General features: G+C 35.3%; 6 protein-coding genes and 1 long non-coding RNA gene across 14 annotated transcripts; 4 read left to right on the forward strand and 3 right to left on the reverse strand.

The window, feature by feature from the left end:
• The first annotated feature begins 12,774 nt into the window (after nt 1-12,774).
• Nucleotides 12,775-19,611, forward strand: LOC129928978 (germ cell nuclear acidic protein-like). Its single transcript, XM_056045594.1, has 2 exons — nt 12,775-13,702; nt 19,562-19,611. The coding sequence occupies exons 1-2, from the start codon at nt 12,775-12,777 to the stop codon at nt 19,609-19,611; spliced, it is 978 nt and encodes a 325-aa protein (XP_055901569.1).
• A 1,907-nt stretch (nt 19,612-21,518) lies between these two features.
• LOC129921834 (uncharacterized) lies at nt 21,519-23,649 on the forward strand. The gene is made up of 3 exons (XR_008773820.1): nt 21,519-21,558; nt 22,603-22,705; nt 23,513-23,649. It is a non-coding gene; the product is annotated as an uncharacterized LOC129921834 (long non-coding RNA).
• A 950-nt stretch (nt 23,650-24,599) lies between these two features.
• Nucleotides 24,600-32,184, reverse strand: LOC106066388 (T-complex protein 1 subunit epsilon-like). Its single transcript, XM_013225376.2, has 10 exons — nt 32,044-32,184; nt 31,133-31,358; nt 30,181-30,379; nt 27,049-27,241; nt 26,776-26,925; nt 26,502-26,621; nt 26,054-26,239; nt 25,822-25,959; nt 25,143-25,323; nt 24,600-24,879 (listed from the first exon to the last, which is right to left on the reverse strand). The coding sequence occupies exons 1-10, from the start codon at nt 32,149-32,151 to the stop codon at nt 24,755-24,757; spliced, it is 1,626 nt and encodes a 541-aa protein (XP_013080830.1). The 5' UTR covers nt 32,152-32,184; the 3' UTR covers nt 24,600-24,754.
• Nucleotides 32,118-42,659, forward strand: LOC106066387 (uncharacterized). Of its 2 annotated transcripts, none has more exons than XM_056004969.1 (5): nt 32,118-32,255; nt 38,491-38,567; nt 39,554-39,831; nt 40,370-40,505; nt 40,739-42,659. In XM_056004969.1, the coding sequence occupies exons 3-5, from the start codon at nt 39,582-39,584 to the stop codon at nt 40,785-40,787; spliced, it is 435 nt and encodes a 144-aa protein (XP_055860944.1). In that variant the 5' UTR covers nt 32,118-32,255; nt 38,491-38,567; nt 39,554-39,581; the 3' UTR covers nt 40,788-42,659. The 2 variants fall into 2 exon arrangements, with proteins under 2 accessions (XP_055860944.1, XP_013080829.2); XM_013225375.2 differs by lacking the exon at nt 32,118-32,255 and adding an exon at nt 36,757-36,885.
• Nucleotides 42,496-55,134, reverse strand: LOC106066386 (origin recognition complex subunit 4-like). The gene is made up of 14 exons (XM_056004968.1): nt 54,751-55,134; nt 54,121-54,558; nt 52,473-52,563; nt 51,810-51,885; nt 51,155-51,240; nt 50,995-51,043; nt 49,659-49,807; nt 45,581-45,754; nt 45,402-45,488; nt 45,131-45,239; nt 44,928-45,023; nt 44,592-44,656; nt 43,564-43,686; nt 42,496-42,808 (listed from the first exon to the last, which is right to left on the reverse strand). Exons 2-14 carry the CDS (start codon nt 54,504-54,506, stop codon nt 42,734-42,736), a joined length of 1,566 nt encoding a protein of 521 aa, XP_055860943.1. The 5' UTR covers nt 54,507-54,558; nt 54,751-55,134; the 3' UTR covers nt 42,496-42,733.
• An 80-nt stretch (nt 55,135-55,214) lies between these two features.
• LOC106054973 (endoplasmic reticulum aminopeptidase 1-like) lies at nt 55,215-106,384 on the forward strand. Of its 7 annotated transcripts, none has more exons than XM_056004962.1 (17): nt 55,215-55,296; nt 57,392-57,530; nt 77,630-78,311; nt 81,233-81,506; nt 83,295-83,415; nt 84,180-84,334; nt 84,457-84,570; nt 85,915-86,046; nt 89,662-89,793; nt 90,356-90,537; nt 92,025-92,294; nt 94,056-94,277; nt 95,233-95,340; nt 98,168-98,335; nt 99,523-99,663; nt 100,169-100,250; nt 100,989-106,384. In XM_056004962.1, exons 2-17 carry the CDS (start codon nt 57,494-57,496, stop codon nt 101,151-101,153), a joined length of 2,985 nt encoding a protein of 994 aa, XP_055860937.1. In that variant the 5' UTR covers nt 55,215-55,296; nt 57,392-57,493; the 3' UTR covers nt 101,154-106,384. The 7 variants fall into 7 exon arrangements, with proteins under 7 accessions (XP_055860937.1, XP_055860938.1, XP_055860936.1 ...); XM_056004963.1 differs by having other exon boundaries at nt 55,287-55,343; XM_056004961.1 differs by lacking the exons at nt 55,215-55,296; nt 57,392-57,530 and adding an exon at nt 58,916-59,003.
• A 6,077-nt stretch (nt 106,385-112,461) lies between these two features.
• On the reverse strand, nt 112,462-137,332 carry LOC106054972 (neurexin-4-like). Its single transcript, XM_013211061.2, has 26 exons — nt 137,179-137,332; nt 134,272-134,418; nt 133,211-133,401; nt 132,250-132,391; nt 131,209-131,412; nt 130,388-130,566; nt 129,553-129,723; nt 128,725-128,883; nt 127,971-128,052; nt 127,116-127,271; nt 126,511-126,652; nt 125,880-125,986; nt 125,342-125,464; nt 124,881-125,093; nt 123,631-123,809; nt 122,879-123,023; nt 121,493-121,669; nt 120,350-120,568; nt 119,522-119,641; nt 119,010-119,129; nt 117,800-117,985; nt 116,889-117,031; nt 116,633-116,732; nt 116,413-116,540; nt 115,858-116,005; nt 112,462-112,750 (listed from the first exon to the last, which is right to left on the reverse strand). The coding sequence occupies exons 1-26, from the start codon at nt 137,240-137,242 to the stop codon at nt 112,560-112,562; spliced, it is 3,936 nt and encodes a 1,311-aa protein (XP_013066515.2). The 5' UTR covers nt 137,243-137,332; the 3' UTR covers nt 112,462-112,559.
• Between the last annotated feature and the right edge of the window lie 6,847 nt (nt 137,333-144,179).

Raw genomic sequence — 144,179 nt, forward strand, 5'->3', positions numbered from 1 at the left:
TAAGTGGTCAACTCCAAGTTCGGCTTAGGATTTCCTTATTTGAGACCCGATCTCTCAACTTTGTCATCTTCCGGTCCCAAACCCGGGTGAGAAAAGCAGACGGTTTGGCGTGATGCTATATAAGGACCCAGCCCTGTAAAACCTCAATTACTACAGAAACAGCCCGAAGACTATGACTATGACTATAGTATGGAAACATTAACTCAAAATACTGGATTGGAATTTAAGTTGTTTATTGTAAATAATAGGTGTATGAAAAGAAATGAATATTATGTTGTTGTTTGTTTAACTGTTTCACTCCAATCGTTATGCAAAGCAAACGGTGTCGATTTTTTTAAAGTTTCAGGATCTTAACTGGAACAACCAATAATGCTTTTACTAGAATAGTCAGGATCTAGCGAGCGTTACTGTCTCTTTACCGATGTTTCCTGATAACTCACTGACTGTACTGTAACTGTTCCGTTTCTTTGGACCTATTCATCAAAGCAATTTTTTCTTTGCCTCGCTTGCACCGTCATGCTTGGGGATCTCTGACAAAAGATGTTACAGGGAAATAATGCGCATACAAACAAAGCGTTTCTCTCATTCAGTTAGACCAGGCTTGCGGGAAAAAAGTAACAACATTACAATAATGAATTATATATGTATTTAACAAGGTAAAACTGGTGCAGATGTATGACGAATCATCATTTATATGTCATCCATTTACGTCTTTAAGATCACATATTGTGTTTGTGCTGTTTGTCTGTCCTTCTGTCACGTTGACATCTCTAAAGCTAAAATAGCTGTTGAAAATTCAATTTCACCCTAGCCCTCATCTAGGATCCCAAATCGAATTTAAAAATCATGATTTTTTTTTTCAAAGTTTATATCAATTCAATCTGTCTTTTTGTCTGTCAAGTAAAAAGTTTGTACGCGTTATTTCTCTTACACCCTATCTCTTATCAAGCTGACATTTTGCACAATTATTTCTTTTATCTGACAACACAAGAATCAATAAAACAAAAATTAATCAATTAGTTAATTAATTATAAAATTATTGGTAATTAATTATTTGTATTATTGTCTTAAACAATAGAAAACAAATTGTACTTGACTGAAGTGGTGGTGTAAGTTGAGGACAGACGTAGACGGCGAAAAGATGTGGCAAAATTTGTAGATCGCGGTCAGGGCCGGCCCTAACCATTGCGTGGCCCTGTGCGAAACGTTTTGCGCTGGGCCCAGTTTAGGCAAGGATACGTATAATAAGTGAAAAGTAAGATTTTATATTAGAAAAAAAAATTGTCTTTGCATTTTATTCATTCTTTACTAAGTACAAAATCGCGATCAAATAAACTTTACGAGCCTTGCTTGTAACAAAGTCATATAGTATATCATCAAACTACTGTTTCCTACATAGATCACGCTCAATAGCAAGAATTACCAAAATGTTTCAATCAATCTTGATTTGTTGATTTCTAGTAGGCTAATTGTCCATTAGGCTTGAGATGTTTCTTTCACCAGATTCCACAATTACGGGTATTGTATAATGCCGGTTGTTGTTTTTTTACGCGCGTAGGATTGGCGTTTTCCATACTGAATGACGCCCCAAAATGACAATTCTGTCTATATTTTAGGAGATTTATATGAGTTTTAAAAAGATTTTAATAATTTCAGGAGATTCCAGGAGTTCCTTGTAAATCTGGAGGCCGAGGGAAATCCGTTATAAGTTATAAATAGTTTAATTTTAATAATTTACACAGAATTAGCGCGGGGCTTATGATAGTGCGGGGCCCACTGCGGTCGCATAGGTTTCAGTGGCATTAAGCCGGCCCTGGTCGCAGCTAGGGCTACGTAGTCACTGGAAATACTTAATTCCTCATTCATCTTTGGACTCGAAGACAAGTATTATTATTAGTCTAGTCAAATTTAAATATTCATTTGTTCTAAATGATACGACTCCATTTTATTTTATTTTTTTTAATTTTTTCTTGAGTTCTACACTAATGATAGATATAAAGCAACATATTCTAGAATTGGTCTATCCAAGGTTAACAAGCATTGTAGTTTTATGTTTTAGGTCGATCTGTAAAATTTGTTTTATTAAGGACTAATGCTTTGTTGGATGTTTAAAGAATTTCATGAATGGGGATTCTATGATAAGTTCTCATTTATTATAGCTCCTGTGTATCTTTGTTTTTTTTTAGCCTGTGTAACTGGTTGAACATGAATGATTAGTAGGGGTTTTTTTTTATTAGTTTTAGTTGGCATTAGAGTTAGGGTTATTCGTTTTAGTTGGGATTAGGGTTAGGGTTATTAGTTGTTGTTTTTTTTTGTTTTGTTTTTTTTTTTTTGTTGTTGTTTTGTTTCTTTTAATAATTGTAATTTCTCTAGTTGGAAAGACATTCTCCGATTCTCATTTCCGTAATTCCTCATGTTCTCTTTGTAAAATATCTGTATCTTTTTGTTTGTTGTTTTGTATATTAAGTCTGTAGACTTGATTGTTTCCAAAAATTGTAGCTGCTGGAAATTTTCTTCTAGATCTACCTACAAGTCGATGGATAACAGATGCATACATAATTTGCACGAAACTTGCTGCCTTTGTCCAGAAGATGGTAGAGATGACTAAAAAATCAATGATTTCACCAGCAGCTAAATTAAGAAACAGTTAAAAATTCCTACGACTGCTCCTTGAGAATAGATTTTTTAAATACTTTTGTTTTTTTGTTTCATTCTTTTACAAGGAACTTTTTGTTTTGTTTTGTTTTTTTCTTTTTTGGAGATTTACAAAAGTTGATGAAAGACATAGTGAACGTTGTTTAACACGCTTGAGTGACTTTCTTGTTTGAATACATCGCATGGTATAAAACGAGGGGGTACTGGTAACTCTATGTTTGAAAATAAAATATATGGAAAATGTGTTCAATAATTTAGTTGACTACTGATTGTTATTTAAAGCTTTAGAATTATTTTTGTTCTTATTCCTGTTGCCTTTGTTCGATATTAGTCTTAAATTTTTTTTTATTAGATTTCCACACACAAAACAATATTTTAATGAGACGCCACACGCCTCTACCTTCTTCTACCCTGGGGAATTCGACTTCTACATTGATAGCCTCTACTGACGCCCCAAATATTGGGCAAGTTACACCAAAATGTAGCCTACAACTCCGTTCCCACAAGGGTTCCAACTCCCTAAGTGCCTTGTGCACCTCTCTTTATCTAGTTCTGCTGCTACTTCATACATCCCTGTACATAAACTGCTGCTTTATACATCTCTGTGGATAAACTGCTGCTGCTTCATACATCCCTGTACATAAACTGCTGCTTCATACATTCCTGTACATAAACTGCTACTTCATACATCCCTGTACATAAACTGGTGCTGCTTTATACATCCCTGTACATAAACTGCTACTTCATACATCCCTGTACATAAACTGGTGCTGCTTTATACATCCCTGTACATAAACTTCTGCTTCATACATCCCTGTACATAAACTGCTACTTCATACATCCCTGTACATAAACTGCTACTTCATACATCCCTGTACATAAACTGCTTCTTCATACATGTCTGTACATAAACTGCTACTTCATACATCCCTGTACATAAACTGCTACTTCATACACTCCAATTCAAACATCACTGCTTATCACTGCTACGTCTTACGCCATTTTACAGACACACACACACACACACACTGCTTCCTCATAAACTGCTGACCGTACACTTACTAGAAATCTACAATTTTAAATGCATGCGTCATTCCTAACATGTAGAGCACAACATCTTCAAGTAGCGCTCGAAACTTTCAGAAATTGCAAGTAATGAAAGTGCTTTGATGTGAAGACATTGCAGTAACAGCGTCGTAAGTCTTCCAAGATACTCTCAACAAGAGGCTCCATTAGGAATAAGCGGAACCAGGGCGCTGTTACTAGTATTCGGAAACTGACGACTACGACATGCGTGATATAGAGAATGTCTGTGGGCACTTATTAAAGAATTTGAAAACTTTCTCAGCTGTTTCGGAGACTTAGAGGCAATCACCGAAAACAAACCCTGCGAAATTAGATCTTGTAGAAGGAGTTCAAAAGAGCCGTTATCAATGTTTCACTATATCTTATCTAGTCATATACATTAATATAATTACAGACGATCCTTCAAAGAAGATGCTTGCTAGTCCCACGCGTGTCCAAACGTCAAATCTAGTCGAGCATGCTAATTAGAGACGTAACTCCTACTACGTCATTTCCTGGCTGATTCAGGCAACCCTTTTATTATTATTATTATTATTATAGCTTTTATGCTTATAGCATGCTCAGAGCGCTTTGGTCCAATCTCATTTGTGGACCAGTGGGGGGGGGGGGAGGGGGTATCTAGGAGTTGGTTTTCCGTGCTGCCTTTAGGCGCTCAGTAAACACAACTCTGCCCGAGTCGGGTGTCGAACCTTGAGCCCCCTTCTAGGTAGCCAAGACAAGACAAGCCTCTCGACCACGCTTCCCACCCTTTCCATGCAGAAGCAGAATGTATTATTGAGACTAACAAATTCCTAAGGTCGGCCTCTGGGATGAAGCGCGATGCCTCTTTATGTGCGGCCTATATAAATGCTTCTCTATTCGCCACCCTAAAACGCGGGTTCTGTCCTCAACAAACTTGTAGCGGCAGTTGGCAGCTGTCTTAGAGATATGTTGATGGAATGTTGTCAGGTCCATTGCTAAGTTTAGACTTTGAGAGAGTTAAACAACATGGCGGTTTAAGAATACTAGATGGGCTTCAGTGCACACGCAATACAATGAATTATAGATTGCATTACGAATACAACAGTGCAGCAACGGTAAAGGTCAAGGAACTTCGTCACGTGGTACTGACCCATATGCTAATCAGTCGAAATCGAAAACATTATTTTCTCCATGATTCTATTCTACGGTAAATATGACAGAGCCATATTGTTTCTTAAAAATACTTCACAACTTATGATTTATTAAAAAAATAAACACAACCATACGAATAATTAGTCGATTTTAAAGTTAATGTCCTTGACATTGTCTATTTTGTCTATTTACTTCGAAATCTTCCTCTTTTCATTTTCTTGAGTTTTTCATAAGGTTCTAATACATCGCCACCTCATTTGTTCATATCACTTTCTATTCTTTTTCTCTCTTACTTATTTCTATTGCTCAAAGAACGTAAACGGGTTCTTAGTAATCAAAACTTTAAACAAGAAAGATTTATTAAATCGTTTACCAAAAAAAAAAAACAACAACAAAGCTTATATAAAGGAGAAGAACTCCACCCTTAAAAACTATACGAATACATAATTTAAAAAAAAAATTCATTATTAAATATCAAACAAAATAATTAATTACCAATAATTAGTTGACTAATTGAGGATTTTAAAAAATTGATTCATGTTTTGTTTGGTACAATAAATAATTGCTTAATGTATTCAGTTGATCGGAGAATGCGTGAAGGAAAAAATAGCGTTACCAATTAATTAAGGGGACTTAGCCCAACAAATTTAGCCATACCTGTGAATACTGAAGGATTAGTTTCCCTTGTTTGTATTATAATAAGTATAAATTACCAGTACCGTAATTAATTGTCTAATTGGTTACTTTTTTAAAGGCCTATTTATTCATGTCTTGTCTATGCCAATGAATGATTGTGCGAAGTTTCAACTTGATCCGACAATGGTGTGGGAGAAATAATGTGTAGGCCTACCAGTCGAGTCAGTAGCTTGAAACGATGTTATCCCTTCAGGAGCCTAGCAATAACTGTCCTTAAAGTCTACAAGAATAATCTCTAACCCAAATGCCTATGTCGTCACTAGAAAATGTCGCGTTCAAAGTCAGTCTACTACAGTGCGGTCCTTAACTAAACGAAATGCCTAACAATTCCCATCGTTTTCTCTGTCTGCCTTTTCTTCTTTTTCCTGGTACTGTTCTCTGAAGTAAGGTCATTTCACGCGAGCACGTTGCCCTGCCTCATCGTGGCGCTCGCGTGGAAACGACCATTAGAGGAAGTGGCTAGGCTAAATGGACAGCAACACAAGACTCCCGTGGGGATGCCCACGGGTAGACGAGAGTCAACTCATTGCACGGGCGGAGTTGTAAAAAAGTCCCCACGAACACGTCCTACATCCAAGCGCTGTTCCTCAAAGGGACCGTTACATAAATGGCGGGTCCCGCACAGCTAGCTTGGTACAACGAAGGAAAATGGCGGAAGCTCCCGGTACCCTCGGCCTTCGGCCATGTTCAGCCAAGCATGCGTCGGGGGCCAAAGGCATTGGAAACAGCAATGTTTTACATAGGCATTGACTCGGGTCTCTCTCAAACAGAACTGTGTTCTCACAGGTTTTTTTTTTTTTTTTTACTGTTTGGCGTCCAAACAGGTTTTTTTTTCAAACTTAGGGCTCGAAGAGCCTTCGGCTCAGCCCTTGGACATCAACAAGGTCATTTCAAGCCCAGGGGAACTTGTGATATGGCCGTAAAGTTTTTGTCTTGCTTTAATTTTGTTTTTTTTTACACTAGGCAGCAAGTCATCGTGGGGCTAAATTGCCACTTCAACTCTCGTCTCCTATTTACGCATGTTATATTCACATAGAAACTGGAACAGACACAAAATAGAGCAGTGAGATTCATAACAAACGAATATTCACATTTGACTAGAGTAACACCTTTAGTAAAATCACTAAATTTAGAAAGCCTTCAGCACAGAAGACTCAAAAGTAAAGTAGCAATTATACATAAAACACTGAACCATAATCTTCAAATACAAAAACAAAATTTAATAAAATACTCTGAAAGACACAAAGATAAAGGCACATTCCTCGTCCCATATGCTAGGACAAATTTGTACAAATACTCCTTCTTCCCTAGTGCTATTAGAGCATGGAATAGGTTGCCTGAGCTAGCCAGGAAAACCAGTGACTTGGCAGAATCTAAGTCATTGGTTAACATGCATGACTAAATGCATGACGCGTAGGACGTAATCATCTTCTTTTTTTTTTTTTTGGAGTAACGTCTGTATTATATAAGATAAACGTTGTTGAAATTAATGTTTAAATTTGTTTTTACTAGCTTTAGTTTACCTAACTCGTTACAGTAAGCATACACAGTCAGGGCCGGTCCTAGCAATTGCGGGGCCCTATGCGAAGCGGATGTCGCGGGGTCCTTTGTGAGTAGGGATAAGGATAATAAGTGAAAATAAAGATTTTGTAAAAATAAATTCGTCTTTGCATTTTATTTATTTTTAACTAAGTACGGTCAAATTAACTTTACGAGCCTTGCGTGTAGCGAAGTCATACAGTATATAATCAAAATTCTGTTTCCTACATAGATCACGTCCAAGTATTGCTAAATTGTTCAATCTATCTTCGTGAATTGTTGACCTCAAGTTATTGAATGACACCCGAATATGGCAATTTTGTCTATTTTTACAGGAGATTTCCATGAGCCCTTGGAAAATCAGGAGGCCGCGGGAACCCTGTAATATAATGGTTTAATTTAACAAAATACACCTAGAATTAGCGCGGGGCCTATGAAAGTGCGGGGCCCGCTGCCTAAGACCGGCCCTGTACACAGTATATAAACATGTAAGCAACATTACTGAGGAAACAAATGTCGTAATGTATTCATTGAGAGGTCTTGTAACAAATCAATAACTGCATTCTAACAAAGAAGAAAACAAAACCACCCAAGTTCTCCCGTCACGCTCCAATGGTTAAAGGAGTATTTATTTTTGTCACAATAGAACAACAGGAAGTCATGACTCATATGGAAAAGAAAAACTATACAAACAAAAGGATTCTAATGAAAAGTTGGAATTTACATTTGAGCCCCGCGACCTTGTCTAATCACTAAGGTTTTCTAGGTTGAAAAAAACAAGACGAAACTTGCCTTTAATTCTCTAGAGTTATGAAAAGGGTGTATACATATAAAATATCAAGGGCGTAGCCAGGATTTTTTCTTCCCCCCCCCCAGCACGCCCCCCCCCCGCGAAAAAATATGTATGTATGTATGTGTGTGTGTGTGTACATAATTAACCTTCATTACATTCTGACCCTTCATTCTTTCGGAAGACGTTTATTGTGCCCTAGCCCTAGAATAGGTTCTTCCTGGAGTTAGTGGAAAAAATTGTAGACTCCCCGCTCTTGTCAGCAAGGGGGTATGGGGGAGCGCTGGGAGCTCCCTCAGCGCGGCCCCGCCGCCAAACAATATTTCCGGTATTGAAAGCCAACAAAATGCATATTCTGTGGTATCTAGAGTGCATTATCCTGCTATTAAAATGTTTTATTTTATTTTTATTTGAACCCCCACCTGGCTACGCCCATGATATATACATGTATAAATATATATTTATTTAATTTAGGACTACATGGAGCCGAACCCGGTTTGTTTGACCCCTGATCTACCATAAAATAATGTCTTGTAACTTGAAACTTTGTGCAAAGCAATATTAATTTTTCGCATTAATTATTAAACTGTGCAGTTGCGTACTACATTAAAAGGGGTGACTTTAAGACTAATATTAAGATTGCTCTATTGATCCTTATGGAAATGTGTTGTGATTACAAGGACTCTTTTCTCATATAAAGACAACACAACCGAATAATACACATAAATAGAACAGACAACATAAAGAGTTCATTCAGAGATTACACAGGCATCTTGGTCCTTTTCATGTTTCCTGATCAACGGCTGGCGTTGATATAGTCTGACCGAGTAAGGTACCGCTCTGATCTTGTCTTGATTGACAGTAGTCGCCCACTTCGCGACGACTTGACGTAGTTATGATGTAGCGGGTGGCTGTTGTCTTCCAAGATTTTTCCGATTTTTCTTAGACATTTCTGTTCATAAAGCTCATTCTAATATGGTAATGTTGTGTGTGTGGTCTTTGATGCCCTCTTTGTAATGTTTTCTTATGAACGATACACAATTTTGTTTGATTCTGAAAATAGAGAACAGCTTCAGAATGGGAGGGAACTCTTGACTTTGTAGCTATATCAAAAGAAGGAGTTCTCTCCCAGCTCCTGTAACTGGGGAAAGAAGGGATGAACTGCTGTAGTCTCAACTTATAAATTAGAAAGTTGTTATAGTTTTAGTAAGGCACATGAAGGGCAGTATTCAACGTCCTTAAGTCCTTATCATACTGTTCACACGGCATAGGTGGATCTAGACTTATACACTGGGTAAGGAGGGTTCAGGTACGATTACGATAGGACTATCTATATGGAGCTTTATTACAATCCTTTGCAATTGTCCAAAGAGTTGAGTTGAAGACTGTTGTGACTCTAGGCCCATGAAATCTTCATCACAAATTTAATTTTTAAAATCAACTATGTTTTTTTTCATCAAAATACACCATTTATTCAACAATTCACTATGTGTCTGGTTAAACGCCGAAGGCTATTTGTAAGGGAGATGAATATTTACCATATTTGTAACACATTTATGTTTTAGATTTTTTGCAAAAAAATTTTTTACAAAAGTATCGTAGAGTTTAGTAAGTTCTATCATACTAACTACTACATTTACCAAGAAAAGCTATGTTTAAATTTGTTTTATAGAGACAAAATCTATTTAATAAGCTTATAAGTAGAAGATAATCTAAAGCAAAATAAAATTTAATAAGTAGTTTTTCGTATTAGCGGTAGGTCTGCACACTGTATAATAATTAAACATACAACATTTAACCAAATGATTTTTTTTGATTTTTTTTTTACGAAATGTCTTTTTTTTCCCCCTTGAGGCTTAGAAAAAGAGATTGACACTTTACAAAACAACTAGATCAATTAGATAATCATTATTTGACATCAGTTAGGCCAGGTACACATCATTATTTGACATCAGTTAGGCCAGGTTCACATCTAACTTCACCTTCACTTTCTCCTATCTCTTGGTCTGCTGAAACGTTGGGGCACCACACAAGATCTGCCAACCTTCTTTCTCCATTCTTCTCTGTCATTTGCCTTTCATAGAATTTCATTCTGATATTCTTTATGAAAATATTGAGACCTGCCTTTTTACCTGCCTGGGTGGACCACTTCGGGGGGCCGATTTTGAGTTTATGTTTCCACACAAACTGTCTTTGTAACCTAGTTTATTGTGAGTTAGAATTGCTTAAATTCCAGTTTATTTAATTTAATCTCAAGTTGAATTTGTTTATATTGTAATAAAAAGTAAAATTTAGTTTTGTTCACAAAAAAGTTACTCAAGTTATTTCAAATGTTATAAGTTAAAATATAAAACACCTACAGCGGTCTAGTTGTGTACCAGCAGTTTGGTGCTACAAGTCAACGGCCGTCAACAGCAGTGCCCTAACGGTCCAACAGACGAAGTGACAGGTGAAGGTGAAAGTAAATAAGTTCTTTTAAAAAGATAAGAATCGATCCTTAAATGTAATCGATTCCACGACTACTTTTCAGAACAAAAGACAATGCCAACTCATATACAGTAATCAGACGAGCTCAGAACTTATTTCATCAACTTCTGGCGGTACCAGATCGTAAAAAAGAACAACCTGGACCTAATGATGTTTTAAATTATGTAAACTTAGATCAAGAAGGGAGAGGTGGCACAGTTCTCCTGCCATCTTAATAAATAACGAGCTCCTTAGAACCATGCCATCGCTGGCGACTTTCAACAAGTTCTGCCCAAGCGATTTCCATCTGACTTGGATCGATTCACTTTTGTTTCTGAGGAAATGTTTTTCTGCATTTGTACCCACGTTAGAGCTCTTTTGTTTACTTTATTGTCATCTGTTTCTAGTAGTGTTTTGAATTTTTTAAAATAAACTTTGCATATCTTTAAGTCAGCATTTCTCAAACTTTTACCTGTGACGACCCCACAAGACTAAGCAAAAAAATCCTCTCATGTCATGCTGTCGAATGTCAAAATGCAGCGCCCCTAAGAAGGTCAAGCCCCCCGGGGCCCCCAAATCCCTAGTTACGCCACAGGATCAGTCCCTTAACTTTCATATTAGGGGTGCCTTGAAAACCCCTTCTCTTTTTGCGGTCAACAGCAGTCTTTAGCAGAATATCAAGAGAGAGGCATGTCCATTCTTTACCGCCATCCTGACAGATTTTCTTTGGAGACCCTTTCTTCGTGCTTAGACCTCTTTAAATTTGTAATATAATTCGCAATATGACCAAATCAGCTCAGCTTTCGTCTCTTTACAGTACTGGGTCCTGTAGAGATGTCTAATTTGGGTCTGTAATTTGTACTGATCAGAAGATAGGTTACGTGTTGATGTACGCATAGTAGGCCTATTTCTATTGAGTTCGTGTCCACAGACGTTCAGATCAAGACACTCCACAATAAAGTAAGTCAACAGGCGTATGTAAGAATAGAACTCAGAACGGGAACTCTCTAGTCTCAGTCACTATATTAACTCTTTCTCTCCGTAATTATTTACCACATTTTGGTGGAATCAACGCTGGTATCGTCAGTTAGGAGAGAAAGAGTTAAAGCGATGTTACCTCTGTGAAAGCCTAGCCTCAACTGTCCGTTTTATCTATCTAATCTACAGTCTCGCTTTGGATTCATGTCGTCATAATTGTCCGTTCACTTGCAGTCCCCTAAAGTGCGTCTCTACAGTCCCTCCTTTTTTGCCAACCAGAGTTGACTTAGTACAAAGTTATTTTTAGATTTGACTATTAAGTTAGCATTTCAATTATAAAGTATTGGAAACAAAATGTCCGGGAAGCAATCTCAAGATGACGTGAAGAATCATTATCGGGTACGTAGTTTCTGTCAGTTTCGTTTCTTTTTTTTTTTTTGTGTAAGTAGGCTACAATAGTCATTTTTAAGTCACTCCCTGATAAGTGTCACACAATGCGGTCTGCAGCCTTGGCATTCGCTCTTGACACAGCTGGTTATTGCAATGATATATATTGCATGTCACAGCAATCCATGGGCGCTTGATATCGACCTATTGGATCCCATTCGCTTTAATACATAGTGAGGCGGGGTCAAATAAGTGTCCAGACCTCAATTATGCATTCATGAAACTAATTAATAATAATGTGAAGTGTTGTATTTCAAATATTTATATCTTTTGAAGAACCAGCTGTAACTTAAAACAGCAAAGAACCAGGTTGAAACATGGCAAAGTATTTATAGTATGTTGTTATTTTAAAACATCCTAAAAATAATACAAGTCCTTGTAGAAGACAGGCGCAGAAGACGTGAAGAAAGCTTTGGCCCCTTGTAGACAACGGCTTGGTCAGCATTAGGTGTGGAAAAAATATGCAGGTCGAAAATTAACTGGGTTTGCATAGTCATGTGAAACACTGCACTCATCCTTATTTTTTATAATCGATGACATTGTCTTTAAAAAGGGCTAGAAGTAAAAGTTACGCAAAGTAAACAAAAAAAAAATATAACGATTATGAATCACATGGAAAGAAAGAGTGTGCGATACTGAGATTCTTGCGCGAACAGGTAGACCCAGCTTTCTTTACAGCCTTCAGACAACGCCGCCTGCGCTGGCTTGGACATGTTCGCCGGATGGACGACAATCGCATCCCCGCAAGTCATTCTCTACGGTAAGTTAAAGAGAATTAATCAAAGTCAGTCAGTTGCGGTCAGTCAGTTGAATTAAATGAAGTTAAAGTGATTAGAAGATCAACGTAAATATTTCGCACAAGATACAATAAAATGGGTCGATAAAAGGCAAGCTATAAAGTTTGTCAAAGTTTAAGCCAACAAATGAAGCTGTATTTTCTGTTGAGTGACATTGGGTTCAAGTTTATTACTAGACGACGAATGTGTTATGTGTATGATAGGAAAATGGATGATAGGAGCGTGAATGATAGGAACGTGGATGATAGGAAAGTGGATGATAGGAACGTGAATGATAGGAAAGTGGATGATAGGAAAGTGGATGATAGGAACGTGGATGATAGGAAAGTGGATGATAGGAAAGTGGATGATAGGAACGTGGATGATAGGAAAGTGGATGATAGGAAAGTGGAGGATAGGAACGTGGATGATAGGAACGTGGATGATAGGAACGTGGATGATAGGAAAGTGGATGATAGGAACGTGGATGATAGGAAAGTGGATGATAGGAACGTGGATGATAGGAAAGTGGATGATAGGAACGTGGATGATAGGAACGTGTATGATAGGAAAGTGGATGATAGGAAAGTGGATGATAGGAAAGTGGATGATAGGGAAGTGGATGATAGGAACGTGGATGATAGGAACGTGTATGATAGGAAAGTGGATGATAGGAACGTGAATGATAGGAAAGTGGATGATAGGAACGTGGATGATAGGAACGTGGATGATAGGAAAGTGGATGATAGGAAAGTGGATGATAGGAACGTGAATGATAGGAAAGTGGATGATAGGAAAGTGGATGATAGGAAAAAGGATGATAGGAAAGTGGAGGATAGGAAAGTGGATGATAGGAAAGTGGAGGATAGGAACGTGAATGATAGGAAAGTGGATGATAGGAAAGTGGATGATAGGAACGTGGATGATAGGAAAGTGGATGATATGAAAGTGGATGATAGGAAAGTGGATGATAGGAAAGTGGATGATAGGAAAGTGGATGATAGGAACGTGTATGATAGGAAAATGGATGATAGGAACGTGGATGATAGGAACGTGGATGATAGGAAAGTGGATGATAGGAACGTGTATGATAGGAAAGTGGATGATAGGAAATTGGATGATAGGAACGTGGATGATAGGAACGTGGATGATAAAAGTTATGGAGGAAATATTTCCTCAATAGAAGAGCCCCGTTTCTTCTTCTTTTTCTTCTTCCAAAACTGTCAGGTAGAGTTGAGCCTTCGGCTCTTGGAACTCTAGGCCAGCAAAAGTGAACAAGAACTCCCTCTCACCGGCCTGAATGACAACAGTGTACACTGTTTTGTCTGACAGGTGGGTCAGACTCGCGGCAAGAGACGGCGTACACTAAAGACCCCCGCCATTTTCCATTTCTATACCAGGTTAACTGTGCGCCATTTAACACGCCATTTATGTAACGGCCTCTTGAGGAACAGCCCCTGGATTGTGACAAGATTGTGGGAGCTTTTTTTACAACTCCGCACAGTGCAATGAGGATGCTCTCGCACCCCCTTAGGCACCCCCGCGGGAGTCTTGTTTTGCTACCCTTTAGCCTAATCGTTTCCTCTTACGATCGTTTCCACCCGGGCGCCACTGTGAGGCAGGGTAGCATGCCCGGGAAGAACCCTGTTTAAGCGGTCAGCCTTTGTCCCAGTACTATTAAAAGGCGAGTGAAAAAAAATGGAGTTTAATTCTTCAGTCAAAAGTAATAATCAAACCAGTACTTTCCAAATATTTTCTATTGCCGTGAAGTAAAACGACATAGTTGAAACCGCCCAACTCATGGAATTTATTTGCGTTACAAACAACATTTGTGAAATCCTAAACGAGCTAGCAGCTAAGAAAATGATGTGACCTCCACTCTCGAAGTTTAACCATCATAAATAATCTTTCTATAGTAAAGTTTAACCATCATAAATAATCTTTCTATAGTAAAGTTTAACCATCATAAATAATCTTTCTATAGTAAAGTTTAACCATCATAAATAATCTTTCTATAGTAAAGTTTAACCATCATAAATAATCTTTCTATAGTAAAGTTTAACCATCATAAATAATCTTTCTATAGTAAAGTTTAACCATCATAAATAATCTTTCTATAGTAAAGTTTAACCATCATAAATAATCTTTCTATAGTAAAGTTTAACCATCATAAATAATCTTTCTATAGTAAAGTTTAACCATCATAAATAATCTTTCTATAGTAAAGTTTAACCATCATAAATAATCTTTCTATAGTAAAGTTTAACCATCATAAATAATCTTTCTATAGTAAAGTTTAACCATCATAAATAATCTTTCTATAGTAAAGTTTAACCATCATAAATAATCTTTCTATAGTAAAGTTTAACCATCATAAATAATCTTTCTATAGTAAAGTTTAACCATCATAAATAATCTTTCTATAGTAAAGTTTAACCATCATAAATAATCTTTCTATAGTAAAGTTTAACCATCATAAATAATCTTTCTATAGTAACGTTTAACCATCATAAATAATCTTTCTATAGTAAAGTTTAACCATCATAAATAATCTTTCTATAGTAAAGTTTAACCATCATAAATAATCTTTCTATAATAAAGTTTAACCATCATAAATAATCTTTCTATAGTAAAGTTTAACCATCATAAATAATCTTTCTATAGTAAAGTTTCCCTTTCAGACCTTGCGATCTATAGGGCAGATGATCTGGTTGGGCGACGAAGATAATTATATATATATATAGGCCTATATAGAAGATTACTTTTGTAATTTACTTACTAAAAATTTGAGCTATTCGCGTCTGACACATATATAATTTTTACGTTCAGCAACATAGCCTAAGAATGTAAATATGCACTATAATAAAACAATGGAGAATAATTAATACTACTATCAGAAAACGGGCATATAAAGAGTCATTTATATTCATTCTTATGATAAAAGATAAAGGCACATTCCTCGTCCCATATGCTAGGACAAATTTGTACAAATACTCCTTCTTCCCTAGTGCTATTAGAGCATGGAATGGGTTGCCTGAGCTAGCCAGGAAAACCAGTGACTTGGCAGAATTTAAGTCATTGGTTAATATGCATGACTAAATGCATGACGCGTAGGACGTAATCATCTTCTTTTTTGAAGTAACGTCTGTATTATGTAAGGTAAGATAAGATAAGATTATGCATTTTGAAAGTAACCGCAGAACTAATAAACTGTTATTACAACGACTCCATTTTTCTACATTTCCCACATATTCATTTTGGTTTTCCCTCCTTCCATCCACCCATCCCAGTGGCGCTACAGGCCACGTAGGGCTCTGGCCTGCTTCAAAACATTCCTACATTTAGATCTCTCCTGAGCCTTTCGTCTCCACGCCCGAACCCCAAGCTGTTCTTAGATCTGCCTCCACATCATCAATCCATCGCATTGGGGATCTGCCTTTGGGTCAATAAGTGTGTGTGTGTGTGGGCGGGGGGGGGGGGGGGGACTTCAAGTGAGATCAAGTTGGTGTTAAGTGCACTGAACTTTTGTTCTTAAAAACAAAATTGCCGCAGTAACGAGAGTTTATGAAACGGAGAGTAAAACGAGGTGGACTATTTGAAGGAGGCGCGAGATCGAATTTTGTAGTTTCTTTCTTCCACTAGTTTTTCGTAGGCTATGTAATTATTATAATACCAGTAATGACAACAGTTCCAAGCAGAGAAAGGCGATGTTGAGCACGGGAAAAGTCATGGACGTAGCCTGGGGGGGGGGGGGGCCGAAAGGATCGGAATTTAGTGACTGATTTTTTGCTTTGATTAGGTGAGATTTTAATACTAAACCATCACTTGCCCCAGCACAGCCAAGGGTTTTTGAGTTTAAAAACCCCTTACCAGGGGGTTTTGAGTTTAGCATATAAAACAAAACCAAAAAAAAAATGCAAACGACAATCCCCAAATTCCAAGAGCACAGTTAAGGAAGATTTTGATTTTAAAACCCACCAAATTTACGATTAACCCCCTCTTCAATATAAAAAAAAAGCAAATTACACACTCAAAATTTTGAAGGGGTTTTGAGTTTAACCCCCCCCCCTCTCTTCAGTAGGGTTTGAAGCTAAAAAATACCTCTTCAATATAAAAAAAAAGCTAAATACGCACTCAAAATGTTATGAGCGTAGCTAAATGGTTTTGACTGCGGGGTTTGAAGGTAAAAAATACCTCTTTAATATTACAAACAAAGCAAATTATACACTAAAAATTCTATGAATGTAGGCAAAGGGGTTTTGAGTTTAAACTCCCCTCCAGTGGAATTGGAAGCTAAAAAATACGTTTTCAATATAAAAAAGCATAATACACATTGTAAAATCTATGAGCGTAGCCATCGGGGTTTAAAGCTAAAAAATACATCTTCAATGTAAAAAAAAAAAAAAAGCAAATTACGCACTCAAAATGCTATGAGCGTTGCCAAAAGGGTTTTTGAGTTTAACCCCCCCCCCCTTTTTTTCAGATGGGTTTGATGCTAAAAAATACTTCTTCAATATAAAAAAAAGCAAATTACACACTAAACTTTTTTGAGCGTTGCCAAGCCAATTGGGGTTTTTGAGTTTAAACCCTCTCCTACAGATGGCTTTTTTTTTTTAAGTTTAAAACCCCTCCAGATGGTTTTGAGTTTAAAATCCCCTTATAGGGCGTTTTGAGGTGGAAAACCTCTATCTTCAATATTATTCTAAAGCTAACTACAGTTCTATGACCGTGGCTAAATGGGGTTTTGAATTAAATTAAAAAAAAAAAAAAAAACTCCAGAGATTTTTTAGTTTAAAACCCACACATATGATTTTGACGATAAAACTTCCCTTTTCGATATAAAATCTAAAGCAAACTACAGTCACCTAATTCCGAGAGCGTTTTCAAGAGAGTAACACATTTCTACCAGTGGCTGTGCTCCATTAATAAAGTGCTGTGAATAGTCTGCGAAATTAAAAAAACACTAAAGGTGATTCAACAAAGATGGCTAAGAGAGATTTTTAGAGTCAGTTTTAGAGATCGGGTCCAAATCACGGAAATCCTATGCCGAACTGGGAGTCGACCCCTTAGTAAGATTGTGACAGAGCGTCGCATGAGGTTTGCGGGACATGTTCTCCGACAAAATGAATTACGCATAATAAGAGTTGCGATGACATCCTATAATTAAGTACAACTTGGCGCCATACATTCATGGAGGTCCTCAGAGCATGTGGGAAGAAGCTTCAGACATTACAAGTGACAGATTTTTGTGGAAATAGCTTGACGGCAAATGCGCCGAACGGCGAGGGAGGGTCTAAGTCAGTAAGAATAGCACATTAGTTTTTTTTTTTTAAATAAAACTTTTTAATAGCAGGAAAATGCACTGTAGATACCTCAGAATATGCATTTTGTTGGCTTTCAATACCAGAAATAGTGTTTGGCGGCGGGTGGGGGAGAAAAAAATCCTGGCTACGCCCAAGTGATAACCAATTCAAGAGGAGACAATAGTTGTAATGATTCATGGAAGAAATTAGAAGATATTTTAACATGCAATTTTGCTTATTTTTACGGCCTTTCGCTCATTATGACTCCAGCGAAAATTGCGTTCGCAGATTATGTCCGACTCCTACCGCAAGTTGACTTAAATTATAAATTTAATAGCTGACATGGAAAAAAGAGACAAATTTAATTCTTTTTTGCCCAATAGCTGAGGAGTCCGTAGATGTTTTTCTTCATCAATAGGTTTAACTATTGCAGTGCTATAAATTCTAAACTAAAAACGGGCACAAAAGCGTTTGTCAATGGTCCTTTCCAATATATCTATATCTAGATTCGAATAGTTTCGATACTATAGATTTACTTTTTTAAAACATTACCACGTCATCGCATTTATCTATTTTTAGATGTAATCGTTATAAATTTCGGCACTTAGGATCGACATTAAATAGATCTATATGTTGTATTTCGGTAAAGAGAAGATGAATAATAATATCTGATATTTTTTAAGACAAGCAAAATTATTTGAACTCTAAAAATTTAAAAAAAAAAATTCATGAATCATTTATATCAGATGAAATCTTTAAACCTCTATGCAGTTCTAAAAGTAATCGATTCTACATAATATATAATTAAGTATTATAATTTTCAGGGCCTATAACTGTAAGTTATTCTTGATCAAGAACAACCGATCCAAAAAGAATATCAACAGAAATTCAGTTTGTACTTCTAAACTTTACAACTGTTATAGTTGTGTATATATCTAAATCTCTCTGTGGAATAACTAGATCATAAAAGGGTAATTAATTAACATCTAGAGTCTACTTGATCTAGAAATTGTGTTGCCTAATTTTAATGTAACATTTGGATTTTTGCGAGCTACGGAAAGGCTCAGGCTGCGACGTGGCATATGAAATAATACAGACTACAGTACTACAGTAACAGTTTAGGAGTTTAAAGTTTAATGAGTTTTAGATCTAGATCTAGTTAGTTTTATAGATCTAGCTGAGTCTGACACTGTAATTCCGAAATAATCAATTATACATGATATTTTTAGTTGTTTGTCACTTGTGTGAACTCTATTGATATTATTGTCACTTCTTCTCTAAACTCTTAAGAACCTTTCTTTCTTTCTGAGTTTCTCCATCATATCTAGTCATGAAGTGAATTAGCTCTAGCTTCTCTTTCTCTATTTCCTTTATGTATAGCTAACTTCTCTTTCTCTATTTCCATATCCGTAGCTAGTTTCTTTATTGATAGCCAACTTCTCTTTCTCTATATATTTCCTTTTCCATGATTAGCCATCTCCCTTTCTATCAATCTTTCTTGTACATATTTTCTCAGCTCTGAATCTTCTAATTCCAATAGTCTCCCTTCTTCCTTCCAAGCCACAATCTCAACTTTATCTGCCATGAGCCATGAGTATACTTTCTTTATGACGTTATATAAGACCTTATGTGAGCCTAATGGTGTGCGTTGTTTCTCCTTCATAGTCAACAACTAGTATTGTTACTCAAAGCCCATCCAACTAATTGTACAGGTTTTTATAGAGTTGGACTGTTGAAGGCTAGTGTTGAGAAATATGACTAGCCAGCATCTCAAACAATAAGCATGCAATTCAGCAACCAATGTTATGATTCCTTATTTATTAGCAATAAGCTTGTGACACATGAAACCAAACGCCAACGCCTTCACATTCGTGAATGTAAAAAAAAAAAAATTTTGAAATTACAGGTGACCCATTTGCCTTCATTACTAATGAGCACCTAATATTATAAATATACAGCTTTTAATGTTAAGCTGAGTAGTCCATTCAGCAAAACGATTAGACTTTATAGTTAATGTTCTAATATAAGTCTAAGATTACCAATGAGTGGATCACATAGGTCTAGATGAAGGTCACTCAGTTTAGAAATCTCGTCATTTTGTAGTAATGGTACTAGATATAATACCTCAACTGTCAATAGACAGGAGTAGGTCTTGCTATTTCTGTTGGGGGCCACTTGTTAAGACACAAGACTCTTCAAAAATAAGAAGACACTCTCAAGTTTTAATTTAAAAACACTTTAATATTCTTACAAATAATTTAATCATATTTTCAACTCCCTTTATGTTTATATTTTCTAGCTTCCTATTTTTAACATCTCTTCCATTCAAAAACTTCTTTCGCACAATTTATCATTCACTCCATGCCGCCCTTGACCGTAACACCTTCCCTGTCTGACAAGTTCGATCTATATCGAACGTCCATCAAACAACATTTTAATCCACCACTTCCTACAGAATTACATTATAAACATACAAAAAATGTTTGTTTAAAACTATTAATAATCTCAACTGACAATTCACAATCAAAATTTATAATTGAAAAACATATACCATGATAACTATTTAGATTTCAACAATCAATTATACGACAATAGTACCCCCATCCTATTCCACTTGTTTCCTTCATCCGAATTAGTACATGCACCTTCTGCATTAACCCTTAATAATAAAGCCTCACTCAAACTATTGCTACTTAATTAATCCCCTATGGTTCAACAATAATAATAAAGCATCACTCAACAGTTTTATACTTTCACGTTCTCCATATAGTACCCGAATATTTCTTTCAAATTGTATTATTTCACTACAAACACACTACCACACTACTTACTTTCACACCTTCTTTTTCCTTTCCTTACTTTGAACAGATCTCACATTTCTTATCAGTATGTTGCATTGTTCTGCTTCCCTTATTCTCTTGATTTTTATTTTTCATTTCTTCTCTCTTGCTAAAATGCTCCACCACTGCCATGTAAATCATTACCTCTAATCAACTGATGACATTGTCTACCAATGTGTCCCATTCTTCCACAGTTAAAACAAAAAAGGATTTCTAGGCCTGTGATGGTATTTACGTCATTGTCATGTGGCCAACGCAATGACCAACCTCCTTTATTTTTTGAACTAGTACATATTAGAGCTGGGTGGACTTAGAGGTGCCATAAAGATCCTGAAATTAAAAATCCTGTCTTCACCATGATTTAAATCTGGGACCCCTTGTTCAGAATCCAATTGCTTTCCCTCTCAGCCACACTGCCTCCACTTGGCAATTAGGTTAACTTGAAATAACCATTACAGATTACAGGCTCTCTCTTTTTTTTTTTCAACCAACATTTAGGTTTCCTCGCTCTGTTTAATTTAGAAAATTGTTAAGAATTACAATGTTCATTTTTTATTGAATACTTAAAGCTCAGTGTCAGACTGGTAGGATGAAGCCTAATTTGACTGAGTATTGACAGTTACATCTTGTTCCCTTTTTAATCTTTTGTTTTAATGGGTGGGTTTTTTTTTTAGTCCTTTTTGTGCGTCAAGTTAATAAAGTGTAATCAGTTTTCAAAGATGGATATTATAATATGATTTAGTCTATAATCATTTGATTTTACTTTGCAGCTATCATGGATCAGGTCATGGCATTTGTTGAACCAGCCAAAACTTTCACAAAAGACTCTATCAGACTAGTTAAAAAGTGCACAAAGCCAGACAGAAAAGGTGATGAACTCTTAGAGCAGTGAAAGTAGTTTTAGTATATTTAGTATCTTTTAATGTCAGGCACATGTTTTTATAATACTTTATAACATTTAATTTTTGTTGGTCCAAACTAATGGAAATTCAGCTTGATTACAATTGACCACATCAGCATAACTACTATAACAGTACAGTAGCAATATAGATGCAAATATGAACAATATTCACACATGAAACGCATACTCACTCACACAATCAGGCTTCTATGTACTTCTCTGTGACTGACCAAAATTGAGATAAAAGAGTGTTCAAATCTTTCTGTTTTGGTCTTAATGGAAAGGAGACAACTACTTCGCCCTGATCTGATGTAACAGTGGTTTAATGTGTGCAGGTTGTCTTTGAGGATGGTGTATGTTTTGAAAAGGCATCTTTCATGAAAAAGTTCTTCAAGAGAGGGTAGCTTATAAAGAAATATTCTTGATAATGATTTCTTCTGGTTAATATACACACTATATGGATTAGCTATGCCTTAACTACTGATATAGGCCAGAAAGTTTTGGGCTTAAGGAGACTGTTAACCTTGTTAGTCTACCCACCTAGGAGAAGTAAAATTGAGAATCCAAACCCATGAATGGGAAAGGCTTCAGGTGTATACCCGGAGAAAAAATTGAGAGCTGCTTCCCACATGGCCTTTTGTAGCAGACCCTGTGATTCTGCTGATCCAAAACTTAACCACTCATTTGTACCCAGCAGCTGTTTGTGGAGAGGGTGACTGCTGTTTGAGCAACAACCTTCTGGCAATAGCTAATGCCCAGGCTCTCATCTTATTCAAAGCTGTTACATTTCCACAAGATGAACCATTGTCCTTGTTATGACTGAAGAAAACCAATGATGGTGGCGAACTACTGCTATTGTGTATATTTAAAATATATCTTTTCTTTTTATAATTATTGATTTGTGGATCCTATATATTAGTACCGTAGTTAAATGAAGCCAGAACTATTGTACAATTTTCCAGTACTGCTTCTACTCAACATTTCAATAATGCTGTCTTGTTTGTGATTTTAGAATTTCAGAAAATTGCCATGGCAACAGCTATTGGATTCGCCATTATGGGATTTATTGGATTTTTTGTCAAGCTAATCCACATCCCAATCAACAACATCATTGTGTAAGTTGAATAGTTTTTAGTTTTACTCACTTATCTCTCTTAGACCAAAAAGTCACATTTTGTCATCCTTACCGGTATGTATTTATATATTTTTTGCTTTTTGCAAATCTATTTATAAATTGAGAACTCAAAATTAAGCTGTAAATCTCCATGTAACTGAAAAAATTCTCAACAAAAATACAAAGAGTTTGAAATTAAATTGCTACAAGTTATAAATTGCAGAAGACCTGAACCAAGACAAGTGGAAACAACACTTTAAGACAGTAGTAGTGCATTCTCTTTCATGTATTTTACCCCAGATATTTTTTTAAGGCTCTGAAATAGCAGTAGCTTATATATCTGACATGCATAAATAAATGCTATTAAATATGTAGAACTAACCCTTTTAATATACCTGTATTTTTTTGTATGAAAAAGTTATGTGGTAGAGTTACAATAGATTCATATTTATATATATAATTCACACAGACTGATTTTCTGCAGTTCTAGTTCAGAGGAAATCACAGACCTTAAAAATTAATATATAAATATATATAAACGCTGTCTCTATCTATCAAGATTCAGATTGATACAAATAAAAACAATGAAAGTGTTTATTGGCTTCAAATGTATTAATACTGTTTTATTGGATTTATGGCATCCTTTTGTTTCCACAGCTATTGAAGAGGACTTCAATTTTAGATTTGTAGGTCAAACTGTGACTGACATATATTTTATACTCCAGCAACATAGTTGGCAGTTTGTTTTAATTATTGTAGCATTGGAATTTATAATATAAAAATAATGTATTTTATTTTTTATTTTCAGTGGTTCCTAAATGAACTGGTTTCTTCTGCTTGTGTGCCTCCATGGAATGTTTGGATGACAGTTGATAGAGCTTAAGTTTGTTGTGAAAAGAATATTTGATGTTCAAAAAAGTGTATTAAAATGGCTTGGTTACTTTTGTTCTAGGTTTGACTTTGATTTATTCACACAATTCTACACTGGCTTTATGTGCAGGACAGTATTAATCATTATTAGTGCTGGATGAAATAGTAAGCAATAAGCAGCAACTATGCTTAATAATAAATTGAACTATCTAATCTTTGCCATTATGGTACTACATTCCACTTGACAAAGTGAAGGAAATGTGTTATAATCAAGTATTTCACAAAAATAGCTAGATGATCAAAAACTCAAACACTTTGAGTGATCAACTAAAATGAAAGGTAGTTTTAATAGTTAACAAGTTGCATTCCTGGCTGCCTACATTTTGCATGGAATCATACTACTCCAACAAATAAGCATCAGGCTTAATGTTCTTAACTAACATCCACTTTTCTTAACACAAAGATAATAAAGATAGTTCTACTTCTTTTAGCCAAACATACATGCATTTCAAAGCAGCACTGGGATCACAAATGGACCTCATTCACCAATAGTAAACAAACAACATTTAGTCGTGTGATCTTATTGATAAAACAACGAAAAAAACTGTCACGTGACAACCATCATGAATTAAACATGAGATCGTAAATTATATAGAAGAGATAGAGCACCACGTGCTAAATGTTTGTTTACGATTGGTGAATGAGGCCCATTGAATAAGCTTAACAGACTTTGTTCAATTGCATATGATACAGGGTACCTAGACCTTTTGGTGAATTTACCTAATTGCACTCATACAAGTTAATTGTTCTATAATCAGCAGGCATTTCATACACTCAATGCAGTATCTCCCCCCTCCCTTTTTTTTTTTTTTCAAGGTTAAGATAGATTAAATTTTCCCCTCTTTAACACAGGTATCAATCTAGCAAATAAATAGAACATTTTGAAGCTATTTCACAAGAACAAGGCTGATCAAGGGCCAGTAATGGACACAAATACTGGTACATAATTTCAGAACACTTGAAAATTGTTTTTATAAAAACTTTTAATAAAATGAAAACAAATGTATCACTGAAAAAAAAAATGCAATACAAACTGCAGTTGTGTTTTAATTAAAAAACCTGAAGTAAAAAAAAAAAAAAAAAAAGCATTCACAAATCACATCTTTCATACATATATAAGTTACATATGATCATTTGGTGCACGAATGTCATCAATTTTGAGAATCATCCTTACTAACTGTGCAGCTAACAAAATTTGTTGTTTCTTAGCAGTCAGTGTTTCAATGACATGTTGTTCTTTCATATCTGAAACAAGCATAATTATTTATATTATCCTTTAAAAAGTAACATTCAACAACATGTACATATTTTTTTTTTGTATAATAACTCCCCCTCTAGCAGTTTTTCTAAATTTTGACAATTCAAAACCACTTCATGAAAACTATTAGTCCTTTAACATCTCAAAAAGAAAGTGTACATCTAAATAATAGTGGTCCAATAATCATCACCAGGAACACATTATAACTACTTACAATGTAAAGGCAATGCTACTTAATGAGCTAACTTACCACAAGTTCCTCTGTTCAGACAATCAATGCCTAAGAATGGATTGTTCTCTTTCACCTGTCTGGACTTCACTTCAGCAAGTGTTTGGAAAGGAGACAGGCCGCTGTTTTCAGCCAGAGCTAGAGGTACACTTTCTAAAGCTTCCCCAAAAGCTCTGACAGCATACTGTTCTAGTGTGGAAATCTATTAAATAAAATGGTTACAAATTTCAACACAGAAATGCCTTGAAAGATAAGATAGGATATCTTCTAAGGTTATAATGTCTATATTTTAAGCTATTGTACTTGAAGTTAAAAAACTGACAAAGGTTTCAAAGGTAGTGTTGTAAGTTGTATCAATTTTTGTGTGCAAAAAAAACAAAAAAAACAGCTGCATATCCTAAGAACATAAGGTTAAGACCGACACAAGATACATGTATGGTATATAACAAATAAATATAGATGTACTTCTGAATCACAAGATACATGTATGGTATATAACAAATAAATATAGATGTACTTCTGAATTAAACTAGTATGTAGGTGATGTCACCAGGAAAAAAAACAATATGCAACACAAGGTAACTGTTTCATGGATTAGTGACATTAATTAATCATGTACCTCTATTAAGTCAAATATAATAATCAGCCACTAGAGAGATACCTGTACTTGTTATTTTTGCATATAGGAATAATTTCTCACCTTGTCAGCTGCTTCTTGGATGGCAAGAGATGCAGAGATTTCAGGAGCACCTCCACCATAAACTATTCTGTTATCCCTGACAATGTTACGAATAACACACAGAGCATCATGAATACTGCGCTTAGCCTCATCTACAATCTGCAAAGATATATAAAACCATTTGCAATTGCAATCTTGTACATTGTAATAAACAGCTTTATTTCAGTTATTTAGTTAAAAAAAAAATACAAACCATTTTATTCCCTCCACGAATAAAGATAGTGACAGCCCTTGAGTTGTGGCATTCTTCAATAACCAGCATGCGATCTTTAGTGGTTCCAAATACCAATTCCTTGACCAGACCAGCTTTTCCTAATTTCTCTGTTGTTAACTCTTCAAATCGTGGAACTATTCTGCCTCCAGTAGCAATGGCAATCAACTGTAAAGATATATATTTAAAGGATTAATAAATAATGGCAATTTGAATTATCTATGATTTTTAAAAACATTTTCTATCCACTTATGTAGCTAGTAAAAAAATTATTAAGTTACAGCTATTGGGGGAAAAATTAACAAGGCTAAGAATATATTGGCATAGACATTTTTAGCAGACATATATTTTACATAAAGACTCATATTAAAAAATTATTTGTAGCAAAATATATAAGAAAAAATTCATCACATTTGATGATTAAGCTTACTTCGATTTCAGGGCCTCCAACCCATCGTACAGCAGGTAACTCTCTCTGTAACAATAAGTGATTTGCTTCATCATCAAAGCCCCACTGACAGATAACTAAATTTGCACCAGTATCTTTTACCTGGGGAGAAAACATACAATATACAAAACATAATTCACAGATTTCCATTTTTATAACATGTACATTTGTAGCACTAATAGGATTAAATAAAGTTTCCTAAATGGTTATTTCATCAAATGTGTCTAAAAAAACAACTTTATATAATTCATCTTACCTGCTGGACCATTGAATCAAACTTTTCCTTTTCATATTCCCTCAACTTATGATAGTCTTCTACACTTGTCACATCCAACTTGTGTTTTGTCTTGGGTTTGGGTGGTTCAAAGGGACAGGTCAATATTGCAATGCGAGCATCTCTCACTTCCTGATCAAGTACAAATAAATGGGTAATGATCAGCATATTTTTTAGTATAAATTGTTTATCTAACAATGCTAATTTAAAGAGCTTTTAAAAATAAAATAAATGAAATTAGTATTACATAGGCACCTTTGGCATTTGAGGATGGCTCATATCTTTGTCAATTATAACTCCCTTCACTAGCATTGTATCTTCTAGTTTGCCTCCTACTTTGGATTCCACTTTAATCAATTCAAAATCAACATCTTTACGATCAAAGTCTGCAACAGACAAAATAGCATCCACTGCTATCTCTGCCATTTGACGATGACACCTGTTGATTCTATTTTAGAAAAATAACAAACAAACTTTATTTTGAGAGCTAATGATAGGATACCTGCACACAAATCAAATGTTACTGCTAATGTTTGGACAATCTTCAAAGACCTTGAAAAGCAATTTCAAGATCAGAGGTTATCATTCATTTAATATTGCATGTTTTCTGATCTGAAATGCCAATTAATGACAAACAGAAATTCCTCATGCCAACCTTTAATATACTGTAGTGTATATGTGAGAGTGTAAACAAGCAACTTTTTTATTTCTAAGAAAACAGTGTGTGTACATGATAAATTAAGCCAATGATATATCTTAGGTTAATTTTATACTAATATTTTAGTAACATTTTCTATTAAGTACATGTTTAGACAATCTTCAAAGACCTTGAAAACAAACTCAAAATCAGAGGTTATCATCTATTGATTTAATATTGCATGTTATCTGATCTGTTAAGCCAATTATAGACATACAGAAATTCCTCATGCCAAGTTACAGAAAATCTGTGTTACAACTTAACTTTTATAAAAATGAGCATATTTTATACTTTTTTTTCAAAGACTACATCTTTTTCTAGTCAGATTTTCTCTGCTGACCTATTGGTTCTTTGGCTATTTGTTCCATCAGGAGGAAAAAAAAGCATAGTTCTTAAAAGCCTAACACTAGAATAGAGAAGGTTAATTTCTTGAGATCTTTCCCAAGTGAAATCATTTGGACTGAATGACAAAAAGAACCCTAAGGGAAAGTGTACATGGTAAATTAAGCCAATGATAAATCTTCAGTCATAATTTTAAACAAATATTTTAGTACCATTTTCTATTATGCACATGTTTGGACAATCTTCAAAGACCTTGAAAACAAGCTCAAAATCAGAGGGTTATCGTCTACAAATTTAATATTGCATGCTATCTGATCTGTTAAGCCAATTAATGTCAAACAGAAATTCCTCATGCTTCATCATCTAGTAAGAATGTTTTATCACTGAACTTTTGTCAAAATGAAGAGCATACTTTAAACATTTTTTTTTCTTGTCAGATTTTCACTGCTAAGCTGTATGTTCTTAATTAATTTTTTTTCCCACAGAAAAAAAAAACAAACCTTTTAACAGCCTAACATTATGATAGAGAATGTTGGTTTGTTGAGATCTGTACAAATTAAAATAATTTGGACTGACAAAAAGAAACCTAGTTTATAACAGTTGATAAAATGTCTGTAGTGGGGTAGGTGTGCATAAAGTATAAGTCTATTTAGATGGGCCATCACCATTGGGTCTCATAAAAAGTAAAGTAAAGCTCCCCTTTCAGACCTTGTGGTCTATAGGGCAGATGATGTAAAGGCCATCTGTTTCTGTGGCCTACTGTTAACAAGGGTGTCATGTGGCCAACACAACGACCAACCGCCTTCACTTTTTCCCTAACTAATGTCATGTCAGGTACCCATTAGAGCTGGGTGGACTCAGAGGCGCCAGAAGATCCCGAAATTAAAAATCCCAGTCTTCACCAGGATTCAAACCCCAGTCCCCGGTTCGGAAGCCAAGCGCTTTACCGCTCAGCCACCGCGCCTCCTCCATTGGGTCTCATGGTTTAGTTTTAAGTAACCAAGTGCACATGTTTGGACAATCTTCAAAGACTTTGAAAAACGAGTTCAAAATCAGAGGTTATCATCTATTGATTTAATATTGCATGTTATCTGATCTGTTAAGCCAATTTTAGTGACATACAGAAATTCCTCATGCCAAGTTACAGTTACAAATACAAGTTACGACTTAAAATCACACATCACAAACTTATACCAATTCACACTTTTAATCCCCCCCCCCCTTTCTCAGTATTAATACATTTCCACATTCAGTTCTTCATATTTTGTTAGACTTTATAATAGAAAACAAAAATAAACCCTAAATCTAGAAAAAGATAAGACTATGGGTCTTTTAACTTAAAAAGCACTTTAGAATAGGGCATGCTGATTATTATTTATACAGATGATTACTGATAAGACAGTTACAGAGCTGGAGGAGTGTCAGATTATAGAAAACATACTTCAAAGAATTAACTGAATTATATGTCAAGAAAATTCTAGATTTATATATAATGTAATAAGATATTCTTAGTCTTAGACTTACTTAAAGATACAAAAAAAAAAAAAAAAAAAGATGAAGAAGAAAAATGTATTGATTTAAAAAAAACAAAAAACAGCTTTCTCATTCTGTACTAAATTACAACTTAAGCCTATCTATAAATTTACGAAAGTATTTTAAAAATTTTTAAGTCTTTTTTTCTGTGTCTTCTGACACAAACAATTTCCTTTGGACTTTTTCTTGAGTCTTAAGAGATTGAAACATGCATGAGCAGCTAACACATACACACACACAAAAAAAACGCATCAGATTACTGAGTATGTTGGATTATCCAAAGTCAACAATAATAATTTTTTCTCAACAAAAATGTGCACCTAAAAAACTTCTCAACAATTGTGACCTCCCCCCCCCCCACTCTCTCTATATATTAACAGTTCCACTATAGTTGACTATAGGGCCCTGTTACACTTATCTACAATTAACCAAACAAGTCTTGCTTTCAGAAAAAGTTTAGAAGAAAAAAGAAAAAAAAAAGCACAAATGTATACAAGATACTAGTCAAATTTTGCACCTAAACAATGTGACTCAAAAATTGTGAAGGGGACTTTAAATAAAAAAATTTAATGTATGAATAATCTTCAGAGATCTTAAAAAACAATTTTCAGGATCTGATGTTGTAACCATCTTTAATGTATGGCATATTTTTTTTCTTTCTATGAAGCCAATAGAGTGGCCAACAGAATGTCTTATGCCATATTTTCAAGACTATCAGAGAAAATTATTATACTATATATGTTTTTTCTGTTGAGTATTTTCTGTGCCCTAGTATTGCATTACTAGCACAATGAATGTTTATTACATTTACTTACATTTTAGAACCCAATGTAGTCATTGCAAGACGGATCAATGGTTCCTTATCAGTCAGATCAACTTTGAATGTTTCACTAATTTTCTCCAATTTCTCAGTGGCAATTTTAGCCGCCATTTCATAACCATCAGATATACGGATGGGATGAATACCTCTGTCTAATAGCTTTTCTGCCTGTTCCAGCAAAGCACCAGCCAAGACTACAGCAAAAAATAAAAAAATCATTTAATAAGGTCTTTATGACTTCAGAACTAATATTCATTTTGTTATCTGTAATAGTAAAATTTTAAATCAAATATCCAATTATGATTAAACCATCAGTAATCTTTAGTTTAGACTTTTGGAACACAATGAAAGATACTAATTAGGTAAACTTCAATCCACTTAAAATTTAAGCCATATCACAAACTGAAAAATGAATAATACAGTTGATATCTCAACTAATGCAACAAAAAACAGCAAAGATATAAAAAAAAAAATTCTATTTATCCTTCTTCTAGCCAGCTGTGAGTTCTTTTGCAGACTGTGCCAAGGAAATATAGTGTGCTGTTCTTTTCTGTAGTTTAGCACTACTGTACCAAGTGTTGTTTATGTTGGATTGTTGTGGTAGCAGGGTCTGCCTTAGGTGGATTAGGAAGGGGCATTCAAAGAGGATATGGTTTAGTTTCATAAGGCATGATAAGAGTGGATGCAGTGTCTACAAAGGGGTAGGTTTTATGTGTGGGATATATTTTGATAAGATGGTAATTTAACAGAGGTGTGTGTCCTGTTCTTAGTTGAAAGATTGTAGATTACTCTTTGCGGGGGAGGAAGTTAATACTGTCCACTTTGTTTGGCATCGTCATTTCTTTGAACATAGCTCTGCCAGTATTTCCTGATGCCCACTGGATGAGCCACTTCTCTCTGTGATTGTTGTTTCTATTTATAAATTTCTACAACAATTGAAAACTTACCAACAACACCAGTAGTTCCATCTCCTATTTCATCATCTTGTGATTTGGATAGCTGAACCATTAGCTTAGCAATCTGATGATCAACATCCATTAAATCTAAGATAGTGGCGCCGTCATTGGTAATAGTTACATCACCATCAGGACCAACCATCATTTTATCCAGCCCTTTGGGGCCCAAAGATGTCTTGATCACATTGGCAACTGACTTAGCTGCCAAGATGTGAGACTGTAAAAAGAAATTATCACATCTAGAAGATCTAAATCAACTCACAGAATTTTAGAAGGCAAGAAGGGTTAGACACAAACAGATGATAAAACATGAATCTATATATATTAATATTATACTAATCAATCTAAATATATAGATTCTAGATCTATCTAGATCTAGTAGTAAACTAGACTCTGTGACAACTCTTCATTTTTGCCAACTGACTTCTCTATCTAGGTGAGTAGGTCTAGACTAGAGTCTAGATCTAGAAGATTCTATTCAATTTTAGATCTAGATCTAGCCACTATCAATACTTAATAATACTAAATTAATAAAATTTCTAAAAGTTGACAAAGTTTAATGATAATCATCTCATCTTGACTGACTTGACTTGCCTGAGCAGTGAGTGCCCTGCTGAGTCTTGACTCATGACTCAAATGACTGTCTCTAAAAACTTAGATCTAACTCAAGATTGATGATCTCAAGACAACTATTGATAACTAACTTCTAGATATAGATCTATATAGATTCTTGAGGAATAACACAGTCGTATATTACGGTAAATGTAAAAAGAGATTTACACTCTAGATCTTTGTTAAACCTAAAAAATAATGACTTTTATCATTATGGACCAAATCTCTATGAATGTTCTTTTTTGTTTTCATAGAATTTTCTAGAGATAAGAAAACGAAACGAAACTAACCTTATGAGCATCTTTTCCAGTTAAACGAGATTGTTTATCTTGATCACGCAAAATAATAAAGGGTCTTCCATACTCATCAAACGCTAGCTGCGTCGGTAAAATATTCATGATAGAAACTTATCCTTATTATCCGATTGACATTGATTTGATAAACAAGGGGCATAAATTCCAGGATACCGGCTTGGAACGTTCAGGGAAACCGGAAGCTTGACGTGAGTTCAGTCAATACCAAAATTATTTTACGTATCGAGTACATTGTAGTTACTAGATCTGGCCATCTACACAGAGTAACTATAATTTAACAATTCTACAATAAAAAGTATTAGATATGTATATACATAGAAAGAGAGATGTATATCTATTAGATATTTTATTTTTTATTTTTCAAAAATGTTTATTTCTAAAAAACAAAGGAAAGACAAGCTTCTTTCTCTTCAACTCGAATCATCAGATTAAAACGGCGACATGGATATAGGCCTTGGAGCGGAAAGTGCTAGCAGGTTTCTTTTTTTAAAACAAAAAAAAATGAAATCCGCAAATAAATAAATAATAAATCTATCAACCAGAAGGAAGCAACAGCGATTTAAAAAAAAAAAGAAGATGCCATTTACAAACTTGTAATCATACGCTGACACTTAGCCCTCCCCCCCCCCCCAAGCCGTTCGGCGCATAGGGTGGCAAGCTCTTTCCAGATAGATCGGTCACAGACGACTTCTATATAGCCTCCTCCCATCTGATGCCCATTTATTTTTATGTCTTTTAATAAGTCTACAAGTATTTTCCGAACAATAAAATTAAGTTTGAAAAAAAAATGTGAACAAGACAAATTTCTTCATGGATAATAAAAAAATATTATTATGATGAATAATATATTATTCCTTCTTTGGCACTGCCAGGGTCGAGCTTCGTCAGAAACAAAATTCATTGTAGTCCCTTTAATTAACAGTCTCCACTGAGAAATTTTCTGGTGATGTGGCAGGTCTACAGCAGTATAGGCCAACAATTACGACAATCTTCTTGGTAGGGCCTTGAAAGTATCTGTGAGGTCAGTTGTCATTATCCCCCCCCCCTCAGATGATATAACAACAGGGTATATTGTTATTTTCGAGAGCTTCCATAACCGCTTATCAGATTATCTCTAAGCTTAGGTTCCCATATTTTCTTTCTTTTTTTTTTTTTTTTTCATTTCAGTTTTCCCTATATAAAAGGTTAGTCTTACGGCGATGTCAATAAAAAAAATTAGGCCTATTGGTAAAACTGGACGAAAATAAGATATCTCGCATGCTCAATTGTCCTGTGTATAAACATCGCTTTCGTTCCATTCATTATATGATCTTACATAATAAATAAAATGAAAATATTCGCAGACATTTGAAACAAGATGACTTCCTGGTCTTGTGGTATGCACTTTGGACTGTCTTCGTCTTACAGGAGGTCAGGAGGTGTATTAATCTTCATTTCTAAAGGAACATCTGAACCATAGGCAGCTATAGAAAAAGTAAAGTTCCCCTTTCAGACCTTGTGGTCAATATGGCAGATGATGGAAAGGTCATCTGTGGCCTACGGTTAACAAGGGTGTCATGTGGCCAGCACAACGACCAACCGCCTTTACTTTTCCCTAACTAATGTCAGGTATCCATTAGAGCTGGGTGGACTCAGAGGCGCCCGAAGATCCCGAAATTAAAAATCCCAGTCTTCACCAGGATTCGAACCCCGGTCCCCGGTTCGGAAGCCGAGCGCTTTTCCGCTCATAGACAGCTATAGAACGAATAAATAAAACAATCAGACTCTGAAAAATTCAGAACGTAACTGATTTTGGCCTAGCTGACCTAGTTTGAGACTTACTGCTAGACAACAGAAATATATTGAATTCAAGGAATAAAAAAAAAAAAAAACAAGACTAGGCAAATCAAGGTTTTCTTCCTCTTTGTTCCCCGGGTGCGCTGTTCTGCCTCACCATGGCACCCGGGTGGAAACGGCTGCTTGAGGGGGCAGCTAGGCTAAATGAATGGCGAAACATAACTCTCGTGGGGATGCCCACGGGTAGAAGAGAGTCCACTCATTGCACGGGCGGGGTTGCAAAAGAGTCTCCACAAACCTGTCACACATCCATGCGCTGTCCCTCAAGGGACCGTTACATAAATGGCGTGTCCCCCACGGTCAGCTTGGTATAACGAAGGAAAATGGCGGAGGCTCCCGGTGTCCTCGGCCTTCGGCCACGTGCAGCCAAGCATGCGTCGGGGCCAAAGGCATCGGAAATAGCAATGCTTTACATAGGGATTGACTCGGGTCTCTCTCAAACAGAACTGTGTTCTCACAGGTTGTTTTTTTTTTTAATGTTTGGCGTCCAAAGGTTTTTTTTTTCAAACTTAGAGCTCGAAGAGCCTTCGGCTCAGCTCTTTAGACGATCAAACGGTTCCTATTTGTTCGCATTATTAAGTTGGAGGGTTCAGGGGAATATATCATTATCTGAGATAAACTGCGTAGTGGTTTCCCAATCAGACAGCTCTCCATATAGTTTTTCTTCTATAGGAGTAAGGGGCCAGTGTCTTGTTTGGGCCTCTAAAGAATTCAGTTTTGAAGGACATGGTCAGTATTCTGTGGTGACACTTTACTAGGAAAAAATTTCACTAGTCCCAATTTTTCAGCTTCCGTAACATATGTTGTCTCATTCTGTTGTATCCGGTTCTGAGGCGAAAGATTAGACGTTGTTCATGTCTGGATAGCTAAATATAAGCGTCGTCTTTCTTGTGATTCGAATGAGACCAGCAAGTACAGTCTGTCTCCATGCTCTCCGGTCTTGGGCTATTTCCTCCCACATACTTTCATTGATGCTCGATCTCATATCTCGCTTGCAGACATCTCTATAGGTTAGTCTTTTAGACCAAAAAAAAAAAAAGAAATTTAGTTTGACTACAAGTTTCCACCTCAGCGTGACTATTCACACAATATTTATATATGTCAACACAATAAACTTTATACACACAACAAGAATAATAATATTATGGGTGAGAAAAAAAAAACACACACACACAACCAGAACTTGATGAATTGGACTCTTTATGTACTTAATGCGGTGACGATGAATGACCTTGAAACAAGTACTGGTCATCTCTACCACTGCCAGGATTTAGGTTACGAAATCGCTTTCAGCTGCACATACTAACACATATATGTTCAGTTTACATGTTTCGGCTCTGGATACGGTAGGCCTATATTATATGTTGGCCTCCTTCAGTCGTAGAACGACTATGGTTCATCTCGAACACTTTTTCATATGGCAGTCGAGCTCTATTTTGGAGAGACACTCCCGTCCACATATATTTGCAGGTCAAGGTGGCCTTCGATTTGGTGGTAAAGGATCTGGCCATTTCCCGAGTGGCACGCTTTTCTTCAAGAATCGAGGCCCATGTTTTCTCGCTGTCCATAGCTTTCTTGGTCACCGTCTTTCTCCAACTGGTGCGGTCTAGGGCTATGTCTTCCCAATGGTCAGTATCAATGTTCACTGATTTTAAATCCCGTTTTATCACATCCACATAACTGAGGTGGGGGCGACCAGTTTTTCTTGAGCCAGACGCAAGTTGCCCGTACAGAATGATTTTCGGGATGCGATTGTCCTCCATCCGGCGAACATGTCCCAAATCAGCGCAGGCGGCGTTGCCTGAGGACTGTATAGATGCTGGTAAGACCCGTTCTCGCAAGGATCTTAGTATTACACTCTTTCTTTCCATGTTATTTTCAAGATCCTTCGAAGGCAGCGCAAGTGGAGAGAGTTTAGTTTTCTCTCTTGCTTTGTGTAGGCAGTCCACGACTCACTGCCGCACAGTAGCGGGCTAAGAACTCATGCCTTGTAGACTTCCATTTTGGTCGCTGTAGTGAGCTTCTGGTTTTCCCAAACTCTTGGTCGGAGTCTAGCGAATGTAAAAGCGGCCTTCCCATATGCGTTTTTTAAAAATCTCCTCTTCTAGAGACTCGTGATCTTGAATTGTAGAACCAAGGTAGCAGAATTCATTTACGGTAGGTCTACATGTACTCAAGAGAAATTGAGTGTCAATTCTGACGTAAGAAGGAATCACTAGAATCGCATTGACGACGACATTATATTGCAATGTCTTCTTAAAAAGAATATTCCGAATCACATGTTAAAACTTTTTACCAGACAGACAGACAGACAGACAGACAGAGTGAGTTGATATAAGCTTTGTTTAGAAGAAATCAGTAAAGCTTGCTTTTCCGCCTGTCGACATAGATCTGAAACTATAATAAGCATTTGTTTTTCTCAGTGGCTCTCCATTCTGCAGGTTTAATTTGAGTTGAATGCAATCCTCTTTCTTCTTTGTTTCCAGAAAAAACTGCCCTTTTTAAAATGAGGAACTTTTCAAATTGTTTATTTTTGTGGCAATGTGACTTAAGGAGGCGTCGTGGTAAAGCGCTTGGCTTCTCAGTTTCGAATCTCTGTGAAGGCAGGCATCTATAAGTCCGCTTAACTCTAATGGGTATCTGACATTCGTTAGGAAAAGTAAAGGCGATTGGTCGTTGTGCTGGCCACATGACACCCTTGTTAACCATCGGCCGTAAAAAGCTTAGATAGCTTTACATCATCTGCATATATCACAAGGTCTGAAAGGGGAACTTTACATTCATACTTTTGTTGTGGTTACGAAATAGTCGATACCTGATTTAAGTAATCGAATATGAGTCTTCTTACCGGAAGTTTTCCTCTAGCAGCGTTAGTCTCATTAAAATCGAGAGTTCATTTAACATGATATTGTCAACTACTGTTGTTAATAGCAACATGAATAAAATTTGTGTTTAAGAAAAGAAGAGTGATTTAAATTAAAAGTTAGTAGATTTTCATTTTTCATGTTCTAATCTTCTAGATCTAGATCTAGAATGTCTAAATTAGATCTAAATAGTCTAGATCGAAAAAAACTAGATCTAGAAATCTAGATCTTCTACTTCTATCTATTTAATTCTATTTATTCTATTATTTAGTATCTAGATTCTAGATGTAGTAATAGTAACTAATAGTTAGTAATCGTAGTATAATCTAGATCTATATAGTTAATTTATATACATCTTCCGAAGATGATCTTCATCTTCAATGATCTTGAACATCTTCTCTTACTCTTGAGACTGAGTCACTTGAGACTCTTGTAGCTTCTAAGCTTGTTCTTGTTCAGTTGTTGTAGTAATGACAAATGAGTAATTTCAGTAATGTTACACTACTGTGACTACAGTAAATGTAGGCTGTGTTAACTGTGTAGCTGAATCAAATTAATTTATGATTAATTAAAATACATTATTATTTTTTGTTATCATAAGATAAGTAGATCTAATTATTCTAATACTCTAATACTAATAACTAAAAATCATAGAATATAGAATCATAGATAGTATGCTTGATAGTTGGGCCCGATAATTATATGCATTAGTTAGATAGATCCTATATTATAGATCTGTATATTACAATAATAGAGTCTATAGACCTATTTAGTATAAAAATTGAAGACATTGAGATGACTTACCATTGATATTATTATTCATTATTGTATTAATTAAAAACAAAAAGTAATCAAGATCTAACTTAGAGTAGATTTAGATCAAGATTTTAAGTAATATCTATAATACTATTGATATAGACTAGTAGGCTAATAATCTAATTGATATATCTTGATCTCGCCATGATGATCTAGAAACTAGATAAAGATAAACTATAAGTACTAAGATATGATATAGATCTAGCATAAACTTATAATTATATTTATACTATAGACATAGTTAGCCCTATCTAAGTAATCTATCAATCTACATCTATTACTACTAGTAGTAGGCCTACTAGTTGTGTATCAAGGATTGGCTTCTTAATCTTTAGTCACATGAGAAGTTGCAAAGGGAAAAGATTGTTTCTCAAGATGTAAAATGCCAGAGAGAGAGAGAGAGAGAGTGCTTGTCTACTATATGTCTCGATCTTGTTACTAGTTGAAGTAGTACTAGGCTACTACTTACTAAGTCCTACATCTGTGTGTAGTAATAGATCTATTTCTAAATCTCCAAATAATTAATTGGATTTAGATCTTATATCTATATTTTAAGCTATTGCTATCTTGCATTAGGCAACTTTTCATGTGACTTAAGTAAGGGAAGGACTCATAACAACCCTATTGAACAGAGTATTTGCTGGGGTTAGTGTCACCCAGTAGTAGTGCGGTTAAATAATGGTCACCACTTACCAAAGTAAAGGCTGTTTATTTTTCACCACCTTATGTGTAACACTTGATGTGTATCATGGGCCTCGTACTTCCCTAAAGATGCCAATATCATTAGACAATTCTATTTTAATGAAACAATGATTTACCTTAGCTAAAATTATTATTAGTTTTTTTTTTTAAAATCCTAAATTACTCTCTGTCATTAGTACACTCATATTATAATATCTGTTATCAGGTATCATCTTAAACAGATTCTGTCGTATGTCTTGATCTGAGGGAAACTGGAGAGGTCAGAAAAGTCAAATAAGTGTGGTAGGTACTCTTTCAAAATTTGACCATATACTTGGGTTATAATTCCTTTCCTCAGCTTTATCTTCCCCCCATCCCCCCTGTCAAGTAAGAGTTTTTACCTTTAGATGTATACCCATATTCTAAAATGTCAAATATATGACCAAAAGAAAATCAAAATCTATTTATTTTTATTAACAACAATTAGTCTAGATCTTTAATTGTAAGTAATTTGCATAGTTGATAGTTTGAGAAAAGAAAATAATTTAGTTAAAATTTAAAAAGTTATAGTCATGTCTTGTCTTGATTTTTAAACTTGTTTTTAGAATGTATGCCATTTATTACACTCTCTTTTAATTAGCTTCATCTGTCTGTTATTCAATCGTTACTTCTGTTTGTTCCACGTCTTGTTTTGTTTCAATAAAGTGTGACAAAATTTATGCAGAAGTAGGATTTGAAAACAAGCCACAAAGAGGCTACCACTTAAAACCAACTCAGCCAACCTACCATTCTGGTGAACAATGAGATTTCAAGCTCTTATCAGGGCTGGCATAGGCAATTGAGGCAGCTAGTGTGTCTTAAAACTATATTTTATGTTTACTTTTTTATCTGGAATCTCTTTCGCATCTCCTCTATGTGAAACTTTGTTTCTACGTCATCATAAGTTTAAAAAATTGTCATCTGTTTGTGTGCCCAAAGTATAATATTTAAATAAGGCTGACTTATGGCGTTATAAATTACAGGCATTCTTTCAAAATGAGATTTTTATCTCATAAACTATCTGTTAATATTATCCTTTAACAATCAGCTATATTTAATCTTCCCAGCAGGACTCAGGAATGTTTAAAAATCTTAAAGAAGAAATCTCCCATAATAAAAAATGAAACTATCGTATCATCAACCATGCATTTTTCGTACGCAGTCATCAGAATGATTTTAAAATATCAATATTTTAAATGTAGGACAATTTAACAATCTTTTTTTTTTTTCCTCCAAATTTTATTTTACAGGCCTAAACAGGTTAAGGTTAGTCTGACAATGTCTTTCTTTGGACTAACTCACGTTGGATATCAAAACACCATCAAGGAAATATCCATAGCATCTCAGAAGGACCCTATTAGATCAAAAACTCAGCTTGGATATCTGGCCTTGCCACCTTTAAAAGACTTCAATTCACCGCCTCGTTCTATTGTCCCAGTTGATGATATTTCACAGTATGGCAGAGGGCCTGACCGGTCATATAATGAATACTGCAGGCTAAGAATGAAACATGTAAGAAACCCTAGAGGTAAGTTGATTCTAAAAAAAAACTAATTTACATACACACACATATATATTCTTATTCTTATCTTAAAATACAGACGTTACTTCAAAAAAGAAGATGATTACGTCCTATGCTTCATGCATCTAGTCATGCATGTTAACCAATGGCTTAAATTCTGCCAAGTCATTCTTCTCCTTCATCTAGTTTCTTTGCAGAGCTGTAAAGCTCTTTTGTAGTTTGTGCCAAGGAAAAGAAAAAAAAGCATACTATTTTTCTTAGCTATTCCGCAGTGTTGGTTAAATGCTGGGGATGTTGTGGTATTAGGGTCTGTCAACTGTGAATTAAATTGGGGAAGTCACAGAGGGTAAAAGAATATATATTTGGTTAAAACACTTTTACTAATAAAAGGCTTAAAGAGGCACTTCCTTTTAGAATTTAATGTAAAAAAAAAAAAGCTTAAAGTATTTATCAGTTACTTGCATTGATTTCCCCAGTGTAGTGTAAAGTGTCAAATAAAGCCATGTTATTGGTATACTAGTATTTGTTATTTCATTGCACCCAGATCCCCAGAACATCTATCTTCGGCCTGCCACAACTGCTCAAAATATAGGCTGGTGGAAAAAAGATGAACCTCTCAGAACAACGTTGCCCTGGACTTGCGTGCAGAGGAAGCCAGTGATACACAGTGAAATGAGCAAGTAGGTCCACAAAATATTTAGTTTTAATTCACTTTAAACAGCACCAGTAACATTTATTATTAAAACATAACATCACTAGTGTTACATCACCTCTCAATTTGTATATAGTTTTGTCTTTTTTTTTATATACAACTTTATTGTTTAAACATGTCATCATGCTCTTTTTTTTACACTATATACAATATGTTGACATTTTTCTAATCCTCATTTGTTTTTCTTTCTCTTCATTTCAGATTTGTTGATGATATGAAACTAACCAATAAACACTTTACTCTGTTTTGAAAAAGAAAGGTTGTTATTTACATTTGGTGAAATAAGATCAAATGACTCAAAGTATAATGTTTCTTAAGCCATTTACCAACATATAATTTTATTTTGATAAGTGTTTTCTTTGAAATGTTAGTGCGAAACAGGGAGTTGATTGCTTGAAAATAGATATTATGAATGAATTAGCAGTTTCAAAATATTCTCTTTTGGGGCTTTGATGTTGCAGCTTTTTTTAGTTGGCAACTCTCAAATACTAAAATAATAAGTTTGCATACATCCATAGTGGGCTAGTTCATTCCTAATATTCATTTGTTTAAAACAGATTTATGCTGCTTTGCCATGTAAATTACATTAAATTCTTAAAAGGTACTAAGATTGTTAAATATCGTGATTTCTATCTGGAATCTACATTCATTTTAATTGTAGTGAACTTTCAGTCTATGCAAGTTCACTTTTACAGCTTGCCGTTTTATAGACGATAATTACTGTGACTTTTTAGAAATGCTAAGGAAATAAAAAGGATGCAATGTCCCATCCATAAAGATATGCTTACAATAATTATTTCAGCCACTACTTTTTATTAATTAACAAGTTTAAAAAAAAACAACAAAATTCTGTTTAGTATCTCACTTCTCAAATCTAATAACTTTTATAAGGTAATACTGAGGACTAAGCCGTCTTGATTACTTGGCAACACCATGATAGGGCGAATCATTGAAGTTCATATTTAGTATAGACGTCTTCATAAAGTATTTTTCTGATGTGTCTTTTTAGGAAACTGAATGTACATTCTGTAATTTATTCACAGGTTAGAAAAGCTCTATGCCTTTATAGAGTACATACTTTTTATTTGTTTTAGGGTATTTGGGCTGCTTGTCCTCTAGCAAGTAATACATACAGAAGTATATTTCCTGTAGTGTCTTTTTTTTTTTTTTACCCAATTCCTAATAATCCAGCATTATCACAAACTCTGGACCCTTTCATCCACATTAGGCTGTGTTATCAATAGTTATGTTTATTTATTGAGACATTTATAGCTTTTATGCAACAATGTTATCACTCATTCCCTGTCAAAATAAATAGAGACATCTACAGAAAGTTACATCCCTTTCTGCCAGTCCACATGAAGTAGCATTATATGTACATATTTTATCTACCTTTGATTTGAAAACCAAAGACACTGTTTTTGTTTGTTTAGTTGTTTTTTTTTTCTTTTAAAAACTAGTGCACAAGATTAACAGTAAAAATTATTTTAAATATTTTGTTTAAGAATCACAATTCAAAATGCTTTTGAAATTGGTGATTGAATTAAAAATTTATTTTTTTTTACTTTTATTGTACTATAAAAAGAAAATTCCAGTCATAACATAAAATCATGCCTGTGATTGTAGATATCTACAAATAAAAAAGAATTACTAGGAATAGTAGAAATGGAACAAATATGTTTAATAAGGAAAAGCTAAATTCTTTTAAAAATAAAGCTATATATTCTTGATTGATCCATGAGCAGTATTAACTTCAATGTTCATATGTTGTTTTTTTTTTAAAATATACTTTAGTATACATATTAATAATTGTTAATGATTAACTTGAACTAAAATTTTGTTTCATAATAAAAATAATACTCAGTAGACAATTAATTGTGTTTATCATTGAGCTGTAGTACTATGTTTTGTGTGTGTGTGTTTCATACATTTTCTTTATTTATTTATATCTATGTATACTTTATGCCTTCATATTGCCATTTTCTTTTTTAAAGTCATTTGTTTACAATACAATTTTATATATGAAGATGATTACAACAGTATATTTACATATATATGAAGAGTGATGGTTACAATAAAACTAAGCCAAAAAATAAACAAATAAATACAAATGATTTGTTGATTCTATATTTATTACATTGTATGATAAGATTTGAACACGATTCAGAAAAATCTGGTCATTTGGTGGTGACATAATCAATTAATGCTTTGTGAGGCCCACTGTTTTATTTCTGTAGGACAATTTGGATATTTCTGAAGAGCATCTAGGAGCTGTGGATAAAACAAACTATTTGATAAACAATACATTTATATGTGTGCACGTCTGTTGCAGTCAGAGACAATCATAGAAAAGCTTTGCCTCATCTCCTAACAGAAAACATAATTGGTATGTTGCCACTTGCACAGCAGTTCAGAAGTATAATGACTAGCTCAGAAGAACAATTACAAACACAATTCTAAATAAAACAGGGTAAAGGTATCCTTCTGATCTAATGTAAATGTAAAGCTCATTTGTTTTTTATGGCCACTGTGGTTAAGATGAGTGTCATGTGGTGATTACAGTGACCAACCACATTTACTTCCCCCACGTCAGGTACCCATTAGAGTTGGGTGGACTCAAGGGCATTCGGGATTCCAATCTTCACATAGATTCAAACTCAGAAAGCTTCGTTTGGGAAGCCAAGCACTTTACCACTCAGGCACCACACCTTCCAGTAACTATTCCAGTTTACCTTATATTTGAGACTGGCGATTTATTGCTTAAATAAATTTGTGTGAAACTGCTATTAAACAATTGACAAAAAAATGTCTCCTACATAAGTTCATGTTAATAGCGTCATTCTTATCAATCTATGTTTACTAGAAAACCATGTTTTTGATTATAAATGATGATCTATTTTTAGTTAGTCATTAAACCATAAAGAATAATAAAGAATATTTTATTTATGAGAGTATCCAATCATTAAAAGTAACTAATGTACAATAACATTTTACTGTAAGAAGTCCAGATGACTAAAAAATCCAACCTGAGCCGGGTGAACAAGAAGCGTCATTAGTTTGTATTCTTTCAAAGCTTGGACTCCACTGGTCATACTTCCAGAACTGTTGAGACCTCTGATCAGTTCCAGAGCTTGCAGATGTTCATAAGCCTGAACCAAAAAATAAAGATTTTAAATACCTGGCTGCCATGCATCTCTGAACAAAACATGAAACTACTGCTTTTCACATGTAAATTATCAGTGAGTCTGGTGTGAATGTACATTTTGTTTTTTTCTAGTTACAATGTTTTGTTTGATGTAATGAACAAATTGTAAGACATATTTCCTTAAGGACAATAAAGATTATTATTATTATTATTATATATGGCTCTCTCTGTCTCGAAATATAATGAATGCGACCAGACGATTAAAAATCTGAAACTATCTTTAAGATCTAGCTATAAAACAATTATACAATATTTCATCCACCTTGTTAATTTCCATGAATTAATTACAACTAATTTTTAAATCTGATTATATAAGGCTTGTGTTTTAAGAGTCCAAAGATTATTGAGGAGTGCAGTATTTCATGTGGCTAGGTAACATTGTTTTAAAATATGAATAATAGTTATTACAATGGTATTTAAGTCTGTAAAAGCTTTTAGCTTCAATTTTTTAAAACTACTTCTAAAAAGTTTTAAATAAAGACCAAAATTAAACTTATTTCTATTTTCTTTTTAAATAAAATTAACAGTCAAGTCCTGCAACTTAACATTTCTTTTTATTTCTTAGCAAATTGATAATAATTTAAAAGTAGAATTTAAAAAAAAAAAGTATTTTGTTCAATCTGCTGAATAATGATAAAACATTGTAGAACTTAACAATTTCTGAAAAAGTAAAGTTCCCCTTTCAGACCTTACGATCTATAGGGAAGATGATGTTAAGATTATCTGTTTCTTTGGCCAACCCTAAGAATCCTGAAATTCAAAATCCCCCTAATTTGTGAAAAGCGAACATATAATTAGGATGCATGCAAATAATTACCAAAATTCAAGATTAATATAACATTAGGCTACCTTCATAACAACAGCCTTCTCGTAGACCTGTATACCAGCTCTTCTTTTAGCAAACTTGAGATATTCTTAAAAAAAGAAACGAAACAAGAAAGTTATATCAGCATGTTTTTTTTTTTATTACTTCTATGAGCAGAGTGAGCAGAATGACAATAAAAAGTAATCAACAGAAAAAAAAAAGTACTATTTTCAGACCTTGGGATCTATAGGACATATGATGTAAAGATCATCTGTTGAAATCCTTGTTAACCAGGGGTAACAGAAAAGATTTGTGAAAATATTGTGAAATATATGAAATAAAACAAGTGAAAAAAAAACCAATTGATATGAATTATTTACCACTGTAAACCATCTCAAAATTGAAAGGTTCTCCTTCATAAATATCAGTCAGATGTTTCATGGCAATGATAAGGCACAGTTCTAGTGTGGATATCCCTGTGGACAATTCATTATAAGTTTTGAATTTCATGCGCAGAAATGAAATTTTTTTCTAACCGTTCCCTCCCAGTATTAAATTTATAATAAAAGCAAAATACATTTACCATGTAACATGGAAGACTTGGTATCATTTGAAAGAAATTTAAAAGACATGACAAAATCAGCAGCAGTGACTTGCGGGTGGCTAGAGCTTATCTGACAAACAGGGTAGGTCTGAAAAGATAAGTACCGTGGTACATCATTTTTGTTCTCTATGTATATCTCTACTTTTAATCTACACTGGCATAATTTTAGCCTCTGATCATGCATTTGTGTTTTCAGTAGAATTTGATTAGCGATTTATTTGACACATGCAATAAACTCAACGGAACTTACTAAGAGTGAAATAAGACCACGGACATCATTGGAAAGTGAAAACTGCCTTTCTAAAATATCTTTAACAGACACTTCATGCAGGAGGTCCTGAAATTAAAAAGGAAAGACGTATTACATTCACAAAAAAATTTTTTTTTATTAAATGAAACTAAATAGTACCTCCAAGCTACATTACTTACATTTATATTTTGGTTCCACTTTTGAACAAAATCTGGACAAGGGAAATCATTAGATAAACTAAGGTACTGCCTGCACATCTCCCTGTACTGTTTCAACGTCAGTTTGTTAAACAAATGAAGCTGTCTATGAGAAAACCGAGACTTGACTCTTTTCTCTAATAGCTCTATGACATCCTGAAAGAAACAAATCATTAAAAAAAATTATTTTGAAAGCTTAAGCCAAACCTTAAATTTTACTGTGATACAGTAAGCATATCATAATCAACAGTTTACACTTTTTTTCAAATTTTCTGAAAGTAAGAATAAGAAAAAACAATAACAGCAGTTTACTTTATCAAATCAATCTTTTTTGTTTCAAGTATGCAATAAGCTTTTTTTTTTGTGCCAACTCTCAACACTGTAATTTATTTATTTATATATAAAAAAAAATTGCCTGGATAAAGTTTGGACGATTTGAACTGTTGTCATGATAATCACAGGTTGGAAAACTACCCACCCTCATCCCCTATTGCAGGGGTGGGCAACCTTTTTCTACCGAGGGCCGCATTAAAAAAAATTGGGGACTGGGGGCAGCAAACAATTTTTTTTTATACCCAATTAAGGAATGACAACAACAGTTAGTGATTTCTTGAACTAATTTTACGAATATTTTTTTTTATTTTGCTATTGTCTTTTTACATCACAACATTTCACCACAAATGTACAATTGTACTTAATGTGAAGCATTTAACTGTTTACATCCGTGCATAATGTTCTGTAGCTGTAGAACTAGCTTACTAGTTGTTTTGTTCTTGCGACTGCTGTCAAATTACAGTCAGTGAGCATCGACCTGTTCTAACACTTCATAATTTTCAAACAAATGAAATAAAGTGTGTTCACAGATGAATTAGGTTCCGAATAATGTGACAGCTTCGCAGCAAAGTTGTCTTAAGTATGTGAATACAGCTTTTGGTAGTCATGAAACTTCTGTGAAAGAACTCACTGGAATTACTCTTTCAGATCATAATTTGCTTGGAGGTATGTCATCTGGAGCTAAATCAGCTTCTGCATTAAATGGTGAGCTGATGGTATTGAAAACTAGTTCCAAGATCTTGACGTCTTAAAATTTGCTTTCAAATTCCACAATCAACAAATCCAAATAAGTCTTGTAATTTCATCCATTTCACTAGAAAAAGTTTCACCTTTCAGCTAAGGAAAATGATAACTCCCGATTTCACTCGCTGCCTCAAGAAGTGGACTAACTTTGTTTGAAAAGATTTAAGATGCAGATACATTTCATTTGCAAACAAAACATTGCAATGTCTCAAATGATAAACATGACGTTTGTCTTTAACTCTTCATTAGAAATATTAGTAACAAAGTCACAGTCAATGTCCTTCAATGAACTATTTCTTCCTTGAGATTCCATATTCTTCTAGGCTAGCGAATACTACTGTGTAATCGAACATCGGAATGTCTTGTTCCAAATCTTCAAGTACTTCTCGGAACTGCCAGTCATGGCCGGCAGATAATTGGAGGCCCTTGGCAAAGTGAATTTGGTGGCCTCAAATAAAATAAAATAAAAAAAGCGATAACAGTAAAATTATTAAATTGATTAAAAACCTTTTGTACTTCAACAATAACATTGAGGACAAGTTTCGCTATTTCTTCTCTAAATTAATAACTAGAAAGTCAGTGCAAGGCCCTCACCAATTGGTGACCCTAAGCACTTTGTCTATGCTTAAGGTTGGCCCTGTGTCAATAATAAAATCATTGAGAAATCAATTCCAACAATATATTTGATATTCAATGCTTTATTTTATTAAAAAACCTACACTTGCCATCTAGTACAAGCTGACCCACCTCTTTTAACACATTTTTTGACTGAATTGAATAAATACTGGCTTGTGTTTGTTTTTGACTGAATGTTTCGAAATATTGCCATTAAGAATAATCTTCGTTTACTTTAAACGTTTAATGATAATGTTTCTTTAGCCTCTTCATGATAAGTGATAAGAAACAGAAGTTTCAATTATTTCTAGATCTATAGATATTTATAATTATTTATATAAATATATTTGCATTTTTTTATGTGTAATGTGTGGGAACACCTGACTTCATTAAGCGTCGGCGGGCTGCATAAAACACTTTGGCGGGCCGCATGTGGCCCGCGGGCCGTAATTTGCCCACCCCTGCCCTATTGCCTTGCAGGATTTAAGTTTAGAACATAATTATCTTCATCTCTGAAGGAACAATGAAACTGAGAAGATAAGTATCGTCTACCATATGTAGCAACATCATAAACCACTTAGACAAACATAATGTCCTCACACCATACCAACATGGCTTTAGGAAATATAGATCATGTGAAACACAACTAATAGGACTAATTGATGATTTTTCAAAAGGTTTAGATAATAGTGAACAAATAGATGCTATCTTACTAGATTTTTCTAAGGCTTTTGACAAAGTTCACCACCATAGTTTGCTTAAAAAATTAAAATATTTCGGCATTAATGGTCCACTGCATCAGTGGATTAAAGACTTTCTGATAGGGAGAGAACAAACTGTAATAATAAATGGCTCTAAATCAACACCGATAACAGTAAACTCAGGTGTACCTCAAGGAACAGTCTTGGGTCCACTACTATTTTTAATTTACATAAATGATTTACCAAATTGCATTAGTTCAGGAACTAAAGTCAGATTATTTGCAGACGAGTGCATAATATATAGAACAATAAAAACAACACAAGACACAGATATTTTACAAAGAGAATTAGATGAATTACAGAAATGGGAATCAAATTGGAGCATGTCTTTCCACCCAGAAAAATGTCAGTTGTTAAGAGTAACAAAAAAACTAAAACAAATTAATTCCACTTATCTTATTCATGGCAAACCAGTAACACAGACTAAAAACGCAAAATACCTAGGTGTTATAATAAATGAAAAACTGTCATGGAATCCACATATTGATGAAACTACAAAAAAATCAAACAAAGCATTAGGATTTATTAAAAGAAATTTCTATAAATCAAATAAGAACATAAAACTAAAATGTTATTTAACCTTGGTTAGGCCAATAATAGAATATGCATCCTCTGTTTGGGACCCCTCAACTCAAGAAAACATTAAGAAACTAGAACAGACACAAAATAGAGCAGTGCGATTCATAACAAACGAATATTCAAATTTGACTAGAGTAACACCTTTAGTAAAATCACTAAATTTAGAAAGCCTTCAGGACAGAAGACTCAAAAGTAAAGTAGCAATAATACATAAAACACTGAACCATAATCTTCAAATACAAAAACAAAATTTAATAAAATACTCTGAAAGACACAAAGATAAAGGCACATTCCTCGTCCCATATGCTAGGACAAATTTGTACAAATACTCCTTCTTCCCTAGTGATATTAGAGCATGGAATGGGTTGCCTGAGCTAGCCAGGAAAACCAGTGACTTGGCAGAATTTAAGTCATTGGTTAATATGCATGACTAAATGCATGACGCGTAGGACGTAATCATCTTCTTTTTTGAAGTAACGTCTGTATTATATAAGATAAGAAGATACCATTGCTGAATCTTTTTTTCAGTACCCTCAAATAGTATGCAGAGTACTTCTAGGGATATGTGCACACGAGGTTGACCAATGCTAGTACAAAACCTCAAATAGTATGCAGAGTACTTCTAGGGATATGTGCACACGAGGTTGACCAATGCTAGTACAAACACCAGGAAAGCATTTGACCAACGCTAGAATAATTTAACAAGTAGGAGGGTTTTTATCTTTTGAATCTGAACATGAGGAAAGCATTAAAATGTCTATGTAACATGGCTAGCAGAAAGATAAGTTTAAAAACAACGGTTAAAAAAATATCATTTTATGAAAAAAAAAAATTTCTAATGGTGATGAAAAAAAATGCAATCATCAGAGCAATACATTTGTAAAAATTGAAAAAAAAAATAATAATTTGTCATTGAGATTTTTTCAAAAAGACAATGTAGTTGTTTTGAATATTTGTCAAAATAAAAAGCATATCTTTCTCTTTAATTATAATAGATTCCAGTAGTTCACTAATTAAACCAAACTCACCAGGCGACAAGTGACGCCAATGACACAGATAGGAGCCTGAGCTGATTGTGCTATATCAAAGAGATTGTACAACAAAGTTTGGTTTTTATGCTGAGCAAACAGATCAAACTCATCTAGTATAAACAGGATTGGCTTACTGTTCTGGTTACCTGAAAAAAACACACATTTAGAATCAGCCATATTTGTTAGGATAAACAGCAAGTAATCTAGAACCAAAAAGAGTTGCAAGGTGTAGAGTGTTTCCTTTTGTGTGTAGTTTAATTAATCAGTAGATGTTTGTATGTCTTATACGGTATAATACAGGTGAATTTCAGCAACCATGACCAAAACGTCAGTCCTACATTCCACAAAGGGGGCAGACATCAGTGTCCCCTTAGCTGGAGTGGCGGTCCCTGCACAGAACCGTGGTGGTTACAGTATAGGAATATGAGTCAAACCCCTCATGGTTAGTATTAAAACGTTAAAACAGAATGCACTGTAGTTGAGTCTCTATCACTAGAAATGTTGTCAGTGTCAAATCCAACTGATTATAAAATATAAACAATCTACTAAACCCCATTGCGACACTAAATGTCACATTCAAAGTCCATGTAGCTAAGGTGTTTTGCTAAGCTAAACAAGTAGCCTACAAAGGTTTAGACTTGAGGTTGCAACAATTTTAGATCAGAGCGAGACTAAAAGGAAAGTAATGCTAGAAACTGAATAGAATAGAGCATGACCAACCTTTTGCCCTTGTGCAGAAATAATCTTGCATGTTTTAAAAGAACTTCTTATCAAGCTTTTAGTTTCCATTTAAAACCTTGCGATCTATGTTATGGTCATCTGTTTGGCCAATGGTTAACAATCAGGGTGTCATGTGGCCAGCACAAAGACCAACTACCTTTACTTTCCCCAACTTACGTCAAGTACCTATATGAGTTGGGTGGACTCAGAAAAGCCCTAAAAATCCCAAAATTTAAAGTCCCAGTCTTCAATGAGATTCAAACCCAGGACCCCAGGTTCAGAAGCCAAGCGCTTAACCACTCAGCCACCGCACCCCCATCAAGGTTTTAGAGTGTCTGAATGGTCAAGCAGTGTGTGTGACTCGATTGATCTTGAAATTGTCATAATGTTATAATATATTGTTTCAGTCATTACAAGCTAACTTTTGTGATACTATTCATACACTCAATATCAAGAGTGGAAGCCAAAAAAAAAGAAAGATACTAACTGAAACAACCACAACTACTACTAAGATTATCAGCAATTAAAAAAAAACAACATACACCAATGCTCTTATGACTGTAATTAAATTATATTCAAATGACCTTCAACCATACAGTGAAAAATATCTTACCACTCTTCAAAGCCTGTAAAAGAAACTGCAGTGTCTCTGCAAAAGACCCCTGAAGACGTTAAAACAAAAAAAAAAAAAAAGTTGCACATTATAAAATATATAAACTTCATACACACACATAAAAATAACAGATTTCTTTAGCAAGAAAACAAATACTTACAAAAACTTTATCACCAACTGTATTTTCAAGCTGAAGCTGTAGAGTTATCTCCCTTAGTGCAATCTTATCATTTGTTTGTAGCAGACCTTTAAAAAAATAGTGAATACAAAAATGTTTTCCACCCTCAAACATTTACTGCTTCGAGCAATCATATGTATTTTATCCAACACCCAATTAATAAACAAAAAAAAAAATCCTTATAGTTAAAAAAAACATGTTTTTAATAATAGATGAACCCTTTCTCTCCCTAATTATTATTATTTTCCCACGTTTCTAAGGAGTTCATTTTGCTCATTACTATTTCACTCCCGTTATGATTAAGCTTCAATAGCTTTGTTGTTTGTTATCAGACAATGTTTTATTTGGTATAGAATTAAAGGGAAATGCATGCTCTTTTTATATAACACAAAGTCAAGTTTATAAAATTAAACATTTTAATGAGGTCAAAATCAATGATGGTATCGTCGATTAGGAGAGAAAGAGTTAATTTGTTTGCTAATGTCTCAAAGTGATAATCTCTAGCTAAGTCTAAGGCTACAAGGAAAACCATCTTTAAATTGTCTGCTTGATGTTTTAGAAGTTCTTTGATTCATGAAAAAATATATTTGTACTACTACTTAGCAAAATACAACAAAAATTCTAGTTTTCCTATTACCATTTAACTTGACTAGCAATAGATTCTCTCTGATAGTACTGGAACTAAGTAATTCATCCACAACCTTGGAAATGAGCTAAAAACCAAAGTAAAAAAAAAAGGGTAAAAAAACAATCTTTCATTAATATCATTGTAAAAAACTAAACAGAAAAGAAACATGTCCTGTTAAAATTCTCAAGAGGCTCATAAAACAGGTGGAGCAGCATTAACATAACAGAACTTACAGTAGATTTTTGCTTTATCATTAAGAATATCATTAAGTAGACTTTAAGCTCAGGTCTTTGGCTGAGCTCAACTTTTTATTCTCAAACGAAGCTAAATTTAGGTGAACACAAGGCATGTCATATCAAGACTTGATTTGATGGTAGAATTTGGGATTTAACAGCCTTGCACTATGCCTGTCTGACTAAATCAATTGATATCTCACAGATACAGAATGGAAGACATATAAAATAGATTTGTTCTGAGAAAACTTAAGTACTCCATAATTAGGAAATTATTCTTAAGTAATAGCATTTGTAGTTTAACATCAATTAATACTACATAATAAAAATTACGCAGTATGCAATAATATCACTTGATAGGTTTATTGCAGATAAATTATTTTATAAATGATGTGGGTTTTTTTTTGATGTAGATATACTTTAAAAAAAATCCATTTACCATTGTCTTTCCGCAGCCTCTGGGCCCTATCACAAGTAAAGAATTACTCTCACCGGTTGTTGCTGTTCTTTTAATGAGATCATACAGCTGACTAAAAAAAAAACAAAAAAAATGTACATTAGTGGTCAGTTTGAAATTCAATAGTGATGCTGACCAAACATTCCATAGTTGTAAGTCTCCATGCACTAAGGCACTGTGCTGAGATAACTCCCTTGTAGCACAGTTCATGTATCTGGCAGTGCTCTTAGGGGGTGTCCTTGTCTCCGTACAAGGACAGAACCCCACATGCAGCAGTTCTATCATTTTCAGGACTAAGAGTACCTTTGAAACTGTTTTTTAGCATCTTAAAATTGTTAAGGGTGTGTTCTTCTGTTTCTGTGTCCTCTGTTTTCTTGGACCTTGGTGACGATGACCTGGACGAAACTGTGCAAGAATTGCTTGATCCTTTCTGTCTAGCCCCCACTATTCATCTGCTATGGGTGTTTTAGAAACCTCCAGACTTCTGTACCATGCTACCATGGTACCAGCTATCATAATATTTGGACTTGTTCCATTTACAAATCCTTGCTTGTTCACTCTCCCTGAGAACATTGTATTGCACTGCTCTTTCTATATATAGATAGTGACATAGTTATGCTTAGCAATAGCCATTTACTTTAAATCATAAAATTTAAAATCCTTTAAACCATTCTAAGCAATGAATTTATTTACATCGTAAGCAAGTTATTACCCTTCAAAACCTTATCAAACGCAGGCCTAGTCAAATTCATTTCGCCCATTATTTTGAACAATATGTTTTAAATCATCTGCCCTCTAGATCATAAAGTCTGAAACTTTACGTTTTATATTGTGAGGCTGAGTTGAAAAATGCAATTGGCTATTTACCAAGGGGGCTTAAGTTTGAATCCAGACTTGAGCTGAGTTGTGTTTGCTGAGCACATAGTGACAAAAGAGATTGGACCACAATTTACTGCGCATGATATATGCATGAAAGATGTGCTACAGAAAAGAAATTAAAAATACGACCAAACTATTTATTTCATTTTACACTGGTTTTAACTAAATGTGGCTGCCTGGTTATGTGGTATGCACTCTGGACTGTTGTCTAGATAGTTCCAATTTCTAACCCTGCCTGCTGCCATTCCCCACCCTCCTGCAGGAGCTTTGGGCTAGGATGCACTGATCTTTATTCTGAAAGAACATTCAAAACATTTTAAATAATAATAAAAAAACTACAATAAAATAACCTGCTATACATCTAATCAGATCTAAGTCTACATTAAGAACGGTAGCTGATCACCATAACACTTTTCCCACTATTTCATGTTCAATTTATTTTGTAAGGTGTGGTGGTTGAGCGGTAAAGAGCTTGGCTTCCGAACTGGGAGGTCCCGGGTTTGAATCCTGGTGACGACTGGGATTTTTAATTTTGGCATCTTTGGTCGCCTTTGAGTCCACCCAGCTCTAATGGGTACCTGACATTAGTTGGGGAAAAGTAAGGGCAGTTTGTTGTGCTGGCCACATGACACCCTCCTTAACCATAGGCCACAGAAACAGATGACCTTTACATCATCTGCCCTATAGACCACAAGGTCTGAAAGGGGAACAAACTTACTTTGTAAGACAAAAAATGTGATTATTTAAATACCTTTTCTCCTTTTCATATCCAATAATTAGAGGTGGAAAACAATGTTGAGAAATTCTCTGTCTTAAAATTTGCTGCACTTCTGCAAGTGGATCATTTAAGGATTGACTAGATGACATAGCGACAGAGCTTTTTCTTGGGGAATTGCACTTGGGTGGAACAATCTGTTGGCGTTTGGGTGATGCCTGGACACCAAATAAATTCTTTTTTGCAGGAGATGATATCCTACAGAGGTTTTTAACTGGTGATGCATGTTCTAGATCTGGTGTTGAGAAGAGTTTGTTTCTAGGTGATTTCGTAGGCGTTTTACTTGGAGATTTGAAAGCTTGTTTTCTGTCAATAGACTGCGGTCTACCTTTTTCAGGGGAAACTGGCTTAGATTTTACCATTTTAAAAGTATATTGCCAGTTTGATTTTGACTTATGAGTTATTATTTGTAATCTGAAAAGAGAAATAATTTTTTTTTAACTAGATCTAAATGTCTAAGTCTAAGTCACTCTAAGAAAAAAAGTAGACAAAGTTAATGCTGCAGTACGTCAGATGACTAGAAGAATTAGAATTAAATTAAGACTACTGTCTTTTACTCTACTCATCTATTCTATTATTATTATTTATATAAGATGATACGGTTACCAGGTCTAGATCTCGAACCCTCAATATAGTCTAGATGTAGATCTAGATCTATGAGATCATCAATTCAATACTTAACAATAGACTCAATAGTTAGTTGCCGCGAAAAGCCTTGTCAAATTGAAAGTAGAATTTTTCAATGTTGAGACCAAAGTGTTGATCAGTTTTTGAAAGTTAAAAAAAAATAATAATTAGAAATTAGATCTAGTTCGCGAAAATTACGAAACGAATATTTTTAGGTGGTATTTTTTGGGTATATGGATGTGAAATAGAAATTAATCTTTGAATTTGAATCGATAGATCTAGATCTACATATTAGATATTTTTTAGAAGAATAATAGATCTAGATCTTTAGACTATGTTAGATCTATTTAGATTCTAGATATAGTCTTGAATGAAGTCTTGAATGTATAAAGTTTAACCCGGAAGTAGAAGTATCTGGCCTAGTAATTATATCAATCATATGCAACTGTGTCATGTTTATATTAGAAATTACGGAAAGACGTCTAGATTTATAGATCTACTAGGATCTAGATCTAGATCTAGAAAGTAATCTAATCATTAGATCTAGCCTAGTCTAAATCTTTAAAATAGATGTAGATCCATTTGTATATTTCTTGTTTATAATCATTGCATCAATAATAAATGCGATGAAGTGATTATTTAATTATATATTATTAATTTTATATAGATCTATTAGTAAGTATTAGTTCAAAACACCGGATCCGTAAAGTGGCGTTAAAGTTAATGCTTAACTTAAAAAAAAAAAAAAGTCTTAAGTAATATTCAATTTATCATGATGAAAATTGGCTTTCTAAAAGAGTAAAAGTAAAGCCAACACGCACTAACATATGACGGTAGTCACATAGTGATAATAATAATTTTATTTATAAAGCACTGTTAACAAACAAAATGTAGGCTCAAGGCGATGTAATAACATTACAAACACAAACACGACAATAGAAATAAAAAAACTAATCTAAAAAAGTTTTAAACGAGTAGGTCTTAATGTTCTTAAAAGTGGTATAGCATGTTGTCTGTCTGACCCTAACCCTGATCCTGGACACTTCCTTGATCATCATTATACTCCATGTCTGTCTCTCCTATAATTCTTTCTTCCAACTGTTGGTGTTGATTCTGAAGAGCTTCATATTATGATATTCATGTTGTGATTGCATACATCAGTGAGTATGTATCCCTCAACTCAAGAAAACATAAAGAAACTAGAACAAATAGAGCAGTGAGATTTGTAACAAACGAATATTCCAATTTGGTTAGAGTAACACCATTTGTAAAATAACTAAACTTAGAAACACTTCAGGACAGAAGAATAAAAATTAAAGAAGCTATAATACAATACACTAACTAAACCATAACTTACAAATAGAAAAACAAAACCTAATGAAATACCCAGAAAGACACAAAGATAAAGGCAAAATTCCTATTCCACATGCTAGAACAGATTTGTACAATTGCTCTTTCTTCCCTAGTTCCATTAGAGAATGGAATGGGTTGCCTGAATCAGCCAGGATAACCAACAGTAGGGTTTAAGTCATTGATTAACAGGCATGACAAGATTGACACATGAAATGTGTAGAACGTAATTATCTTTTTTTTTATGTAACATCTGTAATATATAAGATAAGTAGATAAGATAAATATATCATAGAAGACTTAGAAGTGGATGGTCTGCAGCTCTCCTGCATTCTATTAGATCACCATACACTATATCTTGTGGAAGTCAACCCAATATCATTCTGTGAACATGTCCAAGCCATTTACTGCTGATAATAGAGCAGATGTCTTTGTACTCTGTTTTCAAAGGACTTCCTTATTGGTTATGTTTATCTTGCCACCTTTCTTTGAAGATCCACCTTATGCATCAGAAGGTGAAGCTTTCTTTCCTGCCAAGACTAGTTGGACAAAATTTCACAGTATAGCAGAGTGCTTAACACGCAGATTCGATAATTATATCCTAACACAAACTTCAGACAAGGTTTGAACCAGGCCATTGAGATGACAGCCCAGAGCACATCCAAAAAACCATTCAGCCTTGCTAATAAAATACTAAAAAATGTGAGAATATAAATTATTAGAAAATAACAAAAAATACTATAAAATTTAAAAAAAATGGTTTACTGAAAATTACCATTAGAAACTTGGAAATACCAAAGATACTAAACAGATCCAGAAAAGAACAAAATAGATACTAAAAAAAGGATACTAGATGCTATCTACTCGTCAAATTATCACAGGAAGAAACAGTTAAACTTTACATAAGCTGTGCAATAGAAAAACTTTTTTTTATTGACTGGACTTTTTATTTTAGATTCAGGTAGTGATGGTAATTTTTGCAAAACTAGACCAAAATATTCTAAATCCCCCCTGTTTTTATTTTCAGCTTTCAAATCTTAGAAATAATACAATAGAAATATATAATAGAAATAGAAATAAATATATATATTTCATGCACATGAAGAAAACTAAGCTAAAAATATTAAAATTACAAGAAATAAAGTAGAGTTAACAAATATTTAAATTACCGGTACCAATTTAAAAACTTTTATTATTGCACTCTGTTATTTCTTTTTGATTTTTTAAAAAAGTTCTATGCAAACAAAACTTTTTGTTGTTTCTATTTCAGACTGTTGACACCAGTGAATTTATATAACATACATATGGATTAATTAAAAGGAGAATCAAAATATAAATATCAACAGATTTTACATTCCGATTAAAATCAAAAATGGATCATGAAGTGGAAGAAGTTTCCTTTCTTCCAGGTAAGGAATTTAGTCAGAACTTTTTATAGCAGTCAAAAACGTACTACACTTCAAATTTTAACTCCTTTTTTTTTCATTAAAAAGAAAGTCTGGAGTTGAGCTGCTTCTTTTAATCCTGCCCTTCTTTTGTATCAATTGTAGACATTCTTTCAAATCAGAGATTTGCATTATATATGTGTTAATCTAGCTGTGCATGTTAATTAGAGACTTAAGGTTAATCACTGCTAAGTCATTGGTTGGCAACCTGTTCCATGCTCTAATGGCAGTAGGGAAGAAGCAGCACTTGTACAAATTTGTCCTAGCATATATAAAAGTGCCTTCATCTTTGTTTTTCCAAGTATCTTATTAGGATAAGTTTTTGTTTTATAGTTATGGCTAAGTGTTTTATATATAAATGTATAATATGGTTAATTTACTTAATTCACCTCTGTGAATGCATTCTAGGTATATGTTTTTGTCAACAAAATGTAGCCTGTTGTTGGTAACAAATAAAAAAAGCATATTCAAAAGTATGTGCATTTGTATAAGGTACTGGTAATTTGCTTATTTTAAAAAGTATTTTCCCAACATTGATTCAGTTAGATTTTAAGTGCACTTAAAAAGTTAAATAAAAACACACACACACATGATCATGTAGTATTATTTTAAGCATTAAAAATACCCATGTGATCAAATATTTAAATGTTGGTGCTCTGGGGTTTGTTCCTCTTTCACACTTTCTTTACTCTAATTGCTAGTTAGTTGTCAGTAGTGTAATCATTAGTAATTTATTAGTATTTTTATATTAGTAAATAGTAATAAACTGGTAACATTTTTATACATTTATATATTTCTATCATTTCCAAGAAAATTATTTTTGAAAGACTTGACATTCTTGAGAGAGCCGATGGAGGTTTTAATGGAAGTTATAATTTTGAATAGTTCTGTGATAATTTGGATGGAAATTCTTTCAAATACTGGGCATAGCCATTGGTTTAAAAAGTCCATTATTTATCTAGTTAAGTTTGGACAGCCTCTCATTGTATCTGATGCCTCCAGTTAAGTCCTCATTCACCATGTCTTATTATTTATTCTTTTTTTCATATTACACCTTCCCCTTTTCATTTTGAAATCCCCATTCTACCTACCTACCATTCAATGTCTGGTTCATATGTTCTCTTGTCACCAACCATCCACATTTCACAACTTTGGTGATTACGCCAAATGACTTTAACCTTTTGCCAGCTCCATTTAGACTATTATTAGCTTCCCCCTGCCCACAATTTCTGGCAGTCTTGTATTCTTTGCCTCTCTCAGTATTTACCAATTAGATTTAGCCAGTCTGAATGGTACTTGAAGCACTATCTTTCATATTCATTCTGTTCTCATGCTGTCCAGTTGAATGAATTCAATCCTGTTTTTTTTTAAATAATTCGATCTATTCTTTCATGCTAGAGTTGAGGAAATTCTACACTCGCTGCTATATTGATAAATGTGTGTTCAGGAGTGGTAATAGTTTTGTGCATACTAGATTTAGTGCTGGAGTGAACTAACGATTAGATTAGTACTAAATGTTGAGAATTAATGTTGACTCTCCATTGTAAGGTTGATTGAGAATTCTCAAGGAAACCTAACATTCATTGTCTTAATTCACTGGGTAAGCTTATGTTGAAAACAAAATATAAAAAATCCTTTTAAAAAAAAACAACAAAAGCTTAACTAAAGGGGAAGAACTCCTTCTTTAAACATGTATCTACCAATATTGTACAAGATATTTCCCTTATTCAATATCAAACAAAAAAATTAATTACCAATAACTAATTGACTAATTGAGTGTTTTTGTTTATTTTATTCATGTTTTATAAGGTACAATAAATAATTTTTCAAAGTATCGACTTGGACGAAGAATGCATGAGGGAGAAAGTGTCAACAATTATTTAAGGGGACTAAACCCAACAAATTTAGCCAAATATGTGAAAACTAAAGTATTAATTTCTCTTGTTGCTATTAAATAAAATAATTAATAACCAGTAATTAATTGTTTAATTGGTTACTTTTTTTTATTGATTCATGTCTTTTTTATGTTAATTAATAATTATGTGAAGTTTCAACTTGATCCATGAATGGTTGTGGGAGAAATAACGTGTACACACTTTTTACCAGACAGACAAAGTGAGTTGATGTAAGCTTTGTAATAACATTATACAACTGCTTAGAAGACATCTTAGTCTGGGCTTAATATTAAAGTTGATTTTTTTTATTGACTATTCTTTTTGCTTGGCTAAAGTCTTGATGCTTGTCATTTCAGTATCTTGTGTAGTTATCATTCTATATATTAAGAATTGTCTGCAAATAATATTAGTTCCTGAACAAATGCAATTTGGTAGGGCATTTATGTAAATTAGAAACAGCAGTGGACCTATGTTCCTTAATGTACACCTAATTTGACAGCTGTTTGTGTTGATTTAAAGTAATTTATTATGACAGTTTGTTCTCTCCCTATTAGGAAATCATTCATTGATGTAATAAACCAGTAATGCAAATAGCTTTTTAATTTTTTTAAGCAAGCTATTGTGGTGAACTTTATCAAATGCTTTAGTAAAGTCTAGTAAAATGGCATCTATTTGTTCATTATTTTGAAAAATCATCGATTAGTCCAGTTGAGTTTCACATGACCTATATTTCTTTAAGCCACGCTGGGTTGGAGTAAGGACATTACAATGAAAGAAAGCATATACCAAAGCATTGTCTGCTTTCATAGACCCGCATTAAAAAAAAAAGACAAACAGCGCGCAGGGACTGTATAGGACAGAGGTTCTCAGACTTTTCTGACACAGGGACTCTTTTATGTAGTCAACACTTGCCCATGTACCCCTGAGTGAAAAAGCTACATAAATACATATTATATAAGTAATACATGTAAATTAAAAAAAAACATTTTGGAATGTTTATTGAGATTAAAACTTTTGTTTAAAATAAAATAAAAAATATATGGGTTGATGAGATTTTCCGAGTGTATTTACGCCTTTTTTCAATGGTCTCTTTATTTGTGATGAGGTGCATTACTGCAATGAATCCATTTTAACCAAACAAGAAGATGGGAAAGCAGCCAACAATTTCTTTACAATGGCCCATAATGCAGGATAATGGGAATCTGTTTTTGTAACCAGAATTTGTGGTATCCATGTTCAAACCTTTGTTTAAGTTCCTCATTTGTGTATATTTCAGTAAGCTGATCCTGTATTAGAATGGATTCATCCGTGATTGGGATTTGAGTTTGTCCACGTACAAAAGAGTCATTTGGGAATATGCAAAAGAAGAAAAATGTCTTCAAATCATTGGTTTAGGTTGTCATAGAATATTATGTAATAAACAAATTAGACAGTAGTTAGGGGCAAGTAGATTATTATTCAAATTATCTGACCATAGAAACTGGCTTTTGGTTATTAAAATTGTATACAAATTTCATTTCCTTAAGTCGTCTCACGGACCCTTGGGGGTCTGCGGACCACAGTTTCAGAAACACTGGTATACGCGTAATGATCTTCATTTCCGAAGAAGCGTCCCCAAACTGTAAAACATACAAACAATTTAATGCATCGTATCTATCTATCTTCTATCTATAAATAATTATATGCATGGCTCAACAGTCTGGACACCAAGAAGTAATGGAAAGATCACTCTTTGATTTCTGCAAGTCGGACTAGAGTTACCCCACGTAACTTTAACGGAGAAAAAAAAAAGAGGGAACAAGTAATCTACTCTGTATTCACCCGTCACTAAATAGCAGGGCTGGACTTTATCATCGTGGGGCCCTATGCGAAACGGATTTCGCGGGGTCAAGTTTGGGTAGGGATACGAATAATAAGTGAAAATTAAGAGTTTGTATTAGAAAATAAATTCGTCTTTGCATTTTATTTATTCTTTACTACGCACAGAATTACTTTATGAGCCTTGCGTGTAGCGAAGTCCTACAGTATATAATAAAAATTATATTTCCTACATAAATCACGAGCAATAGCAAGAATTACTATTTCAATCTATCTACGAGAATTGTTGACCTCAAGTAATTCTTCATTATTCAATTCGTCATTGCATGACGCGTAGGATGTAATCATCTTCTTTTTTGAAGTAACGTCTGTATTATATAAGATAAGATAAGATAGTTTGAAGCGCGAGAAGCTTCATTCACCAATTCCACAATTACGGAAATTGCATAATGCAGTTTTTTTTTTATCGCGCGTAGGATTCTCGTTTTCCATATTGAATGACACCCAAAAGGACAATTTTTGTCTATATATTTGAGGAGATTTGTCTGTTTTCAAAAGATTTTAATAATTTCCGGAGATTTCCTGGACTTTTTCGCATATTTTGCAATTTCAGGAGATTTCCAGGAGCTCCTGGTAAATCAGGAGGTCGCAGGAAATCTGTTATAAGTTATAAAATGGTTTAATTGAATAATTTTCACCTCGAATTAGCGCGGGTCCTATGAAAGTGCGGGGCTGACTGCGGTCGCATAGGTAGTAGTGGCATAAGGCCGGCCCTGCAAAATAGCGGCGTATGCTACGCCGTCCGTGGGTCGACTAGCAATTTATAATTGAGTATACATGCTGTGCAAGGCTGAGTTTTTATCGAAAGAAACCGCGTGAAACTCGTGGGCAGACGACAATTTTATGATGCAGAAGTAGTTATCAAGCGTTATCTCCCTTATGGGAACTTGATCACGTCATATGAATATTTAAAACCCGCCTCAGCTGAGGTGTATTGTAGATCTATTAGTGGCAGTTAAAGCAAGTCAAGCGAAGCATTTGATGAAGTGGCATCATAGTGATGCGTTGATTTTAAAAATAAAATGTTAATTTATTTTTAATTATGTACAGCAACGAAATATCAGCTAGCCCGTTTATTATATAAAAATGAAGGGGCACACTTAGGGTCCTGCTTTTGAAACTAGTAGATCAAGGTCTGCAAACGATTCATTTGTATTCGTAGTTGGAGAAATGCATTATCTTATCTTATCTTATATAATACAGACGTTACTTCAAAAAAGAAGATGATTACGTCCTACGCGTCATGCATTTAGTCATGCATATTAACCAATGACTTAAATTCTGCCAAGTCTCTGGTTTTCCTGGCTGGCTCAGGCAACCCATTCCATGCTCTAATAGCACTAGGGAAGAAGGAGTATTAGTACAAATTTGTCCTAGCATATGGGACGAGGAATGTGCCTTTAATCAAGAAAATGAGAAGCAATGAACAACTCTATGAACATAGTTGTAAGAATCATCATGTAAACGTGGTTGGTGGCTTTTGAGATATTCAAGCTACGTTTTAACGTATACAGGAAATTATATAAATAAAGGAATTTGTGGGATGTGTGGCCGAGAGGCTTTCCCCGCTTGGCTACCAAACAATGGGGATTGGCTACCCGTCAAAGCAGTGGCGTAGCAAGGTGCTCATGGACACGGGTTCAAGAATATGATGGTGGGCCCCCCTCTACTAGATAGATATATGAAAAAGCGATCCAGTCATCATGTATGCATCAGCAGGTTATTTAACTCTCCGTAATTATAATCCTCGTTCCGGTAGAATTATCCATTTAGCTCATTTGTATTTCACTCTCCTGTTATGATTGAAGTTCCATAACTTTTATGTTTGTCATCAGAAAATGTTATATTTGGTCTCGGATTATAGGTGAATGCATGCTCTCTTTACGCAACACAAATTAAAGTTTATAAATTCAAAAATTAAATTTAGTTTCATTTGGGTCCAATCAACGTTGGCATCGTCGATTAGGAGGGAAGGAGTTTAAAAGTCATTGCTATGCTGGTACTGCCTCTTATAATGCAACGAATGCCAAGAAAGATGCCATGTGATAATTTGCTACCTATTGTTTAAATTTTTTTAAAGTGTCCGAGTGGAGCCCTATTGGTCATGGGCCCTGGTTCATTGAACCCCTTCGCGCCATGGATGCCACGCCACTGCGTCAAAGAGGCCTGGCTATCCATCAAAGGGACTTGGCTCCCCTTTAAAGGGGCCTAGTTACCCATCAGAGGGGCTTGGCTACCTATCGAAGAGGCTCGAGTACGACCGTGACCTCCGTGATCCGTGCCGGTTCGACACCTAACTCAAGCAGAGTTACGGTAAACCTTCTCATAGATACCCACCCTCCCTCCACTGTTCCACAAAAGAGCTCTGACCATAGCGCATTGAGCTTCTTATTAGCGTGAAAGCTGCGCTATATAAAAGCAATTTTTTTTTTTTAAAGGTATCGAGGACATCGGCCCTGACTTCTGCTTCCGTGCCTGGGAGTTACACTCAACAGTCACAAGAAACTAAACATCACATTCCCTCCTTGTCGAGTCCTCTGTTAAATCATTTAGGGATCAGTAGATACTAGTGACTCTAGGCCTCAGAAAATCGGCCGGTGGCTCGATGTGTTAGTAAAAAAAATCAGTCAGTGACTTGAGCCCTCATAACAATTGACCTCTTTTGTAAGCCTCTTTTGTAAGCCTCTTTTGTAAGCCTCTTTTGTAAGCCTCTTTTGTAAGCCTCTTTTGTAAGCCTCTTTTGTCTTAGTGTCTTCTTCCCATTCCGAGGAAACATGACTCGCCATAAAGTTGTAACTACACATATAAGCACTCTCAGCTTCCCAAACTGTTTTATTGTCGCCATGGACGCCTCTTTTGGAAGTCATGCTTTAACTCTTTGTCTCCTAACTGACGATATCAACGTTGATTCCACCAGAATGTGGTAAATAATTACGGAGAGAAAGAGTTAAACGGAAGTAAGACAATGCGGATTGGTAACGAGATGAACAAAAGTGAACATTATAGTGAACATTATACGAGTACAAAGAGACTTGAAAACAAACGTGTGTTCAGGAGTTGTGATAGTTTTGTGCTTACTAGATTTTTAGTGCTGGATTGAACTAACAATTAGATAAACACTAAATGCTGTGAAGTTGATTGAGAATTCTCAAGGAAATTTACATTCATTGTCTTATTGACATTACGCTCTTAACTCACTGGGTTATGGTGAAAATAACATTATAGACAAAAGGACTTTGAAGACATCTTAGCATGGGCTTAATATCAAAGTTTTGTTTTTAAAATTGACAATTTGTTCTGTTTGGATAAGAGTTTTGATGCTTGTGCCAACCCTGGTCCTTTTAGGTAGGAGGAAGAAGACATCTTAGCTCTGGCTTAATATCAGAGTTAATGTTTTATTGACATTTTTTCCTGTTTGTAGAGCAGTGCGGTTTTTGTTTCAGTTTTGACTCGTTCATTTTAACCTGCTTATCTCCCATTATTTATGTAAGTCTACATTAATGAGCAGTTCTCTTAATTAAGGAGGCTCCTATTTGTGTAAGCTTATGTATCATCATGAGCAGTCCTCTATCTATTGATCTGCAGTCTTTTTTTTTTTTGTTATCCACCAGATGGCGCTTTTTTCCCCTATTGTTCTTATTCTATGTTTCGCAAATGAAACATTCTTACAATCGGCCTTCTTCTTGTGGTTCCCTCAGCCTGCGGTCTTAAAACACCACCACCCAACCCAGCAAATACACAAACACACACAAACAAGTTACGGTACCCACTGTTTTATACTTGTCAAGCTTTTGTTGTTATGTTCATGTTGAAAGGGTGGCTAGACTTACAACTCATTTTGCAGGTTGTCACTAATGTTGCTGGATGTTAGACCAATTCACAAGGTTGATGAGCTAATATCTCAAGTTTTCATGCCAAATTCACAAAATTGATGAGTTAATATTGTTTGTTGTTAGTCTCATTGACAAGGTTGATGAGCTAATATTTCAGGTTTATATGTCCTTTCATAAGATTGATGAATTAATATTTCAGGCTGTTCAGCTAATCTAGAATGTTGTAACGCTAATACTACAGGTTGTTCAGCTAATCTAGAATGTTGTAACGCTAATACTGCAGGTTTTTCAGCTAATCTAGAATGTTGTAACGCTAATATTGCAGGTTGTTCAACTAATCTAGAATCTTTTAACGCTAATACTGCAGGTTGTTCAGCTAATCTAGAATGTTGTTACTCTAATATTGCAAGTTGTTCATCTAATCTAGAATGTTGTAACTCTAATATTGCAAGTTGTTCATCTAATCTAGAATGTTGTTACTCTAATATTGCAAGTTGTTCATCTAATCTAGAATGTTGTTACTCTAATATTGCAGGTTGTTCAGCTAATCTAGAATGTTGTTACTCTAATATTGCAAGTTGTTCATCTAATCTAGAATGTTGTAACGCTAATACTGCAGGTTGTTCAGCTAATCTAGAATGTTGCAACTCTAATATTGCAAGTTGTTCATCTAATCTAGAATGTTGTTACTCTAATATTGCAGGTTGTTCAACCAATCTAGAATGTTGTAACGCTAATACTGCAGGTTGTTCAGCTAATCTAGAATGTTGTTACTCTAATATTGCAGGTTGTTCAGCTAATCTAGAATGTTGTAACGCTAATACTGCAGGTTGTTCAGCTAATCTAGAATGTTGCAACTCTAATATTGCAAGTTGTTCAGCTAATCTAGAATGTTGTTACTCTAATACTGCAGGTTGTTCAGCTAATCTAGAATGTTGTTACTCTAATATTGCAAGTTGTTCATCTAATCTAGAATGTTGTTACTCTAATATTGCAGGTTGTTCAGCTAATCTAGAATGTTGTAACGCTAATACTGCAGGTTGTTCAGCTAATCTAGAATGTTGTTACTCTAATATTGCAGGTTGTTCAGATAATCTAGAATGTTGTTACTCTAATATTGCAGGTTGTTCATCTAATCTAGAATGTTGTTACTCTAATATTGCAGGTTGTTCAGATAATCTAGAATGTTGTTACTCTAATATAGCAGACCTTCTCGCAGGTGTAATGATGTTTCTGTCTTATATTTCCTGACATATACTATTACATGCAGTTGTTACCGTTCGTTGACTTGTAGCACCAAACTATAGGTACATAAATAAACTCTTGTAGGCGTAACATATCTTAACTGTTAAAACTTCAAATAACTTGAATAACCTCCTTGTGAGCAATAATAAATAAAAATGTATTTATAATATAGGCAAAATCAACTTGCGATCAAATAGAATAAATTTAGTAGACTTTAGTAATATTTTTAAACAAAATCTAACTCACTACAATAACACAGCCATTCAGTCTCACGTTCTGGAGTCGTCTCTCCTAACTAAGACCGAATGACGACAACGCCCCCCTGTGTTGCATCATTCACAACCAGCCCCTAACCTCTTCCCACCGTCACCATAGAAACACACACACACACACATTCTCCATAACACATACCCACCTATTTGACGACAAACTCTTAACATTAGGACAATGAACACGCTTTGATTTTAAATTCAATCTTCTACCGTTAAACATGTGTTACTAAATATAAATGCAATCTTTTTTTTTCTTTTCTTTGTATACATTCGTATTGATGGTCCAAAGTCTTCCGTACAAAAATTGATTACGAAATGGAGAATATCAATATTAAGATTGTTTCGCCTCTTTCTCTTCCCTCTCTCAATTTCCTTTTTCCTCCAAATGTCGTCTGCAGATGTTGTACTCACGTGACCTAATAAAAAAAACAGACTTGGCGCGTGTGTGCAGATTTTAATGAAAATCCTTTGCACCGTAATAGATTTATTTTATAGATGGTGTTATAGTTTTTTGTAAATACAAAAGGGAAAATATGAAATAGATGCATTGCTTTAAAGATCTTACACATTCCTTTAGGAGACATAAGAACCAACACAGAGCACGTTAATGCGAAACTAAATATAGTGATTTATAGTGCATTCTACACGAAGAGGATATTTTGGTGCCAACTAGATCTAGGTTTATATGCCTAGTTTTCTCATCTCTGTGGGAAATGGATTATCTAGAAGAAAAATGCTTCATTGATGAAGGTAAGTGTGGCTCGCGATTCCTGGCAATTCCAGCGTTTTTTGGAGTTCGATGAGTTTCCCCTGGCTTGAAAGGGACTTAGATCTTATCTTATGTAATACAGACGTTACTTCAAAAAAGAAGATGATTACCTCCTACACGTCATGCATTTAGTCATGCATATTAACCAATGACTTAAATTCTGCCAAGTCACTGGTTTTCCTGGCTAGCTCAGGCAACCCATTCCATGCTCTAATAGCACTAGGGAAGAAGGAGCATTTGTACAAATTTGTCCTAGCATATGGGACGAGGAATGTGTCTTTATCTTTGTGTCTTTCAGAGTATTTTATTAAATTTTGTATTTGAAGATTATGGTTCAGTGTTTTATGTATGATTGCTACTTTACTTTTGAGCCTTCTGTCCTGAAGGCTTTCTAAATTTAATGATTTTACTTAAGGTGTTACTCTAGTCAAATGTGAATATTCGTTTGTTATGAATCTCACTGCTCTATTTTGTGTCTGTTCCAGTTTCTTAATGTTTTCTTGAGTTGAGGGGTCCCAAACGGAGGATGCATATTCTATTATTGGCCTAACCAAGGTTAAATAACATTTTAGTTTTATGTTCTTATTTGATTTATACAAATTTCTTTTAATAAACCCTAATGCATAATCCTACAATGTGCCACCTTCTACATGGAAAGATCCCCCAAAGTGATGTCGGCTTCTGTGAAACATGGAGAAAAAGACTTCAAGACTTATGTTCTGAAAGTGGGACTCGTAGATCTATAAGCTAAAAAAAAATGGGAAAACAAACGCACCTAGCAGAGTGCACGTGGTTGAGATGAAGGGAGATCCACTAACTGGAAGTCTTTTTTTCCAAGTTTCAAAGAAGGTGACGTCACTTTGGGGGGATCTTACTAGGATTATGCCTGCATAGCTATTTATGTGTATCTGTGGTCGCAAATCTAAAAAAAAAGATTTTGAGTTTGTCATATATTACAGCGTTTGTTGTTCCTCAATTTAAAGACCGACTGAAAAGGTTTTGGGGTCAAACGCAAAAACCACTGTAAGGATTTTTTTAAGAATTGTAATGCTTATAAAAGCAAGTATACAAAAATATTTCGCCTAAATTTGTTGTAGTTATTTAGATATTTCCACTTTAATGTGCGTTTTTAAGGACACTACAATTTCACAACCTCGAGATCATTCGAGGGGTTTCCCTGACAGCAAAGGTTGACGACGTCATATTAGGGAAACTAGCAGGTCAACTTGGCGTGTTCTAACCTAGAGCTGGTCAAGCGTATTGCGTTGTAGTCCACAGTAACGGCGGCGTAGCGCGTTGTTTCAGTCCACAAGCTTTGAATTTGTATTTCTGTATTAATGAACGAGACTCGATAACAAAATATAGTTACTTGGCATTCAATATAGTTAGTCATGAATGACCTATTCTGTTACCGAAATAAATTCTGTAAATGCAATTGACAATGTTGTGATGAGCAGACGCTGTATTACTTTTTTTACGCTTCTTGTATTAAAAAAAACAACAACAGTACATAAATTTACTATAACAGTGTCCAATAGAAAAGCGATGTAACTTTTTAAGGCAGAACGATTTTTTTTATTTTTTATTTTTATTTTTTTTTTATCAGCCATTGTTTTGAGGTTGTTGTTTTTTTTGCAGTCTGTTCGATCAATGTAGAAGCTGTTTGCTTAGTTTTACGGTGAGATCCCTGTTATCAAGATGTCACTTAAATCTTGTAGGTTCTTTCGGATATATCTTACTTTAAATATTTAAAAGTCGTAGATTCATCCTTTGATAAGCTGCTGTTTGGACACCATTGCACACATGTTCAGAGCCACAAGCTTACTGTCTTGGTCCTATGCTGAGCATCCTCAAAAGATAAAACACTTATCCTTTCTTGCTGCCTCCAGCTTATCTTCTCATTAATCTTGACTGAGTATAACCAATATATAAATAAGTATCTTTCATATTACACAAGAGAAACTGAAATAGGAAAAAAAACAACAACAATTGTTTCTTAAATCATGACAACAATGCACACACATCTCTTTTATATCGGTTAAGGAGAAGCTCCAACCCCCTCCCCCTTCCTTATAGATATTGGGTTGTGACTGAGGCATCACTGTTGAACATGTCACCAGACATGTCATGCTTTTTAATTGTAAAAAGAAAAAGGAAAAATAAAAGGGGGGGGGAGGAGAAAAGTGATTCTATAATTCACGGGCCAAAATAATATTTTTAAAAAACTTTTCACTTTGTTTCTTTAAAGATCTGTCATAAAAAAAAAGACCCACAAAATATCCACGCATAATATTTTTTTGGGTTTAAATTGGCTTCACTTTGTGTGTGTGTGTCTATTTATGAAAAATATTCTATATATTTTGCTTAGCTAATATTTAGCATGTGGTTTCTAAGTCCATCATCCACTCTTCAATGGGTTTCTGTCAGCTAACAAGTGGTCATTGTACCACCATTATTTATATAACTAGAGCACACATATATTGAGCCTACGTGCAATTCATAAAGAACAGCAGCAGACGTCTAGTGACACTAATAGGCGCGACATCTGTTGCCTTTGGTTCTACTTATTTGGTTCAGCCCTGCATTTAACGTTGGTCAGATTTAGGGATACCAGACTACCGGCAAAAGGATTGCATGTCCTTCTTGTTGGGGTCGTGTCGTCTGTCCGACAGGCATTGACCTAATGTGTGGAAATGTTCGGCTTTCACTTTGTTGTTAAATGCAATTGCACATCATCTATCTATCATTCAGTAAGGAAGACTAGTTGCATATATATATATATATATATATATATATATATATATATATATATATATATATATATATATATATATATATATATATATATATATATATATATATATATATATATATATATATATATATATATATATTGTTGTAACTCCAGTGGCGGACTGAAAGGGTTAATGTGTGTGCGGCCTACTGATACAGACGACTCAGGCCAATCACACAGGTCAACGGCTGTCGATAGACAAGGGACAGTACTGCTAATAACCGCAAGAATGACCTGTGTTGTGGTCATGTGATCAAGAGCCTTCACGGTCGAGAGACAGTGTGTTTAAAAAGACAGTTGAGTCCAGGACAGCAAGGCATAACGACTTGTGGTACCTTGTGAGTCCTCGAAAATGTAGCTGTACGAGCTAGAGAGACTAGTCATGTTTAGTTAGGCAGTTCTGTTCAGTACAAGAAAGCATTTGAATTTGATGTAGCCAATTGTGTTGAATTGGCTGTCGATGTATTTGTAATTAAATCGCCACTTTGTTACTTGAAGCTCTTGTTGTCAAGTTCTTGTGTTAGATGTGCTGTTGTGTTGTTAAGTAGTGTTTGCAGAAGGCCTGATTGAGAAGATCGTAACAATATATATATATATATATATATATATAAGGTGTGGGTTCGAATCCCACCGCTTCGACCATGTTTAAATAGATATTAATTTAGAGGACAGCAATGAATAAACAACTAGTTTATTATATTGAAGGGGTGCCCCTTCCAGAAACGCTCTATAGACCAGCTTACATTAACTGACATAGAAGAGATCACCTTGCAGCAGGCGGCTTCCGAACGAGGCTGCTTGAGATCACTTACAAGAACCGCGGGATACACTTCCGAGACCTAAAGAAAATCCACTGGCGAAGACAGGCGTAGGCGGCGATAAGAGAACCTAAAATCGACCACTGGCAGGCAACGGTTATGTCTGCGCCGGATGTGACAAAATATGTAGGTCGCGGCTGGGACTGAGTAATCACGTGAACTACTGCACTCCTTATTAGTCTTCCGACTCGACGAACGACCGCACCTTCCTTACCGTATCCACAGGCTGAGGAGTAAACTGCTTGGCTTCCGAGCCGAGGGGCCTTGGGTTTGGATATTTCGGAATTTTTTAGGAAGTATTGAGTCCACCCATTTCTAAAGAGTACATGGCCTTATTTTGTATGGTGTGTGTTAGGTTTTGTGTCCGCAGGAGTGCAAAGCAGATCCTGGGAATAAAGCGGGGTGGGGGTGGGGGCGGGAGACTACGTTGTGTCTACTTAAAAAACAACAACATAAAACTTCATTATTTTCATGTAGGGCAGCGTTTCTCAAACTGCGAAGCACCAGGGGTACGCGGCGTTTTAGCGCAGTCGTTTTTTGCGCGAAAGTTTCTGACGATAATTTATAAAATACAATTCGTATTATAATAAACATTGTTTTTTTTTTTGTTCCTCATATTTCACACATAGAGTACATTCCCCTCACTCCCCCCGCCCCTCTCATTTTGACTATTTCGTGGACGCATATCGCGATCTTTGGATGACTGCCTGGTCGTATGTTATGCTGTAAAATGTTTTCCATGTTTCGGATGTTCCTTCAGAGTTGAAGATAGTTTACTTCCTAGTCCAAACCTCCCGCAGGACGACTGGGGATGGGAGCGGGCAGGGTTTCAACCCTCGACCATCGATAAATCCGAACGACAGTCCAGCGAGCAAACCGCACGACCAGGCAGCCATACGCTCAGGACATGTCATCTTGATGGTGCAGGTTCGAATCCTGAGGACCGAAACCTCGCGCCATACATACAGTATAATGTTAGTTATATAACAGTAATGACGCAACACACACTTCAATCCGAAATCTAATGGACAAAAATAACTATTGATCTAAGCATTAAAAATACGTCGAATCACAAACACACATACAAACACTCATACAAAAACACATACAAAAACATAAAAACACATGGAAAGCACATACGAACACACATAGAAAACACACACAAAAAAGCGTAGATATATATCGTACTTTGTACGCACCTAAAACAATGAACATCTATAATGTGACTTAAAACATTTTTCGCCAAAAACGTCCCGCGCCAAAAAGGCTGCGCCAAAATGTCCTGCTTCAGCTAACAAGGGTGCGCGAAGTCTTTTTAATGTGCGTTTCAGTTATAGATGGCTGCCTGGTCGTGCGGTTTGCGCGCTGGACCGTAGTTCGGATTTATCGATGGTCTCTGGTTCAAACCCTGCCCGCTCCCATCCCCCGTCGTCCTGCGGGAGGTTTGGACTAGGAAGTAAACTATCTTCAACTCCGAAGGAACATCCGAAACATGTCAAACATTTTACCAACATTTAGATTTCTATTGATCATTTAAAAACCACACGATTGCTTGTGCATTCAGAAATTATATTATAAAATAAATAGTTTCTCCTTACTCCATGTACGTATTGGCTTAAAGCATATTAACAACAAACGCTCTCTTGAAGTAGCTTCAACACGTCTCCGCCAACGCGATTCTAGTCGTCTTTTGAACGTCAGAACTGTAGACTTTCTTCCAAGCAGTTTTAATCCCATTCTGTGGATGTCTGTTTCGTGACTTATTTCCTTCAAGACGCGTCGCTTAACACAAAGATGACCGCAAGACGTAGAATTTAATTTTTTTGTGTGTGTTCATGATTAATTGATTTTGGGGGGGGGGGGTTTCATCACAATCATAAGCATCACTGGACTCGTGGCTTCCGTTTTGATTGGGTTGTAAATGTGACCTGAGGATATCCTTTTGTTCTTCCCCTCCACTCCCACCAGGTAAGCCAATGAAACTTCCGTTCGCCCGCCCTCCCCCCCTTTCTTCTCGGTCGACTGTTATCTAGGTTATCCTCCTTTAGTATTTCCTTTACAGAAGAGCACCACATCGGCCACGCGCTGAATCACTTTCAAAAGAGACCGCATACAAACTAAGAAATAGTTTAAATCAAGGCACAGAGTTCCCAGCCCAACGGCTAGACATGCGTGCTCTCCCCAGCTGAGGCCAACTTTGATTAAACTCAGACACTTCAATAAAGGACTCCAGTCCCAAGTAAAAATCTCAATGTCTCCGCCAGGATAAAAATCCATTCCTTCGGATCTGCAGTCCGACACGGGCATATTTATAATTGTACAAAAGGCATCTCGCATTCCTTAAATTGCTAGTGTATGCGCCCCTGCTTTTTTTTTCATTTTCACTTACCTTATTTTTTGGCTTATATGTTCAATAAGTCTCCACAAACAAAGATATTGGCCGTAGCACCTGTCGAGCCGCAAGTAGCTGATCTGTGTAGCAAGCCTTATACAATCAATACATTCTCACCACTTGGGCTGTAGGATATGGATGAAAGTAACAAAACTAATGAATACATCTAAGTTACATCGTAGTCATGTTATTGGAGATTTTGTGGGGGTCCCTTCGTGTTTTATTCGAGAGGATTATATTGTATCATTTTTTCAATAGTGCCTAGCATATAGATGTATGCAAAATCTATGCATGGATTACACATATGCATACACATGCAAAGATTGTTGAAAAGAAATATTTTCTATTTTAGCTTATAATTTTCAACGGAATTCACTACGCTATCTGAATTCACTACGCTTTTGGGATTCACTACGATATTGAATTCATTACGCTATTTGAATTCACTACGCTATTTGAATTCACTACGCTATTTGAATTCACTGCGCTATTTGAATTCGCTGCGCTATTTGAATTCACTGCGCTATTTGAATTCACTACGCTATTTGAATTCACTGCGCTTTTTGAATTCACTGCGCTATTTGAATTCATTACGCTATCAGAATTCACTACGCTATTTGAATTTATTACGCTTTTTGAATTCACTGCGCTATTTGAATTCATTACGCTATTTGAATTCATTGCGCTATTTGAATTCACTGCGCTATTTGAATTCATTACGCTAATTGAATTCACTGCGCTATTTGAATTCACTACGCTATTTGAACTCATTACGCTAATTGAATTCACTGCGCTATTTGAATTCACTACGCTATTTGAATTCACTACGCTAATTGAATTCATTGCGCTATTTTGAATTCACTACGCTATTTGAACTCACTACGCTATTTGAATTCGCTGCGCTATTTAAATTCACTACGCTATTTGAATTCACTACGCTATTTGAATTCACTGCGCTATTTGAATTCACTGCGCTATTTGAATTCACTACGCTATTTGAATTCACTACGCTAATTGAATTCACTACGCTATTTGAATTCACTACGCAAATTGAATTCACTACGCTAATTGAATTCACTGCGCTATTTGAATTCACTACGCTATTTGAATTCACTACGCTATTTGAATTCACTGCGCTATTTGAATTCGCTGCGCTATTTGAATTCACTACGCTATTTGAATTCACTGCGCTATTTGAATTCACTACGCTATTTGAATTCACTGCGCTATTTGAATTCGCTGCGCGCCTAGCACTTGTTATCCCCTGACGTTTTGTGAACGGAAAGTTGTTGTTTTTTTTTAAATTAAGGATAATGTCTAGTTTGGTTTGACCAGCGGTTTCCGCTAACGAGATTCCTCAATTAGATTGGCCTGGCATGTCACACGAGGCGGACAAGTCAGATTTTCCAAACTCCATCGGACATAATAGCCTACTTTTTTTTTTAATAATTTGAATTTGAATAGACTTTATATAGCGCAACTTCCATGCCTATAACATGCTCAGAGCGCTCTGGTCATTTCTCTTGTAATGTACCATTGGAGAGATGGGTATCTGGGAGAAGGTTTTCTGTGCTGTCTGTAGGCGTTCAGGTTACACAGCTCTGCTCGAGACCGGTGTCGAACAAGACCCCCCCCCCCCCCTCTTGATAGGTAGCCAAGCTGCCTTGAGTAGCCAAGTGGTGTAAGCCTCTCGGCGACACATTCCCGTCAAATAATTGTTTCCTTGTGTTTACTTCAAACTTTTTATTGATAAAAACTTGTTGACAAAAAATCCCACAGCCTTTTTTTTTGTTGTTAATTAGTTATTAGTTCATTGGGTGCATGGTCATGTGATGGCCGAGTGATAAAGTGCTTGACTTTTGATCTAAGAGGGGCTTTGGGTTTGAATCCCAGTGAATGAAGGCTAGGATTTTTAATTTCAGACGCCCCTGAGTCCACCGAACTCCATTGGGTACCTGGCATTAGTCGGGGAATTCAAGGCAATTGGTCATTCTACTGAAACATACCTCATTGCCGTACTTGAATTTGAAGGTCTGAATGGTTACGTTACATTTTTTTTTTCTGTTTAGTTCAGTTCAGTTTATCTTGTCTAGTATTTACTCTTGGCCATCTCTGTTACCTCCTGTTATGTGGTGTACATAACAAGGTCACAAGAGAAGTGCAAACAGGAATTTTTTTTGTTCATTGACTTCTCGTAGCTTCGAGTTTCTACAAAAAAGAGTCATTGTGTAGGGGAAATAATTAGAAATGAATTTTTCTTAATTTCATCTACTTTTGAAAAACTATTTATAAAGTAAACGCACTTATTTCGGGGTGCTAGTAAGTCCATTCAGTCGATAATTCTCAAACTTTATGTAAAGGTACCACTTCTTCATCGTTGTCATTTGACATGTCGGAGGGTTCACATCAGTGATCCTATATCTGAGATGAACCGCGCAGTGGCTTCCAGATCAGGCAGTTCTCCGTATAGCTTTTTTTCCCCACAGGAGGCTTTTGGGGCCAGAGTCTTGTTCTGGCCTCTTGATAAAGTATGCAGCTTTGAAGGACGTGGTCAGGTCAGCATTCTCTGGTGATGCTCCTGACTTTTATTTTACGGAACATATGTTGTCTCATTCTTTGTTGTGTTCTGTTCTGAGTCAAAAATTGGTCGTTGGTCGTGTCGAGATAGCCTATAATACGTACCATTTTTCTTGAGCTGGTATTTGATCCCTGGTATACAATTGGATATTGTGTCATCATATTTCACTTCTGAATACAGCAAACATGCTCACCGTCCGAAACCATTGTAACTGGTCTTTGTCACCATGAGATGTAAAAATGTTTGTTTGTTTGTTTTACATGTTTCGGATGTTCCTTCATAGTTGGAAGATAATTACTTCCTAGTCCAAACCTCCCGCAGGACGACGGGGGATGGGAGCGGAAGGGTTTGAACCCGGGACCATCGATAAATCTGAACGTCAGTCCAGCGCGCAAACCACACAACCAGGCAGCCATCCAGTACAGTTTATATACCCAGGCCCCTAACTCAACTAAGTTACAGACTAGTCTAGATTTGGCACTGCTATGGAGGGTAGTGTCTCTAGGATCCGGTTAACGTTTAGTAGGATTTAGGTAGTTGAGCTTGGAGACGAAAGGAGAGATCAGAATGGAAAGATGTGTTGAACCAGGCCAGAGATCTCAATGGGCTGTAGCACCACTGGGATAGATGGATGGATGTTGATGAGTGGCTAAAAGAGGGCTGAATGAAAGAGTTAAGGGGAGAGGAGAGAGAGATAAGATAATTTTTATTAATCCAATCTAATGGAAATTCAGTTTGACTACAATTGACAAGCTCAGCGAAACTCTTGTACTAAAACAATATTGATTAAAAATTCGAACAACATTCACACACGAAACACATACACATTCACAACCGGCGCTTTATGAATTTGGCTTCTATTTACTTCTATGTACTTCTCGATGACGACAGCTGATCTTGTAACACTCTGACCGAAAGTGGGATAAAGGAGTTTTTAAATCTTTCAGTTTTAGTTCAGATCTTATGTAACAGTGGTTTAATGGGTGCAGGTTGTCTTTAAGAACCGTGAGTGATTTGGAAAGGCATCTTTCTTGGAAAAGCTCTTCAAGAGATGGTAGCTGTATTTGAGTGATATACGAGGAAACAATGCAAGATTAATGTTTGTTGAAAGCAGTAGTTTTGAAGGGAGTTAAAGTATACTGTTTTAATGTATTTCTTCAATGAAATGGAAAGCTCTATTTCTCTGTTGAATAAAGTAAAGTTAATTTTGTTTAAAAGTTCCACATCCTATGTCTAGGATTTTAAACTTTATTCAAGTTTCTGTTTCTAGTTAAGTTATACACCTACATCAGTAAGTGGAACTAGTTGTCTTCAGCTACAACCCAATGCCAAATCCAATCAACACACCATCAACACATGTATCATGGTGGTAGAGTAGCAAGCTCATTTAACTATATTGTGAATAAAGAAAAAAAAGATGGGAAGACTGTATCATATTGATCTAAGTTATCACCAATACTTTTTTTTCCCCCAGTGCTTTGATTTTTTTTTACATTTTTTCTTTTGAGAAAAAAAATCATTTTTTTTATTTTCTTAAATTCTTGTGCAAATCACACAATTTAAGTTTTTTTTGTTTGTTTTTGTTCCAGGGGAAGCTATTCTCAACAAAAAGGCTGTTTATGAGCCAACGAAGGGCCAACGCTTTAGACAAGTGGTCTGCTCCAAGGGCTGGGCCATATGCATTTTGCTAATAATGGGAGCAGTTATGGTAGCTGTAGCCGTCATCGCTGCCTTTGCCAGACCAGCTTCAATACAGACGTCAAATTCTTGCAAGCCATCACCCTCTTCCGAGGATTCAATTGGGGGGAGCACTGTTGGCCCAGAAAACGAGACTCCTCAGACGTACATTGCCACCAACGGCCAGGTTTTCCCTTGGAAGGACCTCAGACTTCCGAGAACCATTAAACCCCTCTCCTACCACATCTTCCTGCATCCGAACCTCTCAGAGTCGTACTTCGCTGGCTGGGTCCAGATGAACCTGCATGTCCTGGAAGACACCAACTACATCGTCTTTCACTCCCATGAGCTGAATCTGTCGAGTGTGACCTTGCACGAGAGGCAGCCCGGCGGAGGGGAGGAGCTGGGCCGGGAGCTGAGGGTGGTGCAGGAGCTGGAGTACACCAGGAACAACCAGTACTATGTGCGAGTGGACTCTTTGCTGAGAGCGGGGCTTCTTTTGCAGCTAAACGTCAGTTTCAGGGGCTCGTTGGAAAGTTTGAGCAGGATGAGTGGTTTCTATAAGAGCACTTACACTGTGAAAGAGGAGACTAGGTAATGGATATAGCCAAACCAATAGTTGTATGTAATTTACCGGACAGATGAAACTAAAAGCATCTCTAACAACTTGACTTACAAGACCGAAAAATGTTACTGATGCGAGAGACCAAACAAATGTCACTGACTGGCAAATAGCACGATAAGTAACTGACTGACAAGACTATAATGTCACTGACTGACACATAGTACAATACATGACTGACTGACAAGACTATACTGTCACTGATTGGCACATAGCACAATATGTGACTGACTAACACGTCTATAGTGTCACTGACTGGCATTTAGCACAATAAGTAACTGACTGACAAGATTATAATGTCAGTGATTGGCATTTAGCATAATAAGTAACTGACTGACAAGACTATAATGTCACTGACTGGCATTTAGCACAATAAGTAACTGACTGACAAGATTATAATGTCACTGACTGGCATTTAGCGCAATAAGTAACTGACTGACAAGATTATAATGTCAGTGATTGGCACATAGCACAATATGTTACTGACTGACAAGATTATAATGTCAGTGATTGGCACATAGCACGATAAGTAACTGACTGACAAGACTATAAAGCCACTGACTGGCAGAATACACTTGGTATATTTCATTAATGACAGATGAATCACAACACAGTGTCAATGGCTGACATTGGAGACCTATTGCATTCTAGTCACAAATTTTTGTCAGTGATTGACATTAGACTCTAGGATATAAGACAGTGTCTAATTATGAACCAAATTTCAGTCAGGGACTGCTACATAAAACCAGGAACATGTTTGTCTCTATCACTAGACTTGTTGTTTTGATAAACTTAGCTTCTTATTGCTTACTTATAAACAAAGTGACTGCTGACTAAACTTTACTTCACCCAGTGACTAACTGTCATGGTAGCCAAGGAGTCAACATGTTTGTCTCAAGCTCTAGACTTGTTGTTTTGATAAACTTAGCTTCTTGTTGTTTACTTATAAAACAAAGTGACTGCTGACTAAACTATTGTTCACCCAGTGACTAACTGTCATGGTAGCCAAGGAGTCAACATGTTTGTCTCTAGCTCTAGACTTGTTGTTTTGATAAACTTAGCTTCTTGTTGTTTACTTGTAAAACAAAGTGACTGCTGGCTAAACTATAGTTCAGCCAGTGACTACCTGTCGTGGTAGCCAAGGAGTCAACATGTTTGTCTCTAGACTCTATAGTTCAGCCAGTGACTAACTGTCGTGGTAGCCAAGGAGTCAACATGTTTGTCTCTAGACTCTATAGTTCAGCCAGTGACTAACTGTCGTGGTAGCCAAGGAGTCAACAGTTTAGGCCCACATTGTTAAAGGACGACATTCAAACATTTAATCCTCTTTTATTGCATTTATTCAACAGTAAATCAATTTTTTTGGTGGTTTATCTCTTTTTCAATATGGGCGTTAAGATTACAATGACAGCCCTTAGCAGAGATTACCAGGACTTATAGCTAGGATTTGCGTCCTGCACCTGTGTATCAAAAGTCTCATATGCAAACTGCATTCCCTGTTACAGTCCGCCAGCATCTGTTCACTGATAGTGAGTCATGTCTTACAATATGGTCAAACCTGCTCAGCTTTCATCTCTTCGCATTGTAAAGTTATTTTCCCTTTTCGCCAGCCAGTGTTGAGTTGTAAAAGTACAAACTCATTTGTCTTTTTTTCTTGGTATCTGATGCCTTGCATTTTCTGTAGCATTTGCTCTCAAAAGTTTGGATTCTGCTTTCAGCCTCAGCATTCACAACCATACCAGAGTACAGTGACCACTTTAAAGGGATACTTTTCAAACATTGCGATCTATAGGAGAAAATGATGTAAAGCTCATTGATCTAATCCTGACTAAAAAGTAAACTAGAATAATACATAAAACACTGAACCATAATGAACACATAGCCACCACGTAGCAATACATAAAACACTGAATTAAAAGTAACACATAGCCACCATGTAGCAATAATACATAAAACACTGAACCATAATTAACAAATACAAAAGCAAAGCCTAATAAAATGCTCAGCATGACACAAAGATAAAGGTGCATTTCTTACTCCATATGCTAGGAGGAATTTGTACAAGTGCTTCTTCTTCCATAGTGACTTGGCAGAGTTTAAGTCACTGATTAACATGCATTGGCAGTTGGATACATGTATGACATAATAATCTTCTCTTTCGAAGTAACGTCTGTTAGTTAAGTGGTAGCCAGTTGTTGGAACAAGTAGTTGTAGTTAGCTAAGTGGTAGCCATTTGTTGAAGCAAGTAGTTGTAATTAGTTAAGTGGTTGCCAGTTGTTGATGCAAGTAGTTGTAGTTAGTTTAGTGGTAGCCAGTTGTTGAAGCAAGTAGTTGTAGTTAGTTTAGTGGTAGCCAGTTGTTGAAGCAAGTAGTTGTAGTTAGTTTAGTGGTAGCCAGTTGTTGAAGCAAGTAGTTGTAGTTAGTTTAGTGGTAGCCAGTTGTTGAAGCAAGTAGTTGTAGTTAGTTTAGTGGTAGCCAGTTGTTGAAGCAAGTAGTTGTAGTTAGTTTAGTGGTAGCCAGTTGTTGAAGCAAGTAGTTGTAGTTAGTTTAGTGGTAGCCAGTTGTTGAAGCAAGTAGTTGTAGTTAGTTAAGTGCTAGCCAGTTGTTGAAGCAAGTAGTTGTAGTTAGTTGTAGATTATGTTCATTTGTTATCATCATGGAAGTTGGTTTTCTGTCATGTAAATAAACATCATACTCTATCATGTTTTCAAGTAGTTCCTAGTTCCTGTCATTGCTATTAGTCCTGTCTCACGACAGTAATTCTGCATATGAATGATATGCCCTCTTGTTATAAGCCCTGCCTACAAGCATCCTAGAATTAATGTTATAATAATCATAACATCATGGACAAACTGGCTTTATATTTCTCTATGACGTACACTCTTTTCAACAGATACATGGCCAGCACACAGTTTGAAGCAACATTTGCCCGTAGCGCCTTTCCTTGTTTTGACGAGCCCGAGTTGAAAGCTAATTTCTCCATGTCCATTGTGAGGAGCCCCCAACACATCTCTCTATTTAACACACGCCTGATAGAAACCAAACCGTACGGGGACTCCCTGTGGCTGGACGTGTATGAGGACTCAGTCAAGATGAGCACTTACCTGGTGGCCTATGTCATCTGTGATTTCAAAAACATTTCTAAAACGACAAAAGATAATGTGCAGGTAAAATGATAATAGTTCAATTATTTTAAAAGCATTTACATTTTTTTTTTTACGAAGCTTTTTATCAGCTCACATTGTCTTTCTGGGTTTATTTTTTAACTAATTTTTTCTCCCATTTGCCCACTTGCCGCTCTCGGATCAAGTTGAAATTTCGCTAAATCATTCATTGTCAATGAGAACTTATGAATGAATCAAAATGGCACTGTGGCGACATGCAATTTGTAAATTATGAGTGAGTCTGGTGTGAATGTACACATTGGTTTCTTATAGTTATAATGTTTTTTGTTTGGTGTAATGCACAAATTGTAAGACAAATTTCCATACGGACAATAAAGATTATTATTATTATTATTAAAAAAAATAAATTTAACCAATTAGTTAATCAATTAGTCCTAACCAATTAATTTTTTTATATATAAACAAAAAAAAAGTCTTAAACTAAGGTGGAACGTCTGATTTATGTGACACCTCTTCTGGTGTTTATTAAAGTGTCTGCTATGTGATAAATATACTTCACTTTGATTCGTCATACTTTTCTTATCATGTGTGTCTACTATAACTACTTAAACTAGTGCAGCGAAACAAATATTACAATTTACCAAGTCCTTGATTAGCAGACAGAACACATTTATTAAGTATAAAATAACAACCTACTGGCAAGTCCAGCCATAAAGAATCACAAGTAATGCTTCACAAATTTACTTGTAAAATCCAATAGAATATATCAAGTGCACAATATATTAGCATTCAATAATTCCTTTTAAACAAAACGACTTATATGTCTATTCACTTCCATGACCATGGTGATTACTAATATCTGACCATGTGGACAGCTCCCAGACGGAGGCTTACCCATAATTCCCAACTAAATTTCACTTTCCAGATGAAATATGATAAATAAGTGTTCTCCATGATTCCCATCTAGTTCATGTCACAATAGCTTTCAAACAATGCTGTGACATAAGGGGAGATAAACCTTGTAATACTGAAAGAGATGGAAGCAATCAAACAGTGTTCTCCCTTCACACAATATACGCTTTGTTTTTAAAAAGTGTTATTTATATTTTGCTTCTTTTTTTTCCGTGAACTACGTGAGACTGGCATTATTTTTCGAATCTATTTCTTGTTAATGCACAAAATTGTAAAACATCTGAATAAAGTTTGGCACTTCCTCCTGTTTTAATAAAGTCTGGCCAATTTGGAAGTAGAAATAGTGTTGTTCATTGATCTCCTTGTGTCTTCAGAAAGGCTGGAAATTTTTTTACATTTCTTATGTACAAGAAAGTTGTGTTTTAAGGACAAACTGCTTTAGGTTTCTGAACTTTTTAGACCTTATTAGTGCTAACAGGAAATATTTTTACCTCAGATCTTTTTGTTCTTATTTAGTTGTGGTGGCTGAGTGGTAAAGCACTTAGCTTTGAACTGGGGATCCTGGGTTCAAATCCTGGGATTTTACATTTTGGGATCTTTAAGGCGCCTCTGAGTCCATCCAGTTCTTATATGTAACTGACATCAGTTGGGGAAACGTAAAAGTGGTAGTCATTGTGCTGGCCACATGACACTTTTGTTAACCATGGCCATAGAAACAAGTGACCTTTACATCATCTGCTCTATATATGGATCGCAGGGTCTTAAAGGGGAACTTAAACTTTTTCGTACATATGATAATTTCTTTGAAGAACTCATTTAGTCTATATTTTGAGCGTATTCTTCTTGACTTCATCTGCCACTTTATTGTGTGTTTTTTTATTAATCAAACTATTGTCACTGCTGCTGTGTCATCAACAGGTCAGACTATTTGCACCTGAAGACAAGATTTACATGGGCCAGTATGCTCTGAATGCGGCAGTTACAGTTTTGGAGTATTACAACTCCTTCTTTGGCATACACTACCCATTGTCTAAGTTAGGTAAGACATTCTAGCAGAAGTGACTATACAAAAATGTGACTGTAAAATAATGAAACAAAAATGTATGAAAAATTGAGTGGTGTTGATTGTGGCTCTTTTTTATTAAAGACTTTTAACGACCACATCACAAACAAAGAGATTAGAGACAGGGTTATTACAGGGATAGGACTCCACAATGACCTGCTAACTATTGTAGACTCAAACTAAAACTCTCTGGCCATATTACAAGGTCTTCGAGACTTGCAAAGACCTTTCTTCAGGGAACAGTACTAGGAAAAAGAAGAGGAGGAAGATGACATAAAAGAATGAACTGGCCTGCCATTGAAGGAGGTTCTATCCTAGGCCAAAGACAGAGAGGAATAAAGAAAGACATTCGACAAACCTTGTATGGTGCCCCAATGGTTCAGCAGACTAAGGTTAAGGTGAAGGTTAAGGTTGATTGTGGAGGATCAAAACATTTGGTTTCTAAGAAATTGAAATTTTAAATCATTTTCCTTTACATGTGTAGATGATTGGTCTCATTTTGTCATGAGTACTTCACTGGAACCAACTTAAAGGCTAAGAGAAACAAATACATTGTCAGAATACAAGTACATTATTCTTCTATTGTCGTCCTTATGTGCTTGGATTGAAATAGCATATAAATAAATTTTCTATTAGTTTCCACTGTGGTCTTAGTGAGTTTGCATAATCATTACAAGCAAAGCTTTATTAGTGTTTCATGATATACTTAAAAGATACAGCAACTTTATTTCTATAAATAGATCTTATAGCTGTTCCAAACTTTGCTGCTGGTGCCATGGAGAACTGGGGACTGATCACATACAGAGACACCTCCATCCTGTACGACCCTGCCAAGTCGACAGAGAGTACCAAAATGTGGGTGACCTTAGTTGTGGCTCACGAGCTGGCTCACCAGGTCAGGACGTGGCTGATATTCTTAAATTTTATTTTTGTCTCCAGCTGACATTGTTACTTTCACTGTCAACTATAATACACTATGTAGATTTTCTGTGAAACTATTTTCTCTTTCTATTGCAGTGGTTTGGTAATCTGGTCACTATGAAGTGGTGGAATGACCTGTGGCTCAATGAAGGCTTTGCAACTTATGTGGAGTATATTGGAGCTGATCAAGTAGACAAAGATTTTCAAATGGTGAGACTAGCTTGTGGTCAATCTGTAGTGAGTTATGACTTGATAGTAGTCAGTCTGTGGTCTTTGACTACTAGCTGTACTTTTACTTGATAGGGATCAGTATGTAGTCAATATGTGGTAATTGGCATTGAGCTGTTCTAAATAGTGTTCATAATAAATAATTGGGGGCGTGTGGCTTAGTGATTAAGTGCTTGGCTTCCAAAACATGGGGTACTGGGTTCGAATGTCAATGAAGACTGGGGTTTTGAATTTCACTTTAGTTGGGGAAAGTAAACATGGTTAGTCATTGTGCTGGTTACATGACACCCTGTAACCATTAGTCAAAGAAACAGATGCCCTTAACATCATCTGCCCTATAGGTCACAAAGTCTGAAAGGAGAACTTTACTTTTTTACCAAATAGTTGATTCTCAGGAATTTCAGATATAAGAAAAAGTCTAGCCCTATCTAAACTGGTGAAGCTTTTCATTTGTCCAGTGAGATCAAGCTGCTGACCACTTGTTATTGTATCCAGTTTAAGTTCCCCTTTCAGACCTTGTGGTCTATAAGGCAGATGATGTAAAGGTGATGGGTTTCTGTGGCCTACTGTTAACGAGGGTGTCATGTGGCCAGCACAACGACCAAGCGACTTAAATTTTCCCCAACTAATGTCAGGTACTCATTAGAGCTGGGTGGACTCAGAGGCAACCAAAGATCTCGAAATTAAAAATCCCAGTTTTCATTAACTACGCTGATTTTCTTATATCCCTATTTATTATGTTCTGTTACTAAATCAAAGTGGTGGTGAGGGGGGGGGAGGGGCAAAGGGGTACTCGGCATTACAAAAATTATAAAAGGGGTACACATAGGTCAAAAATTTGGGGAAACACTGCTCTATTCAAATGTTTTTTGTTTTATGAAATAAATTTCTAAAGTAATTGCTTAAATCTTTCTTGTATCTTTCTCGCTATAGCATGCTCAGTGCGCTATGGACCAATTTTGTTTAGGAACATGTGGGAGGAACGGGTATCTGTGAAAGGGTTTCTGTTATACCTTTAGGTGATGTAAACACAACCAGATTGAACTCCAGCCCCCTAGCTACATAACCTTGCCATCTATGCCACCTAGCAGCCCATCTCATTTTGTCTCAATACCTTGTAAAATATTTGTATTGAATTATTTTTATCACTGGACTGTTAGTGCAAAAAAAAAAATATCTGTATTAAGTTTTTCACTAGACTGTTGGTGTAAAAAAAAAAATTTGTATTAAGTTATTTTAAACACTAGACTCTTAGTGTAAAAAAAAAATATTAAAAAAAAAACATTGCCAAAATCTGTACAAGGAAAAAAAACAAAACATTCACAGATGGATTCCTTCATGATGCCTTTTAGCGGAGCCCAACATCTGGACAGTCTGATTACATCCCATCCAATAGAAGTCGAGGTGCAAGATCCAGCTGAAGTAGATGCCTTGTTTGATAAAATTTCTTATGACAAGGTAAGCTATTTAACTTTTTTTGTTTGAAACCTTTTTAGTCAGAAATTAGCCTCATAATTAGTTTTTTAGTTGCCTTTGTAATTGTTTGGTGAGTTTGTGGTATAATTAGTGGGTTAAGCAGAAAAATGTTAACTCCCAAAGGTCCAACATACTAAGGGATAGGTGAAAGTGAACTTGTTATATTAACAAAAATATTGTTCATGATCAAGTATTATATATAAGTTCATCTTCAGGGGCGGACTGGCTATATGGGCAAACGGGCAAATGCCCGGTGGTCCGGTGCCAAATGGGCCGGTCTGGTCGCGACCAAAGAAAAAAAAACTCAATGCAGACAACTTAAAAACAAAAGTGACAGCAGCAAGACACAAAGGCCCGAACACGTTTTCTTGGTTGTTGTTTTTTTAGTAAATTATTATTACTATTAATTTTGTACGTATTATCATTTGTAAAACGTTAGACCGTACTTTCTGCTATGCATAGCCTTCAACACTACTTTGATGTCTTCGAGACTGTGTTTGGCCTGATCGTTTTGCTGGTCGGCATGGGCCTTTGATGGCACTGCCGTTTTTGTTTTGCTCCTTCCCTCACCCGTCTTTTGGTGGTTCCAATGAAAGTTAACGAAAAAGAGGGATGGGAGAGGTTAAGTAAGAAAACATTGATATAATGCGGCAAAAGGGGAGGCAATTAGCTCTTTAACAAAACTTTTATAGAAGTTAACTTTAACACATACACACAGCCGCGAAATTGCAAACCACCCAATATATTCCTAGCTCAATATGGGTATAATGCTCTACTTTCTGCGATTTGAAAAGAAAAAGTAAGTTTCTTGTTGTTTATTTGTAATAACATAGATCTAAAAATACTACACTTAAGCCACTTAAGGCTTACAAAAAAAAATTATTTAATTAAAACATAAATCTAAATTTGCATAGGAGATAGTACATATGATATTATGATTAATGGCAAACTTATGCTTATGCTTAGTATGAGGTCATTAATAATGAAAATTATTACAATAATTAAAATAATTTATATTTATATAGCGCTGTCACATACGATATTTAATGAATGGAGATTTAGAATCATATATATTTTAAATAATATATTCATATACAATTGAGAATGTACTAGTAGGAAGCAAGAGCTTTTCACATTTAGAAGTGCCTCTCTAACCGTTCTGCTTTCTCTTATCTTGTAAAAGAACATCTATCTATCTATCTATCTATCTAATATATATATATGTATATATAGTTCGTCCATCGTGGTTCGATGATGACCACTTTGTCATCCAGGGGGCTGAGAGCTTTACACTGGGGTTTTATGTCTCCTCGTGTGGCTGGTGAGACCTATGTGATCCCGGAATGTTTGGCCGTACACTAGGCAGGATATTCCAGCTGGAGCTAGTGTCATTGGCCTTGCTTGTCTTCTCTGGCTTCTGCCAGCATTGTTCTCTTTTCCTCAGCAACATGTGCGCCGGTTTTCACAGCGCGACGTCATGATGCTCTGTCATGTGCCTCTGTCTCCCAGGGTGTCCCTGAAGCGCTTTCTTTGACCACCTTGCGAGTGCTTTCCTTCGCTTAGTTGGCCATACAATAGTCGTTTAGGGATGCGGTGGTCTTTCATTCTGCATACGTGTCCTGCCCATCGCAGCTGGGACTGCATCAGGATTGTGTGGATGATTTGCAGACCCGCTCTTTGAAGGACTTGAGGATCTGGTATTTTGTCTTGCCATTTGACATTCATTTTTTTTCACAGACATGTCATGTGGAAGTGATTCAGTTTCTTTGCATGTTAACTGTACACTATCCATGTTTCTGGGGCATAGAGCAATGTAGGGAGGATGACAGCTCGATAGACCCCTAGGTTTGTATTTGTGGTGATACCACTTTAAAGGAATGGGTTGCCTGAGTCAGCCTTGAAAACCAATGATTTAGCATATTTTAAGTCACAGATGAACATGCATGACTAGATTGACACGTGAAATGCGTAGGACCTAATTATTTTATTTTTTTGAAACTCATTAAGGCTGCTAATGTAGTGTTTATAGTTTTCAGACTACATACATGTATAAATAGAATACATTATATAAGCCTACGAAAGCATACATTCAGTTTTCGATGCGTTATCAAACTTTATATGTTTTGAATAGAATTAGGCTTACACCTATGATAAAACACATGGGCGTAGACGAGAGGGGAGGAGTTCAAACCATCTTTGGCCTCAGATCTCATTATCTGAAAGGGAAACTTTACTTACTTCCTCAGTGCAGCCAACTTAAGCAAACTACAGTCACCAAATTTCATGAACGTAGCCAAAAGGGGGTTTGTGGTTTCCCTTCCCCCCCCCCCTTTTTCCAATACAAAACTAAAAGCATTTTACCATTTTCTACCAGTCGCTGAACTCCAGTGAATAGAAGATTTAGTTTTTGATCTTTTTAGCGGAAGAGTAGCAGGCTAATTGCACTGTAGATACCTTAAAATAAGCATTTTTTAAAGCTTAAAATAACGGAAATAATTCTTGGATCCGGGGCTTCGCCCCGTCCCCACTGTGGGAGCTAACAGCGCTCCCCCAGACTCCCTAGCTGTCCCTTGGCGGTGTGTACTGCCTTTCACTAATTATAGGAAGAGAGTATTCTAGGGTAGAAAAAACGTTTAAAATAATGAAAGATAAGAATGTAATGAAGATTAATTACATATACACACACTAATATATATATATATATATATATATATATATATATATATATATATATATATACATACATACATAAAAATTGCGTAGGGGGTTTAAAATCCTCCCCCTACACAGAAAATATATGACATGCCATTTGTGGGCCGGTTTATAAGGTAATGCCCGGGCCGATTTTGATACCCAGTCCGCCCCTGTTCATCTTCACCTATCCTTTAGTCTTTGGGGCATCACACAAGATCTGTTGACCATCCCTCTCCATTGCTCTCCATCTTTTGCCTTGGACAGAATCTCCCTCAATGCCAGGCCCGTCCATTCCTTTATGTTGTCTTCCCATAGCTTTCTCTGTCTGCCTCTTCTCCTTTTTCCTGGTACTCTTCCCTGAAGGAAGGTATTTGCAAGCCCCGAGGACCTTGCAGTATGGCCATAGAATTTTAGTTTGCATTTTTTGACAGTAGTTAGTTGGTCATTTTGGGGTCCAATCGCTGTACTAATCCTGTCTCTAAATCTTTTATAATAATAAATATCTTATAAGATAACAAGTGATGTAACATAATGGCTTAATATAATAAGTTAGATAAATAAAATAAAGTAAGTACCCTTTTCAAACTTTGCAATCCATGGGGGTAATTGATGTAAAGTTCTTTTTTTTTTTTTTTGGGGGGGGGGGCATTCGTTAACACAGGTTTCATTATGACCAATCAATCACCTTTACTTTCCCCAATGCCTGTCAAATTAGAGTTGATTTGATGAACTCAGAGACGTCATTAAGATCCTGAAATTAAAAAATCCCAGTCTTCTGTGAGATTGAAACCCAAAAGCTCTCGGTTCCGAAGCTTAAGCACTTTACCACTCAGCCACCATGCCTAATTAGATAACTAATATATCTTACCTCAAAAAGTAATAATGCTGATGATTATTCTCCAGGGAGCGTGCCTGATTCGTATGCTGCAGCATTTCATTGGTGAGGACAAGTTTAAAACTGGACTTAGCAACTATCTCAAGTCTCATGCCTATGATAATGCCCAAACTCAGGATTTATGGGATGCCATGGACTCTGTAAGTTTGTTTATTAACACCTCAAGGTCCACGGAGCATGTACACAATTAGACTAGCTGCTTGCTTTTGGCTAGGTGTTTAAACCCAAAGTTTGATTTCTTGTCAGGTGTCTACAAATCCACAAGGTTTGAAGGTCTCCATGGTGATGGACACGTGGACAAGACTATTAGCTGCTTGCTTTTGGTTAGATGTTTAAAGTCCTGTTTGATTTTCTTGTCAGGTGTCTACAAATCCACAAGGTTTGAAGGTCTCCATGGTGATGGACATGTGGACAAGACTATTAGCTGCTTGCTTTTGGCTAGACGTTTAAAGTCCTGTTTGATTTTCTTGTCAGGTGTCTACAAATCCACAAGGTTTGAAGGTCTCCATGGTGATGGACACGTGGACAAGACTATTAGCTGCTTGCTTTTGGCTAGATGTTTAAAGTCCTGTTTGATTTTGTCGTCAGGTGTCTACAAATCCACAAGGTTTGAAGGTCTCCATGGTGATGGACACATGGACAAGACTATTAGCTGCTTGCTTTTGGCTAGATGTTTAAAGTCCTGTTTGATTTTCTCGCCAGGTGTCTACAAATCCACAAGGTTTGAAGGTCTCCATGGTGATGGACACGTGGACAAAGCAGATGGGCTACCCAGTGGTGACTGTGACCAGAGAACAGGACTACCTGGTACTAAAGCAAGACAGGTTTCTGATGATGGACAACTTTGAGAATAAGTCTTTGAAGTCAGACAAATCTCCCTTCAAGTGAGTGGTCTATGTAGTGTCTAGTATTGCCCTGTGATGTCTAGTATTGTCCTACAATGTCTAGTATTGCCCTGTGGTCTCTAGTATTGCCCTGTGGTCTCTAGTATTGCCCTGTGGTCTCTAGTATTGCCCTGTGGTCTCTAGTATTGCAGTGAGGTCTCTAGTATTGCCGTGTGGTGTCTAGTATTGCCCTGTGGGCTCTAGTATTGCCATGTGGTCTCTAGTATTGCCCTGTGGTCTCTAGTATTGCCCTGTGGTCTCTAGTATTGCCCTGTGGTCTCTAGTATTGCCCTGTGGTCTCTAGTATTGTCCTGTGGTCTCTAGTATTGCCCTGTGGTCTCTAGTATTGCCCTGTGGTCTCTAGTATTGCCCTGTGGTCTCTAGTATTGCAGTGAGGTCTCTAGTATTGCCGTGTGGTGTCTAGTATTGCCCTGTGGGCTCTAGTATTGCCATGTGGTCTCTAGTATTGCCCTGTGGTCTCTAGTATTGCCCTGTGGTCTCTAGTATTGCCCTGTGGTCTCTAGTATTGCCCTGTGGTCTCTAGTATTGTCCTGTGGTCTCTAGTATTGCCCTGTGGTCTCTAGTATTGCCCTGTGGTCTCTAGTATTGTCCTTTGGTCTCTAGTATTGCTGTGTGGTGTCTAGTATTGTCCTGTGGTGTCTAGTATTGTCCTGTGGTGTCTAGTATTGCCCTGTGGTTTCTAGTACTGTCCTGTGGTCTCAAGTACTCACTTTTGGTGGATAGTATTGTATTGTGGTGCATTGAAGTAACTAATAGTGTTCACATTTATTATATAATGTCTAAGTTTTGCCTCCACTGTTCAAAAGTTCCCATTGGGTCTACAAATATTTTCTTTACTCCAAGTTAATCATTTTAAGGGTCTTAGTTCAAAGTTATTTTCACTTTTTTCTCTTGTAGTGCTGCTGTTTCATTATCTATGTTTGCAGTGTTTTTTACACTATATTTTTTTTTATTTTGTTGCTGACCTAAAAATAAATATTTTCCATATTGTGCTAGCCTCAAGCACTTTCATTTTCTAGTGTAGTGCTTTTTCATTTTCCACAAAGTTCTGACCTAAAGTAAAAGTAAAAAAAAGTAGTAAAGTTACCCTTTCAGACCTGTGATCCATAGGGCAGATGATGTTAAGGTCATCTGTTTCTTTGGCCAATATGAGTAGGGTGTCATTTGGTCAGCACAATGACCAACCGCCTTTACTTTCCCCAACTAAATTCAGGTACTCATTAGAGTAGACTCAGGGGCACTCTAAAAATCCTGAAATTCAAAATCCCAGTCTTCACTGACATTTGAACCCAGGACCCCCTAGGTTCAGAAGCTTAGCGCTTAACCACTCAGCCACTATGCCCCTACTGACCTAAATCACATTCATTTTTCATCGAGTACTTATTTAAAGCACTTTCACTTTTTCAAGGAGCGCTGATCTCAGTTTTTCTTGGAGTCCTGACCTAATTCAAATTTTTTATTTTCAGCTACACTTGGTATATACCATTCACCTACAAAACATCAAGCAACCCAAATAAGTCTCACCTTGTCTGGATGAAGCGGGGCTCTGCCACAGAGAAGCTGCCAGACAGCTCGGCCATTTGGATCAAGGGCAACGTGGATACTTATGGCTACTATCGCGTGAACTATGACAAAGACGGCTGGCAGGCCATTATCCAGCAGCTGAAGACCAACCATTCAGTGTTCTCAATCACGGACAAAGTCGGGCTCTTCAATGATGCCTTCTCTTTAGCCAGGTTGAAATTAAAGCTCATTTTTGTATTGTCATGATTCCACTTCATTTGAAAAAAAAAAAAATATATATATATATATATTATATCTTTTTTTATAGCGCTACTTTCATGCTTATAGCATGCTCAGAGCGCTAAGGTCAAATCTCAGTTGTGGACCAGTGGGTGGGTATCTGGGAGAAGATTTTCCTTGCTGCCTTAAGGTACTCAGTAAACACAACTTCGCTCAAGTTGGGTGTCGAACCTCGAGCTCCCTTCATAGGTAGCCAAACCAAGCCAAGTTCAAGCGTACTTGGCCTCTTGACCATGCTTCCTGCTTATATATATTAAGCATTTTAGTTACAATTGTTTAGTTTTAATTAACTTCTAATCCACCTTTTATTTTTATTTCTTTTGTATAGCACAACTTTAATGCTGACAGCAAGCTCACTGAACTATGGTCCAAACTTTTTTTGTGGACCAGTGGGGAAGGGGGTATCTGGGAGGTTTTTGTGCTGCATTTAGGTGCTCAGCAAACACAACTCAGCTCAAGTCGGGAATCAAAGTCGACACCCCCCCCCCCTTGATAATTAGCCAAGAGGTTTTTTTGCCACACATCCCACCAACAAATAAGCCATAGTGGGAAGTGTGGTCGAGAGGCCAAGTGCGCTTGAACTTGGCTTGGCTTGGCTACCTAGAAGAGGGCTCGAGGTTCGACACCCGACTCGGGCAGAGTTGTGTTTACTGAGCGCCTTAAGGCAGAACAGAAAACCAACTACTAGATACCCCCTTCCCCCCCCCCCCCAACTGGTCCACAAATGAGATTGGACCAAAGCGCTCTGACATGCTAAAAGCATGAAAGTAGCGCTATATAAAAGCTATATATATATATAAATCACTGAGCAGGGACACATGCGGATTAGAAGACAGAGTGCTGAATTGCATAGCTTAAGATCCTGGCTTTCAATTCTCTTGGAGACCATGATTTATGATTTATGCCATCTCAGCTTTAACCCTCCCAGCCCTTGGCCCCTTTTTACTTACTATCTTTCATGAAAATCACGATTTTTTTTAATCAATTAGATACTCTCACAGTATCTTTTAATTAGAATAGAATTCTTCTTAATAATATTCTGACTCCTAAGAGTCTAAAGTCTAAATCAACTAAAATATTGATCAACTTTAGGCTTGTTACAAACCTAAACCTACCTTGCCTGATTTTAATTGCAATTTTTCTGAAAAGTTTCATGTAAACCACACCAATTCATTGTAAACACACACATGGGGCAGCCGTTTGTAAAAGCTAAACTTGTGGTTTAATTATGATTGGTGGGTTATTTTTAGATTATGATTCTGAAAAAGCGGTCCACCAGCATAGTGGCCTTTTTGAAAATTACAGAAAAAGTGGAACACTGATCTGGTAATTGGGGAAATTAAAGGCAATGTAAAGTATTATCATAAGTTTCGCTTTCAGACCTTGCGATTTATAGGGCAGATGATGTCAAGATCATGTTTCTTTGGTCAATGGTTAACAAGCAGGGTGTCATGTGGCCAGCACAACGACCAACAGCCTTTACTTTCCCCAACTAAAGTCAGTTACCTATTAGAATAAAATGTTTATTGACAGCCCTAAAAATCCCCAAATTCAAAATCCCAGTCTTCACTGAGATTGAAACCCAGGACCCCAATCACTTAAGCCTTCAGCCACTGCGCCCCTATAAATAGACACGATTCAATTCAATGACATTGAAATGGCTGTTAAATGTTTAATATCCTCTGTATTACTAGGACAGGTCTGATCAGTTACACAGTCCCACTGGACATGACCAAGTATCTAATCAACGAGAGCAACTACTTTGTCTGGGAGGAGGTCCTGACTAACATGTACTTTGTCTGCAACCAGTTAAAACTAGAAGAGGAGCTTGACCTACTTCAGACTTTCGTTCTCTCCCTGGCACAGCATCTGATTGATGAGCTCGGCTGGGCAGACACAGGCAAACATTTAACAAAGTAAATGAAGTAATAGCTAAGCCATATATCTAATTCTAAAGTAATATAGCTAGGTAATGACTATAATAATGCAATTATATCACGTATGGATCCTTCTGTCTCAAAAGACGGTAGATGCTCCCAGATGAATTACTGGTGTTTCTGCTTCTGGCACTAAACAAGCAGATTCTTGAGCAGCAAACTTTGACACAGTTTGACAAGGGAATGCATTTGTATTAGAACTTTTAGTTTCTCTGGCTTAAGACCCACTCAAGTCTTTCACTCTAATAAAGTGATTTCTAATAATATAATATAACTATACTAAATAATGCATCTACAATAAAGTATAATAAGCATAAACTGTATAAAGTATTATAAGTATAAGTATTTAAAAAAAAATTATTGGCTATTTAGGACCCAAAAAGTCCTACCACATTTTGATAAAATGCTCTTCTTTTAAAGAAATGGCTGTTCATTTATTTTGGTGGAAGGGGCAAGTGTTCAAGTTCTTTTTCAAAATATTATGGAAAAGGGAAGCAACAGTGTGGCTGCCTTTGTTGTTGTTTTTTTTTAGAGCCTTTTATAATTCTAACTGATTAAGAAAGATTCACATCTGCTTTGTATTCTTACATCTTACTAAATGAATAAGTTTTAAAAATTATATATATACCTATGCCTTTTTCTAAGTTGAATGATTGCTCTTTGCAGGGGAGGAAATCATTTCTGTTTAAGTTTGTGTAGATTGCTCAATTCTTTCTAGATATCTCAGCCTGTTCTTCCTGATGCCATCCTTCTTTATCATTGCTGGCTAACATTGGCTTGACAGTGCAGTAATTTACTGGTCTGTCCCGTTAATTACTTGGATAACTCTCTGCCTTTGATAAATGTGTTGGACATAATTAACTTCTTGTCTGAGTACCTGTAACTTATAAAATAGATAACGAATTTATTTTCTTATAACTTTTTGTATCTCCAGAAAACTGAGAGCTTCCATGATTTATTTGTCACTCACTATGAACTACCAGCCTGTGATGAATGAAGCCTACAGACAGTTTATACAATGGACCATTGACAAAGATTTCCAGTAAGTTCTAACAGTAAAATTTTCTTTGAATCTCATGCCACGTGGTAGATTATCAGAAATTTACTTGTTCCTTAATTATCAGTTGCTGTCAAGGATTAAGAAAATATTTATAAAGTTAACTATTGGTCATAAGTGTCTCATGGAAATGTATAAGCGATGGGTTTAAAAACTAAATCGATAGACAATCAATTAATTGATATTTAAAATTGTTTTACTTTTGGTTGGTCCTTTTTGACTTACTTTTATTTGCGGATGAGGATCAAGTTAATTTATCTCTTCAAAAGTCTGTGTTGGCTTGAACCCAGAAATGTAAAGAGAAATCTTTTGTTCCTTTGTAACTACAAACTTTCCAATGCAGTTCTTTTCCTAGAGCAATGGACCAGTATGTGTGTCCAGTAATTAATGGACCAATATTGTAAAAAATGTACTATTAGTGTGAGCCTTGTAATAATTGTACTGTTTGTGTGTGTCATGGGGAAAAAAATAATAACAATATTTATTATCCTTGACATAACAATACATTGTAAGACTAAATGAATTATACAATAGCACACAAATTATGGGTTCCTACCACAGTGTCTCTTAAACTTTACACCAGGAAGTTGGATTTTATTCAATGATTTAATTGCTAAGGAAACAGGGTTCTTTTATTAGCTGCCCCCACTAATAGTAAATAAAATGAATGAGAAAGGGACAAGCTCTCATCCAAATCACAAGAAAGATGATGCCTATTATAAGCTATCCCGACATGATCAACGTCTAATCTTTCGACTCAGGACCAGACACAACAGAATGAGACAACATATGTACCGGAAGCTCAAAATTGGAACCAGTGAAATCTGCCTATGTGGAGTGTCACCAAAAAATGCTGACCATGTCCTTCAAAACTGTTCTCTTTACCAAGAGGCCCATACAAGACACTGGCCCCAAAACACCCTCAATAGAAAGAAAACTATATGCAGAGCTCCCTGATTTGGAAACCACTGCGCAGTTCATCTCATATATTGGTCTTGTCATCTGAACGCTCCAACATAAGAATGAGAATGAAGAAGAAGAAATTAGCTGCCCCCGAAAGAGAAAAAGACACTATTAGTTTTGTGTGGTCTGTCTGCACATCCGTCCGTCCTGTTTAGATCTCGTAAACTAGAAAAGATATTGAAAATCCGACATCATGATATTCTAGACCATTTAGACCAAAGTTCTGATGCAACGGCTACTATTTTCTTTTCTGAAAGGGAAAATTTTATTTTTTTAAGATTAACTATGCAAGAAGTTTTTTCATAAAAATACACCATTTTTACAACTATTCACTATTAATAGTAACAAACACAAGAGGCTATTTAGCATATTTTCAACACATTTATGCAAACAGTTTTAGATTTTTGTCCCAAAAAAAAATTTTTTTGACAATTGTATTGGTAAGTCATGTAAGTTATGTCATACTAATTACTACATTTACAAAAAAAAATGTTTTTTATTTTATTTTTAAAAGAGAAAAATCTATTTAGTAAGCATATAAGTGGAACAACAATTAATAAGTAGTTTTTCATATTCTCCAGTGAACTGCAGCATGCCAGTACAAGTTTAGAACACTGACCTAAAGGAAGGGGAGATTTTTTTGAAAGAAAATGTGTTGTTTTTTTTCTTGAGGTTTTGAATAAGAGATAGATCCTTTACAGAACAATTAGATCAATTAGATAATTATTATATGACATTAGTTAGTTAGTTCTCCTTCACTTTCACTTATCCCGTGGTCTGCTGGACCGTTGGGGCACCACAGAAGATCTGTCAATCTTCTTTCTCCATTCTTTTTCTGTCATTTGCCAATGATAGAATTTCATTCTGGTATTCTTTCTGAAAATATTGAAACCAGCCTTTTTACCTGCCTGGATGGACCACTTGGGGGGCCGATTTTGAATTTGTGTTTCCACACAAACTGCCTTTCTAACCTTGTTTTTATTGGGATTGGTGTCCCATTAAATTTAGTAAGCAAGGACTATCATGCATGGCTGCACATCCTGTTCAGTCTACTGGTTAAGTAGGTCAGAAAAAGATGTTTAAAATATCATGTTCTGCACGTCCGGTGAAGCTTGTTTGCTTTTGTAAAAAAATGTTTCTTGTTTTGGATGTTTCTTCAGAATTAAATGTACATCCTAGCCTAAACCTCCCACAGGATGACTGGGGATGGCAGTAGGCAGGGTTCTAAGCCGGGACCTTTGAGACCACCAAACGACAGTCCTGATAAAAACTACATGACCAGGCAGCCATCCTTTGGGTTGATACCTTGGCCAATGGTTGCTTAAACAAACATTCTGGCCATCAGAAAAAAAAAAATTTCCAAAAAATATTCAAAGGAAGGGTCAAGAATCATTGCTCATTCTAGAAAGGTCTTTATAAAAGATTAAAAATATGTAAAACAAAAGATCAAGATATGGGGTTTTATTGTAATTCATTGTTAGTTACTGTTACACAGGTCACACTGTCAGGCAAGCTACCTTGTTGTATTAATACATATACAGTTAGTATAAATGTGATTTTCCACTGTACATTTCTTGATCATTGGATTTACATTCACTGTCTGTAATTAGGTTTGAAGGCGATAAACTTAAATCAACTTAACACTGACATAATGTCACTATTAGAAGAACCCTTATTTGTGTGTGTTACATTGATATACAAAATGAAATTAAAAAATACATGTTAATCTCAAAGGTAACTACCGCAGGACTCTACCTCTCTTGCCTCCCCTTTCCATCACACAGGGATGCCTGTCTTGTGGTGTGCTTTTGTTTGTGTGTTATTCTTTGTGATTCTCTCCCTTCCGCAGCATCCACAGTGATCTGAGGGGTGCCGTGTACTCCACTGGCCTGAAGAATAGCACCAAGGAAGTATGGGACCAGGTCATGGAGAGATACCTGACTGCCAACATTCCTTCAGAGAAGATCCTCCTGCTGTCTTCATTAGCTGCCAGCACCAACTCCAGGATTTTACAAATGTAATAGGAATACATGCAGGTTTTTAAAAACCTGTTTTAAAACTGACTATTTAGATTTAATTTAAAAAAAAAAAAAAAAAAAAAAAAATAAGGAAACTCACATAGAAGAGATTATTATGAAGCATAGAAAAAAAAACATTTTATACAAATTTATTTTTAACTTTCTCCTTTAATAACTATATACTGGTGTTTGAATAAAAGAACCTCCAGTGCAAGGTCCTTAATGCTGACAGTTGAGCTCTTTGATTTACCATAACATTTATTTGTTCTTAGTTATTGTGTCCACTGTATTTTTCTTCTATGTCCAACACTTTGCCAAGTATTTCTATGAGATTCAGAAGTAGGCTTACTTAAAGTGCCAAAAGTTAGATTCTTTCCAAATTGAAAGGGGCAGTAATTTAAAAATCCTTGTTAGTCTTGATAAAATTGTTTATATACAAACTTGGCCATAGTATTTTACTATTTAGGTCAATATCGTTTGTGTCTAAAAGGATGCTAACTGGCATCATGTAACTGACAATTTTCCGACTGATATCAAAAAGTAAATGTTCTCGAAATTTTTTAAAATCTATTTTTAGATCCACTATGCAGATATATTCATGATTTCCATGCATAGACTATAATTTGTTATTGCTATATTTAGGGTTTAACTCTTTCTCTTCGTAATTATTTACCACATTCCGGTGGAATCAAAACTGATATCGTCAGTTAGGAGAGCAAGAGTTAAGGTTATTATTGCTAGAAGTGGGACAGGAAGTAAGAACGTCCACTACCTTTAAAATGCTTGCAACAGCATATGTTTCTTGTAGCCTCTTACAACCTGTCCAACTCCTGGCCTATACGCGTGGCAAACAGGAATTGGGTCTGGCAGAACTGTTAACATTGTCGTTAGTAGAGAATCTGGCAGCTAAACCAGAAAGCTTCCCGCAAAAGGGGGCTCATGAACTCAAACTGCATCTGCTCTTGCTGCTTCATTGGACGCAACAGCTGCGTGAAGGGGGTGGGAACTGCTGTGTGGGTCATCACCACAGCCAATGCCCAGGCTCCTCTCTTGTCCTTTACAGGAAGCCAATGGTATTTAGGGTTATTGTGTTTAGTATTTACAGCTATTTTTATTATAAAATATTTAATTAAAACTTTGTTGCTTTACTGCTAAGCCTCACTTAATGCTACTTACTTGTATCTAGACTTCTTGAGTACAGTTTAGATGATTCAAAAGTCAAGTCTCAAAGTACCACAGATGTACTGAGCAGTGTTGCTGCCAATGATAATGGGCTTTTGCTGACTTGGAGATTTGTAAGGGAGCGCTGGGATATCATATTTGAAAGGTAACTACCATCAGTGGCGTCACTTGGGTTCGTGTCACACGGTTCATGATGTCCCCAATTTTCCCCCCAAATTTTCAGTTCTTTTATAAGGCAGGGCTTGAGATGCAAAGTGAAAGATGGGCCATTCAGCAAAAGAATGGCTCTATAAATTGATTTCTAGTGGGAAAGGATAACAGCTTTTGACGTGAAAGCAGTTTCTATGCCGTTAATGTAGGGTTAACATTTTGCTGGGGATATAAAGTATGGTTTACTGTTTTGGACATTTGTTGAATTTCAACAAAATTATTTGTAGCAAAAAAAAAAAGAGTAAATGAAATAAGTTAAGGTTCACTGAGCGCAGTGGATTTTTTTGAAGGTTGTCGTTAACTAGTGTGGCTCGCTTCCCCTATTGATGCCACTGATTGAAATAGTATGCGTAAGTAAGCATCACTAGATCCCATATTCAATTTGTATTACGTTATCATTATGTGCTTTTTGTTAACTGTGTTTTTTCCCCTGTGTCTAGATATGGTGAGAGTTCCTTCCTCCTGTCAGACATCATCAAATCAGTCATCCAGCCATTTAATTCACAGTTTGATTATGATGAGGTTCGTCTCTTTCCTTTTGTTGTCAGCAAATTTTTTTTTTTATTATTTTTAATCACGTACCTGGTAAAATCTGACGAGATAAAATGTATAACCCCAAGACTAAGTTTGGAAGTTTTAGTCCATTGCATGATTATAAATGTATTTTCACAAAGCTTATATCAACTCACTCTGTCTGTGTGGTAAAAATTCTTACACATTAATTCTCCCACACACATTTTCAGATCAAGTTGAAACTTTAAACAATTATTTAATGTATCTAAAAAAAAATAAACATAAATAAAAATAACCAATTAGTCATTTAATTATTGGTTTTTAATTAATGTGTTTAATATTGAATAAGGGAAATGACTTTTACTTTATTGAGAGATAGTTGTAACTGCGGAGTTCTTTCCCTTAGATAAGTTTTGTTTTTTAAAATGGGATTTTTTTCTATTTTCAAACCGGATATAGGAGCTATTGTGTTAATAGACCATGCTGATGGGATTTCTTTAACCAGGATTTACTTAAACTTCCACATTGTTCTTGTTTTCAGAAAACATTTTCAGCTTCCAGAAAAATATTCAAAAGTAAAAAAAATATTTTTTTTTCAACTTGGCCAAAAGAAATGTCCCTTTTCTTTTAAATTCTTCAAGACAGCAACAGGTTTTATGTGTATAGTTCTCAAATTGAACTTTTTTTTCCTACAAAATTTAGCAATTTAATTACTTAATTTGTTTCAATCTTGTTTTATTTCTCCAGGTTGTTGCATTTTTTAAGAACAGAGACTTGGGTTCTGGGAAGATGGCCTTGCGTCAGGCATTAGAAGTGGTGCAGAGCCATATAGTTTGGGTCAAACGAAACATGCAGACAGTCAAAGACTGGCTCAAAGCCAATGTGAAAAAAAGTAAAAATAAGATTATGTGATCAACGCTAATGCAATGGCATTCATCAAAATACTTAAAACAGTAATAAATATCTGATTTTTGAGATTATTGTTGTGTTATATCAACTGGGAATTGAATCTTGTTTTATTTTTTTTTACAAATTGTGTTTTTTTTTCCAACCTGCCAAATTTTGTATTATTGTGAAGCAACAAAAATGTTTTTGTGATAATTGGTTGTTAATATTTTTGTTTTGTTTTCCAAAAAATTGTTAGTAGAAAATAAATCAATTAATGTTTTGTTAATTTTCTGTCCGATATTGGTGTCACTTCTAACCATATCCTCAAAATTAAATCAATTTAGTACTGCACAACAGAACTTTCAGATGCCACCCCCCCCCCCTCTGCTGCCACTTCTTCTTTTAATGGCAGGCTTTTTAAGGTTATTTACCAAAAGTGGTAATTGATTTGAATTGCTTCCAATGGCATGGGTCTCAAATAGCCTCTGACAACCAGTCCCAACTTCTGGCCTTCACATGTAGCTCAGATATCTAGTGTCTAAACCAAAAAGCTTCTGGCATCAGGAGGGGCTAGTTAACTTCTGCTACACTCTGAGTAGCAGCTGATCTCTGATTGTATTGGCTATTGCTGTTCCTTTGGTCCCAACAGCTGGTGAAGAGGAGGGAACTGCTGTTTGGGGAAAAACATTCTGACCATAGCCATTGCATTGGCTCTTGTCCTCCACAAAATGAGCCATAGTCAAGAGCACTGAAGGAGGCCTATGGTTTTAAAACCAACGCCCCCACCCCACACACACAAACCTATTAGACTTCCACTTCATTTCGTTTGTAGCACATTGCTTCAGCCTCGTTACAAGTTTTCCATTATAGGGATACAGTCAGTGGTGTAGTTAGGAATTTATCATCATTTGGGGCCGGGGGAGGGGGGGGCGACCTCTTTGGGGGCCCCTGCATTCTGCGTAATACATAATATTTAATGTAAAAAAACACTAATTTGGGGGCCTGGGGTGATTTTCAAATTCTCTGACACCCCCCCCCCCCCAACCAACCATCCTAGCTACGCCTCTGGATACAGTTGTTTTTTATTTATTTTTATTTAAATAGTTAAAATTGTTCAGTGTTACTTAAACTATCTTATTCAAACTGTTTTTTTTTTTTTCTCTCAAATTTTTATTTTTGTAATGCAAGTTGTTTAATCTTTAGAGATAAAGAAAAAAAAAATTTTTCTTCACTTGATAAACAAAATTTGTAATCTTTATTGATAAAGAACATAAAAAAATTTTGTTTTTCTTGTTAAACAAAATTTGTGATAAAGTACAAAAAAAATATTTTTTTCTTCACTTGTAAAACAAAATTTCTAATCTTAATATAATTAATTGATAAAGAAAAAAATATTATTTTTTTTCTTCACTTGTTAAGCAAAAAAAATGTTTTTGTAGCATCTTCTATCCTTACTATACTGAAGTAAGACCTGAAAGTATAGATCATTTTCATTTCCTTACAAACACCTTACATACTTATCTTTTCTCATGCATATTCTTTACATTCATATACCTTTTTTTACTTACATACACCTCACTGATTCATTATAATGTTTGTAATGTATCATTTTTTGAAGTCGATTACAATTTTTAATGACAAAACATAGACATTTCTTGTACTACTGTGTTTTAAATCATATTTTATAGAAAATTTGATCTAAATGATATGAACTTGAAATGTTGCCAGTTAGGACAGACAGTGTCTCTGCCTGAAACATAATAAGCCAAATATTTATAAGTTTAAAAAAAAGATACTGATTCAATTTTTTTTTTTGCTTTTGGTGTCTTTTTTTCAAAATAATAGGACACTGACATTTTGTTTTAACCTAATATAATGTGATAATGATGTTTTTGATGAATGTATGAAGATGTTTATTTGTCAAAATGTTTCATTGTCAATTTGTTACATTGTTTTAGATGTCAATCATTTTTCTCCATGCCCTAAAACTTGTTCTTAAAATGCGAAGAAATCAGCCTGCTGGTGCTATGGCAGGTAACTTGTTCTTGCAGTTGGGCTCTAAGTCCATACACTGAAACCACTAGATGTATAATTATTTAAAGTTTGACATTGATACCCTAAGACTTAACTTTTTTTCTTTTTAAATTTAACCCTATCAGGCCTTAACCCCCCCCTCCCCCCCCAATTTTCCCTTATGCCTGAACTTCTGAGGGTCATGCCCCCACTTTCTTACTTTCAGGCTCTAGATCTAATAAAAAATCACAATTTTTTCTTATCAATTGAGCCCTTACAGTCTCTTTCAGTTCAAGTAAATACATTCATCCTAATGAAATTCTGACTCCTAAGTCTAAATCAACCAAAATATCAATCAACTTTTGGCTTATTATAAACTTAGACCTTCCATTTACATGCCTAGTTCATGTTAATTGCAAATTTATTTTATACAAAAAACCACACCAATTCTATGTAATTATAGGGTGCAGACATTTGAAATGGCTGAACATGTATTTAATTACAATCGGTTATTTTTAGATTATGACACATTTTTTCATGTAATTACTTTGTACTGAAAAAATAGGCACAGTGCATTCTCACAGTGTCTGTAAAACCATTGTCACTGAAGCTGTGTATGACTGTCCCCCCAGTACTTTAATTTCTATGAATGTACTTACAAGATAAACATGATATCTTACTGTAAATATTTTATGTCCTGTTTTCATTTTTTTAAAAGTTTATACTCAGATAAAAGCACAGTTATAATATGTTGCAAAATGTTCCACTCTGTAAAAGATTGTAAAACACTATACAAAAGCTTTATGATACAGTCAAATCTCATCAAATACATTGTTAGTTTCAAGTGTATTTGTTATCCCCTCATGACCACTGGCAGTAAGGCCTATGATCACATGGATCTGTTGGAAACAAACCGCTGGCAGTAAGGCCTGTGATCACATGGATCTGTTGGAAACAAACCACTGGCAGTAAGGCCTGTGATCACTTGGATCTGTTGGAAACAAACCGCTGGCAGTAAGGCCTGTGATCACTTGGATCTGTTGGAAACAAACCGCTGGCAGTAAGGCCTGTGATCACATGGATCTGTTGGAAACAAACCGCTGGCAGTAAGGCCTGTGATCACATGGATCTATTAGAAACAAACCGCTGGCAGTAAGGCCTGTGATCACATGGATCTGTTGGAAACAAACCGCTGGCAGTAAGGCCTGTGATCACATGGATCTGTTGGAAACAAAACTGCTGGCAGTAAGGCCTGTGATCACATGGATCTGTTGGAAACAAACCGCTGGCAGTAAGGCCTGTGATCACATGGATCTGTTGGAAACAAACCGCTGGCAGTAAGGCCTGTGATCACATGGATCTGTTGGAAACAAAACCGCTGGCAGTAAGGCCTGTGATCACATGGATCTGTTGGAAACAAAACCGCTGGCAGTAAGGCCTGTGATCACATGGATCTGTTGGAAACAAACCGCTGGCAGTAAGGCCTGTGATCACATGGATCTGTTGGAAACAAACCGCTGGCAGTAAGGCCTGTGATCACATGGATCTGTTGGAAACAAAACCGCTGGCAGTAAGGCCTGTGATCACATGGATCTGTTGGAAACAAACCGCTGGCAGTAAGGCCTGTGATCACATGGATCTGTTGGAAACAAAACCGCTGGCAGTAAGGCCTGTGATCACATGGATCTGTTGGAAACAAAACCGCTGGCAGTAAGGCCTGTGATCACATGGATCTGTTGGAAACAAATAGCGCAAGAAAACATCAACTGTTGTGGTGAGATTTGACTGTCACTAGTCATGAGAAAAATTATTTTTATCTTTGTATCTGCATGAAGTGTCTGCTGATTTAACTTTGTGCTGATAATGATGTGTCAACATTCCCTTGTTTTTTTGTTTTTTTTTGTTGCACGTATACAGCTAACACTAAATATCTTGTTTTATTTTGTTTGATACAGAAGATATTCGATTATTTCTACATACTGTGGTCTCATTTTTGTTTATATCATAGTATCAAAACCATTTCATTTACACTAATTATATTTTTTTGTTGAAAACAATTTGTTTATCAGCTACTTTCCCAAACTAATGAGTTGCACACTTTTATTGCTTCATTTATGAGCATTGCTGTTGTGAACCACTAATTACAGTATCCCTCATTCTAACTATTTGCATGACACTAAGTCCTACACCAAAGAGAAGGATATAGTTGTTTACTTACTTTTTCACAGCATTGGGAACACTACACACAATTACTAAACCTTTTGAAAATCTCATGTTTTAACAAATATTTTTGTATTAGTTACATTTAATGAATCTTGTTTCCTTACAATATTTTTTTCTCAAATATACTTTTTTTTAACATGTAAAGCTTCTTTTTTTGTGATACTATTCAGTGTATAAGAACTTGGTCAAATCTTAGAATCCTATAATGCACAAAAGAAAAGATCAAGTTTAGGTTTTTGACATTCCATGTTTTCAATGAACTAAATAGGAACTCTACAAAGTGCAGGAGATTAAATTCATTTGTCTATTGCCAACCATTACATTCTATAGATTTCTATATCCTCATATGAAATGATGATCTGTATGAATTTAGACTGTGTTGATGTACAGCAAAAAGTAAATAAAAAAAGGTTGATGAGGTTTTAACGTTTTCGATGAATCTGTTAATAAAAAAATATTGTCCTAAAAAAAAGAACTAAACTTTTTTTTTTTTTTTTGAAAATATTGCCATGACATAACAAAATGTAAAAATTATGGACGTTTTAAAATTTAAAAAAATGGATATCATTTTTTTTTTCATGTTTCAGTAATTGCTCTTAAAAAATATTTGGAACTTAAGGAGACAAAAAGTATTTTTCCATGGGTTATTGTATTTTTTAAAAATTATTTAAACATAATTTTGATTAACTGTTGATATCTGACTATAGACATAAAATATATGTCTATGTATCTGACACTAATAATTTCACAAAAAGTTGTGTCAATAGTAATTGTACGTTTTAAAGAGTTTATTGCTCATTTTTATTTATTTTGTTTTAGCATTTTGATTGTGCTAAAAGACTTGAGGTTTCAAAACATTATGTAAAAAATTTGTGAATCAGTTTTTTTGTTTATTGTTGTTTGAAACTTATCTAACCAGTAACAGTACAACATTCTTTTGTTATTAACATTTTAAATTTCAATTTGTTGATATTGTCATTGTGAGCCAAGTTCGCATCAAAATAAATCGTCTACCAGAAGCCTTTGGAGTTTTTCATTGACTTTTTAACAAAGTAGTACATTTTCTTTGGTCTCAAATGTCCTAAAAACTTTGCAAAAGTTGTGGTTAACAAAGGCTTTGTCTTGTCTGTGATAGATGAAACATATTATTCAGGCTGTAATCTATGTAGTTATATGAAATATTACACAATATGTTGTTGAGGATGTGCTAAGAAACTGGGCGGATGAATATATTTTAAATGCTAAAGACTATGTGAACTTAAAGTTAGAGTCTCACATCTCACATACTTAAAAAAAGTTCCTCTTTCAGACCTTTAAGGCTGATGATGTTAAGGTCATCTGTTTCTTGGCCAACGGTTAACGAGCAGGGTGTCATGACCAACTGCCTTTACTTTTCCCAACTAAAGTCAGGTACCCATTAGAGTTGGGTGGACTCTGGGCGCCATAAAAATCCTGAAATTCAAAATCCCAGAGTCTTCACTGTGATTTGACCCCAGATGTGAAAGCCAAGCACTTAACCACTCAGCAACCTAATATACTTAAGACTTGGACTAATTAGAATGATTACATCTAGAAAGCCTTTTAATTCAATCTATAAACCCTTCCTATTGTCTTTAGTTACTGTCAGGACAATGGAAGAGATTTAATGCTATTTTGCACTAACCAGCAATTGATTTTGAATAACAAAGGGTCACAGATGGCACAAGTTGGCAAGACCATAGAAGTCTATCTTGAAGATCAAATCTATTACATTTTTATAATACGCTACACAGTACTTAGAACATCCAAATCAGAAAATGAAAGCATAAGACTAGAATATGTCTCTAAATAACACACTCTCCTATTAATTTAACTGCCTAGTGGAAATATTTTCATGTTCTGATCACATTCAAATAAAAAATTATTTTTTTTTAAACTCCACTTGGGAGTTAACTCTTGACAATAAGCTTTTACTGCGGAGGGTCAAACTATTCATTCTATGGTACAAGGTGATCCTAAGAAAGTACTTGCCTAAGAAACTACCTGCCTAAGAAAGTACTTGCCTAAGAAACTACCTGTCTAAGAAAGTACTTGCCTAAGAAACTACCTGCCTAAGAAAGTACTTGCCTACAAAACTACCTGCCTAAGAAAGTACTTGCCTAAGAAACTACCTGCCTAAGAAAGTACTTGCCTAAGAAACTACCTGCCTAAGAAACTACCTGCCTAAGAAAGTACTTGCCTAAGAAACTACCTGCCTAAGAAAGTACTTGCCTAAGAAACTACCTGTCTAAGAAAGTACTTGCCTAAGAAACGACCTGCCTAAGAAAGTACTTGCCTACGAAACTACCTGCCTAAGAAAGTACTTGCCTAAGAAACTACCTGCCTAAGAAAGTACTTGCCTAAGAAAGTACTTGCCTAAGAAACTACCTGCCTAAGAAAGTACTTGCCTAAGAAACTACCTGCCTAAGAAACTACCTGCCTAAGAAACTACCTGCCTAAGAAAGTACTTGCCTAAGAAACTACCTGCCTAAGAAAGTACTTGCCTAAGAAACTACCTGCCTAAGAAAGTACTTGCCTAAGAAACTACCTGTCTAAGAAAGTACTTGCCTAAGAAACTACCTGCCTAAGAAAGTACTTGCCTAAGAAACTACCTGCTTCCTCTTATCTGCTACAAGGGACCAAGTCTTAAGAGCCACTCTATCATGAAAGTAGTTTTAGGATATGGCAGCGGAACAAATTATTGGTGGCACTACTAGTGAAAGGTGTCTGTTGAAATTCATTGCGACTATGTAGATATTCAACTGCCGAAATGATTGTTCTAGATTGGAATACCCAATATGAGAACTTAATAACCTTTAATTTTATTTAAATATTGTAAAGATGGTGTCACCTGGCTTTTTATTAAATGAATAATTTTCATTTTGAAAATGGAACCTGACTTTAAATCTCTGATTTCATTAAAGTTAATTCACATATTGTATTGCTCACCATATTGCATCTAAAGTAAATTTTCAGAATAAGTTAACTTTTTATTTGTAGATCACATGCTAATGACTTAGAAAGCTTAATTATTTAAAATAAGTATGTTGGTTTATTTCTTTCCCGTATCAACACTTTTCACACCTTGTCTTAACCATTTAGTCATTTACCTATTTTAAAACCCACATACAAGATCCTAAAATGTGTATCACCTTCACTTATCCTATACTCTAAATATCAACTAGGGCACTACACAGGATCTGTTGACCATCTTTCTTTATTCATCTCTGTCTTTTGCCTTGAATAGAATTTCCTTCAATGTCAGGCTTGTCCATTCTTTCTTCCCATCCCTTTCTCATCCTTTTTCCTGGTACTGTTCCCTGAAGGAAGGTCTTTGCAAGCCCTGAGAACCTTGTGATATGGCCATAGAGTTTAAGTTTGCTTTTTTTTTTTTTTTTTTTTTATCAGTAGTTAGCAGGACATCATGGGGTTCATTGGGCGTATTAATCCTGTTTCTAATCATTTCATTTGTGGTGTGGTCTTTTTAAGTGATACTTGAGATCCTTCTGTAGCATCTCAACTCCATTGCTAGGATCTTCCTCTTGAGATCTGCAGTCAACATCCAAGATTTGCAAGAATGTGACCATGAACAGGAAACTCCCAAGTATTATATATAATATATAGTGTCTATAATTTTGTGAGAGGAACTGTAGCAACATCAATCTTTTGTAAATATATTTTTTCAATTATGCTACTAGAGTTTCCCTAACAAAGCCTAGAACTCTTCCCTGTCAAAGTGGCCTCAAACCATCAATCTTTTTTAAATATATTTTCTCAATTACGCTACTAGAGTTTCCCTAACAAAGCCTGTCAAAGTGGCCTCAAACCATCAACACTAAAATATGTCTTTCTGATATCTTGAAATAAAAAAGCAGTCAAGAAGAGGCTTCAAAGTGAGGCTACAGATGCAGCCATTACACTGCAGAGGCTTCTCACCCTCAGGATAAAGGTGTGTCCTATCCTTAGCCTGGAAATGACCATGTGACTAGGATGAGGGGGTTAGTATCTTGTCTTATAAATCTTCCTTCAAAGCTATAGTAGGAGTATATGAGTCTACCTTGTAAGAACCATAAGAATGATAATAGAACTATGCACTGCTGTTCAAAGAAATCATTGAATTATACAATATACTCCACACTGCATGCTCAGTTTACAAAGGAACAATAATAACATTAATTATGATTAAAAAGTTTATCTTTCAGAGATTTCAATCTATAGGGAAGAAAGATGTAAAGGTCATCTGTTTCAGTGGCCCACGGTTAACAAGGATGTCACCTCTACTATTCCCCAACTAATGCCAGGTACCCATTAGAGCTGGGTGGACTCAGAGGTGCCCTAAAGATACCGAAATGAAAAATCCCAGTTTTCACCAGGATTAGAACCCAGGCCCCTCAGTTCAGAAACTGAGCACTTTAACACTCAGCCTCCAATTATAACTAATACTATTATTACTGCGCATCATGCCTTTAGCATGCTCAAAGATCTCTGGTCCAATCTCTCAGTCTACATGGTTTGTTTGTCTTAGATATTTCCGGTGTTCCTTCATAAGTGGAGATAATTACATCCTAGCTCAAACCTCCTGCAAGATGATGGGGAATGGCGGCAGTCAGGCTTTGAACCTGGGATCATTAAAATGACAGTCCAGAGCATAGAACACAACCAGGTAGCCATCATTGGAACTCAGACATCTCAATTTAATAGCCAACCAGTTAATTGCCTCTCAGCTACAACATATCCTATATGTATTTGAATGCTGCCATCTTCAGGGCAGAGGGGAAGTAAACACTGCAATGGTGTCAACTGAATGGATTACTGGACTTTCCTCAACAGACTTAAAAGTGAATGGCATAAAATAATCAGATGAAAAAATAAACAAAATCCTCATAATAATAACACTCATGAATTTAATCACAATCTTGATTCTACTTTTACACTGTACTATAGCTAAGAAAACAAAATTCCTCTTTTAAGAGCCTAGTTAATATAATTTTATACTGTAAAAAAAACAACAACTGCTTATTATTTTGTAAAAATCTGATGAAATAGCAAAATTTCTGTGTGAAACTCTTTAACTCCAAGGGCGGACTGGCTATACGGGCATTCGGGCAAATGCCCGGTGGGCCGGTAGGGCATCTAAAGAATCTCAAGGATGTCATTACGACACTCACTAAATCGAGGTTTTATAATAAAGTCACTTTTGAGCTTGGTGTTCAAAAAATCTTTTACAATGTAATACTAATTGAAGTGATACTATGGTTTTTAATCTCGGGATCCACCTTGCTCTAATGAGTACCTGACATTGGTTGAGTGATACGTGAAGCCATTTGATCTATCCTATATTATCTTGTATCATTATGATATACAATATATGGGCCGGATTGTTAAGAAATGCCAGGGCTGATTTTGATATCCAGTCCTCCCCTGCTTAACTCTAAACCAAATCCACAAAACACACATCTTTTTGTAAAGAAACCTCTGTAATTTAGAAGCAAACAATCAAGACACAATATCTTTCTAGGTAAAGCGCAAATAAGTGAAAGCCATAAGATATAAAATAATATCCACAAATGTTTTATTTATTTATATATTAAAAAAAAGGTTTATACAAAACAATTTACGAAATTAATTTGTAGAACAAGTATTTAAGAGTTATCGTCAGCTAGATGCATTAAAAATAGAAAAGTTGCATAGATTTACACAAAAAAATGAAAACAAGTCTGGCAGGTTCATTGACGTTTTAGCAGAAATAGCTAATGGCATACAACAATCTAATAGGGTCTTGACAAAGTTTAGTCGAGGCGTATTTTTATAACAGTCATGTTCAGCACATGTATGTTTATATACAGCATTATCTTTAATTCTGGAGCTTAGGGATGAGTGCAGTATTTCACATGGCTGCACATACCCAGTTGCAGCCTGCATATTTTGCCACACCTGAAGTAGACAAAGCCTTTGTCTACCAAGGTCTAAGCTTTCTTTTTGTCTTCTGCGTCTGTCTTCGATAATGGCTTTTCTTTAGGCCTCAAATGTAGGTCATGTTTAATAGCTTAACAACGTACCAATTTGTGTTCAAATTTGTCTAGCAATAGAATTGTATAATTGACATTCTATTGTAAAGGCAAATGAAGAAGTTGTAGGCCTACTATCATAATTTTAATGAAGGAGTTCGAACTATCATCAAAGAACTAAGTCTGAAATGAGAAAGCCAACTCATTCTGTGCAGCGGCCAATGTAGAACATAAAACCTGTTGCATCAGAAAGCTTTATGTTTAGGTAAAAAATGTAACACTACTCAGATCCTTTAACAACATAACTACAAGATGTAATGAGAAAATATGACAGCAATAATAATAACAAAGCAATAAGACCAGAACACAAAATACAGTGAAATGAAAATGATATGATTGAAAAGAGTCAACTATGATTGTATTAGTTACTTTTCTTTCTCATTGTTCCATAGTCAATATTGGAACATTTGGCATGAAACTTAGTTCAGAAACTTGCAAGCTGATGGAAACAGAAAATGTTCTAAAATAATGATATTAAATGAACTATGAGATGATCAGAGTATATACAAACATGAAATTGTGTACATAGAACATCTGCTAAAATGAAAAGAAAAAAAAAAGAAATATTCAACAAACTTTCTCAATTTATATATAGATTCTATATTCACAGTAACATAAAATTCTTTGAACAGTCTACTTTCAATTCTCACTTTATTTACACATTCAGATTCAGATACACTCTATGTACAAATTTAAACACATACTTTTTTTTATACTACGCAGTAAAAAGTGCATTCAACACATTTTTGGATCATTGAATCAAAATCTATTCTTCACATTTGACACCATTATTATTCCTTGATTTAAGCAGTTCATTCTCCTTGATTTACATCAATTTTAACATATAAAATTAAAAAAAAATAAATCCAAAAATATGAAACCCAGTCACACATTTTGATCCATATATCTAGAACAGAATGAGAACTTCTAGACCCATGTAGTCACTGGAATGGCATTGCCAACTGGAATAATTATTAGTGTACAGTATGGTATATTATGTATAAGGAATGCTCTTCCTCTCTACTAAACATTTGATCAATCTTCTCAGGGCTCAATCAAATCTGTCATCCAAACAATCACACTTGCCTATGAAACAATCTGAGCAGCTTTACATAAAGTATTCATAACTTTTAGGCATGTTGGGTAGACCTGTCTGATTGTAAACCACAGCGCTGTCTGGATTGTCGGCAAACTCAGCCCCTTTAGCTTCTTCTGTCTCATAGTCGGCTCCCTCAAACCTGCTGCGGCAACAGAAGAGTATGATGCACACCAGAAGTATAATCAGGAGTGCACATCCAACTGTTGAGACAAAGAAGAATGAAATAATTAGTAATGAATCTAATCAGAATGAGCTTTAAAGGTACTTATGGTAAAAATTAATAAGTTAAAACCCTCTATTGCAAACATTTTGAAATAGGTCTTTAAAAAATTTTCTTTATGATTAATGTCATCCTATGGGGTCTACAAGATATACAGTACCACTTTTTTTGAGAAAAATTTTTTTAATTTTGACTTTGTAGCTTCGTAACAAATTTGCAACATAGAGCACAAGTGAGTAAATTTTTCCAATGTTGTAAAAATGCAAGATACCAGTTAAAACAGTACAAAACAGATTTTAAAACAGATTTTAAAATGCATAACATGGATTATATTCAAAGATATTTATTTAGTGACAATAAAATCAGCAGAAGTATACATTTTGTACAAAATAATGAAAAAAAATCTATTTTTAAAAATTCATCTTCTATGTAACATTTATAAAAAGGTATTTGGACATGATCAGTTATATAAATATTATCATTGTGATAGATTTAATATTATTTAAATGTTACAAGTAATGTACTAAATGAAAAAAATAATTATTATTCCAACAATTAATGAAAATTGTATTTCAAAATATTATTTTACAATTTATAGAAAAATATATATATATTTTTTTTTAGAAACCAAACAACCATAGACACAAAACTTGTTAGAATAATGAAATATAATATTAAATCTCTTGGAAAAACATACAACAGTATCATTCTCTATTTTAATACATACACACAAATGTATAGCTTTTAATGAGGTCTCCTTTTAACCTGGTAATTAGCCTCAGCCTCGACTGTCACAAAGTGTTGGATATTGTTTGAAATTTCTGTTGATACATGAAGTCAAGGGATAATAATAACTGGATGTAGAGCATCAAATGTACTCACCAGAGTTACATAGTTTTAATAATTTTCAGTTATGTCCAAACTTTATTTTGATGCTGGTTTGATCAATGTATGTATTCCAGTGGCGGCGACATAGGGCAATATGAATTTCCAAAATGTGTACCACAGGTCACAATAAATTTGACGAACAGAGTATCCATGGCTTCATTATACAACATGGGCAAGAGTTTTGAGAGGCCAGATACCAACCCGTTAAAGCCTGGTATATGCCTTACACTTGTTGGATGTAGATATGGCATCACCGATGAATCCGCCTTCATGATAAAAATATTTTTAAAATTCAAAAATTCCCTTAAATAATCAATAGAAGATCTTACTGGCCTGGTTTATTTTGAATGTGAAACAAATCTCTTTTATGAGCTGAGTTCTGAAGTTTTTTCAGAAATTATTATTCCATCAAGCTCAAACTTCCAGCAGGTCGACGGAAGATATTGATGGGGTGGTTCGGACTTGCGCCATCGCAATAGCACTCCAAAGCACATAACATGACCAGGCAGCCAGGATTTGGTTGTTTTGTTTTTATGTCTGTGTTCTCTCTCCAAAAGATATCTTTTATCCATAGGTAGGTGCTAATGGCTCATCTCCACCAGCAAAAGATTCATTTGAAGTTATCTACAATAAAAATATTTTTAAAAAATTAATGTCAATGAATATTCCTCTAATTAATTATCAAATTTTCATAAATGTTGAAATATGTTGTATATAATTAATATACATCTATTTTCTTTATTCAATATTTTATTTTTACATGAGTGGTCTTCGTAAACTTTAAAGTCTGCATCTTTGACGCAACTTGAGAGCTCTCTGTCATCTCACGCTCAGGATTCCTCTACAGAAGCTTTACTGGGATTCAGAGAACCTATTGACAATCTTTAGATCTGAAAACTAAAAATGTAAAATATTGATTAGATCTATAAGGCCTATATTTTGAAATAATGAAATTTATTATTTATGTCTAAATTATCACTAATATCATTATAGATTCTCTAAAAAAAAATCTAGATTCTAGATCTTATAGATCTCTATTATTATACTTATACTACTATAGATCTAGATCTAGAATGTACAGGGAAATAATCTAAGACCATTTTTAAAATACATTTTAAAGCTAAATGTACTCAAATAATGTAGATAAGAAAATATAACAAAGTTTCTAAATGAAAAACGTACATCTACTTTTCTCTACTATTGAATCTAATGTATTGAAAAATATGACCACTTGTGTGCCATGTAGCAAATTTAAAACAGTTCTTCAAATGCTTACAAAATCATTACTTTGATATACACAATGCTAATTTTTTATTCTCTATAGCTAATATAACATCATTACATTATAGAAATATTTTTTTTACAATGATTTTTCACTTTAGTATTAAATGAAAATGAAAAGAATCTTACCTGTTGTATCAGTCAAAAAAAACAAAACAAAATCGAGCACACTTTAATCGCAAAATAGATCAAATAGATCTACATTGCGTTCTACTATCATCAAGAGAGAAAAGGAAGTGTCTACAAATTCAATTCGCTTTAAAGTATCGGAAATAACAAAATACATTAAAAAATAATAATAAATAAATAAATTATTCGACTTTTTTGGGGTTTGTAGCAAATTTGCAACAAAGCGCGATAAAGGGTTAATAACTTGACTAGTTATTCCTCTGTTTGGGACCCCTCAACTCAAGAAAACATTAAGAAACTGGAACAGACACAAAACAGAGCATTGAGATTCATAACAAACAAATATTCACATTTGACTAGAGTAACACCTTTAGTAAAATCACTAAATTTACAAAGCCTTCAGGACAGAAGACTCGAAAGTAAAGTAGCAATCATACATAAAACATTGAACCATAATCTTTAAATAAAAAAAAACAAAATCTAATAAAATACCCAGAAAGACCCAAAGATAAATGCACATTCCTCGTCCCATATGCTAGGACAAATTTGTACAAATTCTCCTTCTTTCCTAGTGCTATTAGAGCATGGAATGGGTCGCCTGAGCTAGCCAGGAAAACCAGTGACTTGGCAGAATTTAAGTCATTGGTTAATATGCATGACTACATGCATAGGACGTAATCATCTTCTTTTTTGAAGTAACACCTGTATTATATAAGATAAGACTAGCTAAAAAAAACTCAGATTTTCATGATAAAAACTTTGAAAACAAAACACGATCTGTAAACTGACCTCCTACTAAAGCTTTCTCCTCATCAGACAGTGGTGGGTCTGTGGCTCGCCTGTAAGTGACATTTTGTAAAATGCCAGAGAAAGGTCTGGTCTCTATAGGCTCAGGGGACACAGTAATCTCTTCAAAACTGCACATGTCTTCTTTCACCTGAGTTCAAAATAACATTACAATACATTACACATCTTTTCTTTCATTTTCAATCTTTCAGTTTCTTACTAACATTGCCTACAAAAACAGGCTTAACTCTTTCTCTTCATAATTATTTTCCTCATTCCAATAGCATTATTCATTTTTGCTCATTTGTATTTCACTATCCTGTTCAGATTAAATTTCAATAACATTTTTGTTTGTTATCAGAAAATGTTATATTTAGCATCAAATTAGAGGAGAATGCATGCTCTTTTTTACACTACACAAATTAAACGTTTATAAATCCAAAAATCCATTTAGTTTCATGGGTTCAAATTAACGTTGGCATCATCAATTAGGAAAGAAAGAATTAAAACCTCAACCCAAAATAACCAATCCAAATCAATGGTAGAGAACAAACAAACCTTATCTTCAGGTGTCAAGGTGATGTATGGAGGCTTGGGATCCTGGAAAGCTCTTTTCAATGGGAATATATTGTCTACCTGCATCCTGTAGATGCAACCTTCAAAACCACGGTTGGTATTAGAGGTATCTGAAACATATAGACCAGTGAGATTAACTAGACTACTTAGAAAGATCCTGAAACTAATTTTAATAATAGCCTTGACTATAATCCAGACATACCATTATTGCCAATAAACAAGTATTTAGGGTTGTCTAGGATTGTGTCTGACTGACTGGATGCATCACCAAATCTATACACAGCTGGTTTGTAATTGTCAACCTAAAAAACAATGTAAATTGAAATGTAATATCAATTTAAGTTTCAAAGTCTTTTTTTTTTAAGTGTTTAGCATGATGACCTAATTTAAATACGAATTGCTGAATACAGAAACTTGAACAGAAGTCTAATGACTAAAAGAGTTTCCCTAGATCTAACCTGAACTTTGATGTCTCTTCCATAATTTGAGCGTTCAATCACAACTACGTGGGTCTGTGTGTTGGCGTAATCAATTCCCAGCTCTAGGGGAGTGTTGACTTCAACTCTCTCAAAACCTACATCCATAGCAACCTTCACACCACCTGAGACAATGAAGGATAGTATATTATTTGGTTTTAAATTTTATCGAGTTAAGTTTATACATTGAATCATTGTTTACTGTTGGTGGTGGTAAAAACAACTGATCAGGATGTGACCTAATAAAAAAAGGGAGCTTTAGTTTCTCCTCTTACAAACTATGAAGTACTCTCTATTCATTTAATATTAAGTTTATCAATATACAGGAGGCGCTGTGGCTGAGGGGTAAAGTGCTTTGCTTCAGAATCGGGGTTCCTGGGTTCGAATCCTGGTGAAGACTGGGATTTTTAATTTCAGGATCTTTGGGCGCCTCTGAGTCCACCCAGCTCTAATGGGTACCTGACATTAGTTGGGTAAATTAAAGGTGGTTGGTCGCTGTGCTGGCCATGTGACAAACTCGTAAACTGTAGGCCACAGAAACATATGACCTTTACATCATCTGCCCTATAGACCACAAGCTCAGAAAGAGGAACTTTACTTTTTATCAATATACAGGGGTTGTGGTGGTGGAGTGATAAAATACTCAAGTCTTAGGTTAGAATCCTGATGAAGACAGGTATTTTTAGTAGGACACCCCAGAGTTCAACTAACTGACATTTGTTAGGGTGGTAGGTAGTTGTGCTGGTCACATGACAACTCATATATCATCTTGCTGATAGATGTCTAGGTCTGCTTTATTTTTTTATGTCTGCATTATTTTATTCATCTGTAAAAAACATTAAATAAAGAAGGTTAAAGTTAAGACTATTCTATAAAAAAATGATTCTACAAACCGTTGTTGTTCATCTCGACTGTAATGTACTCTGTATTGGCCTCATTTCTCATCTGCATCAGAATGCCTTGCTTCACTTTGGTTGAGAATCCAATCATTGCACGCTGGAAGTCAGATGCTGACAAGCCTTGGGTCTCATCAAAAGTGTATCGAATCATATAGTTGCTCTTCAGGTTAACACCAACCTCTAGAAAAAATTTAAATTAAAAAGAAAAATGTAATGAAATTTGTTTCAATTCACAAATCGACTGCAATAATAAGTCATTCATATTATATACTATCAAATTACTTCACAAAATGATCCTAAAAAAAAAAAAAAAAAAAAAGATTCCAAGATTGATAATGAACCTGAAAGAATTTGAGGCCATAGCATTGAATATCACTGTGTTGTCTAGATTTCATAGATTAAAAAAAAAATTACTTTATCATAAAGCCCAATAAAAAAATACATTTACTGCTATTTTTGCAGCAATAAAAAATAATATATATCTATTTATGCATTTTCTTTAAAATATTTGGCTTTTACTTAAATTGATATTACTCAAGAGTGGTGGAACAATGGATTAATTGAAAGTAGATACATTTCACACGAAATTTTAAGAGCACAGAAATATTAGCCTTCTTCTAGAAAAGACAAAATGGTTGCTTTAGGTCTATTCTAAAGACACTGCATGCCTATCTCTAAATTAATTTGTATACATCAGATCTAACAAATTCTTATTTATAGTATTCAGTATTTGTGTGTATTAGTCTTACATTTACTTGGTGTTTCAATTATAAATCAAATGTTTAACTATGTTTAGCTCTGTTTCTAATAAATGATCTAATAAATCTATATTTATTGGCCAACAGAGTAAATCTTACCAGACTAGAACTAGATCTAGTGAACTAGGAGAGAGCTGAAGTTGGATCTAACTAATAGTAGCTTAGAAAGTATTTACTAAATCTAGTCTAGATGTGTTTTTTTAATTGCTTTATAGAGCTAGCTAATTAGCTTATTTATTAGTCTAGTTACAGTCTAGTCTTGGGTCTTGAGACTAGATAAGCAGATTATTATATGCTGGCAATCTTGCATCAATATAGTTGTCAAATTCGGGTTTCTTAAGCATCAACTTACTTAATTTTATAAATTTGACAAATTTATTGTAAATAAAAATTACAAAAGACAATATTTCAACCAAAATATATTTTTTTAGATACCCAAATCTTACCTCTGCCACAGTTCCAGCCTCTCCATGGAGTGTATGAACAGTCACACCTGTAGTGATTGTAACCTTCCCGACAGGTTCCCTGATTGAAGCATGGACTGCTGGCACATTTACCCACACAACCTGGGTACAGACCACACAAATGAGTACTACAAAGTAACAAATTATTTACAATGGCTTCAACTACATTATAAATACAGGCTAACTGGTCATATAGTTTATTACTTGTATTATACAAAAACAATTGGGAAGACATAGCCCTACGTGACCAAGAAAGCTTTGACAGAGAAAAAACATGGGCCTCAGCTCTGGAAGAAAAGCATGGCAACTGAAAAATGGCCAGCTCCTCTAAAACCAAAGCAAAAGCAGTGATATGTGTGGACGGGTGTGTCTCTCCAAAATAGGGCTCTACAGTCACATGAAAAAGTGTTCTTCGAGCTGAACCATAGTTGTTACAACTGAAGGTGGCTAACTATACAAAACTAAAATAGGTTTAAGACAAAGTTTGTACAAACCAGCTCTGACACCATAGACATAGCCATTCCTCAGTTTTCCCATCATGTCCATCAAGCGACCATTTACTCTCAGTCCTCGCATACAGCCCACATAGCCATCTTGATAGCCAACAAGTGAACCTGAATGATTAAATGTCATTATATTAATTTATACGTTTTCTTTTATATTGAACAACATATTGAACCAAATAACTCAAGTTAAGTCAGTAGCAAGTTTTATCTGAAAATATTAGAAGGAGTGAATGGTTAAGCATCAGGCAGTTTATACGAAGGTACTTAGCACCCAAAAAAACTGATGACCATACTTCAGGTTTGAATGAATACATGATAATAGCTGAGGGAAAGCTATTGCAAGAATAGATCATAAATCAACCACAGGAAGACAAAAGTTTAGTCTGTGGCATGTGGCAAAATGTGTAGATCACAGCTAGGAATGCATAGCCATATGAAATAATGCACTTTTCATTTTAATATTCAAACTTGAAGACAGGCCTTATGCTAATTAAGGCATTGTCTTTGATTTGGAAGATTAAAGATGAGTGTAATATTTCACATGATCAGGCAAACCCAGTTGCAGCCAGTATATTATGCCATATCTAATGCAAACAAAGCTGTTTATCAGAGGGGGCGTGTCTACTTAAGCCTTATACTGCTTTAACACATAAACACTTCCTTTGTCATTTGGACAAAAGGATTTGAAGTTTTTTTTTTTCAACATTATACACCCTCAATTACTTTGTACAGTCGCATCACGGCACGAGCAATTAACAAAACTTTTTCATGGGTGTAAACTGAATATTTAAGAAGCACACTTAACAAAATACTTACCAACATAAAGTGGGCTTGTAAGATCTAACTGTCGAATCAGATCAGCATCTTCATTGAGGGCCTTAGCTGGGTAGTCGTCTATTCGCATCCAGGCTTGTTTACGGTTCTTTTCAACGTGAATAGTGTGCCATGTATCATCGTTAAGAGGTGAAGGTGATTTGAAGGACAGGACAGTGACTCCATTACCAACATCATAACGGAACTGAATCGTGTCAGATTCTGGAAGTATTTAAGAACAAAGAAATAAGTTTAAGTCAGAAAATGACTTGTCCTAACCAATCCTACTAAAATTGTCTAGTCTAAATCATCCCAGTGGCGCTACAGCCCATGGAGGGCTCTGGCCTGCTTTAACACATCCTTCCATTCAGATCTCTCCTGGGCCTTTCGTCTCCACGCCCTAACCCCAAGCTGCTTCAGATCTGCTTCCACGTCATCTATCCATCGCATTCGGGGTCTGCCTTTGGGTCGCCTGCCTTTTGGTTTTTGCCTGTATACGATTTTCGCCCCTCTGTTGTCTGACATTCTTTCAAGGTGACCTGCCCAACGTAGTCTGTTCTTTTTTATTTCGTTCACTATTGGTGGGTCTTCATATAATTGATATAACTCATGGTTAGTGCTGTCCTCTACCCTGTTTCATCCTGTATGGCACCATAGATTTTCCTAAGAATTTTCTTTCCCAAGTGTTAAGTAAAGTAAATTTTCAGATGTCTTTGTCAGTGTCCAGGTCTCACTTCCATACATTGCTGCTGGTCTTATTATAGTTTTGTAAAACAATATTAAATAACAAATATTTTTGCTATAGAGTGTCGAGACCTTTTTTTTTTATGGCCAATGACTGAATATCATAAACCTCTTTTGCTAGTAAATGGAAGGTCAAAGTTCAGTGGAGGCTAGAAATAAATATTTTTTTAGATTTAACTTGAACAGTATATTCCCCCAACCCCACTATAAATATTTGTAAATGAAGCTTGCAAGTAAAGCATAGTAAATGGACTATACAAATTAATAATAACAGAAACTAACAAAGAATAGACCCTCATTACACCACCAAAGTCAGCCTGGAAGTAAGTGTGTGTGTGAGTGTGTGATCTTGTTTGTATGCTCTGATGTGTTTCATTTGTCAAATATTTTTAAACAACCTACGAAACAATCTAATCTCAATAAAGTCAGCCACAGCCGTCCCTGTACAGTGAATCATCACACCATCCTCAGCTGTAGTTTTGAACTGGAACCAAATGTCTCCAGCGTTAGGAGCCTCAAAAGTGGGGAACTCAAGAGCACCATCAGTCTGGGTGAAGGTCACAGTATTGTCAAACAGATCTGGAAGAAAACATGACGTACTTCCCTGTTATCTTGAGCATGACATAAAGTAGAGAAAAAAACAAACAACAACATAGCTAGTCTACATATATTGCTTGGGTTAACATGATGCATATCAAATATTATTAGCCTTCAGAGAATTATAAACTGGGGATTTCTTAAGCTCTAAACTTGTTTTTTTTCTTAGGTATATATTTTGTATTGCTTACATATATATATATTTAAAAAAGAAACTTGTCAGTTTGTAAAAAAAAAAAACAACTTTTTTTTTTTAAATTTATCCAAGGCAAAAGACAGAGAGGAATGCAGAAAGATGATCAACAGATCTTGTGTGGTAACCCAATATTCCAACACATTAAGAGATAGGTGAAGAAGTCATTCACAACTCATTTGAAAATAAAACTAGCATTTATTCTTTTATTTGCACAAGATATATTAGATATTCCCTTCAAGTCATAAAATGGTACATCAATAATGTTAAAGTTCCCACAAATTACATTATACAATTAGGTATTAATCTACAATCCTTTACATAATCATGTTATCTTGACAAATAAAAGGGCATTACTCTTTAAGTAAGTTTGGGTTTATTCCTATGCCATGATAACTTAAACTTACGCCGTGACAGCTTAAACTTACTATCACCATCACAACTTAAACTTATGCCATGACAACTTAAACTTATGCCATGATAACTTAAACTTACGCCGTGACAGCTTAAACTTACTATCACCATCACAACTTAAACTTATGCCATGACAACTTAAACTTACGATCACCATGACAACTTAAACTTATGCCATGACAACTTAAACTTACGATCACCATGACAACTTAAACTTACGATCACCATGATAACTTAAACTTATGCCATGATAACTTAAACTTACTATCACCATCACAACTTAAACTTATGCCATGACAACTTAAACTTACGATCACCATGACAACTTAAACTTATACCATGACAACTTAAACTTACGATCACCATGACAACTTAAACTTATGCCATGACAACTGAAACTTATGCCATTACAACTTAAACTTATGCCATGACAAATGAAACTTATGCCATGACAAATGAAACTTATGCCATGACAACTTAAACTTACTATCACCATCACAACTTAAACCTATGCCATGACAACTGAAACTTACTATCTCCATGACAACTTAAACTTACTATCTCCATGACAACTGAAAACTTACTATCTCCATAGCACTCAAGTTCTCCCACTTCATATTCTGCCCACTTGTCATCTGTGGTGGAGCCAGTGTCTCCAAAATGTAGCTCCAGGACAGGGAGGTACTCTTTGTGTTGGAGGTAGCCCTGGTCCACACTCACTTCATTGACCTGCCATACACACAAGATACAGTTAGTGAATACACATTTGAGAACCATTGCAACATTATAGAGATTGAACATTTGCTATAAAGAAATGATCTAGAACTGTTGAAAAGACTAACAAGCTCAGGTTTGAGCAGGCTTTTAACTCTAACATAATCATGTTATTTGTCACACCTGGGGCTGCGTAGCCACGGGAAATACTGCATTCCTCATTAATCTTCAGACTCAAAGACAAGCCTTATTATTATTAATAATGTAATTTAATCAGTTTATATGATCATGTAATTATCTTCTTATCTTATCTTCTGAAGGAAAGTCTAAAATTAATAAGCTACGATTATTATTGATCATATGTAATAAAATCTTGTAACAATGACAAAAGAAGGCTTTCTAGAAACATTTAAAAAATAAAGCTTTTCAGCCTATTTGATTCTAAGCACAGCCAACCTACTGCTGGACTTTGCTTCTTAACATCCAAGTCAGCCAATTAAATCCTAAATTTCAGTACAATGCATGTTTGGCAACATTGCACTCTGCTTACCTCTTTTAAAGGCTAAAAGAAGAGTATGTATAATGTTATTGTATAGATATTTTGTTAAAATATAGTACTCACTCCGATGTTGACAAGTTTATCACAGTAACATGTTGAACTCTGACCCCCACAGCCTTCTTCTTCCAAACCACACTTGCACTTGCCAGAACCTGGAGCAGCACCTCCCCAGTAGAACATGGGCTGGAAGGTCCTGCCGATCCACCAACCCCAGGACTTGATACTGGGGTCATTTAATACACCTGAACATAATAGGTTTTAAAAAAGTTATAGTTTTTTTTTAACTTAATATATAAGGAATACATACAGAATTAACACCACACATACAGAGATGGCAATGCCATGATAACTTGCATTTGCATGTAGTGGGAAGAGTGGTCGAGAGGCCAAGTGCGCTTGAACTTGGCTTGGCTACCTAGAAGGGGGCTCGAGGTTAGACACCCGACTCGGGCAGAGTTGTGTTTCCTGAGCGCCTAAAGGCAGCACGGAAAACCAACTCCTAGATACCCCCTCCCCCCACTGGTCCACAAATGAGATTGGACCAAAAGTGCTCTGAGCATGCTATAAGCATGAAAGTAGCGCTATATAAAAGCTATAATAATAATTTCTACATTAGTTTTGAAATGCTAAAATAACTTTGAAGTATTCTATCTTTTTAGTAAGGGCCATTTTTAACCCTTTAGACGCGTGTGGGATACTTAAGCCTCTAAACACAGAGAATTGTAATTCCATTTTGTATGCACTCATTGTAAAAAACCTCAGCACTTTTAGGGTTAAGAGATGAAATAAAAATAGAACATGAAACTAGTGTTACATGGCTCACTTTCCTTTAGAATGGATTATCCACTAAAAAAAACACTCTGTTGATACTGCTCCCTCACAGACAAAGTTTAATTATCTGGACCTTTAAAGCTACACCTAGGTTTACATGTACTGATTAAACTAAAGAGATTTTTATATCTTAACTTATCGTATATAATACAGACGTTACTTCAAAAAAAGAAGATGGTTACGTCCTACACGTCATGCATTTAGTCATGCATATTAACCAATTACTTAAATTCTGCCAAGTCACTGGTTTTCCTGGCTAGCTCAGGCAACCCATTTCATGCTCTAATAGCACCAGGGAAGAAGGAGCATTTGTACAAATTTGTCCTAGCTTATGGGACGAGGAATGTACCTTTATCTTTTGTCTTTCACACAAGCAATTGTAAGAGAAAGTATAAGAAAAAAAAAAAGGGTAAATAAAGGTACACCCAGACAGAAATGGCTGTATTAATAAGAGAAGCGTTTCCATGAAATCTATTAGTTACCTGGATTGGATAAAAACTTGGCATTCCTACAGCGGTAGATCACATTTTGTCGACACATTCTTGATCTGTCAATGATCTCCTCCAGCTCAAGGACACCTTGTGCAGTGTACTGAATTTTGCGCACATATGACCCTGGATCTTGATAGCCATTGACTCTAATAGTACCCATTGAATCATGGGGGACATAGGTAATAATTTCTCCAGTTTGATCATCTGAAAATTCAAGTAAATAAAAAATCTAAATCAAATTTACAAAGAAAATATTATAACAACAACAAAAAAATAGTTATATCCTTTAGAAACTACTGTATAGAACAATTAGCAACTAAAAATTTCAGCCTTTGAAGAATTTAATATTGTCTGAAGGAACCTAAAAGCATACTTTACTCATATATAATAGTGACTCTTTAAAGCAATTATTGCGTTTGTGCTTAGACTAGGTGACTAGTTTTTGTACTCACCTCTCTCACATGAAGCCCTAAAAGGTCGGAGTGGTCCTGCACCATCCAAATCCAACATGGCTGTTTCTTTGCCCTCAATGTTTGAGTAATATTTGTGCATGGAACAACTGATGTGATAAGCAGCTGTAAAGATAATTGTATTTTCAACCATGTAATAATATCTTGTTTGATCTATGTGCTCTTTTAAACACTATAACTCTAGACCTCTTAAAAAAAAAAAAAAAAGAAGGATTAAATGGGTAGATTTCAAAAGTTGAAAAACTTGTGACTTTGTTCCCTAACAATATTATATATATATATATATATATATATATATATATATATATATATATATATATATATATATATATATATATATATATATATATATATATATATATATATATGTATGTATGGCTCCTTTTGTCTCGAAAGGCAATGGATGCACCCAAATGAGTCACTGGTTTTGGCTTAATATATATATATTATTGTTCCAATTTAACTACTAAATGATAAAGTATTTAAGATTTTCAAAAGCTGAAACCAAGACTAGACTTACAGACATGACAAAGTTCACCCAGGTATCCTGTATCAGTACAATCACAGGTAAATGTATTCCACGTCTGCTGACAAAGACCATTATGCTCACAAGGGTTAGGAGTGCACCTGTGAAAATAAAGTTGACATCAGATTAGGTGTAGAATGTAGTTTCTGGGATAAAAAGTAAAACCAAAAAGAAAAAAAAATTTACTTGATTAAAATCTTCTGGTTTAAGTAACACATTTGAAAATCATTTGTAACAAATATTACATTTAAAATATCATGTGGATATTTAGAATTGTTTCATCAAATGACAACAAGTAATGACATAACTCCGAGCTAACAACACTAAGTTAGATAATATGCCTATCTCAGGTAATATCCAATAGCACGTTAGGATTTCTAAACTGCATTGTTTTTGCATATCATATCATTTCTTAATAACTAATTTTTAGCTCCGCTATATGCTGCCAAACCAAATCTGCATAAGAATGCAAATGTGTCTTTTAAATTGTTGATAGAATAGTTTGTGGTTTGAACCCAGCAAGTGCCCTGTTAATTTAAAATCTGTAGTATGACAAACTTCTTTCAAAAATGTTTCGCCACTTCCATTTTTAAAATCAGGTGCTCAGGTCAAGCATTTTACTCACCTGTCTCTGATAGCACATGTACCAATATCAGCTCCTTTGATTCTTGATGGGTCTGTGGCCAATACATTTAGATCCACTGCCTTTTGGGCCACCTGAATGTCTCTCATGCAGCCACGGAATCCATTAAACAATTCATTGCCACCTAAAAGAGAGATTCATAAAACCAAAGATTTAAAGGAAAGAACCACTAATTACTGCCATTTATCTGAAAATTGCAGGGTTAAGCTCTCTTTCTGCTTTATAAAACAAAATTAATTTAATCCATATATATACATCCACATCTCTCATTAAGTAGCATATATTCCCCTTATTTTGATATCAAAATAATTAATCACCAAAAATTAATTAAATAAATTTTTTGTCAGGTTTAATGAATAATCGTGCATGCTTTTAGCTTGATCCAAAAATGGGAAATGGGAGAAAAAACATGTTCACACTTTTAAACAGACAGAGTGAGTTGATCTAAGCTTTGTAAAAATGGAGAACATTTGTGTTGAAATGTACCATTTATTTCAACCATTAGTTCTTACAACAGTCACTTGTCAAAAAGTACCCAATACTTTTCATACCATACTTATGGTCAACAAGTGTTATATAAGACTCACCAATATAAAATTCTGTCATTGCTTGTATTTGAAGCTTTCTCTGCGACACCTTGGAGTTTCTGTCCACTGTGCAGTTGACTTTGTCACTGTCAATATACAGGTAGAAGGAATGCCACAGCCCATCAGTGAATGATCCTTTCACTGAGTTCACATCAGCTAAGAATGAAAGATAGTTTTAAGCCCCTATACAACAATGAAAATTGTTTAGTCATATTATAACACCTGAGTTTTTCTCTGGTGGAATGATATCCCCAAAACATGTGTGTATTAATATTTGTAAATATTTTAAAACACAATTTATTCGTAAAAATTAAAAAAATTTAAAAAAAAATATTCCCTGAGAATTGATGGTCCCAAAACATAAAGATTTTAATATATATAAAATATATACTTTTAAATAAAAATTTTCTTTATTTCTAAATCTAAGTTTTTATAGAGAGAATCCATGGCACAAATAATGTTTGAATTAATATTGTGAAATATATTTTTTCATAGGAGGCGAGGGTGGCTGAGCAGTAAAGAGCTTTGCTTCAGAGCTGGAGGTCCCAGATTCAAATGGTGGTGAAGACAAGTACTTTTTATTTCATGATTTTTGGGTGCCTCTGAGTCCAACCAGGATACCTGACATTAGTGGGGGGAAAAGTAAAGGTGGTGGTAGGTCATTGTGATGGCCACATGACACCCTCATCAATCGTGGGACATAGAATCAGATAATCTTTACATCATCTGCCCTATAGATGCCAAAGTCTGAAATGGGGAACTTATATTTTCTTTAAAAACACAATTCAAGAGTAAAAAAAAAAAATTAACAAAGAGTAGGAAAGCTGGTATTTCATTCTTTGGTTTACTACTCACTGTTTCTGACAATATCCTCAACGGTCTGGCCATCCAGAGTGATGACTGTATATTTCACATAACCATCCTCATCAATAGCTGCCTGGGAATAAATAAGCAACCAGTTTATTGAACAATAAGTACAATACAACACTGAAATGTGACACAATGTCATGTTACAAGCTGAAGCTTCTTTTCTACTAAAGAAATTCAAGTACTTTTATACAGCGCTACTTTCATGCTTATAGCATGCTCAGAGCGCTTTGGTCCAATCACATCTGTGGACCAGTGGGGTGGGTGTAATCCTGGAGGTTTTCCGCGCTGCCTTTAGGTGCTCAGTAAAAAAAAAAAACTCGGCTCGAGTTGCGTGTCGAACATAGAGCCCCTTCCAGGTAGCCAAGCCATGCCAAGCTCAAGCGTACTTGGCCTCTCGACCACACTTCCCATACTAAAGCTGGAAAGCTATAGACACTTCATTGGATTTGGGCACCTAGTTTAATTCTAAAATACTTAATACTGTTAACCAAACGAAATTACAAAAAATAGTGTTTCAGCCTTTAATGATGACTACCAGCAGTTTAAAATAAAAAAAAAACTATTTAAACTAAAAAAAAAAACTATTGTTAAAATAAAAAGAATAAGATGACATTGGCCCTTGTTTATTGGTGGTTCATATATTCATTCTTCTTAAACCAAGAATTAAATAGTGTTTAAATGTGTCTAAAAATACAATAGAGAAAAACCTCTTTTAAATGTTAGATATCAAAAGACTTACTATAATACTGGCATCATCACTCATCTTATGATAAACCAAAAGGCCATCCTTGTCGTGAGTTCTGAAGTCAAATTGAATATGAAAAACTCTTCCTGATAAGGCAGTAACCAAGAGTAAGGAGTCTAATGTTGGGAATGTGATGGGCACCTTAGTTATAACCTGTGGATAGAACACATGTACAATTAGTTTGGTCTGATAACTACCCTAGCAGTCCAAGACAATGTTTGGCCTGATAACAATTTTCTAGTCCATGACAATGTTTGGTTTAATAATTTTCGAGTCTAAGACAATGTTTGGCCTGATAATAATCTTCTAGTCCAAGACATTGTTTGGTTTAATAACAATTTTCTAGTCCAAGACAATGTTTGGCCTGACCAATGTTTGGTCTACTAACATGAAAAACAATATAGTATTTATATTTTATATTAAATGTGCTAAAAAAAAATACATTATTAAGTCATGGTGAGATATAGCATAATTAATTTGCAAAGAGCTATATACTATCCAAATAAAATAATGTTTTCTTGTAACTTGATATCATTTCAAACAAACAAAATACAAATATAAGAATAAAAGGCTTCAATGTTATATGCATTCATAGGTTAATCTGGTCCTTTCCATTAAGTAAACTAAGTGAATTAGTTTTCTTTGCTGACTGCTAAGAATTTTTCAGGCTAAGTAGAATAAGACAGTCTAGGAATGCTAATTGGACAACAGTACACAACATGTGCTAAGAATATTGTTGTACAGTGTTTGACTCTAACCCTAACCTAAAAGTATGATTGACCCAAGTGTAGGGAGACACACACAAAGTCTACATTGACTTACACTGCAGTAAGGGTTGACATTCTTGATCAAAGAGATGGAACTAATTGTGTTGCTCATAGCGTCTTGGATCAATTTGGCTCCGTTCAAATTCACATTCTGCACACAGCCCACAAAGTTGTACTTCACGGTGATCCCAGCTTGGTTGTAGTAAGGAACACCGCCAATATACATCTACAACAAATGTTTCAATAGACGTGACATTGCATTCTTTTTTTTTTTTCAAATCTTATCATAAATTTCTTTCAAACTGGTCTACTTATACTTTAGTGATTAATTATTTTAATTAAATATCAAACTAGTCTACTTATACATAATCAATGTTGAATTATATTTTTTTTTAATATCACAGAACACAATGAAAATATGAGGCATAGTGGATGAGTGGTAAAGCATTTGGCTTCCATGCTGAGGGGTCCCAGAGTTTAAATACAGAAGAAGACTGGGAGTTTGAACTTCGGGATGCCCCTGAGTCCACCCAGCTCTAATGGGTACCTGACAAACATCAGGGAAGTAAAGATGGCTGGTCATTGTGATGGCCACACAACACCATTGTTAAATGTTTGCCATAGAAACAGATGAACTTTACATCATAGATCACAAGGTATGAGAATAAAAAGTTAAATGTTACTTCCTTAATAGTTACATGTCTTAAGAAAATCATTCTGTCTCAGTGGATTCATTATGTACAGGGCTGACATTTTGAGGGGTATGCATGCTGTGGGCTAGAAATGGCTCCCGGACTGTATTTATTTTTAACTTCACTTATTCAAATAATTTCAAACCAATCCTGAAAATTAATTAGTCTGTTAATTAACTAAAAGCTAGGATTACTTACATATTTATCAATATCCAGCCTAAAGAACAGACCTCCTGTGGTGACCTCATTAACAAGTCGGTCAACAACGACCTTCAACTTTTGTTTTTCTCTTGTAATAATGACGTCATGCCATTGGTTGTCATCCAGCAGACTGCCAGCTTTGACGATTGTCAAACCTTTTGTTTCAAGGGTTGAGCCTAAAAGACAACAAACATTATGTTAAAACTAAACAAATTTGTTTGGCCTTTCGTCTGTGTTATTGGATTTCGTTGAGTGTTACATCCCTTTGGTTATTTGCATAAGACACTGCACAGAAGCGCCTAACACCTAGTCTTGTTTTTACTAGTCACGTTATTGTCTCTAAGTCAAAACTTCCCCTATTTTTGAGCTGTGTAGAGTTAAGTTGTTTGGACCAAGCAAACTACAGCAAATAAGATTTAGAAAGTTTGTTCACTACTTAATTTAAATGTTTTTATATAAACACAGTGGGCACTAATTACCCAGACCTCCCACATCATAATACTTGTAAAGGGACACATTTAATTTTGTTTCCCTTTAATACAATAAAAGTCAGTCCTGACAGTACCAGAAAATTACTTGTAGCTCATTATTAAAATAATAACAGGGCATTCTCTTTAATTCTTAAAAAAAAGGAACTACTGGAGAATTACATGTTGCTATGAAAGCCCATGTTTTGAATTATATACTCATGCTTATTACATTATTACATTAATAAAAGAACAAAAATGAACAATGAAAAAAGAAGATTACAAATTATTCAATAATGTGTGCATCAAACAAGCTCAACAATTTTAAAAAGTCCAACACAAAATTACTACCTAGATCTATTTTAAAGTAGAGAGCGCCTCTAGACAATTCCAGCATAAAGAGATCCCCTTGGTTGCCACTGGCGTGTAGTAACACCCCATCAGGTCGACTTGTTCTGAACCTAAGCTCCACTGTGTCACTTGTAGTCTGGACCGCCTTGCCACTAAAGTCATATTCAATGTAGCTCTCACCATCAAAAGAAGCCGTCTCTGGCTCTGTAACCAATGAAGAGGACATGAAGTTCACAAGGCAGGGTAACTAACTAGTGTTATCATTACATTTAACAATACCAGTATTTTAGATGGAGTGAAATATTCACTTGGAAAAGCTAAAGCCTGTTTTAATAACATATATCTTATTAAAGACTCTGTTACAAAAGGTTTTAATCTTTGATCAACATCTTAGGAGGCTAAAACATTAAGGGGTCCCTAAGTTCACCCAGAATCAGAGGCAGCCTTTATAGGTGGCTAGTGGGAAAACCCTTGGAGGCCTTGCTCCTTGGGAGGGGAGCAATATGGGATTCTTTAGTCACTATCAGCCCAAAATACAACCATGCCACACATTCTGTCAAACTAAAAATGCCAAAAGGTTGCATGATATATATTTCCTATACTTATGATCCCTTTTTGCCTAGGCTCTCTTGTACTGCAAAGGCCACCTCTAAATCAAAGCATTAGAACATTGTATAGCCATCATTACATCTCTTAATACCCAGAAAAAAAATGTTTAACTTGTATTTACTATACAAAAATGTATGACTGAATAAGACATCACAATAAAGTTGACATTTGTAAACATCGTTCATACATCAAGAGCTGATGTATTATTAACTTTTTTAATTGACACTATAGCTGGGTCTGTTAGTAAACACTGAAACTGATTCTTGACATGGGACTTATTCGGATCCCTATTTCTTAGACCAAAACAAAGCAACAAGACATAACAATGAAAACTTCAAAAGATTATGACAAGTACGGTTGGCACAAATAAATAAATTTAAAAGTAATTATTATAAAACTACAATCTACAATTTTTTTGTAAAAAGAACTTACGGAATGGACAGCCAACAATTTCAACTCTTAAAGATATGACCATATTCCATCTCTGGGGATTGAATCTGACATAGCGTGCAACTATTGGATATAGCAGCACACGCATTTGCAAAGCTGAATCATCATGATTGCCTTCAAAAATCTGTAATACAAGATGATTTAACATGGAAATTAACTCTATTTGAAATATATACTTACAGACTAGCTTTTCACACAAAAATAATCCAGTTTTTAGTGCATTAAAATTTTCTTACATTATAAGAATCAATGGAAATAAATATCAACGAGTGGGTGGTACCCAAAATGAGGCAGTGGCAAAAGATGAACAGAGGAAAAATTACATTTAATCACATTTGGTGCCTCAGTGGTCTTAATTTTCTTCATAGAACTTTTTTTTCTAAATTTCACTGACTTTTATATCTCTAGAACTGTACTGTATGGACAAGACAGATCCTTGTTTTAGCTTTGATCAAATATTCGTATATATATATATTCATACACAGGGAGGCATGGTGGCTGAGCGGTAAAGCGCTTGTCTTCTGAACTGAGGGTCTTGGTTCGAATGCTGGTGAAGACTGGGATTTTTAATTTTGGAATCTTAGGGCACCTCTGAGACCACCCAGTTCTAATGGGTACCCAACATTAGTTGGGGAAAAGTAAAGGAGGTTGGTTATTGCTCTGGCCACATGACACCCTTGTTAACTGTAGGCCACAGAAACAGATGACCTTTACATCATCAGCCCTATAGACCTTCTGGTCTGAAAGGGGAAGTTTAATAAAAAGATATTAAAATTAAAAATACATTTCCACTGATTTGGAATAATTGTTGAATTATCATCGTTTAAATAAAGCTTAAATTAATGTTGAACTTCTAAATATTTAAAAAGGTGATTCAAGATAAGTAAAAAATATTGTAAAATATATTTTAAGTAAAAGATTACTTTGGTAAAGCAAATCTTACCTCTGGAATACCTAGCTGGTTTGTATACCTTCGCCAGGTAAGTGCATCATCAGAATATTCCAGAAAAAATTCCATGACATATTCGTCACTACCTTGACGTCCCTGAACATAGACAGAGGTGACTAAGTATTGTTTGGCCATGTCCACCTGAAGCCATTGGAAGGCATTTTGTATAGATGGTGACCAAGCACCTATAGAAACAATTTAAATTGTTGGGAATGATTTTAAAATTTTACAAGAGACTGGTTTTTAAATTAATTTTAAAAAAATATACATAAAATTAGGAGTTTCTTTTTTAAAAGTAGATTATGATAGGACATATAGACATGCTAGACCCACTATGAAGAATCCTAAAATTGAAAATAAAGTCTATAGGTGAAGAACAAAGCAAAAATATGCAATAAATAAAAAAAAATCATTTTATAACCTACTAACTTTTAAAATTTTGTTACTTTTTTGTATATTTGTAAAAAAAATACAAAGATATGTAATTATTACAAGATTTTTATTATATCATATATAGATGAAGCCGAGAGGAGAGGAAAGTGCTGGGAAGCTATTAAAAAACTAGCAAAAGACAGTGGAAAGTGGCATGTTTTTACTGAGGCTCTATATTCCACGAGGAACGCAAAGGAAAGATGAGGATATATTCATATCCTTTGCTTGCAAATAAAGATCTACAGATATTTCTAATCACGAAACATCAATTTCAATGTCTTTTCATCATTAATATAATTTTTTTTTCAATATATACATACACAATTCTTATTAACAGACTTCAATAGGAGTTGTGAATGGATTGACAAAGACTAAGTCTGCTTTATTGATACTTATTCGAAATTTGTTGTGATTACAAGTACTCTTTTTTCAAAAAACAACAACAACAAAAGCATTCTCATAAATAGAACAGACACAACATTTAAAGAGTTCATTGAGTGACTACACACAATACTTGCTAGTGGGAATAGTTTTTCAATGCCAACAAAAAAGTTAGTTAATATTAAATTTAAAAAATCATGAACACCAGTTGTTTTTTTTTAGGATTTTTTTTTTATACCTACCCGCTGAGCGTCCAACCCTAGCATCTTTAGGTTGTCGTTTCGTGTGAAATGAACTTGCTGTTAGTGCACTATCTGGTATCCTCCCATCTTCTACGCCAACCCTCTCTTGGTGAGCAGCTTGACAGTCATTGTATACATATACCTCTCCTAGATTAGACAAATACATTAAAAAGAAGAAAAAACCATGACAATCACAAAAGTAAAGAAAATAATAGTAATATAATCCAAAGTTCTGACCCAACTCAATAACAATTATATTAAATACCAGTTGAAATGTTACATATATATATAAAGGAAAAACTTGGTACCGATTTTTTGAACTAGAGGAAGTGGTACATTTATTATAGAAAAAAAAATAGAAGTCTTGACTAGAGCATGTACCATGAACCTTATAATTTAACAGCTCTGGCTAGCAACAACACAGAACCATGTCAACAAACCACTCCACCATCCAGATTCCAAAAATTTAAACTTTGATAGACAGTGCCTATCAGTTCCGCACTTCGACACACAGAAGTCAACAGTCACATGACTCATCTTGTCCCACCACTAACTCGAAATACTCATTTTCATCAACAACCTTAACAGAGCTGACTAAATAGTTGTTAGGCTTTTGTAAGACGAAAAATCACTCTATTTCAATTGTATCATCTCATCTCTCTCATCTATCCCTTGACTTTCTTTGTAGAGGTGCCCTGACAATTTGCGTAACTAAATCCCTCCACTTTTCCCAGTCCGCAGCTTTATATAGCAAGACATCAAAGGAGAGGATCCATGGTCCATTCTTTTATGCTATCCAGCCAGCTTTCTTCATGCTCCATCCACTCAAGTTGAAGGTTTGAAAGGGGTACTTTTTTTTATACTATAAGTATAATACTAATAGGCCTGCTATTATTTAATTAATACCCTTGATGATGAAGTTGATCTAGAATAATCTAGATAAATATTTTAACTGGATCTAGATTATTCTAGTAGGTCTATGGTAGATTCTTATAACTGAACACCGACTTTCGGGAACTAGGTCAATTTTTTATTTTATTTTTTTATTTGGTGAAGGTTTAACTTACAAAAAAACTGAAAGCAGATTCTTATTCTGCAACTAAAGGACTATAAAAATAGCTGTGTTCCTTTGTATTACCACACATAGTCAAGATTTTATTTTAAAATAAATAAAAAAAATAAAGGTTACTTCATGCTCCTATTTTGAACGCAGTTTTTGGGCTTTCTCCTTTAGTTGAACAATGAGCACCGTTGTTGTACACCACTATGTAATATTGTAATTGCTAATAAATTATATCAGTGTTACTTAAAAATTATTTAGATTGTAGTAAAAGAAGTAGATTCAATTTTGCAATATGTATTTATAGTCTATTTCCTCATATACTCTCTCTCTTTCTCTCTTTATATATATATATATATATATATCGTATATAGTTTATTTATATATATATATATATAATCTATGTGTAGAAACAGACAGAAATAAATTTATATAGATTATAGAGCTATAAATTAATTATTTTAATTTAATAAACATGATATTTTCTACTAGGCTACTTGTATTTTCTCTCTGTCTTTCTTTTAACTCCCATCCAAGGACCCTCTTCTTGTTTTCATAATTTGGATGTTCGTTTTGTGAAACCTTAACATCCCCTCCCTCCCATAGATGCTTATAATTCTTTTCATGACTTTCCCCCCCTTCCCTCCACTGCCTGTTGGATAGTTTGTGATACTACTCGCTGAGTGTATACCTCTCCTCACCGCCAGCTAATCTTGCGTGATCACATGCAGTGGGCATGGTCTCTGGCTTCAAATTAGCAGCCCACACTATTTCTTTCATTCATAAGTTATATATTCTAGATATCTCTATCTAGGTCATGTTTATTCATTGAAAAAATCATAGATTTATTAATTCCAATAATATTTCTTAATACGATTTTGCTGTGTTCAAAAAGGAGAATGAGCTGAATTCATTATTATTTGTTTGGACACCCCCTTTTTTAATTTTATTTAACAGCTAACGGTATAAATATGATTGGAATGTCTTTCTAAAGATGTTTGGAAGCTTATTTTGATATGCCCATCAGCCTACGATCAAACAGGCTCATGATATAGCCTTCATCCCTTATATGGGTATGAATTCCCGGGGGAGGTTAAAACAACAGCTTAACATAAACATACATGGTTACCGAGAATCTAAACAACTGCCATCTGCTTTGGAAAAACGGAACAAAATTACAGGAACTTATCTAAAATTGGACATGCGCAGTCCTGAAACGTCGTTTTTAGCTCCAAACATAAAAACAAATGTATTACAAACAAAAAAAAGCGACCCATTCAAAAAGGAGAATTCGATGGGGTGTTCAAACTATAAGAGCCTCCTCTATACGTTAAATACTAGATCTATAACTATACTACTATAGTAATAGTTACTCAAAACTCAATACAATCTATAGTATACACTAAAAATAAAGTTAAAAGTAGATCTAGATCTAGTTATTAAATATTATCAAAGTGTTGGCAGTGGCAGATCAAAGATCTAGAATCTAGCTAGATATACTTAAATGACTTATGACACTTATTCTTATGTAACTTATCTAACTATGTAGATCTAGTATTTAGTATGTTTCAAATCGATTTATTATCTAATGTATAGGGAGTACTCAAAAATTATATTAGAAATATTTCAAAAGACGATAAAACGTGAAATTTCCTCCCAAATTTGTTTTAAAGTAATAATGAAAATAAGGTCCAACTGTATACTTTCAGTTCATTTCCGCGTTCTCACCTGTCCGCCATCACGAAATAGGTCAAGTAAGGTGTGTAATATGTAATTAATTTTTTTAACCAGCTAAAAGTGCTAAGGCAATAAAAAAAATAATTATATGTGTACAGATTCATACTTACTACTTAATTCTGCATAACATCCAATAAAGAAAGAAGCGCAAACAAATAAATATATATGTCCCATGTTTTGTGTTTAAGTTTGTATAAACTTAAGTAGACATCTTGAACTAGGGACTGTCACCCTTTATTTCTCACACGTGACTCAAGAACGCGACGGTGATTGGACTCAGCTATACCTTATACAAAAAAAAAGGCGAATATTTCCCATGACTAAAGAACAAGTCTAGCTCAAGAAACTAAATCAAAATATTTCTTTTTTTTTTTTTTACAATTGTAGGACTATAGATCTAGATATTACAAGATACATATTTTTTTTTGTTAGCAAGCCCAATGCAAAAATAGACGACAGCAAGATCATCCCCGCCCCCCTTTTTTTTTTATTCCAGATAAACTGTTTGATAACTCAGAAGGAATTAGTGAAAAAAAAAATTTTTGATCTTTATATTAATAATGAATAATGTTCATTAGGCCCCTTATTATGATCAAACATTCCATAGAAATAACTGTATACAAATAGCCATAAAATCTCATCTAAAAGGACGGGGGTGGGGGAAGCCTATTGAAATATGACTACGAAATTTATTCGCTAGAATAAACTCTAATATAGGCCTAGAAAAATGTAGGCCTACTAATAAAGGGAGTTCGGAGTAGTCCTACACAAACTCGCAGGCTGGCGAATGACATTCACACCCGTAAGCTTTAGATAGACGGTGGTGGATTAATGTTCAGGAAATGCATTTTTAATTTTAATTCAAAGAAAACATATATAGCTCCTCTTTCGTGGTCGAAGATGAGCACATTTCTCATTTCCTATGGACTCGAAGATGACTGTAAAGTCCAATCTTCGCTTTAAAAAGCCGGCCGCATATGTGGCATGGGTGGGTTAGGTCAGTTTCAGATAGGCCTGCTTCTTCTTTCAGCTTCTCAGAAAACATATTTTGTGGGTATCATATAATGCTTTTTATAAACTATACATAGGCTATTCAATGTCATTTTATGATTATTATTCTTAAATTAGGTATGCCTACATCTGTTGCAACTTGTAAGACATATTTAACATTAAATCACTATATATACTACATATATATGCATATAGGCCTGCTCATATGTAGTCATATACACAGAATCAAAAGTAAAGTAGCTATAATACATTCAACACTGAACCATAAATTGCAAATAGAAAAACAAAATCTAATAAAATACTCAGAAAGACACAAAGAGGCACATTCCTCGTTCCACTCGCTAGAAAAAAAATTCGTACAAGTGCTCTTTCTTCCCCAGTGCCTTTAGAGAATGGAATGGGTTGCCTGAATCAGCCAGGAAAACCAACGACTTAGCAGAGTTCAAGTCATTGATTAAAATGCATGGCTAGATTGACACAAGAAATAGATAGGCCTATGCGTTGGACGTAATTATCTTCTTTTTTGAAATAACGTCTGTAATTTATAAGATACTAATATAGGCAGGGCCAGATCTACGACAAAACAATGGTTCCATGACATATTGTTCAAAGACATTTCGTTCAATGACAAATCGTTCACGACTATTCGTTACCCGACAATTCATGCACCCGCTAATTCGTAGTGGGGGAAAAAAAGAATTATGCGATCCAAGTATCAAGAAAACACAACTGCGACGACCTTTTTATTTTACTTGTTATTTCCCTTTGACTACAGTTTGCTACCATGTACCCGTCCCTTTCCATCTTTGTTCACACTCTTTTGGAAGCCTTAGTGCTTCACTGTCATAACGAAAAAGAATGTATAATTCCTCGTTTTCCTATATTCGTTGTTAGTCATATTTCTCTCATTCATCTGGTTAAAACAAAATGGACCGCGTCTTTTTTCTGTCATTATTTTATTATTATTTTATTTAAATTTCGTTTTTTTTAAACGCACTTCGCTATATTATCAAGATTGTTTATGTGGAGTCCAGATTTCAACTGTACATTTTTTGGTAATCTAAATTTGGTAACAAGTGAATCATGCTGCCAACAGAGCGTTAATGCACCCTTTACTGAATTACTAAGATGCCAACTAAAGTAAACTAGACATAGGATGATATCACCCTTGCCTGCACTTATCCCTTAGTTTGTTGAACCGCTGGGGCACCACACATGATCTGCCGACAGCATTTTTCCATTCCTGTCATTTACCTAGACACCTAGACTAGAATTTCTTTCAATGACAGGCCCGTATATTGTTTTGATCGCTTTTTCTGTCTACTTCTTCTTCTTTTCCTTGGGATTGTTCCATGCGGGAAGGTCTTTGTGAGTACTGAAGACCTCATGACATTGCCTCACAGTTTTAGTTTTGGACGGCGGTGGCTGAGTGGTAAAGCTCTTGGCTTCCGCACCTGGGTCCCGGGCTAGAATCCTGGGATTTTTTATTTCGGGACCTTTAGGTCGCCTCTGAGTCCACCCATCTCTAAAGGGTACTGACATTAGTTGGGGAAAAGTAAAGGCGGTTGGTCGTTGTGCTGGCTACATGAAACCTTCGTTAACAGTGGGCCACAGAAACAGATGACCTTTAAGCTGCGTTTGATAGAGTCAACGTTAAATAGTTAAAATGTCTGGGGGGGGGGCATACGCGAAAGCTCTTAACACAAAAGGTGCAAAGATTCACTAACGATCTTCTCCAGTGGCGTAGCTAGGGTGGTGGGATGGGGGTCTAAATTCGAAAATCCCCCCCCCCCCATGACTCAATTTGAGGGGCCCCCAAATTAATGTAATCTTCAAATACAAAAACAAAACCTAATAAAATACTCAGACACAAAGATAAAGGCATATTCCTTGTTCCACATGCTAGGATAAATTTGTACAAATGCTCCTTCTTACATAGCGCTATTAGAGCATGGAATGGGATGCCTGAGCCTCACGGGAAAACCAGTGACTTGGCAGAATTTAAGTCATTGGTTAACATGCATGACTCGATGCATGACGCGTAGGACTTAATCATCTGCTTGTTTGAAGTAACGTCTGTATTTTATAAGATAAGATAAGTAAAGATGTTTATTTTCGTGTGATTCACAGAAGAAATTTTTAGAGGGGTGGGTGAACTCAAGTGAACACAACAGCCAGAAAACAAACTTTAAAGTCTAAAATTTGGTGAATCTAAGGTAACCATTTAAATAAAATATCATATCATATAATATCTTATAAAATACAAACGTTACTTCAAAAAAAAAAAAAAAGAAGATGAATACGCCCTACGCGTGTCCCTAGGTCATAGACATAAATAAATATATATACTGGCCGATTAAAGAGTTTTATGAAACGAAAATTTGTGACTTGCAATATTGTGTACTTAATTGTACAGCATTTATGAGCAGTATAAAAGTTAAGTATTCATATCTATTTCAGCCACACACCTATATATATATATTATATATTGTAAATAAGGAAGCAGTGTAGTTTTGTTTAATCTCTAAGAATGAAGATCATGCAATTTTTCATAATTCGGAAATCCGAATACAATAGATATACATGTTTTCAAGTTACATGAAGTTACTTCCTTCGGCCAGTCTATATTTATTTATGTCTATGACTTTATTATACAGCAGTGTAGTTTTGTTTAATCTCTAAGACTGAAGATCATGCAACTTTTCAGAATTCGGAAATCCGACAACAATAGATATACATGTTTTCAAGTTACATGAAGTTACTTCCTTAGCCAGTCTATATTTATTTATGTCTATGACTTTATTAACAGCAGTGTAGTTTTGTTTAATCTCTAAGACTGAAGATCATGCAACTTTTCAGAATTCGGAAATCCGACAACAATAGATATACATGTTTTCAAGTTATATGAAGTTACTTCCTTAGCCAGTCTATATTTATTTATGTCTATGCCCCTAGGTTAAGTAGCCATCATAGTAATATGACGATTCAATTAAAATAATCATTGTAGTAAAGTAAAGTAACCGTAACAGTAAAGTAACCATTTAAAGTAAAGTAACCATTTAAAGTATAGTAACCATTAAATTGTACATCTTTGATAGACGTCCCACAGAGGTGGTGCTGTTCACTTTATTATTTTTTCTCATTTAAAAATTAAACGCAATCAATTACGATGATGTTGTGTAGCCATCACAATAACAGCCAGTTTTTAATTTCATCTCGTTAAGCCAGAGTAACCAGTCACGTGAAAGGTCAACTGAAAATGACTTTCCAGGCTTTTCACTTCAATTAAAATCACTATTTCTGCAGCCACATGTTTACCACACAAAAAACAAAACAAAAATAAATCTTGCAGTATTGCGAGCTATGGCAATAAATGTGCAGTTTTTTCCCTTATAAAAGCATTGATTAAAAAAAGTATTTCTTATATTTTGCTTGTTTTTCAAATCTATTGAATGTTGCAAAGATTTTTGTGACTATAGTCAACAAAGAAACATTAGCTTTGTTTTACATGCTTTGGATGTTTCTTCAGAATTGAAGATTATTACATCTGAGCCCAAACCTCCTGGGGAGGATGGCAGGGTTCGAACCCGGGAACACGAAGACGATATTCCATAGCAAAAAACCACACGACCATCCTACGAAATGTTTAGCCCAAGTCCCGTATTTGATAAAACAAGAGGCAATTTTGGGCCTTTCTGGTCACTTTCACAAAGCACTTCGCCTTCCACTCTTGCTACCATATGGAGTTCATTTCTGGTCACTTTCACAAAGCACTACGCCTTCCACTCTTGCTACCATATGGAGTTCATTTCTGGTCACTTTCACAAAGCACTTCGCCTTCCACTCTTGCTACCATATGGAGTTCATTTCTGGTCACTTTCACAAATAGTTGCGCAGTGCAGGACGGAACATTGTCCTATTGGGGCATACTTTGCCCGGTTCCGCACTAACTTTGACTCCCGATGCCGTCACTGTGGAGAGAGCGTCGAAACAGTGTCGCATGTCTTGTACGAGTGTCCCCAGCTCCGCGAGCTAAGGGGGGACTTGCCTGTGCAGTCACTCGACTTGTATGGTAGCTATGAGGCACTACGCCGGACGGCTAAGTTTCTTGCCAGAGCATTACGGGAGGACTAGTCTTTCCTGCTCTGATTTTTCAATAGGAGTTCATCTCAGGTCACTTTCACAAAGCACTACGCCTAACAGAAGAGTTTCTTGCCAAGGCTCTACGGGAGGACTAATCTTTCCAGCCTTGTTACCAAATGGAGTTCATCTCAGCCCTCAGGTCACTTTCACAAATACCGGGACGGAATTGACAGTAGGAAGGTAACTCCAGTCTTCCAAATACATCTCTGAGCGAAACTTTGCAACTATACCCACACACACGATACGCTTTTTATTTCAAAATACGCACACACACGCACACACATATACGACTAAAATAATTGCAAGGATCACACCTAACACCCCCAACAAAATGAAGGCATTCCCCAACGGTCATCTTCGGATCATTAAGAAGTCACGGCGAATGCATCTGGTTCAATTATGCTGATTAATTCAAAAGAAACGTATGGCACATCATCACCTGCTCCTGCCCGCCGCCCACCCCCCCTCCTTTTTTACCTCCGGGATGGAGCACAAATGCAAACGCATTTCCTGGCTAGGTCATAGTGACACAGAACCTAAAAACCCGAGAAAGAATTCCATCATTATTTTACTTTAAACTTCTTTCAACTTATCTTTAAAAAAACGTTGACCTATTTGTTTCTTTGTTTTTTTGTTTTTTTTTTGTTTTTTGTTTTTTTTAAGTGATCAGATAAACAATTTATTGATGAGTTGATGATTCAGTTTGATGAGCTTGTACCATGATCTGAATAATTAGCTGTTTTAACAATAGAGGCTCTGTCCGAAGTGGCTAAATATATATATATATATATATATATATATATATATATATATATATATATATATATATTATCTTCTTATCTTATATAATACAGACGTTACTTCAAAAAAGAAGATGATTACGTCCTACGCGTCATGCATTTAGTCATGCATATTAACCAATGACTTAAATTCTGCCAAGTCACTGGTTTTACTGGCTAGCTCAGGCAACCGATTCCATGCTCTAATAGCACTAGGGAAGAAGGAGTATTTGTACATATATATATATATATATATATATATATATATATATATATATATATATATATATATATATTTATATGGTCCCTTTCGTCTCGAAAGGCAATGGATGCGCCCAAATGAGTCACTGGTTTTGGCTTAATCTTGAGACGGGGCAGAATCTGGTGTCGCTAATCAAGCCAATTCTAGAACGGCAGACTTTGCCACAATTCATACATGTGTATGCCTTTGATTCAGGGCTAGCGGACAGGGCAGCTTTCTTTTTTTCCCTCTTGATTAAGGCCGCTTCAATTCTTTTGTTCTCAGCGAGGGTTGTCCCAGCACGCACAGTCTGTCTCCATGCACTACGGTCTTTGGCTATGTTTTCCCACATACTTTCGCTGATGCCTGTGGCTCTCATGTCTCGCTTGCAGACATCTCTATAGGTTAGTCTTAGGCGGCCCTTGGGACTGACTCCTTCCACAAGCTCAGCATATAAGATATCTTTCGGGATTCTACCGTCTCGCATGCGGGTGACATGTCCGAGCCAGCGTAATCTTCTTTGTGTCTGGAGAGCATACATGCTGTTCATACATATTATATAAAGAATCCTATCTATCTGTCACCGGGTTATTTTATATAGTATAAATGTGGCTGTGGTTATCAATGTAGGCGTGGTGGTGACATTGGGTTCTTGTTACAAATCACTGAATAATGAAATGACGCTGGGTGTAGCAGATACAATAAGTTTAATATAACACCACATAGTGAATACACCATACAATTCGACCCAGGAATGGTCAGTATTAATCCAACAGTAATATACGAATATCACAACTTAGTACTTCTTCTATAACCAACTACTTTAAACATCTAACTCTACTGCTTATATCTTAAGTGACTCAATACAAGTGCTTGCTACAAGATCTCTATGTGGACTGACTGCCTTTAACTCCCTGGTTCACCTAAGGTCAAAAGT

Source organism: Biomphalaria glabrata, chromosome 11, assembly GCF_947242115.1.
Source record: "Biomphalaria glabrata chromosome 11, xgBioGlab47.1, whole genome shotgun sequence".
In the NCBI taxonomy this organism is placed as follows: Eukaryota; Metazoa; Mollusca; class Gastropoda; family Planorbidae; genus Biomphalaria; species Biomphalaria glabrata.

Excerpts from the sequence above, each read along its gene's own strand:
- LOC106066386 (XM_056004968.1), bottom strand. The coding sequence starts at position 54,506 with ATGGTAAAATCTAAGCCAGTTTCCCCTGAAAAAGGTAGACCGCAGTCT. Across the intron at positions 52,564-54,120 it reads GGATATGAAAAGGAGAAAAG|TCAGCTGTATGATCTCATTA; the intron begins GTATTTAAATAA and ends TTTTTTTTTTAG. Across the intron at positions 44,657-44,927 it reads TTTTGAGATGGTTTACAGTG|AATATCTCAAGTTTGCTAAA; the intron begins GTAAATAATTCA and ends TCTTTTTTTAAG.
- LOC106054973 (XM_056004961.1), top strand. The coding sequence starts at position 58,958 with ATGCTAGAGTTGAGGAAATTCTACACTCGCTGCTATATTGATAAAT. Across the intron at positions 86,047-89,661 it reads ATAAAATTTCTTATGACAAG|GGAGCGTGCCTGATTCGTAT; the intron begins GTAAGCTATTTA and ends ATTATTCTCCAG. Across the intron at positions 94,278-95,232 it reads ACAGGCAAACATTTAACAAA|AAAACTGAGAGCTTCCATGA; the intron begins GTAAATGAAGTA and ends TTGTATCTCCAG.
- LOC106054972 (XM_013211061.2), bottom strand. The coding sequence starts at position 137,242 with ATGGGACATATATATTTATTTGTTTGCGCTTCTTTCTTTATTGGATGT. Across the intron at positions 134,419-137,178 it reads ATGTTATGCAGAATTAAGTA|GAGAGGTATATGTATACAAT; the intron begins GTAAGTATGAAT and ends TGTCTAATCTAG. Across the intron at positions 117,986-119,009 it reads AGGCTGGAACTGTGGCAGAG|AGGTTGGTGTTAACCTGAAG; the intron begins GTAAGATTTGGG and ends AATTTTTTCTAG.
- LOC106066387 (XM_056004969.1), top strand. The coding sequence starts at position 39,582 with ATGTCTTTCTTTGGACTAACTCACGTTGGATATCAAAACACCATCAAG. Across the intron at positions 39,832-40,369 it reads ACATGTAAGAAACCCTAGAG|ATCCCCAGAACATCTATCTT; the intron begins GTAAGTTGATTC and ends CATTGCACCCAG. Across the intron at positions 40,506-40,738 it reads ATACACAGTGAAATGAGCAA|ATTTGTTGATGATATGAAAC; the intron begins GTAGGTCCACAA and ends TCTTCATTTCAG.
- LOC106066388 (XM_013225376.2), bottom strand. The coding sequence starts at position 32,151 with ATGAATATTTTACCGACGCAGCTAGCGTTTGATGAGTATGGAAGACCC. Across the intron at positions 26,926-27,048 it reads GCCATCCTCAAATGCCAAAG|GAAGTGAGAGATGCTCGCAT; the intron begins GTGCCTATGTAA and ends GTACTTGATCAG. Across the intron at positions 25,324-25,821 it reads TCCAAGAAGCAGCTGACAAG|ATTTCCACACTAGAACAGTA; the intron begins GTGAGAAATTAT and ends TTTATTTAATAG.
- LOC129928978 (XM_056045594.1), top strand. The coding sequence starts at position 12,775 with ATGGATGATAGGAGCGTGAATGATAGGAACGTGGATGATAGGAAAGTG. Across the intron at positions 13,703-19,561 it reads TAGGAACGTGGATGATAAAA|GTTTTTATAGAGTTGGACTG; the intron begins GTTATGGAGGAA and ends CTAATTGTACAG.